At 31.1% G+C, this 117876-nt stretch overlaps 19 protein-coding genes across 26 annotated transcripts; 8 read left to right on the top strand and 11 right to left on the bottom strand.

Annotated features, from left to right (window-relative positions):
* Positions 1–6251: 6251 nt before the first annotated feature.
* On the top strand, positions 6252–10232 carry LOC113848850 (cation/H(+) antiporter 24). Of its 2 annotated transcripts, none has more exons than XM_027478206.1 (3): positions 6252–6718; positions 7185–8192; positions 8548–9996. In XM_027478206.1, the coding sequence occupies exons 1-3, from the start codon at positions 6407–6409 to the stop codon at positions 9649–9651; spliced, it is 2424 nt and encodes an 807-aa protein (XP_027334007.1). In that variant the 5' UTR covers positions 6252–6406; the 3' UTR covers positions 9652–9996. The 2 variants fall into 2 exon arrangements, with proteins under 2 accessions (XP_027334007.1, XP_027334008.1); XM_027478207.1 differs by having other exon boundaries at positions 6294–6664; positions 8548–10232.
* A 290-nt stretch (positions 10233–10522) lies between these two features.
* Positions 10523–11812, top strand: LOC113848851 (SWR1 complex subunit 6). The gene is made up of 4 exons (XM_027478208.1): positions 10523–10731; positions 10836–10941; positions 11255–11361; positions 11467–11812. Exons 1-4 carry the CDS (start codon positions 10627–10629, stop codon positions 11668–11670), a joined length of 522 nt encoding a protein of 173 aa, XP_027334009.1. The 5' UTR covers positions 10523–10626; the 3' UTR covers positions 11671–11812.
* Positions 11813–11979: 167 nt separating this feature from the next.
* Positions 11980–15086, bottom strand: LOC113851212 (laccase-3). Its single transcript, XM_027481683.1, is given in 7 exon segments — positions 11980–12632; positions 12731–13477; positions 13480–13680; positions 14072–14200; positions 14356–14600; positions 14720–14871; positions 14934–15086. Coding segments are annotated over 7 exon segments (1758 nt in total). The 3' UTR covers positions 11980–12501.
* Positions 15087–18672: 3586 nt separating this feature from the next.
* On the bottom strand, positions 18673–30752 carry LOC113848849 (N-terminal acetyltransferase B complex auxiliary subunit NAA25). Of its 4 annotated transcripts, none has more exons than XM_027478202.1 (20): positions 30435–30752; positions 30189–30345; positions 29862–29980; positions 29710–29784; positions 28482–28575; positions 27316–27434; positions 26292–26362; positions 25309–25450; positions 25013–25188; positions 24713–24918; positions 24005–24135; positions 23878–23901; positions 23057–23133; positions 22082–22156; positions 21741–21933; positions 21184–21285; positions 20964–21102; positions 20514–20554; positions 20126–20377; positions 18673–19809 (listed from the first exon to the last, which is right to left on the bottom strand). In XM_027478202.1, exons 1-20 carry the CDS (start codon positions 30579–30581, stop codon positions 19105–19107), a joined length of 3045 nt encoding a protein of 1014 aa, XP_027334003.1. In that variant the 5' UTR covers positions 30582–30752; the 3' UTR covers positions 18673–19104. The 4 variants fall into 4 exon arrangements, with proteins under 4 accessions (XP_027334003.1, XP_027334002.1, XP_027334005.1 ...); XM_027478201.1 differs by having other exon boundaries at positions 21184–21303; XM_027478204.1 differs by lacking the exon at positions 23878–23901 and having other exon boundaries at positions 21184–21303; positions 24005–24155; positions 24733–24918.
* Positions 30753–34055: 3303 nt separating this feature from the next.
* Positions 34056–36959, top strand: LOC113849849 (exocyst complex component EXO70B1-like). The gene has a single exon (XM_027480052.1). The coding sequence runs from the start codon at positions 34334–34336 to the stop codon at positions 36257–36259; it is 1926 nt and encodes a 641-aa protein (XP_027335853.1). The 5' UTR covers positions 34056–34333; the 3' UTR covers positions 36260–36959.
* A 9207-nt stretch (positions 36960–46166) lies between these two features.
* Positions 46167–47153, top strand: LOC113850455. The gene has a single exon (XM_027481009.1). The coding sequence runs from the start codon at positions 46319–46321 to the stop codon at positions 46814–46816; it is 498 nt and encodes a 165-aa protein (XP_027336810.1). The 5' UTR covers positions 46167–46318; the 3' UTR covers positions 46817–47153.
* Positions 47154–53656: 6503 nt separating this feature from the next.
* Positions 53657–57223, bottom strand: LOC113851213 (cation/H(+) antiporter 14-like). Its single transcript, XM_027481684.1, has 4 exons — positions 56990–57223; positions 55778–56189; positions 55194–55549; positions 53657–54763 (listed from the first exon to the last, which is right to left on the bottom strand). Exons 1-4 carry the CDS (start codon positions 57221–57223, stop codon positions 53657–53659), a joined length of 2109 nt encoding a protein of 702 aa, XP_027337485.1.
* Positions 57224–58825: 1602 nt separating this feature from the next.
* Positions 58826–61945, bottom strand: LOC113851214 (cation/H(+) antiporter 15-like). The gene is made up of 3 exons (XM_027481685.1): positions 61688–61945; positions 60075–61079; positions 58826–59983 (listed from the first exon to the last, which is right to left on the bottom strand). Exons 1-3 carry the CDS (start codon positions 61943–61945, stop codon positions 58826–58828), a joined length of 2421 nt encoding a protein of 806 aa, XP_027337486.1.
* A 2436-nt stretch (positions 61946–64381) lies between these two features.
* LOC113851551 lies at positions 64382–65867 on the bottom strand. Its single transcript, XM_027482066.1, has one exon. The coding sequence runs from the start codon at positions 65858–65860 to the stop codon at positions 64382–64384; it is 1479 nt and encodes a 492-aa protein (XP_027337867.1). The 5' UTR covers positions 65861–65867.
* A 2167-nt stretch (positions 65868–68034) lies between these two features.
* Positions 68035–71566, bottom strand: LOC113848955 (WRKY transcription factor WRKY24-like). The gene is made up of 6 exons (XM_027478408.1): positions 71165–71566; positions 70552–70722; positions 69845–70419; positions 69579–69740; positions 68104–68639; positions 68035–68060 (listed from the first exon to the last, which is right to left on the bottom strand). Exons 1-5 carry the CDS (start codon positions 71423–71425, stop codon positions 68219–68221), a joined length of 1590 nt encoding a protein of 529 aa, XP_027334209.1. The 5' UTR covers positions 71426–71566; the 3' UTR covers positions 68035–68060; positions 68104–68218.
* Positions 71567–77474: 5908 nt separating this feature from the next.
* LOC113851215 (wound-induced protein 1-like) lies at positions 77475–77915 on the top strand. The gene has a single exon (XM_027481687.1). It carries the CDS (start codon positions 77475–77477, stop codon positions 77913–77915), a length of 441 nt encoding a protein of 146 aa, XP_027337488.1.
* Positions 77916–78585: 670 nt separating this feature from the next.
* LOC113851216 lies at positions 78586–81461 on the bottom strand. Its single transcript, XM_027481688.1, has 6 exons — positions 81310–81461; positions 80123–80456; positions 79478–79562; positions 79235–79321; positions 78912–79145; positions 78586–78662 (listed from the first exon to the last, which is right to left on the bottom strand). The coding sequence occupies exons 1-6, from the start codon at positions 81459–81461 to the stop codon at positions 78586–78588; spliced, it is 969 nt and encodes a 322-aa protein (XP_027337489.1).
* A 1396-nt stretch (positions 81462–82857) lies between these two features.
* LOC113850241 (28S ribosomal protein S29, mitochondrial) lies at positions 82858–85891 on the top strand. Its single transcript, XM_027480695.1, has 7 exons — positions 82858–83231; positions 83360–83526; positions 83646–83857; positions 84056–84310; positions 84429–84515; positions 84767–84939; positions 85607–85891. The coding sequence occupies exons 1-7, from the start codon at positions 82933–82935 to the stop codon at positions 85716–85718; spliced, it is 1305 nt and encodes a 434-aa protein (XP_027336496.1). The 5' UTR covers positions 82858–82932; the 3' UTR covers positions 85719–85891.
* A 1420-nt stretch (positions 85892–87311) lies between these two features.
* On the bottom strand, positions 87312–90885 carry LOC113851217 (spermidine coumaroyl-CoA acyltransferase-like). The gene is made up of 2 exons (XM_027481689.1): positions 90786–90885; positions 87312–88723 (listed from the first exon to the last, which is right to left on the bottom strand). The coding sequence occupies exons 1-2, from the start codon at positions 90883–90885 to the stop codon at positions 87312–87314; spliced, it is 1512 nt and encodes a 503-aa protein (XP_027337490.1).
* Positions 90886–91108: 223 nt separating this feature from the next.
* LOC113849912 (EKC/KEOPS complex subunit bud32) lies at positions 91109–93824 on the bottom strand. 3 transcript variants are annotated; one of them, XM_027480161.1, is made up of 7 exons: positions 93711–93824; positions 92805–92927; positions 92411–92524; positions 92022–92300; positions 91803–91916; positions 91462–91534; positions 91109–91375 (listed from the first exon to the last, which is right to left on the bottom strand). In XM_027480161.1, the coding sequence occupies exons 2-7, from the start codon at positions 92865–92867 to the stop codon at positions 91338–91340; spliced, it is 681 nt and encodes a 226-aa protein (XP_027335962.1). In that variant the 5' UTR covers positions 92868–92927; positions 93711–93824; the 3' UTR covers positions 91109–91337. The 3 variants fall into 3 exon arrangements, with proteins under 3 accessions (XP_027335962.1, XP_027335961.1, XP_027335963.1); XM_027480160.1 differs by having other exon boundaries at positions 91172–91534; XM_027480162.1 differs by lacking the exon at positions 92805–92927 and having other exon boundaries at positions 91184–91375; positions 93711–93819.
* Positions 93825–95181: 1357 nt separating this feature from the next.
* LOC113849938 (alanine--glyoxylate aminotransferase 2 homolog 2, mitochondrial-like) lies at positions 95182–98847 on the bottom strand. The gene is made up of 9 exons (XM_027480197.1): positions 98582–98847; positions 98240–98495; positions 97450–97619; positions 97194–97337; positions 96895–97074; positions 96011–96236; positions 95782–95895; positions 95410–95496; positions 95182–95307 (listed from the first exon to the last, which is right to left on the bottom strand). Exons 1-9 carry the CDS (start codon positions 98810–98812, stop codon positions 95264–95266), a joined length of 1452 nt encoding a protein of 483 aa, XP_027335998.1. The 5' UTR covers positions 98813–98847; the 3' UTR covers positions 95182–95263.
* Positions 98848–102222: 3375 nt separating this feature from the next.
* LOC113851218 (spermidine coumaroyl-CoA acyltransferase-like) lies at positions 102223–103590 on the bottom strand. The gene has a single exon (XM_027481690.1). It carries the CDS (start codon positions 103588–103590, stop codon positions 102223–102225), a length of 1368 nt encoding a protein of 455 aa, XP_027337491.1.
* Positions 103591–105885: 2295 nt separating this feature from the next.
* On the top strand, positions 105886–107985 carry LOC113851435 (pentatricopeptide repeat-containing protein At5g48910-like). The gene has a single exon (XM_027481918.1). The coding sequence runs from the start codon at positions 105982–105984 to the stop codon at positions 107584–107586; it is 1605 nt and encodes a 534-aa protein (XP_027337719.1). The 5' UTR covers positions 105886–105981; the 3' UTR covers positions 107587–107985.
* A 4063-nt stretch (positions 107986–112048) lies between these two features.
* Positions 112049–115394, top strand: LOC113849993 (protein NUCLEAR FUSION DEFECTIVE 4-like). 2 transcript variants are annotated; one of them, XM_027480281.1, is made up of 3 exons: positions 112049–113280; positions 113465–113892; positions 115268–115394. In XM_027480281.1, exons 1-2 carry the CDS (start codon positions 112148–112150, stop codon positions 113889–113891), a joined length of 1560 nt encoding a protein of 519 aa, XP_027336082.1. In that variant the 5' UTR covers positions 112049–112147; the 3' UTR covers position 113892; positions 115268–115394. The 2 variants fall into 2 exon arrangements, with proteins under 2 accessions (XP_027336082.1, XP_027336083.1); XM_027480282.1 differs by lacking the exon at positions 115268–115394 and having other exon boundaries at positions 113465–113523; positions 113599–114035.
* The last annotated feature ends 2482 nt before the right edge of the window (positions 115395–117876 follow it).

Here is a 117876-nt window from a genome sequence, read left to right on the forward strand (position 1 = left end):
AATCTGTTAAGCTCAGGAGGGATAGCGCCACGCTTAACATTGCAGTGTAATTTGGCGCTATCTATCCTGAGTTTCACGGGTTCATCTTACTGTATATACGTCAAAGTGTAGGTTGCAATCAACATATACCTTCTTTGCCTAGCAACTTACTCAAAACTATATCCTATAACTATGCTTTTTTCTCTCTCTGTGATTATTACTTATTTTGCTAGTTATGATCATCGCGGTGCAGAAATCTAGATCTTGGTATATATGGTGACGATTAGGAATTGTACGAATTTGACTAAACTTTTATTTTCTTACTCTGGATTTTTTTCCTACCCATTCTCTAGCTATCTCAGGTTATAACTAACTTATATCATATGCATGATATCATCTCTTTTTTTTTTTCAATTCTAAATTTTCTTCACTTCATTTGTTTCTGATTCGATTTTTGTCAGTGCAAAAGATCAATTAATGGTGAACGAAAGATTTGAGGTTTGTACTATTTATGTAGTTATCTTCTCTCGTGTTGGTAGTTGAACTTTTTATAGCTGCTTGCAATTGTTTGGTGCTTTTGCTATCTATTTTTCATTTCTTGATCTTTACAACTTCAGAAACTCCCCATTTCCTATTGTTGTGGACAGAAGGCTCACTCACGGAGAAAAATTTGGTAATTACATACACTAAATTATAGTGCATGGTATGTGCATCTTAAAAGAGGGAGTGTTCAAGGGATGTGTATATATATGGTTAATTTTAAATTAGATATTTGTAACCGTAAAGTTTTTGAAGTTCTCACAATTATGTTACTATCGCTTTTCTGGCCTTATCAGCCATATTCACTTGCAATTTCTTACAATAATATTGATCATAACAAAACTGTAACTGTAACCACATGTAATTTAAAACTATGATTGGTTGAGTCCACATATTTCTTTGAAATTGGTGAAGTCCGGATACAATTATATGTAGAGCCTTTTTTGTTCAATGCTTATAATTTCATCTGGGCAAAATTATTTTTTCCCAGGATAATCAAAGGGCTTTTGCCATGAAAATGGAAATTTTTATATGGGTCTGAGATCTAACTAGATAATTAATTAGTACTGATATTTTCTTTTCTCTTACAATATTTTAATTTTAATTATTTCACATACAGATGTAGTATAGTTTCCTACTGATTCATTAATTCATCAAGGACAGGTTCGCTGATCTCTAGTATTTATAGGCTTTTCTCTAGAAGGACCTATTCTGCTACAAAGTTCGTAACGCATATTTTGAAGCCAGTTTGTGTCTGAGGCTTGACCTGTTGACTGATATATATATTATACACAAAAAGATACGAGTTTTTTTTTCCCTGAGTAACTGAGCATGACAGAGGAGAGGTCTGATCTATTGCTTTTGGGTTATTTTTTATATTTATTTTTCTGAAAAGATGTATTGAAGAGTAATGAGTTAGTTCGATTTTTAATGGCGAGTTCTGAGGGTAGCAGTCTTTCTCTTTCTGGCCAAAAGTGAAACCCTAGTTCCATTTTTTATTATTAAAGTTTTACCTTGGAACTAGAAAGCTATCTAGGGTTTCCATGATATTTGACTGCAACTTGTGCAGAAACTTTTCCATGAATTATAAATAATGGGTTAGTTACTGTGGATGTTGACTTGTTTCCAACTTGGTTCAGGTCCACCGTCTCATCATTACCATTTTCATAATCTCCATAATTAACATTTTCATAATCTCCATCATTAAATTTCCATTAAAAGGAAAGTTAAAAGAACACGCAGTTACCCCTCCAAGACAAAATTTAGGTGTATAATCATGAATATTTTTTAGTATTATTTTTTAATAAAGATTGAACTGTTATTATCTTAATAATTTATATAATAAATTAATATTAAAAGTTAATATATATTATTAAAATAAAATTTTGTTCTGAATTAGAAAATAATGTGGGTACATATATAAGCGAAATTAAGAAACTTTATTTAATAGTTTTTATAAAATTAAATTCATTAATTTAATTTTTAAATAATAAAATATTAATATGTTAATTTCATATAACAAGTTTTTAAATGAATTAAATGTTCATAAATAAAAATTTAAAATCAATTTTTATTTAACAATTTTTAATAAACTTCAAAATAAAATTTTTAATATTTTTTATATGTATATTTTTTATACTATTCTATTGAAAAAACTTTTAATTTAACAGTTTGATTAGTAAAATTTTAATGTTTTTAAAAAAAACTGTTAAGTAGAATAATTTTTATTTACAAAATTATTTTAAAGTAAAAATTTAAAAAATTTCGCCCACGATTTGTTTGTTTTGAAAATAATACACGATTAATGTTATTATGTATTACTATCATAAACTATTATAAAAACTTAGAAAAATTACAAAACCTAATATTAAAATTGATTAACTTTATTATAGTTTGTTATATATCTTTGTCAATAAAAGGAAATTTCCTTTCATGACCTTGCCCAAAGATCAAACTCTTTTTTTTTATTAACTATAGATAGAGTTAAACTATAGCACCTATTATTAAAAAAAAATATTGTCACTGGAAGTATTGTATGACATTAAATTAATTAAAAAAAATAAATATTAAAAAATTATAAAATTAACAATAAATAATATTTTTAAAAATTTAATTTTTAACTGAATTGAATAATACTATGCAGTCCACGTACAAAGTTTTACTTAACAAAAAAAAAATGTTGTAGTTATAACCTTAAGACAGTTAAGTGGTAGAAAAGGCCAAAAAGTTACCTTTCAATTCATTCTTTGCCAGTCATTGTAAAACTTTTCTAATGTTCTTGTTACTCTCAATCGTTCAGTTCATGCAAATTAATTAAATTGAGTTGGCATTTATGATGATGCTAAGTTTGACCTCCAAAATTAGGCAATCTAACAAAGAATAACATTTCCAAATTTAACCATGTATATCTTTTCCAGTGTCAATAATCTAGTTTCTGTTAATGCATGCAATGTGAATCATCTGGTAGGCCATTATGTGCCATTGGACCAAATATAATATTAGGACATTGTTTCAAACTTTACAACTTTGATTCAACTTTAGGATACATGAGGTGTCTTGTATTATGGGGACAAAACAACCAACTTTCATATAATAGATTTCCAAGCTTCTTCTGTCATTACTGCATAGCTTTCAGTAATTTTTCATGGGTTCAATTTCAAAACTTAAAAAACATTTTTCTTATATTAAATAATAAAAATATAATAAATTATTTTTATTAATTTAGTTTTCCTTTTAGTAGTTTTCTTATCAGATTTTTACTTTTTTGTGTATTTAAGTTACGATGTCTATTATTAAGAAATATCTTAATGATAGTTAATATTTAATTTCCATGAAAACTTAGCCTTATAATTTGAATTTATTAAAATATATATTCTTAAGAAAGTCAAATTATCAAGTTCAATTTAGTTCTCTGTAAATTATGTCTATGAAAGATTTAATCCATTTCTGTTTTTATTTTAATCATTTTTGTGAACTTTGATAGTTTTTTAATTATTAAAAACTATTGTTTTGACTACCAATAAAATCAACATTTTAATCAAAAGATAATAAAAGACCAAATTAATACTTTAAATAAATACAACAAGAGAAACAAACAATGTCATCAATTTAATATTAATATTGAAAGCCATCCATCAAAATAAATAATTTTATATTCAAAATTACAAATGTAGATATAAATAAAAAAATGGTAAATATTTATTATGTTAAATAAAAATAAAAATTAAAAAAAATATAATCAATATCATTAAATGGTTAAAATTAAAAAAATTACACATTTTTAATACAAAAAAATTACACATTTTTAATACATTTTAACATTACTTATAATAAAAATAAATTTTTTTATTAATAACTTAATATATACTATTTAAATATTTTTAAAATTAAATTAAAATTTAAAATTATATATAATTTACACTAATATAAAAGAATCTTTTATATATATATATATATATATATATATATATATAATTTATACAATAATATAAAAATTTACATGGGTTTTGGCTATTAATTGTTTTGGAAAATGGAGCATAGCAGTGATTGGATGATGTTGGTGACGACCTAAGCAAATTAATATGCACAATGGACAATGGCAGACCAAAATGATTATGCTTGTCAAAGGAATCATTTCTACCCTATTCATGCCTTTTTGGTAACCCTTTGCATATATCTCTTTCATTTTCTACTTTTCAATAAATAACTTAAAACCTCTTACTTTCCCAATCAACAAAGAAATTAATAAAAGCATACTTGTCCTCTTAAAACAATTAGAAAATGGGAATATGAATAATTCACCTACATATGAATTTACTATATACTTAGTATCTGCTTAATTTAAATTTTAAATGTAATTCTAATATTATAATTAATCATATAACCTGTATAAATTTATATTGTATATAGATTATTTCCTTTTAGATAAAAACTATACCATAGAAACAATCTTTTCTCTCAATTCACACACCTTCACCAATCTTTTCCTTCTTTAGACTCATCCATGTTAATATCTATTTTCCATATCTTTATCATTACACAATCAATATTACGTATGCAAATGTTATATTCCATTAAACTTTCCATGTGTCTTATTATCATTACAGGGTTCCGCAGAAGACTGTATAAAAATATTATTTTAATGCACAATAAAAAAAATATACTTTTTAGTAATTTCTACTAAATTTAAAGATTAAATTATTATTCACAAAAATTACGAGCTATATTAATAATATATTTCAATTTACTAACAAATAATTTATCATTACAGAAAATTAATATATACGATTATATCAATTATTAATACAATGCATTTTATGATTAATAAAATCTATATTATTTATATTGACAGTTTAAGATTTACTGAAAAAACCGTATACTACAAAAAATTAACCAAATAATTGATTATTAGTGTTTGTGTGGGTTTATACACAGCCAAAAACAAAACATCTTATCACAGATACATAGATGAATTAAACTACAATACCAATAATTTTCTATCTTTTTTCTCTATCAAAATCAATAACTCACATTGTCTGTGTCAATAATCAATATAATTTTTCCATAGATTTATCATTACAAATGAATATTATGTATGGAAATTTGATATAGGGGTAACATTTTCCGTATCCGTGTTATCATCATCATTACAAAAAATGGGTTCCACCAAAGCTTTTAATTCTGTACTCTGACACTTGGCGGCTAAAGTTGAGCTGCACCGTATTGAATTCCTCTGAACCTCTGATGGTTTGCTGAAAATTCATTCTTCATGGGCCTACTGTTTATTGTGATCAATGGGCCCACTACTGTCACACTATTTATATGATGGGCCCTTGTGTTTGTAGCCTCTTGTCGCCCCTTTTCACAATTTTCTGTTCATAAATTACTGGGACTATTGACAATAAAATAAAATAAAATTATTGGGATTCTCAAGACCATAATCAAAATTTGGAAAAAAAGTTTGAGAATCTTAAAGTTTAAGGAAAGAAAGGAGGAAAATATACACTGGGTAGCTCCAATTGAAATAGTTTAAAGAAATTAGGTTGCTTTTATGATGTATGAAGTATATAAATAACTAGTAAAATACCCATCAATGAATTATTGCTTTTGAATTTAGATAATATATAAAAAGAACTTTGCTTAACCATTGCCTTTGATTCGGAAGTTAGTCTCATGATTATACCTACAGAAATATCTCTCATCAAAGACTTGAAAAAAAATTCAGAGAGAATAAAATATTTAATAGAAAATATTTCAAAATTATAAAATAGAAATGCGTAATAAAAGTTACAAAATGACACTTGTATGCTTTAAAGAATATAAGGACAAAAGATATAACCACATTCAACAAAATTCAATATTAAAATTGCTATATGACAGCAAGAATGTCCACATGACTTTTAACTGAGGATAGCAGCTAATACAATTATTTTAACACAATTTTTTAGAAAATTATTAAAATGATAGTAATATAAGAGAAAATCATGAAATTATGAACGAGAAAGAGTGAGATTTAGGTGTTTTTGTTATTTTTTTTTAAATTAACAATTGAAGATATATATAAAAAATGTTAATATTTATTTTTTTATTTTGATGAAACGAGTTTATATATGATTAGCCAGACAATCCATGCAAAAAAAATAAAAAGATGAAAAGAAAAGAAAAGCCAAGACTGAATGGAAATTGTGTCTGAAATTAATATATATATATATAAAATAGAAAATGTTTACCTCACAAAATGAAGAAAAGCTGGTTAACCATTAGAATGAAAGGATAACGCTAGTTCTCCCCCTTTAACGTGTATCCACAATCCTTTGTAGGACCTCTTTCTCTCTCAACACTTGCTATGTTATTTTGATGTGTACGGTTTTTCAGAAAAACTTGATGCATGGCTAGGGCATACCCACCACACCGTTTGCAACAAACATCCAACGGGTGGAAGCAGAACTTCAATGTTTCTCGTGTCCTTGAAGAAACCATGGCTAACGTTGTTAGTATTAATGACTCTGCAATTTCCTATCCCAATATTGTGTGTCAGCCATCACAAGATTATCACCCTGGCATCTTTTATGGTGAAAATCCTCTGCTTCACTCCTTCTCAGGATTAATGTTCAATCTCGTTCTCATCACCACCATCACTCGCATTGTTCGTTTTCTTCTTAAGCCTCTCAAACAACCTCTAATTATCTCTCAAATAATAGTAAGCTTCTTATTATCTTATTTCTATTATTTCTTTTATGAATTCAATTAAAATATATTAATACTGTAAAAAAAAGAATTATACTGTTATACAATTATAAATTGTTATGCAATTAAAAAATATTTTTTTATAATAATTACTTTAGGTCGCATTTAAAAGAGTTTATGTAAATGGACGATGACTCTAATAAGTCTCTTTTCAGTTTATTTTAAAAAATTATGGTCAAATAGACAGCATAAGTCCACATTTAATAAAAATTTGTTAAATAAACATTTAAATTATATTTTTAAACACACTTTAAAAGTCACATGCAAAATGACTTTGAATTCGTTGATAATGTAAACACAACACGTTAAAATTAAACTTTCTTATTGACATGATATTATTGTACGTAACACCATGCATGGCATTGTGATTTCTTTTCGAATTGAATATTATATACTAAAATGTTAATGTGTTTTCAAAGGGTGGAGTCATTGTTGGACCTTCCTTTTTGGGACGCAATAGATGGTACCAGCGTCACATGATAACGGACTCAACCAAATTCTTGATGAACAATCTTGGAGTAATGGGATTCATGTTCTTTCTTTTCATTTATGGAGTGAAGATGGATCCGAGCCTTTTGAAAAAATCAGGTAGATTTCATGTGTCTACGGCATTGTTTGGTATAACCATTCCCTCATTTGTAGTGTTTATTGTGGCACTATACATGAGAAAGAACATGGACAACGAATTATCAAAGATTTCTTCAATAGGAGTGCTTTCAGGGTACTTGGGAATCACAGCATTCCCTGTTCTCTACCATATACTTCAAGAGCTTAACCTTCTAAACTCGGAAATGGGTCGAATGGCATTGTCCGTGGCATTGATTGGTGATGCATTTGGTGTGGGTTTGGTTGTAGCATTTGAGGCTGGAAGCCAAGGAGAATCAAAAACACAGAATGCTTTGTGGTATATGGTTACTCTTGTGGCCTTGGCATTGTTCATTTTGTTTTGTGTTAGGCCTGCAATGATGTGGATTAATAACAAAACCCCAGAGGGGCACCCAGTGAATCAAACTTTTGTGGTTGCAATTTTCCTTGGGGTTTTTGTGATGGGCTTCATAACTGACATGTTTGGTATGGCAATTGCTAATGGGCCGTTGTGGTTGGGCCTAGCTGTTCCAGATGGGCCTCGTTTAGGAGCAACACTAATAGAAAGGAGCAACACAATTATGACAGATTTCCTTCTGCCATTCTCATTCTTTTTGGTGGGATCATATACTGATTTTTATGCCATGAGTGCTTCTTCTTGGTCCAGTTTGGCACCATTGTTTGTCATGGTTTTACTTGGCTACTTGATCAAATTCTTTGCTACTTGGATTGCTCTATTTTATTGGCGAATGCCACTCAGAGATGGACTAACCCTTAGCCTCATTATGAGTTTGAGAGGCCAACTTGAACTTATGTTGTTTGTGCATTTGATAGACAAAAGGGTAAGGTCCACCTTATTGAGATTTTGGTTCAATCATTCAAAAAACATATAATTACATACATCTATTACAGGAACAAACTAACCATTCTATAAATTAGAAAGAATGTGCTGATAAATTTCAGATTTAATTATGTCTACTTTTCATGTTTACTCTATTGACTATACCATATATTATATTAAAAAAAATGAAAATTTAATATAATAATTTACAATGTGGTTATTTATTAGAAACTTTAAAATTGCATTACAAACTATGAATTTCTATATGAAGGATCGATAATCATTTATATATGGACATGAAAACCATAGGTTTCAAAGAACTGATCCAATTATGGTTTTCGAGGATGCATATACAGGTCTTAAAGGTGCCAGGCTTCACATTATTGTTGCTTATGACAACAGTATTGACTGCAACTTTCACTCCTTTGATCTCCACATTATATGATCCAACAAGGCCATACATGGTGAACCAAAGAAGAAACATCCAACACAACCCTCCAACCCAAGAACTTAGAATAGTGCTATGTATTCTAGACACTGAAACCATAAATAGTCTCATCCATCTAGTTGATATCTCCAATCCAACCTCAAACAGCCCCCTCTCAGTTTCTGCTCTTAGACTAATAGAACTTGTAGGTCGAGCTAGCCCTTTGTTCATAGATCATGAAAAACAAGAACTACCTCACATTTACCATTGGACACACACCATGAACGCCCTTGAACATTATAAAAAATTTAAAGGGGTGTTTGTGAAGCTCCGTTTTTTCACAGCTGTGGCTCCAAAGCAAACAATGTTCCAAGACACATGTGAGCTTGCTCTTGAACAAGAAGCTTCTTTAATTATCTTACCTTTCAATAGGGGAGCTATTTACAATCACGGAGTAAGAGCAGTGAATTCAAAAATCTTGAATCATGCACCTTGCTCAGTTGCAATTCTTGTTAACAAGGGTCTTCTTGAAATCAACACCTTGGGAAATTCCTTTCGCCATTCTGCTGGAAACCGTTTTGCTGTGTTGTTTCTTGGTGGTGCAGATGCTAGAGAGGCTCTTGTTTATGCTGACAGGATGCTTGCTAACACTGACCAAGAAGTGAACCTCACAGTTATAAGGTTTCTCTCTCACAACTATATAGGGGACAATGAAATGGAGAAGAAGCTTGATGATGGAATAGTGACATGGTTTTGGGTTAAGAATGAGGCCAATCAAAGAATGACTTATAGAGAGGTGGTTGTTAGAAATGGAGAAGAAACAATTAGTGCAATTCAATCTATGAACGATGGTGCTTATGATCTTTGGATAGTTGGAAGGAAACAAGGGATAAATGCTGTTCTTCTTACTGGGTTGTCAGAATGGAATGTTGAAAGTGAAGATTTGGGAGTCATAGGAGAGTATGTTTCCTCTGAAGATTTTCCTGGCACAGCTTCAGTTTTAGTGGTGCAACAACAAATTTTAAGAGGCTAAAATTGGCCTCTACCATTGCATGCATGATGATCTCAAAGCCTAATTTTCCCAGTAGAAAGTTGTTAACTTAGCATTAAGAGTTGAGATATTAAGTTTCCCAATAGATAGCCAAATTAACTTGATTACGTGTGAATATTTAAGAACTAGTATTTAGATGGAGACAAGTTTAATTAGTGTTCTTTAGAAAAGAGTAGATAATGTAGTTGTGACCCTGTAAAGCTGAGTTATGTATCTCTCTTACTTCATAATCATAGGTTAGGAGATAAATGTTTCTTTTTTATCTGGTTACGAGTAAATATTCTCTCTCTTATTACAGAATCAAAATTCGAGAGACGATTAAACAAGATTAACCGTTGTTTAATGCCTTTATATAAAACATATATTATAATATTTTTAATTTAAGACGATTAAGAATAAAAAAAAAATATATAAAATGAGTAAGCATTGTCTTCCTCTTTATTTTTCTATTAAACTTTTAACATCATTGAAATCAAACAAGTGAGGGAGAGAAGTGAGAGCAAGTAGAACGTTGATTTTTTTGAGGGAGTTAAATATAAGGGAAAGTATAAATAATTAGCAACGGTAAAAAAGAAAAGAAAAGAGGAAAATGAATAAAATTTTAAAAGGTAATTAAATATAATTACAACATTTTACACAGAGAATTTGACAAAGTACAAGCACTGCTATTTCTATTTAAATTTCTTATGATAGTTTTTCATAAATTTTTTGAAAGCTCCTCATGATCCTTAACAAAAAAGCGTGTATACATAAATAATAATAATAATAATAATAATAATAATTAATGTCGAATCTTATATATATATATATAGATACAGTTGTTTTGGCTATACAATTTTCAGGATCGTGTATCGTAGATTGGTGAATAGTGACTTATAGCGTGTTTGAGTTGAGTGTTTCTTGAATCAGTAATCTCTCTGTGGAAGATTAAGGCCGTGTTTGGATAGAATTAGAAAAATGGAGGATGACGCTTCCAACTCAGTGCGCCGCATGTCAAGCCGAACCCGAAAGGTTGCGTCCAAAATGGCCGCCGCACTTGCCAGCTCTGACAACCGCACTCAGGTTTCCTCTCTCCGTCGCTCAGTTTTCTCATTTTTTAAAAATTCTGAATAATCAATTAATGTGTAATTAAGAAGCGTGATTTTGTTGCAATTCAATCGATTTAGGCGGCACTTGCCCGTTTGGATGCCTTGGAGAATGACAATGCCGGGTTTGAAATCGCTGATGCTAATAATGACGACGACGATGCTTCTTTAGACGATGAAGATCAACGTTAGGGTTTACTTTTTTCCCCCTTTCATTTCCTAATTTTATTTTATTTTTCTAGTGTTGATTTTATTTTGTGTTACAAAAAATTGCTGTTAGGGTTGACAAAACGGTTTTATATTTCCAATGTAATAAATTCTTTATTTTTTTAATACTTATACTATATTAGAACTTAACAAAACCGAAAAATAAAGAGGGTTATCAACGACCAAGTGTAATTTGATTGGAATTCAGTGTCAGTGTAATATTTCTTATTTTTTGTAAATATTTGTAAAACATTTTTTAAATTAAAAATTCACTTCAGTTGCTTATTTTGCAGTGTATGTACAGAAAAAACAATCTAAAGGCACCAAGAGGAAGACGAGGCAGGCAAAAGCACTTGAAGCTAGGAAGGCCCCAAGAACATTCCTTGAGCTCTTACATGAGGTCAGTGATTGAATCCACAAGAGAGCATGCACAGAAATTAGTAACACTCATATTTTACTTTTGCATTGCCTTTTGTTTGTGTTAACCCAGCTCCTACAAATGCAGGCAAATTTAGAATCATTGCCCCCACATGTTCCCTCCTATTGGAAAGCTGCAGTTGGACCTCCGAGCTCAACTTCCCGCCGCCACTTTTGCACTGTTTGTGGTTTTTCTGCCAATTACACTTGTGTGAGATGTGGTATGCGCTTTTGTTCATATAGATGTCAAAATGTGCACAATGATACCCGTTGCTTGAAATTTGTAGCCTGATACATGTTACATTTTGAGCCTAGTATTGGATCCATGCTATTGTAAGTTTATCATATATCAACTTTCCCTTTTTTGTTTCCCTTTTGAGACTAGTGTTTCACTTATCTGGTGATAAGGTAATAGCTGAAAAATGTATAGTCTGACACCTATTGGATCCTGTTGATCTAGGTAACCTTGTTAAAGATGTGCTTAATCTTTATTTTGCTACAAAGATTTTTCTTTTTCTTATTTGCTTATAGTGCATCCCTTCGATTAAATTGCTCCAAGGAAGCTTACTTCCTATTATTATATACATAAGAACCTTGTAGCATGACAGTTGGTGCATGCTGCTGATTAATAGGCAATCCTGTTAAGGAGTTGTGATGATGTATTTGCTTGTTAGATGTCCAGGATCAGCTGCTTCACATGCTTGTTCATAGTAGCCTGCTAAAAACTAAATGTAATGTGTTTAGGTTGTTTAGCGTGCTTTGTACAAAATAATCCGTCTACACACTTGCAATATGTTGGCGTTTCTTCCACTGAAGTAAAAGATGCAAATCACTGTCCGGTCTTGAAATATTTTTTCTATGAACTTAACAGAATGAAGCAGTTTCTCTTACTATAAAATATTAAACTGATAAATATAATGATTACAAATCATTTATCTTTTATTTTTCTCATATAAAGTTTAAAAGTCCACCAAATCAACTAATCGCTAACATGCTGCTCATTCAAGCATTGTCTAAGTCTGGTATTGGGAACAGCAGCAAGATGTAGTGTCTATTTGGCAAATCCTTCAAGAACTTGTAAAACAGAACATAAACTTTATTAACTAATGATACTTAATTAATCTTAACATGGGGGTAGATCTAGGGGTGGAGGTAGTACTGACTGTGAAAGGCCAACTCCGTTCTCCACCAAAAGTGCCATTGCCAAACCCCAGTTCAGATGCGAGTCTATGTGACAATGGACGAACCAAATTCCTGATTTGCAGCAGTGAAAGAATATCATGTAATAGGTTAATATGTGATCCTGATACAAACTTCAGAAGATAAAGTTTTGCAGTAGTATAGTAAGTTACCTGGATTGTCAGCCAGAAAACGAATGGCCACCCATCCTCCAGGAGGGGTTCCAATGGTGTTTCTCACAGGTGGGTCAACAAGGTTGAAATTGTGGGGATCCGTTTCTGGGTTGAAGTTGCCTAAACCTGAACCAACTACAAAGAAGTGGAATCCATGAACATGCATAGGGTGTTCCTCTGTGGTTACTATGCTTGTGTCCTGCAGAACAATTTGCACCCTGGAGCCATACTTCAACTTGAAGAGCCTGGTTCCCCGAGAAGGCGTCCACCTCCCCCTTGGCACATTGCCGGTATAATTAAATTGTAAAGGCGGAGTGGGAGGAAAGTCTGTGGTGAAGACACCAGGTACTCCTTCATAGTAGGCTTGCATCAAGGAGGTGGTGCGTGGGAGTAAAAAAGATACATTGTTCATGCTCGCTGTGAACCGGGTTCCATTTGGTCCTTGACACCTGGGGCTATTAGGATTTGTGCAATTGATTAATCCCAACCCCACTGTGGAATATAGATTCACATCAATTTTTTTGAAGACTTTAACCCGGGAAAGACCCCTGATCCCAGAAGTGAATGCTGTTGCAGTGGCTGTATCATTGTAGGCTGGCAAAGCTGGCAAGATTGGTCTTGGTCTGTTTTGGTTACTGCTTCTAGTAGATTTGTATTCAAGGATTGCAGTGGTGGTGGTATTATCAAAGGCAGCATTCCTGGCTGATTCATAGGCTCGTGCTGCCATGTAGTATTGCCTGGGGGTTGATTAGCAGTGACTAGGACATTGATGGTTTGACCAGGTCCTATCATGAGGACTGTAGTTGTGAAAGGCTTGGTATATGCAGCATCCGTACCAACAACAGTCATACTGTGGTTGGCAATTGAGAAGAAGAGTTCTTGATTGAGTGCATTGTTGATGATTCTCAAGAGAATTGTTTCCCCAGCATCTACTGGAACACGTACAGTTTCTGCATTGTATGTTTGTCATATCAAGGAATCTGGAACTCAAAATAGAGCTACTTTTGGTGTAGTTAACAATCTAATTGTTGGCACTAATTCAACTATCTTTCATTTTAATAGAATGAAAAATACTTTTAAATGAAGAGATGATTTGTGATTTAAAATTCATTGCAGACCATCCGGATCCCTTATCATTTATTTCAGGGCATGTTTGTTTTACTTTTAAAATAAATTCCTTTTGTAGTATACGTGTATATGAAATCTATGGTTCAGGTTAATTGAAGCACATATCTTAATTATGTTCAACTGTTCAGAATTAATTTTACTAAACTTTAAAAGAAATGGACACTTGATATCCTTTTAAATCATATGGGAATGCAGACCCAAGCTATTTCAAACCTTGGCTGGAGCATCTGTAAAGATCACTAGGTTGGCCATTAATTGTGTACGCAATAGAGGTATTTGGAGGTGCTCCTGTAAAGTCTGCCTGCCTTTGGAGAAGCACGGGATCCGTATCAAACCATTGCCCTGCGCCATCATCAGAATGTTATGTGTTATGACACTAAAAATGAAAAGCTCGTTAGCTTTTTCAAGTGCTCACTACTGAGTAAAGGTTTAATCACAGTGCAAGGAGATTATAAAATGTGAGTTGAGCAGAATAAGAGATACTTTTAGAGATATACCAAGAAGGATGGGAAATTCTTGCTTAGGCATAGAGAAGGGATAAGGAGAACCCAATCTCGAATAGATGATGAAAGCCCCATAAACAGTTGCTCTTAGGAAGCCAGTGTGAGCATGCCACCATAGTGTCCCTTCCTGGTCTGTGATTCTATGTCGGTATGTGTAACTTCCCCCTGGTTGAATGGGACACTGAGTCACATAACTAGGTCCATCTGCCCATGGATTTCGTAGCATCCTTAACCCATGCCTTATGCACACGACACATTATCGGTTTGTGAGGAACATGCATTTCAATTATGTATCATTAGCATAGTGAATATATTTAACCATGAAATTCACGTGAAAATGCATGATGATGCTGTTTACCAGTGGATGGAGATGTTGTACTGTGCTGCATTTACTACTTTGATTACAAGAATATCTCCGTTTCTAGCTTCTACAATTGGCCCTGGGAACTGCCCATTGACAGTGATTATGTTTTGGGTTCTGCACAGCCTCCTCACTGGCGTTGCTTGAATCTATTTCAATCAAATTATTGATGGAATGATAATAACTAACTGCTTCAAACCATATTGCAAACCTGTAGTGAATAGTTTATGATCATTAAACCAACACTTGCAGTAAATTCATCGTAATGAGCCTCTGCAACTGAAGCTAGGGAAGCAATAAGAGCAAGCTGGCCAAGTAAGAACCAAGAGCAACATAACTTGCCAGGGAGGAGGAAAGTCTTCATTGTGGTTTGACTTTGTTTAATGGAGTTTCATGGGTTATGCGGTATTTGGTCTGCAGTGCAGCAATTTTAAGAGTGATACAGTGGGGAAATACCTTGGGAAGAGAAATGTTCGGGCAATTATTTTTTAGTCAACAAGGTGCTTAATATTGAATAATTAGTCTAACAAAGTAAAAGGCTTGGTGCATAGCATAATCAACTGTAGAATAAATGCTAGATTGTGTGATGTAAAGAGATGCACTAAAGTAGAAATACATCTGAATTAACAAATTTCTTTAGAAAGTGCTTGTTAAGATACTAATCATTTAGCTCTTACACTGACGACCAAACTTGTTCGAGAATGAAAGAAGGAATAAAAACTACTCTGGTAATGTACAACTCTGTGAAGTAAAACTCGAAAGCCTTAAGGGTGAAATACTGCCATGTCTTGAAAGTTCAGGAATATGATATTAATAAAATGACAATAATTAGACCCATCAAATCCCATCTTTCCCTATATAATTAAGGAGAGAGAATGGAAAATTATTGTATGTGCTTTTTATACTAAAGATATATATTTTTTTAAATATGATTTTTTTGACATATAGCCTTGGACATACAATAGAAATAAATGTACAGTAAGTTTTTATATATCACAAAATCTAATGCATTAATAACAAAAAATACTACAAATTTTAACGAAAATTTATTTATTGATTTCTTATTGTGTGTCTTTGAACACATTAAAAAAATTATTTTAAATATCATCTCAACAGGCAAAAGTTTTATAGAGGACATATATAAGACAACAATTACATTTTATCTGCCTTTTTTCAAATTACTTTTAAACTAGAGCGAGTTAATATAATTTAACATTTTCATCCCTCCTACTTCCATTTCCTAATAACTTCATCTCCGAGCAAAGCATTATTCAAAGTCAAATTCATGGGGCTGGAATCTCATAGTTTTTTTACATACCACTTTAATTTAAGGCTTGGTGCTGTTTTTGTAACATATGGTGTTTGTTAAACCAGACAACCTATATTCACGGTTATTTACCCTTTTCTGCGGGGAGGGGGAGGATGATCCCACTTGAATGTTCACCTCCATCAAAACAGAAGTTTAGTTTGTACTTTCTAGCATGGTAACTTTCAAAGAAAATGACACTAATTTCATATAAGCAAAATTTGCAAAGAGAAACACTAACAATACACACTCTCACACAATCTTTCTAACACATTTTTAGTTATTTGTTATAATTTATTTAAAACTATAAAAATTATATTGATCTCACTTTTTCGCTCGTCAAGAGAGTGTATTCCTAAGTTGCGAATTTTCAACTTCATGAACGGGTCTTCATCATGCACAGTGAAAGAGTTAGTAATATTAGTTGTGATTCCAAACGTCAGTATCATCGTGTGAACCATCCATTTTTTCTTGACATGGCAATCTGACAATCTCCATTTTCTTTGCTTGAATTCTGGCACTGACGTATATGGCAATAACTCAAGCTATGGAAAAGCGAAAACTAATAAGAAAGAAGATAATAGGGCAGTTAAGATCAAGTTGAATTTTGTTCTGGTTCGGTGGTAATGAATGAAGGACAACATTTAACATTATAACACAAGCAAAAGTAGAGGTAAATATTATTCATATGATTCATTTTACAACTTATTTTTTCTCCTTTTATTTTCTTTCTATCTCATGCATGCATGTTTGGTTTTATGCTATATTATTTTGGATCTGCGTTCAATTTAACGCTACATAGAGTAGCATTTAAAAAATTAGACCTGCTTTTCCCAATTTGGATGCATATCCAAACATACCACACACTCATCATTTCGTCTCACATTTTTATCTCTTCCTTTTCAAATTCTCTTTTTGCTATACAAAATTTGTGCGAAAAAATAACGCAAAGACAACTCATAAAAACTAATAGTGGTCTGAACATGCCATCATATTTTACGTTGGTTAGTCCAACATAGTGTGCCATAATTCAAAGAATTCAAGCCAGTTTTTGCGTTATTTAGATGTGGCTTTAAGACCTTCACTCCTTCAAATTATAAATTTATAATTCAGCTTAATAGAAGACGAAAGATAAAACGGCCAGAAGGAAAAAGTAAATAATGCAGCCAATAAAGATGCAATCTGGCACAATGAATGAGATATTTAATTACTTCTAATTAGTAAACTAGTAAATATGCACTTTCACCCTTTTTCTCCAACAAAAGAGTTTTTGTTTGCCCCTTAACAAGACTTCAATTCTTAGTCGTATATATGAAATAAAAACTATTTAAGAGAAACAAAAATCCACTTCAATAATCTCTTCACTTTGTAAACTGAAGGATACATCCGATATGCAAAAACAACCACAAAATAAAAGGGAGTTCTTGTTTTATCATCAATCTAGGCACTAATTGATTTGATATGAGCATCTATTTCACATAAGGTGTCTAAAATATTTCATATGACGCAGGTTGATTGGTTTAATCACCATATTTGGATGTGATGGTACTTGTAACATTATTTTTAATGTTTTAGGTAGTCACCCAAGTGACTTTAGAGTAATTAACCATAATTAGATTCGTTGGATGCATGGTATATTCATACACATAGGGACCTTATGTCAAACAAGAGTGGCTTTGTCAGTTTGAATTTCAAAGATAAGGCTTCTGGCCGACCTAGTCCCTTGGGCTATTTATATTCACTCTCTTGAAAATAACACAAGATAACCAACCATAAATTTCTATGCTGGACATCTAGATGGATTTCACTTCAAAGAGGAACAAAACAATAAAAGCTTTGAAATTAAACAGCTTCAAGTTGAAACTCGCAATATAGAAGGCATGGATTCTCATTTAAGTTTGAATAATTAACGTAACTCTTATGAAAGTCTCCTAAAACCATTGTGAGAACATTGTCATTATTATTCTAAGCATTTGAAATTAAAATAACCAAAATAGAGGTTATAACTATGGAGGTGGGATTTCTAGTATTTATTTCGTTCGTGCGTGAAAGAAGCGTAGATCTCAATACGCATGATTACTCATGCATAATTTCATAATCTGTGTATTGCCCCCGGCATATAGCTCCTAAAGCACAAACACTCTTTCGTCACATCGATTAGTAAACTATTATATTAACTCAATTAATTAAATACAAATACGGATAGAAAATGATACTTGCATTGGATAAACTAATTCCTTACAAACTCAATGCCAGTCATTGGACAGACGTTGGTCTCATTGCAACCTTTTTTTAGTAGTTCAATGGCGTCTATCGTTTAGATTATAAATCTTGCATTGATGAATCAACAACAAATTAGAAGATATATAAATAAGATAGTTGAGTTTAAATTGTCTAAATTATTTTAGATAAATAAATTATTCAAACTTGAAGTCCACTTTCTACTAATCTTGAATCGGGTTAAACAAGTGTGAATTCTATTTTATTAGATAATAATAAATTAAAGTGAACATTTTGAAATTGAAAAAGTTTATAATTGTTAAAATCCAAATACTGCCTAATTTAAGCACGAGTATTTGAAAAAAATACTAGCCAAGGAAAATGTGAAATACTAAAATATAATCGTAAAAAAAAAAAAACAAACATAAATTTCATTATGAGATGCTAAATTGGAAAGATGTAAAGATCTGATCAGAATATAGCTAATATATTTTCACTAAAAAAGCAATCAAACCAATGGTAGATACACTGCCAAAATTTTTGCTCAGACAAACAGCTACAATTCTGAAAAGATCCGGCAACAGCTCGAAACGAGGGGAAAATGTTTGATGTCCACTCTTTGAGAAAATTTTACAGGAAAATGACCAACAAAAACCAGAGCCAATACTAAAATAGCAACAAAACATGAAGCCTGTTCCACAGAAGCTTCAGACATGGTATCCTGCAAAATGAAAATAACAGCAGAACTATAGCACATTTTCTCAACCCTTGACATTGAAGATATTTGTCTGGTGAAATTGAAGAGCCGTTTGTCAAGCTGATATTAAAAACTTGGAAACCAGTAAATGACGTTTTTTCACAGTTGAGCTATCTGCTGCTTCATAGACTGTAATAACTTCAATTTTGACTGGCAGATGGCAAAAAATTCCATCAGTGCTTTAACCTTCCCAGTTGTCATTTTCCGGGCAACATCAGCTGGACTCCAAGTCTTGAGTGATTGGGAGATACGATCACCAAGTTCTGCATCATTCACAGAGGAAATAAACGTTTCTAACATGCCAAAAACCGTCCCCGGTCCATCATTATGACCATTTTTCCGAACAAGAAAAAGAATGTCCTCCGAACTCTCATCTTCAGGTCTTCTGTTCCATTCACTTATCCATTTCATAACATGCTCTAAAACACGAGATAAATGCAGGACAGAATCTGTGATTGCATGAGCAAGATTTGAGCTAGACTGATAAGCCGATCCACTTTTCTTTTTCTTTTTACTAGATGGAAGACAGGATCTCAGGCAAGACTGGATAACAAGTCCATGCCACGCCAAAGGTTCCATTACTAACTGCATCAGAAGTTCAACATCACTCCAACGACACTGATCCCAGGGCTCTGTCGACCTAACCTTCTCTAAAATATACTTCTCCAGCAGAGAATCCAAGATGCCCCAGATCCGAGGCCTATGTCCATATCTATCTGGTTGCACAAACTCATGGGAACTCAAGCTCCATGCGTTTAAAAATACAGAGAAACTCAACCAGTCTATCAAGTTGGAGTCAGAAACCTGCAACATTTTTAAGACGATATGGATCAAATTCCAAGTCGCAACCACATATAATAAGGTAATTTCATGTAGCTTGAACGTGATGAAAGTTGCTGAAACAGTTATCAGGTGTTTGAAAAAAATAAAATGCCCTAAAACTGCAAATCCTATCATAAACTGTAAAGTCAATTCTAGTACAGCTCAGTTTTCTACACCCCCACATCCAGTGTGCAGGTATGTCAATTAAAGCATTTCATTTCACTTCAGTCATGAACTATCCTACCCTACATCATATTTGCCAGAAAATAACAGTAGCATAAAACTTAAGCAATCATACCACAGGAGATTTTTCACTATCAGAGAAACTCATGACCACTTCTATTGCTTCACTAAGAGAAAAGCCCAAAAATTGTGCATTGCGATCCAGCAATATTTTCAGCTCTTTAGCGATATCTGTTAGAACAGAACCATTGACCTCAACATGCTCCTTGATTGATACTGAAGCACTTTGAATTGATAGATAGATCATCCGTGGAAGTAGGGATTTCTTCTCAATGACTCTCTTTAAACTTTCCTCCCTCTCTTTGGTCTATATCCGTTGACAAACCATGCAATAAAGAAAAAAAGAGAGGGGGGGGGGGGGGAGGGGAGAGTAGATAATTTAGTTCTTACAGAAACAAGCAGTATAAACAAGCCACAAATCATCGAGGATAAAATCGACCTACCAATATTTCTCTAGGATAATAAGAAATCCCTTCAAATGGCCCTGAAACACAAGTCAACCATCCAATAGGTTTAATATTGTAAACAACAAACGCAATCTTTCTCTCTCTCTCTCTGTATTTTTTTGATGCAGCAAGAGGTACAATAACTTTGCTGCTCAAGTGGTTTAAAATTTGATAATTATTACCCCCATTTCATAATGTGAATCAATTACAATGCATAATAACAGTCAACCTGTGCTTTGACCTCCCTTCAAGCCCAAAGTATTTTTGCTTGAGGAAGCAACGTTAAGGAACAGCTTAAGATATTATGTTAAATGATTCAGAATAATATTTGCTTTAACTTTGGGACATACTTTTAGGATTTGTATTCTTTAAATATAATGATGCTAAATAGTTGCAAGAATAGAAGACATATTGTTTCTAATATAGAAATATGGTTGAAGAAATAACCTAAAAGGTAATTTTTCTCTGAATTTGGTGTCCACCAGGGCCGTGACTGCAAGTCTTCATTGAAGGTCAGAGACTTTGACCCTATCTCATTAGACAGCTCAAGAAAGTGAATACCGCATTTCAAGCCTTGAAGGATGCCCTAAGAAAGTATGAACTCGTTAAAACTACCATCAAATATTAAGAGTAATTAGCTAGACTATAGTTGCAAGATATGATTCACCTCTTCTTCTTCAATGTTATCTGCATTCTGCTTTAGCTGTAAAATTGGTGTTTCAAATCGTGCCACTAAATACTGACTAGAGTGTTGCAATCTATCTTTGAACTGAACAAATTCAATTACCTGGAATATAACATTGCTTCGATTCAATCAACTCAAACAAGACATGGTGCTTTCAACATTTGAATTGACATGAGTTAAAGATTATAATGAATTGTGTATATATTTATGTTACATGAGCAGAACCATCTAAATCAAGCTATGCACAAGGACAGATGCACTATTTATGTTTTGACTATGTATGGCACTAGACTAAGAATACAACAAAACATGGTCATATCTTGACTTCATTTCTAACAAGGATGAACAGAGATCAGTATCAAAAAGTAACTTTTAACATTTTTTACAAAAGTAAAATAGAATTCTAACTAAAACTTATTTCCTCCATCATTTATGCAAAAGACTTTATAACCTAATCAAAATTTATGTATCCATATACTTCAAGTATTTAAATTCAAAAGGAAAATCTCCAGAAACAATAAAAACTCCAGTATACATACTTTTGAGTAATTTCTATGGCGATATGCAAGAAATGTTAAATCTGCAGATTCTCTGAAGTGATCATCCATAAACTTCAGGTAATCCTTTAGCAAATTATTTAACTCAGTCCAAAGTGGAGATACCAACATCTGGGGAAAAATATGGTGCAAAATACTTTCCATCAAGATATTCTTGATATCCAGTGATTTGTACCTGAAGAAAAGACACGAATGCTATAAATAGAATAGTGGTAACAAATAATCTAAGGAGCTGAAACACATAATCCAATAATCAGCATGTGACAAGAATTATGGTGACTTTTTATGAAACTCCATAAGATTAAAGAATCAAACTACCTTACCATTCATGTGCCACTGAAAGAGCACCACAGTAGCTATACAGATGCAACAGCAAGATCTTGTATTGTGACACATGCCTGCTCATAGACAAGAAGGATGCATGTTATTTTAAAGAAGAAAAATCTCCTGTCACAAAAGTAACATAACCATTATTTAGCTTGAGATCAGCTGGATTGAAGCAAACCATTTAATGCTTCAAAGCCAGTAGAATAAATGCTCCACATCAAAAGTAATCAAAACAAGAACACACCCATTCAAGAATATACCCTTCAGTACATTGTCTCAACAAAATGACTAAATTTTAAAATCCATTTAAGATTAATGAAATATATTTTTAGTTCATATACTTTAGTTGATAGTAGGAAGACAAAAAAATCAGTTTTAATGGTTCCGTGTATACTTTAGTTGGTAGCATTAAGTACAACATGAAAATGAAAGATATGGTGTAATAATATATGAAATACAAAATCTTTGCATTGCCGTTGTTCATCCTTAGTTACACATATAAGGTCAACTGACCAAGAAAGTGAGAAAGTCAACAATTGATTGATTGGAAATGGCAACATCCGTGAGTTCACAAGTCAAAAGCTGGCATATACCTATTGCTAACCACTGTAGTGATAAACTCAATCAAGAAATAATATAATTGGGACAGTCCTGATTTGTAGAAAAAAAAAATCTTCTAATTATATATATGTATAAAATGCCTCCAAACAGTAACACTAATATTAATTTGAGACAAATCCTACAAATGTCATATTAAATTGTAAATTTTAAAGCAGAGCCCTTTACAAGATTTTTCCACATTATAATATGATAAAGTTGCTATTCTCGCTGACATATAATATTATTACAGTACAGTATTGTATATATCTTTGTGTATGTGTGTCTTTCTCTATACACACACACATATATATGAACTTTATGCATTTTTCATGTGATATTCCAGGATATGATGCAAAACAAATAACCCTGACCTTCGTATTGCCAAGCCAAACTCCAAAACCGTAATTGCCTCTACCAAATAGCCAACATTCTTGGTACGCCAGAATAACTACACAAATAATATCACAAGAGGTTATCAGTGGTCATAGCATTGTATAAATATTTGAAATGTGGAAAACTAACAGTAACACATTTCTAAAACATGACAATGATTAGCAATGTTATGTAGCACAGGAGATCCTACACAATTCCAAAGTAAAATGAATTTAAATTTTAAAGTAAGAATTATTGCTTGGCAATAAAATAGAGAAACTAACAAATTCAGTGTTTTGAATCCTCTAACCACTTAATTACATTAATTTCTTTTGGAGAAAAACAATCTATAAGGGAAAATAATAGACTCATTTTTTTATTCAAATAATCATACTTCCAAAACAAAAAGCATTCAATTGCTACATTTTCTGGGAAATAACATCAATAGAAACAATACACTATGGTTAACTCTTAAAAGCCAAAACCAAGTTCATTGTTTAAATTGAGCATAAGCCAGGATTGCTTCCTATTAAAGCCATAACTGTGTTTAAAATAGAAGAAACACCAACAAAGAAAAATAGTTAAGTACAAGAGCAGAGGATAAGATATCAATTTTAAAAAAACACAAACTGTAGTCAAAATTCACACATCAACTTTATGTCAAGAATTTGGAACACCAAACCAAATAAGCAAAAGCTTGTCAAACTCTGCATGTTGTCCATTTGAAACCTTATAAAGTAACTGCTGTATCCCTGTGTATCCTCCCACTCCCAACCCCCACCCCCAAAAAACCAAAAGATATGCAGGAACTCCAGCATAACAGTAAATCAGTAATCTCTATCAACTTATAGATTCATATATCAACAGAAAACAAAAAAATTTAAACCATAACAGTAGAATGTCTTCAATTTCTTTACCTAGATGTGATACAAAAATATTAGACATACCTGGACCAAAATATTACACGTCATTGAAAGCAGCTCCTCACCATGCATGCTCTCCTGTGGATCCAAATCTTTTGAAAGTACAAGGTTTTTGCAATACATTTCAAACATTTGAACACAAGAAACCTCAAGATCTGGGACAAGTTTAGATGAACTTGTATTAATTACATTACACCCAATATGGACTGTGAGCATATTCATGGTGGTGACCAAAAAAAAATATTGTAACAACCATCAAAATGGAGACCAATTTCTATGAAATATTATGATTTAATTCAAAAATATAAACATGCTTTGAGGTGAATTACACTAATATAATTATTCATATCTATCTCTTTGTACTGAAAAATGCATTAGATCTGTGGAGACTGAACATCAGGTGTCAAACAATAGTTTCTCCTACAAGTGTTCATTAAAGAAAATATATCATTTAGCCCTGTGGATCAAGCACACACCCTATCAGCCTTGTGCTGGAATTGCCAGTGACACTATTCTTAAAATTTAATTAAAGGATGGTGGCAAAGAGGATTGAACTGCTAACATTTCAATATACAGAATCTAACGATGTTAAAGACAAACTCTCCTAAAAGCATAATTCATAAGGTGAGGGCCCAGACATGGGTTATATCTCTAACAGGGCAATACATTGGGATATTAAGGATAACATTTGATAAATTAATGCATATTCAAATGCAACAGTATGAGACCCACCACTTTGGGATGATTTCAACATGTCCCCCAGCAATAATTGTTTGATTTTGAAAAAGCTTATAGATAGCCCAAGTGTCTTGGTTGGTGGAGCTGATAAACCGTTCCTGACTTTTATTAACTTCTCCAAGAGTTCCTTCTTCTTATCAGTAGTGAAGACTTCAGTAAACATCTCAACATCAGAAGTAAAACAGGCCAAGTGACCAAACCTGTGAAAATTAAAATAGACTTCTTTACATGCATGACATTTTAGAAGAAAAATAAGAGAGTATAGGAATGATAAGCTCTTGTGCCATAAGATACCTGCAGAAGTATTGCACAATGCCATCCATTAAGCTGTCATCATTCCCCTTCCTACGCAAATGCTTTCTTCTTTCAATTTCTATAGTTGCCAAATATGGACACCTTATCAAGTTATTGACAGTATCTGCTTGTAACTTTTGTATAAAAGCTGATGCAATTGATATTTGACTGTCAAACTGCACTCATATAGTAGTTTACAATTATATGAGAATCAAGTTCCATGCAAATAGTAAAATAGTCCTTCTATGCATAAGTCAAAGTCATAAATATAGACCACCTGTGAACTAAACATTCACCTGTTCATCTGTCAAGTGTGAGACTTTGCAATTGACAAACTTTGGGGGATGAACTGGATCATTAACAGTCTCATCACACCAAATACTGTCATCTTCAAGCAAACAGCCAAGGTAATGAAGGAAACACTCCCAGTCGTCTGGACTGTCAAATGATGAAACAACATCAACGGTAGAAAAATATGGGGAACAAAAGTAAAAGATGATAAAAAAAGAAAACTGTGAATGAGTTTAATTCAGGAAACAAACATCTAAAAATCACTTCATAACTACATTGGGAAATGTATAGAGAAGGCACAGCTTAATTTATAAACTACAAGGTAATAAGCTAGATCATAGAGAACAACAGCATAACATATATTCCTTAATAAAAGCACAGATCACATTCAAGAATCAAGAATAGAGGATAGTCTGAAATCAAATAAATAAATAAAAGCCAACGGAAATTCAAGGACCAGAAGGTCAGTTAGTACATACATGTGCATCACAGCGTCCATTTTTTTGTGCTACAGTGGAAAAATAAGACCACAGAGAACAGAAAAAATATATAGAAATTCATCGTGCTTCACAGACAAAACCACAATAAAAGGTCAGCTTGTGGCCACCAGTCAAGTTTTGGGACTTTAATAGTCCAGGTGCCATAGGCATTAAACAGTCCCACCCTGCCTATATTCCCCTACTAGCCCAAAAGTTACAAGTAAAGACCTGACTGATCAATGAAGACAATAGAATAGCACATTAACCTATACAAAAGAATAGAAATAGAATCACATCACAAATAAGGAAAATGAAGCTAGACTAGCTAAAAACATAAAAGCTTAATTTTTAATTTTAATTTTGAAAATAATTTCCAGATGTCATGTTAGTGAGATACTCAACACAGCCTAGACCACTTTTACCCATTAACCTCTACCACTCATGAACAATCTAATCGTTTGTCTGTTAAAATTTTATGCCTTAACTAAAAGTAAGCATCCAGAGCATACCATGACTCCAAAATTTTGTGAAAGATATCAGCAGCAGCAGCATAGTCACCTGCCCGAGCCATAAGTCTCCCCTGTCAACTTAAAGTCAAAGTATAGAGGTTGATAAGAAAAGTCAAACAATAGAAATGAGAATACAGCTCCAAAATTCCTTTTTTTTTTTTTTTTTCTATTTTATGAAAGAATAACAATATTAGAAGAAAAGAAAAAATACAAGGGTAATAGATGACGAGATAGAACAACAGAGAAGAACAAAATTAAAGCCAAAAAATCTTTTTCAATTCCTCTGCAGATCAAACAAAAAAAAAAACCTTGAAAAAGAAGCTATGTGAAAAGCACCAGTGGAAGGCATTAAAACAATCCTAGCTCAATGCAAATTCACTCTTCCTTTTGCTTGATTTGATTCATTTATCTTTTCATACAGACAAAAATGTCTGAAAGACTGATTCTTCAGGTGTGTTTTGTAGTAAAGCATACTCGTATTTTCTTTCCATTTCTCCAAAATACACTTTGGGAATTTCAAAGCTTCCACTATTGTCAAATCTCCCATTGGACAATGCTACTTTATGGAATTAATTCTAATGACATTTTGCAGGTTTATATAATATTTAGCAAGGCTTTGTCTCCTAATGTGTGTGATCTGTCTCTTCAATTAAGAAAGAGATACACATTTATTCCACACTCCTTGAAAAAGAAGCACTTCAGCGAACAACAGATTAAATCTCAAAATAATGCACTTTTGTACAAATTTTAACTTTACAATAGGAATTTGAAAAAGAATTCCCCCAAAAGGATCTATTTTCAAATATTATATCATGATAATACTGAATGAAATGGAACATATTCCACTAACCTTGGAACACACAGATTTATATGATTATGACTTCCACCACATCAACCAATGAAGAACATCCGTCCATATACCAATGTCCCCTTAATTTAATTGGATAGTCATTTATAATAATAAAAAAAACATACCAATTCAAAAGTTAAACAGAAGTTACACAAAAGGAACTATTCAGACTACCTGCATTCGTAGCTTATCAACTTCAATTGTCAATAGTGATCCCAATTTCCCAGAGAGAATTTCCAAAGCATCCCCAAATTTGGCTTGTTGTTCCAATATGGAAACGTAGATCATAAGAGCTGCAACCAGATTTGAAAATTTTAAATGCACACACATATTATTTGTTTTGTTCAATGACACAAGAAAATCTAATGGTTTATCATAATAGATAAGAAAGAATAATTGGGTAGGAGATTCCTCTTCTAGTTTTGCTTTCTCTCATCTTTTTCATCTTTCTTCCTGACACAATTCACCTATCCACAATTTAGATTTCATGTCAAGATTCCACTATTTCTTTGGAATCCTTCACTTTTCTGTTACTTAAATGATACAGAATCCTTTGAATCAGAGTCTCTCTTCCATTCTCTTGACTTTGTCATTCTATCCTCTAGTCTAGATAAGAGGATTTGGTCCATCAAGCCTTCTATGGTGTTTTCATTAAAATCCTTCTTTTAAATCATTCTCCAAATACAGTTTTGCTCCATCTTGGTGAACCCATTTGGAAGTCTAAATCTTTGTCTAAGGACAAGCCCTTTATTTGAACAGCTGTCCATCACAGAATTAATAACAATGTACATTACAAATTCCTAGGTCACAGGAGTAGTGAAGGACAACACTATTTCATCTCGTATGTGTCATATGGGCTATGAGCTCAAGGTAAATTCTACATCTCTTTCTACACTGATCTATACCTGTAGCTGTTTCTTTATGGAGTTCTCTGTTTAGCACCATTGGAAAATGTTGGGAGTGTACTAGGAATTTGTACCAATTTCTGCTGGTTTTGGTTTATGTTAAAAGGGCAAACATTTCTGGTAGTGTGTAGTACATGCTTAAGCTATGCATTGGAGCATTTGGTTGGAATGTAATTATTAAATATTTGAGGAGAGCTCTCTGAGTGAGTAGTTTGTTTGGGCTAGGATAAGATGTTTAGCCATTACATGATGTAATTCTAGTAGTTTTGTTGAAGAGGTTTCCCTCAGAGATATGTGTACAGAGTGGGTTGCTTTGTATACTCATTTCTTAGGAGGATATCTTGTTTTCCAATTTCTCTTAGCTTCTCCTTTTATCTTAATAAATTTCTTTTCCTTTAAAATAATCAGAAATGAACAAGAAAGAAACATGATCACCTTCAGGCTCATGTAAGCTATGTGAAGCAACATGTTTCTTGAGTAAGCCTTCAGCTAAAAGTAGAAGCTTGTCTTCTCCATTGCCACAAAGCACCTATCAGGAGCCCAGTTCCCATAAAAAAAGTCAATAGAATGTTTCAGACAGAATAATATCAACCCCACCATCATGAATAATTTAATATAGGTGAAAGAAAACCAGAAACAATGTCACAGACTCACAAAAAACTATTAATCTAGATGCATAAGGTCAGTCATGTTTTAAAACCAAGTTACATATAATTATAAGTGGCACTGTAGTATTGAGGAGACTGGTTCAGAAAAGATTTTAATATTAGCCATCAAATATTGATATCAACTACAAGTTGCCCAACTCTAGACCATATCAATATCATTGTAACATAATAAATATAATGGATTATGAATGACATAGATGGTTATAGCTTCAAGGCTCTTTAGTCAGATATACTTGGCTATCCAGGCAACGCAACATGTTCATAACTGTATCACCATTATCCTAAACCTAATAGCATCTGTGTAGATTCTTTGCCGTACATCACAGACTTATACATATACTTATACAGCCTCATTATCAATGCAACCAAAAGTTTCTTGAACCTGAAACCAGACCAGACAGTTGAGCTACTGCAATCATCAGCAGCTTTGATCTTGGCTCTGGTGACCCACAGGCCTTGAGATCAATCTGAGCTGCATGTAAAATACCTTCTTAAAACTATATTATTTTCTACCAAATGTGTGATGTAAATATGTTTGACACAAATTAGAAAGTTTATGCACTACTTCATAATCTGTCCTACTGTGACATGTTCTTTGTGCAATCGTGTAAGAGGACAATGGCCGTAAAAAATACCATCATCTCTTAAGCGGTTAAGCCTGTCTCAATCACAATTGTGACCAACAGAAGAGGGGGAAAAAAAAAGTCCAAGAATCAAAGCAATGTTAATTCTAAAATTAAGCCAGCCAAAATAACAGAAAATTGGCCAGCACAAACTGTAAATAAATCAACTTATTAGTTATTACTGTTGTACATGTACTAGCAGTGATCATGACATTCTTAATATACTTTATTTTCTTATCAATCCATTGTATCATGGCAACATTTTCCAATCATATTATTCCCTTTCAAACTGACTGAGCATTGAATATTAATAAACAGTCTTAAATCATGCTGCACAAGATGTGAAGGCGAAAAACAAGAAGTGGGGATAACCTGCAATTGGATGCTACAAACTGCCCAGAGAAGAAACCTCTCTTCTCCAACAAGCTTGTACATTTTGATAGCTGTCTGCCAATCAGAAAATAGAAAAAGGGTGAAGTTGGAAAAACTACAATTAAACAACACCTACACACACAAAGGCAAACCTGTTGTTGCTTCACAAACGAGTACTCACGAACATAGCAGTTAAACAAACCCATCATCAGTTCCAAGTTATTAGGGAATTTACTGCAAGCATGTTCATAACAGCCGGTAGCCAAATCCACTGCTCAAAAACACAAACTTTAGTCAATAACTAACACACACTAGACGACAAACATAAAACCAACGTTTCAAAAGACACTAAGACAAGCTCTAACCAGTTCAATCTCCAGTTTGATTTTTAATAACATTGCATATAACAATATCAAACACAGCAGCAAAAACAATAAAATAATAAATAAAATAAAATAAAATAAATGAAGCACACTAACAGTGATCCAGTCGCTGAAACACAATCTGCAAGGTACTGAGAGTGAGGTCGTCCATCAACAGAGCATCGTTAGCATAGAGCAATTCCTTTGCATTGAGCGAAACGGAGAACGCTTCATCAGGTTTCCCCATTCGTTCCAAAACGAGCGCCTTCAGAGCCTAATTGGAAAATCCATAACACATAAAAAGATGAATCCGTAAACAGAGAACGAAATCAACGCGTTGAGGCTTGGAATTAGGGATCTTACGAGAGCGTAAGGGGAATTAGGGTGCTTAGCGAGAAGTGTGGTGACGTGCTTGAGAGCGTTCTTGAACTGGCGAGAATCAATGGCGTCCCAAATTGGACGAACCTTGCGCTCAGGGATCCCTCCGGCGAGGCCGAACTTGGACGCCATTGAAACCGAAGGATCGAGATGAAGGTGCAGCGAGTGAGTGTGGATGCTGATGAAGTGTTGAAATGTTGAAGTGTGTCCAAAGAGGAAAACCTAGAACCCAACTCAACGCAACTCAACTCAGCAACTCAACTGGGCTTCGATTACTGGATTATTGTCTATTGTGCCCAAGGTTTTAAACTATGCTTAAGTGGACTCGTAAGTAAGAAATAAAGGAAATATATACTGTATTAAATATGGTGTTAATTACTTAAAAGCTGAAACTGAAAATTTTTATTTCAACAATAAAATAATTTTTATACACTTTCTTTGGTTGAATATACACAAAAAATAGTATTTTCTATTTTCTTTTTGATAATGATCATACATGATAATTACGAAAAGCTAAAAAAAAGCCAATCAATTGTTATAAGAATGAGAACCTCATGTTCAAAATAAATAAAACAACGGGAGAATGGACTATGAAAACTGATCTACTTTGATTTCTTACCTTAACCAAAACAAAATACAAATTTTGATTAATCAAATTAAAATTTAATAAATTAAATACTAATTTTTATTTAATTTCTTTAAAATCTTAAGTACACAGGTTTTTTTTTTTCTTGAAGGCTTTTTTATTGTAATAATTAAAACATTTCTTGTAATTTAAAATTTATAAAAAATGTTTATTTCATTTCTTCTTTTGTTCAAAAAATTTTCCAAACCCGAACATTTGTACCATAAGCTAACGTGAGGTTTAACTTTAAAGCGATCACTACCCCGCTGTTAAATGGATTGTCCATAAGATCTTCTCTAGATTTAAGGATTATTCACTAATTACTTGTAAACATCTGCTTATTAATTATATACATGAGAAGACCTTTAGAAAAAAACAATTGTAAGCTTTTATTCCATTTGGTTCCTTTTATAAGAATTTTTTAGACTTTTTTTTTTATCTTACAAACATTTATTATTTTATATAGGTATATATTTGCTCTTTATTATTAAATTTTTGTAACTTCTTAACAATTACTACAATAATAACATTCTACTTTAACTAAAAAGATTAAATCTACTTTTTAAATCAACATATTAATTAATTTAGTAATTTTTAATTAATGTAATTTAATTATAATATTTTTATAAAAGAACAGAGGGAGTAACTTTTTTTAAGTAACCAGCTAAATGTAACTTGCTTTGACAAGGGCATTAATAAGATCTTGAAAAAGTAAACAGACAAGGAATGAATGTGCAAACGGAAAAGTCATGGTTCGTGCTTAAAACTATCTCAAGCACGCTGTTTTTGGTTTGGGAACACAACTCACAAATTTTCATTTTCCAACTTTAAAAAGCAAATTCCATTACTATTTTATTTTAATTTAGGTCATATTTTTGTAAACCTTCGTAGGATGGTTTATAAAAGAAAAAATTAGCATAAAAAATAAATAAATTTTATCTTATAAATTAAAAATAATTTATACTTTTTATTTTTTTAAAAGTTCTGAAAAGTTTTCTCACTCAACTTCTTTAGAATTTAAAGAGATAAAATATTTTTAATTTATATAAAATTTTTATTTATTATTTATATTGATCTTTTTTTTTATAAATTCACCTAAATAAATTTTTATTGTTTATAGTTGATATTCTTTTAAACTATAATATTTGTGGATATGGGAGAAAAATGTAATCTAGCTATAAATATTGTGATATTAATTTATCTCATTTGTTGAACTCGAACTAATTTATTATATGTTTAGAATGTATTAAAATTCATATAAACGTGAGTTAACTTTTATATTAAAATAAATATAAATATAAATTATTTAAACGTAAACTTAAACATATACATAATATTAACTGCAAATTCTATATTCCGAGAAAAGTACGTTTTTTATCCTATAGTAGATTAGTTTTTTTTTTTTTAATTTTTATGCAAAGTAGACCAAATCAGACTAAAGGCAAAACTTACACTTTATTTAGTTACTAAAGTATAACATAGAAGAGTAAAATAAAATAAAAAAATGAATTTTAAGTAAAATAATATGGTGTTTGATTTGACGGAAATCAGAATGAAAAAATAGTTAATTTTTTTTTTTTGTGTTTAAATAGATTGAAACGTGTATTAATATATATATATATTTTATCTAAATTACTCAGACTATTTTACTCTAAATTTAGGGGGTGAAAAGTTTTTACAAGGATAAATATATAAATTTGAATTTTGGACCCAAATTTTATCTTTATTTCACGACAAATATAATAAGAATTATTTTCACACAAGTCTCACTTAAATTATAATATTCTTTTCACCATTTTTTATTCATCCAAACTCGTGAATAAACAGAAATTGATACATTTCACTGCATCCTCATCTCTGCCCATCTCATTATATTAGAAACAAACATAGCCATATACAAGAAAATTTTAATTACTATTTAAATAAATATACATAATTTTTATTTTATTGTATGATTACTATTTAATTAATAATTTTATTTTTATGTATGATTGAGAAATTTTATTTGTATATTACTTAAATAAGGAAGATTTTAATATATATGTACATAACTATATAATTATTAAATATTATCTACAGTTCTAATCTCGTGACATCTTTAAGTATTCTTCAAAGTTATTGCTACATTATTTATTTACAACCTATTTATGTTACAATAAGAATTTACTCCGTTAGATGTACGCATTTTGTAAATTTTATTCAATTTACTTTAATTTTTATATATAAAAAAAAGTTATTGTACGATTTTGGATGAGTGAAGACTAAATTAAACGGAAACTCAGTTTAAGAATCATTTTATTTAATTAACTAACTACTTTTAAACTTGTAAACTATATTCTTTTTGAATTAGTAAACAAGTTTCATCTTGTTTTAAGATAAAGACAAAAAGTGGATGTACTTTTCTACTGTATTAAAACAAAAAATATTAAGAATATCAACATTAACTTTAGCATCACATTATTAAAACTAATATTACTGTTAATTCGATATTATACTTTAAATTTTAAATAAAAATATAATATTATGCATTTAATTTATGTATTAAATGTTATTTTCATCTCTCTAAACATTTTCTTCAACATCTTTTTATAATAAAACTGTGGATCTCGCTAACCAGTGTCCTAAAAACATTAATTAAAGAATTAAAAATATGATCTAGTATATGACTTCTTTAATATTATAGAATTATTATATTTTTTGACAAAAAATTTTAGCATATAATTAATTAATTAGTTATATAATTTGTGTTGAAGATGTTGAAAGTGTGTGAACACCGACTATAGTAGTATTGAAGAGAAATCAACCAAAAATTGATAACCGTTTTTACCTCTAATACTTGCAACATTCAAATAGACACATAACTCCGGTCAAAGAAGAAAAACACGTAAAAAAATGAAGTGGAGAAGCTTCGATGAATGAAAGAAAACAATATAAAATAAAGGAATGACAATGGAAAAGGACAAGACAGAGAAAGCGAACAAAAACGCCATCAAAATGCGTTTTCAACGTTTTCGTCACGTACCTTCCAGGTCCCGACTAGGCACACACACTCTCTCTCTCTACTTTATCCTCTTTTCTCTCTGGGCTCTTCACTTTCCTCATTTTACCCTTCCATACTTCACTGTTTCACCAAAAGCCGCGTCGTTTCAGGGGCATATCCGTCATTTCAAATTCAACCCTCGAGAAGCCAAATTCGTATTCTTCTTCGTGCTCCCTTCTTTAAGAGTGACTAACCAAGCCTCACTGATCGGTGACCAAAATGGCTGAAAACGGGGAAGAGAAATTGCTGGCTGTGGCGCGGCACATAGCAAAGACGCTGGGCCACAACAACCACAACATAGCCGATGATATCCTCCAAATATTCTCCAACTTCGATGGTAGATTCTCCAAAGAGAAGCTATCTGACGATGGTGCGGGGAATGATCCCATGGGTTGCGCTGCACTCGAACAGAAACTTAACTCTATTGACCGTCGGATCTTGTGCCACGTGTCTTCTGATCAATCTATCTGGTCTAACTCCGCTGATTCCGCCTCATTTCTCGCTGCCGTCGACGAACTCGTTGCTGCTGTCGAAGACTGGAGTCCTCTGGCTAGTGACAAGGAGGTAGGCGCGTGCCTCCTACGCGCCGATGAGATGCTTCAACAGGCTATGTTCCGCGCGGAGGATGAGTTCCGCTCTCTCATGGAGCTCGGCGGCGATTTGTACGACTTGACTCGGAACAACGGCGGCTCAACTCGGAACGACGACTCGCCGTTTGACTCGGATGACGACGAAGAAGAAGAAAACGACGGCGGCGGCAATGACCTGATTCCGGTGGCAAAGCCGGTGAGTGATTACGACGTAGTGATCGACTCGCTGCCGCCGGGGACAGTGAACGATCTCCGCGAGATTGCGAAGCGCATGGTGGCGGCGGGGTTCGGGAAAGAGTGTTCGCATGTGTATGGCGTTTGCCGGAGGGAGTTCTTGGAGGAGAGCATGTCGAGGTTAGGTTTGCAGAAACTGAGTATTTCGGAGGTTCACAAGATGCCCTGGCAAGAGCTCGAAGATGAGATTGAGCGATGGATGAAGGCGTCCAAAGTCGCTCTCAAGATTCTGTTCCCTAGCGAGCGGCGTCTCTGCGATCGTGTCTTCTCCGGCCTCTCCTCCTCCTCCGCCGATCTCTCCTTCATGGAGGTCTGCCGCGGATCGGCGATTCAGCTGCTGAACTTCGCGGACGCCGTCGCGATCGGGAGCCGCTCGCCGGAACGGTTGTTCAGAGTCCTCGACGTGTTCGAGACGATGCGTGACCTGATTCCCGAATTCGAATTGTTGTTCTCCGATCAGTACTGCGCGTTCCTCGTTAACGAAGCCGTCACGATTTGGAAGAGGTTGGGGGAAGCGATTAGGGGAATTTTCATGGAATTGGAGAATCTAATTAGCCGAGATCCGGTGAAGGCGGCGGTTCCCGGGGGCGGACTTCATCCGATCACACGCTATGTGATGAACTATCTCCGCGCCGCATGTAGGTCGCGGCAAACCCTAGAACTAGTTTTCCAAGACAATGAGGTTTCATTGAAGGATTACCCTCAGCTTGAGGATAGGTTGCAATTGCAATTGCAACCTAACTCCTCGTTTTCTATTCAAATCACTTGGATTATGGACATATTAGAACGCAATTTGGAAGCGAAATCTAAAATCTACAAGGACCCTGCTTTGTGCTCTGTTTTCATGATGAATAATGGGAGGTACATTGTTCAGAAGGCTAAAGATAGTGAATTGGGAACACTTTTAGGCGATGATTGGATTCGAAAACACACTGGCAAAGTCCGGCAATGCCATGTGAGCTATCAAAGAAGCTCCTGGAACAAGTTGCTCGGGTTTCTCAAAGTGGAGAATAATGGGTCCATGTCAATGGCGGCAAAACCTATGAAGGAGAAGCTCAAGTTGTTCAACCATCATTTTGAGGAGATTTGCAGGGTGCAGTCTCAGTGGTTAGTCTTTGATGAACAGCTCAGGGAAGAAATTCGGATTTCGCTGGAAAAGATATTGTTGCCTGCATATGCAAGCTTCATTGGAAGGTTCCACAATGTCCCGGAACTTGGCAAGCATGCTGATAAGTATGTCAAGTTTGGAATGGAGGACATTGAAGCTCGGCTTAATGATTTGTTTCAGGGAAGCAGTGGATCAAATGGGGGCCGAAAGTGATGGTAGGAAGGTACTGATTCTTGTGTGTACGTATGAATGAGGTTGAAGTGTAATTAGAATACAAAGTTTTGGATGTCACAAATGTAGTGTTAAAAATTTGTGACCTCGTGCTATTTATGTATAGCACTGTATGTTTTTTTGGTTAGGAATTAGAATCATTATGTTATATATTATTTTTTTATATTCTGAAGTTAATACCATCTGAGTTTGATGAATTATGTAAACGCTTCTGTTGTAAAATTTGGGTTCCAATTGGTGATTTGCTTCAACTGTTACATTATTGCAGGACGAGTTTAAAATTTGATTGCTTAGATTTATGACACAAGTTTGATTACTTAGAATTATGACTGAGCATACTTGATCACGAAATTTAATAAATTTGATCAATATATGTCCATTTCCTCTTATAGTTTTAGTTTTCTCAGTTCAAGGCTAGAGTCCTGACAGTTACAGGGACTAGGATGATGATCTCTTCTTTTTGTGTGTTGGAAAAAGGATTTGGGTCCTGTCTCTGTTAGTTTTAGCCAAGAAGATTCGTTCATAAGCCTTTGTGAGTAGGCTAATGGCGGTTTCGGTTAAGAAATTTGGTAGTTTTCAGTAGTTAGTGGAGTGGGTTAGGGCTACTAGTTTAGTTATTGGGTTGTTTTATTAATGTGTTGATTTGTGAGATTCATAAACACTATTTATTCATGTTTTTTAATATTTGCTAACTTTCTCCATATATAATGGTTTCTGCCTTTATCAATATTTGCAAATCCTGGTTTGGGTTAATGAAGTTTGATTGGCACCCGGGAAGATTCTGTTTTTCTTCTCCTTTTGCTTGCAAGTAGCTGAAGAGATTGAGCAATAGCTATCTTTGCTTGATCGTGGATAATTTGTTTATGCATATTGTTATAAGACTAGACTCAAGTTTAGAAGTGAATGTGGATTTATCGTTGATTCCAAGAAAAACGTGATCATAACCTATTAATGTTTAAGGATGAACTTGTGATCGTTTATAGACAAACTCATTTTAAGACTTAAAAACATTTTCTATTCTAAGCCCTATTGCTCGTCTTTCTTTATCCAAATATGATCTGATACTGAGAAGTAGAGCCTTTTAAGTATTTTGATGAAGCGCTTTCAAGCTGCGCCCAGAATTTGTCAACAGTAATCCTGCATTCTACTGCTGATCACGCAGCTAGCGGCATGAATCATAACACTCTAAGCAGAAAGATAAAATTCAGTTGTTGATAAACAATTAAACACTAAGCAGGGTTCTGGAGACACTCAAATATGTTGTTTTTACAAAATTTTCATAAATCATAATATTATAAAGTGGTGCAAAAGCAGTTGCAGGAGTTAATTTCTTTTGTTACTAACTTCAAGCATGTTTTAATCTCGTATTAATCCGTAACTTTTGTATGTTGGAGTTCTAAACCTGTTTTTGATATATTAACATATTTTTAACATGCTATGATAATCAACTATAAAGATCGAGTTTGACCCAACTTAAGTTATCGGACAATCTCGACCAAAGACTACTTAAGGTGCAATGGTAGCGCTTCCATTGTCATCTATTCCTGATTCCATCACTTTTATTGTCTTCAACTAGACTATTTGCCAACGGCTTGAAAGATTGAATAGGACATGAGAAGGGCTTTTCTATCTTAAGGATTTGAAGACAAGCTTCCCATACAATAAAAATGCACCTTTTTTTTTTATATATTTTTGCAACGATCCTTAATCTTATCAGTCAATTCATATAACAAAATAGGGAAAATTACGTGAAAAAAAGATATAAAGTATGAAACAATAATATGAAATTTCATATAATTTTTTAACAATAAATGCAAATAAACATTAGAGGTTAATTAGCCACACTTGGGTTAATAGTGAAACAAAGTGTTAATCCAAGTTGAACTCTTTTTTTTTATTTGGGTCAACTGAACTTGTTCTTTTAAGGAAGTGTGTTTCAACGCGTATCATTGGATCTAACTTGTACCTCAAAAAAAAAAGGAAGAAACTCTCATTGATGTCCTAAAATTTAACTCGGTATCTATTTGCATAGATTTGATTAATACTCGATTTTTTATATAACTTCTTTTAATAAACTTATATTCATCAATTTATATTTCTATTCAATAGTTTAGCCTAACAAATTTGACTTAGTTTTTCATTGTCTCTTTTCGTGTATACCCTTTTAGGCTACAGAAATAAGAAAATAAAATTAAATAAAATAGAAAAAGGATGTTTTATAGTATACTTGTAACGTAGCGCTATATGCTATGAAAAGAATACCATACATATGACAATGAAGACTAATTCCTTTTTCTCGTTCTTATTTTAAAATTAAGTTAATTATCTACACATATATTGAAATTTAATTGAAATAGTAAATATTGCATATTTGTGTTATTATAAATGTCTCAATTTAGAAGAAGCTGATTCTATCTTACTTAAATTCGATTTCAATTAAATTTTTATATATGTCGACGGGTTTCTTTGAAAATAAGTACGGATTTAAGTTTAAAAATTTAGTTCAATCAAAATTTAAGATAAGTTAATAATTAAAACTCATTTCAATCAAACTTGTATTTTGGAATTAGAAGTAAATATATAAGCCTTGGCTTAGGCTGGTGTGCAAAAACCTGCAAATTTATGGAATTGAGCTTAAAAATGTGACTTATTTAAATACAATTATCTGAGAGTTAGCCGGTATAACTGGTGAGTTTGCTGACCAACCTATTAATTAACATAAATTAAAAAATCAATTTTAAATTTTTTAATAATTTTAAAGTTATAAAATTTTAAATATAAATAAGAAATATATTTGTTAACTTTATTCTTCAGGGTTTATGAAAAAACATATATTATTATATTAAAGTTATAAAAGTACAATAAACAATTCTCTTTTTTTATTAAAATTTTACTATTATACATTAGTTATTAAAATTTCATAAAAAATTAACAAATAAAAACTCAAATAAAAATATTTTTGGCCATCTTACGCACTGACCTATTATTTAACTACAAGCTTATATAAATTTATTAAATATAGATACATTTAAATGAACAATTACATAAATTGGTCCATTTAATTATAGACTTGTACAAAATAGTATAGATGGACGCCCCCACATACCCACCTATGTTTGGAGGCATGTAATTTTACATTGATCAATACTCTATAAATCTGATTTATGAATCCTCCTACCACATCTTTTAGGACACACCAACCATATTCAACATTGCAAAATTTATGAAGGAATTTAATCAATACCAATTTGATTGCACATCTCCATTCAATTTGATTGTAGTCAATTGATCACTGGTGCATGCACCGCGGAAAATATGGATATGGCTATCATGAACCAATTTTTCTAGGACGAGACAATAATGTTTTAATATTAGATTAGATTTGGTTGGATCCTAACCCACTCGTGGATAGAAATCATATAGTACAATTTATAGGCCATGCCAGTTAACATCAATGCTTAAAATTGATCTCGATCTTCGTTCTCCAAGATCCCATTCAATGTTTCGAAACATGAAGCAATGCTCACAAAAAAGATATTTAGATTTGGTAGTTATAATAACATCTTGAGGTAAAGCTTAATTTAACATGCACAGCCAATTTGTCAGGTATATAGTAATATGAAAATTTGATAAGATAGAATACAATCTCACCTACTTCTTATATATTCCATTCAAATTAAACGATGTGACAATAGTTGGAGATGCATTTGTTCTTTTGTGCGTGGTTTTCTGACTGAAGAAAAGAGAATAGGCTCATTGTTTTTTTCAATTTTATTTTTTAAAGTTTTCTTTGGGTTTAATACAATAATTCTTCCCGGGGGATCCGCTGCACCAAAGTTGATTCTGTATATTCTTTTTCTTTGCATTTTTTGGTACTCTCACATATGAAGCAAATACTATATATATATAAATACTTACGTTTTTCACTATATCGATGTGCAGCTTAATCAGTTTCGGATTGAAATTTGTGTATTATGAGATCTTCATTATCCATTCAGCTTATCAATAGTGTTGGTTAAATCAGGTTTTAGGTTGTATGTATGCTTGGTAATTGAAATTAAAGATTTTAAAGTTTTTTTTTTTCTAATTAATGTGAATATATATGCACAATGAAGTTGATTTCATGTTCATGCTACACTTACAGATGGTTATTTGTGTTAGATTCGTGTTTGAATTATCATGAATTTATGTTTGTGTCTATGCATCACCTAAAAAGATATCATTTATTAATAATTTATAATTGATTGATCAGCTTTTACAAATTAATGATAACATTTTTAATGATTTAAAGTTATATATACGTGGATAATAGCTTGTCTCCATGCAAGGCCAGTTTGTTTACTACACGATTTTAGCAAAGAAGATTGAATGTTTACCACAAAGGAAAAGCGAGCTAATAAGAAAAATCTAAAAGGTAGTATCGATATCAGTGAGAAAAAACCAAAGGCATTAACAACACAAAAGATAGGCATTGATTGATAGTATGATGAAGGGTCTATTTGAATAATCTTCAACCAGCCATTTCAAGATCTCGACAGTGCCGGAAATCAAGCCTTACTTGCTTTACATACTAAGAGATGGACATTGCACCAACACTTCCCAAATAATTTGCCTACAGTTATTTTTCCATTTAACTATTGCATCTCTCTCTCTCATACCCACACACATATTTGATATATACAAACTAACTCAATGTCTATGATCTATGGATAAAATGATTTTTTTTTCTAAATTTATGTCTTTGTTTTAAAACAAAAACAAAAAATAATCTATGTTTGAAGAAATGGGTGAAACTACTCACAATTTTTTTTTAAATTTTTATGCATTTGTCAATTTTTTAAAATAATATTATCGTTTAAGAGATATATCAACATAATTTTTAACACTGTTTTATTTTTTAGATAAAAATGATTAAAAATTATATAGATTCTGCTCTTTTTCTACCTCATAACTTAATGATATTTTTTCATATTTTTATATATATATTTTTTAAAATTTTAACTAATAATTAGTGTATTATAAGAAGTGTTTTAATTAGAGAAAATATTTCTAGAACTGTTCCATCTTTTAATTGTTTATTATTATATTATTTAAATAAAAAATAAAACTTATATGTTATTCTTTATACGTATTTTTTATTAATTAAAATTAGAGTATTATTTTAATAAAATATTTATATATTTAATGTTATTATAGATTATTAAGGTAAAATTATAATTTTAATTAAAGAATAATATGACAAACATCAACAGTACTATGTTTTGTATTTAAATAAAAATTATTATTTAAATCACGAAGAGAAGTTTATTATCATGTAGTAAAAAATTAAAAATTTCACTCACCATTAATGTTATTTCGGTACTCCTTCCAGCTAAAATTAATTTAAAACGAATTTACATTAACATTGTTAAATTTTTGTAGTTATGTTATTGTTCTCTTTGGCCCATAAAAGCACCTTCGTATATGCATTTAGATTCTCCAAATTTAAAGCAAATTTTAATTTACATAATCAGGATTCTTTATTTTTCGTTAGGCTGCTTAGCCAACTTTAGCAATTATTATTGTGAGTTAAACTTTTTAATGACATATATCAATATGAATTTAATTATTACCATTAAATTCAGACGAGCCCTCTTATACAGCAACACACATGTAGTGCATTAATATTACGTATAGGTAGTAGGAAAACCAATGAATAAAAATTTTGGGGGTGAGGATTTGGTAGATCTTCTAAAATATTAACACCAATAATCTAATCTCAAGTTCTGCACCAAGCAGAATTACGGGAAATGGTACTATAGTACAAATCCTAAATTTGTCGTGTGTGTGTATATATATATAAACGGGTTACCACGTTCACTCAGGAATCATCAGCTAGCACCGTTTTATTTATTTATGTTTTGAAAAATTCCAGTTATTTACTCATTTGCTACGATGTTTAATTTTTAACTCTGTTACACTCATTCTATTAGGTTGTTTTAAACTTAATACACTGAATCACATTTAATGAAGCACAATACTCAGATTTGTTTTGGCTTTCTATGGGCGGGTGAAAGGTGGATTATAGATTCACATTTTTTTTAACGTGAGTTTATACGAACTCTTATAGTATTTAATATTATTATATGATTTTAAATACATTAAATCATGTAATATTTATATATTATTATTATTAATATTATGTGTCACGTAAATTTGTTTTTTAATATATATGCACACACCCCTCCAAGCCCTTCAAGCTAACCAACATTGCCAGCTATTAATTGACAATTATATATATACATATGGCTGAAGATGAAGACGAAGCATCTGAATCTCAATCCTGTACCTAGAGATGATATATATATATATATATAGTTTCTCGGGATGTTAACTACACAAGTAGAAGAACATGCACTTGACTCAGTTGACTGATTATGTGATAACAGAACGAGCCTCGAGGATGGTGGTGTGCGCAGTTTATATAGTTATAGGTACAAGAAAGATTATGAGTATATATATAGTAGCCAGTACCACGGTTGCGTTAATTTTGGGGATAGTATAATAATAATAATAATCAAATTAATGATGATTACCCATCATTTATACATGAATGCTATTTACTTAATTACACATATTTAGACCTTGAGAAAGATAAATTAGGAAGTATGGTTAATTAATTAATGGGGTTCCACCTTGGCTTTAGTGTAGAGACAGACTAAGCTCACGTTGTTCAATAATGGATTAGTGGCATAGTTTTAGTACCTCAAATTAATTAAGCCTCTCTCATTGTGTTAGATTTAATAGTGCACTAGGAATCTTGTAATTGGCATGCCTCGTGCGTTCCTTTAACCACCACAATTGTTTATGACTTATGAGAGAGAAGCGTTTGATTGAGGTTTTCAGCTGTTGTGGTCGGTGCCTGAAACCTTAGGGCCACGAAGCTTCGTCTTCGCACTTAGCTAGCAGCACCCCAATACTTTACTATCTGCCAAAAACTCTAGTTATACCACACAATAAAAGATTAAAGAAGAAGGAAAAGACAAAGGTGAAATATATTGGTAAGATATATATGAGTTGAAGAACAATGTCATGATCAATGTCTTAGATTAATGATGATAATTTTATTCTATATATTATAAGTTTTACACGATATGTAGTCGTATTTTGTACCCTTTTTTTTATTGTTTTTCTTTTGATTTATTATGTAAAACCTTTTGTATAGAGCCAAATTATGTTAGTCCAAACTGTAAGAGACTTTTCTTCTTGCATTTTCATATCAAGTTTGAATTTTCACTACCTCTAAGGAGAGATTAATTATCAATACAAAGAAAAAGGCCAGTTATACAGCTAACTAGTTAAATATATATAGCTAACATATAATTGAAAAAGCCAGTCACATAATAGTTCCATATACGTCGAAAATTCAGTAAAATTACAAGCATAACAACAAAATATACGAAACGAAAAAATTATATTTGAAAATTTAAATTAAATGACTTTCAAAAATAAATAAGGAACAAAAAAGCTTTTTTAAAATAAATTTTGGTAACTTTGGAATCTCTAGGCTTCTCAGTAATATTTTATTTTTATGAATAAATGAATAAAAAAAAAAGGTATTCTGACGCATTAAAAATATGGGGCGATGGAGAGATCTGATCACCGAATTTGTAGAATTGAAAGGGTGTCTAATTTTCACACGCTTTTAACCAAAATTTCTGATCCATTAATTGGTCGATATATATATATATATTTTATTATATATACATATGGACCTTATTAGTTTAATCAATTATGAGTTGTACATGTCATTACCTACTTTCTTTCATGGAAAAAAAGGACATACAAATATCTGTCATGAAAAGAAATTTTTTGAAGTAATAGAAAGATCACATCATGGTAGTCCCCATTCCCAGCAATTATATATAAGAAATATATGAAAGGTAGCTTGGGACTTAGGATATGAACTAATTAATGGTAGATTGGTCCACATTTTAACTAAAAGGCAAAAAAATTCATGTATGAAGATAGCTATAGCATGACTAGCATGACTGCATCAATTATTAAGTTGAATCATTGCCCTGGCTGCTTGAGAGGATCATGTACTTTCCACCATAAAAATACACAGGTAACTATACAAATACATTCAAAATGAATACACACCCTCAAACCATAAAAATTATCACTTAACAGTAGTAATTATACTTAAATATGTTGATTGAATGTCTAATGATTATAAACATTGTAGCTATCATGCAAACTTGAAGTAATACTAATACCAGTTTTTTATATTAATTAGTATAGAACAAATCTTATTCCTCATTAATTTTATTTGAGAAAAGAATATTGGTTTGGGATTGCAAGTGCTTAATCATTAATGTAGTAGTTTTTTAGCTTTTAGACACACACCGCCGTACGTATTTGAAGATATGTACTTTCCTAATGCAATACGTACCTAATTCTTTTGGTAAACATGCATGGTTACCCTTTCACGCGGATTTCATAGTTTTCTAGTTTTGTCATTATTGAAGTTGTGTTTGATTAATTAAGAAACTAATAGGGGCTTTAGCAACCCTTCTAATTTTGGTTTATTTTTTCCAATTTTTCTTTGTCTCTTTTATCAAATTTTTACGTGTTTTTGAAGGTATAAAATAAAATAGTAATTTTTAGTTACACATTAAAAATATTAAATACTATAATATTTAATAAAAAATATTATTTATTAATTTTCATTAGATACTCTTAAACTCTGCATTAGAAATAAAAAAATCGTTATTTATAGCCTTCGTACAGGTCACACTACTTCCTATGGCAGCTTCTGGATCTAAATTATTGTTTGATCAACCAAGGTCTCAGTTCATGGGAAATGATATTTTGTTTCTTTCGTTTTTTTAATAGGTGTGTGTGTGTGTTTCAACATAAAAATAATAATAAAATATAAAAATGGGAAGATAAATATTTGAATTATATGACTTCTTATAAGATAAAATGCGGTAGCATATATAGTATGATTCTTATTCTCATTCTCGTAATCACTGTTAGACGGTAACAAACTCAAATTTAATTATTAACTTTCATCTTAATTAATACTCTAATATGGAGAATGCTTGATAAGAACGGTAGAAAAACATAGTTAAAAGATACATGAAAATTAAGTGAAATACAAAAATTGTTTTTACTTACTGATATTTGGTAATGTTATAACAGTAGAGGAGAAACTGAATAATTTCATTGCATACTCTTCTTTATTTAAGTATATTCTAACTTTAGCTTTTCTATACAATTATACGTGTACAGACACTTACTTTGATGTTAAAAAAACATGTTAAAAAATTTATAAATATAAATTCAACACAAAAAATATAACTAATAACTCGTTAAACTAAATATACCATTGATTTAAAGCAAAATATAAGAAAGTTGAATGAACGTATATACACACAATTCATGGGCGTTGTGTTTTGTTATATAATTCAATTAATAACGAGTGTTATAAATTATTAATGTACATATATCCACCTATTTTTACCAAACACAATAGGCAAAATATATTAATTGTCACTTTTTTTTAATTAATAAATAAAAAGAAGAAGGATCCATAGCCAAAGTAGGCAAAGTTTAATATATAGCAGTCACTATATCACTTAAAATGAAGACAAGGCAGTTAAATACGTATAAAAGGAAGGGAACCCCACCATGTGAGAATCCAAACCCCAAAAAATTGAAGTCACTTATTTCTGAGAGGGCAATATCGTAAATTAGAATGGAGCCAGTTTCATAATTATTAACTAGAACATATCACCATCACCCCACAATTATTATTAAATCCTCCATTTGCATTACAAGTACGGTCATGTTGCTATATATACACACCTCATTCTCCAACACTTCCCTTGTTCAAACAATTCCACCACTTTCAAAGCTTGATTAGCCACACACAGAGAAATCATATAGTTATATATAAGTATAACTATCTATTTTTCTTTCTTTTTGCTGATCAGGATTCAAACCCTAGATCAGTTTTCTAGCTACTTTTTAAATTTTTTTCATAGACTAATAATAATGGGAAACAGCTTAAGGTGCTGTTTGGCTTGTGTTCTTCCATGTGGGGCTCTAGACTTGATCCGAATTGTTCATTTGAATGGCTATGTAGAAGAGATTACACGTTCAATCACTGCAGGAGAGGTTCTCGAAGCCAACCCTAATCATATTCTAAGCAAACCTAGCTCTCAGGGTGTTGTTCGCCGGATTTTGATCCTCTCGCCGGAGACTGAGCTCAAGAGGGGTAGCATATACTTCTTGATCCCGGAATCTTCGTTGCCGGAGAAGAAACGACATGCCGGGAAGGGAAGCATCAATGATAGTGATCTTAACAAGAAATCATCATCATCAAAGAAAAGCAACAAGCGTAGTGATGATGATTACTCATCACCACAATGCCAAGGATACCTCAAAGTCGCTCACATAGTAACTAAAGAGAAGAAATTTTCATGCCGGGATCGCCGGAAAGGCCGCGTCGGAATATGGCGGCCTCATTTAGAGAGTATATCGGAAGACTAATTGTTTCCATCGCCGATGATGGTTAGTGTTGAAATTTGGCATGGTGGGGTGGAGAGGCTGAACCATAAAAAAATGGTTCATTGTTGAAAAATAGCAAAACACTTTTTTTTTTTTTTATAAATGTAAGTGGGATTTGATTTTGTGGATAAAAATTGTTTACTTTGCTTTCCTATATTTGTTTTTCCAATTTAATTTTTTTCTCCTGCCAATTGCCATTGTTTGATCCGTTGCACCAACGAGGGGAAGAAAAAGGAAAGAAAAATTACTGAGAGTGAAAATTCAAGTTTGTACCAAGCGATTCCCAACCTCAAGTTGCATGCAAATATCTTCCTTTTCCTTCTATATGTATGTGTGTGAAGAAAAATGAGTGTTGAACTTTAATTTGTACCCACAATTTGAAATCCAAGCTTATCTTTGTCTTAAATGGTTGATCCGAACGAAATTTTAGAGTAGTTTTGTTCTCAAAGCAAAATAAATAGCTGTATATAATGATCTAAATAAATTTGAATGATAGCCCATTTTCCAACGATTAAGCTGAGTTTATTTTCGATATTTAGTTGGAACATGCATATTAGGCACATATGGCTAGTCAAGGAATCTATATATTAATAAAAACGTAAAAAAAAAAAGAGAAGAAGGCTTAAGCTGACATTATTATTTCAATTACTATGATCAAATTGTTTGTTGGCTAAGTGTTATTCCAACATTAATTAAGGAGATGAACAGTTGTAACTAAAGCAATAATCTAAGTACCAATAATTTAGCAAATATACAAGTGTTTTTCTTTCTTGTCAAGAAGTCAAAGTAAAACTTGAGCATATACATAAGCTATTTGCTTAGGCAACAAAGGGAGGGAATTTCGGGCAACAAGCTTATTTAATTTTTAAGCAAAAGTATAGATTATGTCCGATGAAGGGTTGATGATTGCAAGTCTACGCTTGCTCCCTCCCCAACCTTATTCCTTTTTATTTTTTTTATGAGTCAATTCATGCTAGGTTAGTGGAATAATTAGATGTCTATCGATTACCACTTCATGAAATGATTTATTTTTTCTTGTCAAAAAGGTAATTATATGATTATTTTTAAAAAAATTACTTAAACTAGCTTATCAAAATAATAAAAGATGTTTTTCTTTATAGTTTTTTTAATTTTATTCAAAAGTTTAAATAAACATACTAAAATTTTGTGGAAGTGATAAATTTTTATTATATGAGTTTTCTATGAGAAAAAAATTTCTTATTAATTTATTTTCGTTAAATATATTATATTTCAAAACATATGTTTAACATTTACAGAAAAAGAAATCCCTTAATATGTAACCAGTGAGTTATAAATCATTAGTTAATGAGTGTATAGCTTTAACGAGTTAATTGTGGTTAAACTAAATATCTAGTCGTAAGGTTTCGGCTTCTTTGAATTTTGGTCAGAAAGTTTATTGTTTGGATGATGAATTCATAATGAAAAATAGAGATCAATTTTTAAATAAATAAAAATTATAGAGATTAAAATTTAAATGAGTGACAAATTCACAGACTAATATTATAACGGTGGAGATCAAATTAGATTGAAACAAAAAATACTAATAAATATGGAAAATTAAAGGAACGAAAGTTAAACAACAACATGAAACTAGATGGATTAACTGTTAGTTTAACTCCATTCGCGTTGTTACTCATATTAAAAATTCAAAACTGCTGAATAACTTGTGCTTTCAGCTAACTAAGAAAACAAATACGAAAATGAAAAGAGAAGAAATTATCGAGAATTAGATTATGACTACTCACAAGAGGACATTATAACACAAGACGATTTTGAGTTACACACATAATAAGAAGGAAACATTTGGCAAAAAGAAAAAGATATATATTAGAAACATTAAAAAGAGAAAAAACAATGATGGGGTTTGCTTAATTGGTGTGAATGAGGAATACAATTCCAAATTAAATACTCACAAATTGAAAATAAAAAAAAATAAATAAATGTGGGTAGCTTATCTTGTCTTGCAAACACATAGTTCTGAAATAGCGACATTTCCACGGCACATTGATAAAGAAACAAAGCAAAAAGCTGGCATATCTTTCTTAACTTATTTCATATTAATTACTCACTTCTTCACATGGATTCCCTCTCCTCTCTCCCACAATAATATTAGACAATTCTTTGCACATCCCTTTGTCAGACTCCAACTCATTCATATATTATTATACTAATTCGTTTGGATCATATATATATATGGAAGCAGCTTATAAAAATTCTTATATTCAAATATGAGATTTTTATTTAATTTATATTTAATCAAATATACTTTATTACTTCACTGTAAGTTAAATAAAAGGTTTAGAGTGAGTGTAAACCTAAATCCTAAATTTTTTTAAACTCATACCAGTATAATAAAATTCTTTTGTATATATAAATCAACATTACTTGTGGTGAACCTGAAATTGAAATTAACTGATTTTTGTTTAATTTGTTTACTTTTTTTGAAATCAAATGGTTTAACTTTTCGTTAATTTTAAACAACATAACTTAAAATATGTATAGGATTGATTGGATGCACTTTTTACTAGGTAAAGAGTCATCGATTTGATTAGTATTTTGCATTGGTAAATTTATTTTAAACTAGGAATGTTAATTGTCTTTCAATCAAAAGATATATACCCCCGCGCACGCCGTTAATTGTCTTTAAGAGATTAATCTTGGTACGTTGTAATTTTTTTAACTTTCAATGTAATATAATTAAATTCTAATTTTAAAGTTTTTTATATTGTAAATAATAAAATCATCTTTTAGAGTACCACTGAGCATATTAATTAATTAATTAGTAAGAAATGTTTCAACTTAAACTATATTTTTAAGTCTAAGTAAAATACTCAAAGAAAAAGTTTTATGTCTATAATAGTCTCAATTGACTCAAATATAATTACTCTTAATAGAAGATACTCAAAAAATGTAATTATATACATAAATAAAGGCATAATTTTTCTACTTTTGAAAAATAAACATTTTTCTCCATTTCAAGAACTTTAGTCACGTCTAAGGTATAGAGTTTGAACTTTCAAAGCTTGTACGCCAATATGTAGCAGCCTAATTGACTAGTTTCTCCCTATTTGTACAAGATTCTTATCACAAATAACACCGTTTGACCAAAATTTTCTTCATTTTCTTAAATATGGTTTGAAGACATGAAAATAGACTCTTAATCATTGATGCCTAGGTGAACACATGCTAAAATTGATTGGTCTGTGTACTGAATTTAGCTCATAGAGGAGGGAGAAAAAAATCCCTTTAATTTAATATAACAGCCTAAATTTGTAAGAATATATAATTTTGGCAAATAAAAATTGTTAAAATCACATATAAGTTCCTAGTTGAGATTTTTTTACTTTTTAGAGAAAAACAGGTTTTGATATGATAAAAAATTTAAAATTCATAAAAACAATGCATCGCAAACAATAGAAGCAAGTAATTAGATGGTTATAAAGAGAGAGATCCAAAGTAAAGGAGTAAGTTAGCACTTTGTTTACAAAAGGCAGAGCAAGACGCTAAGTTCACGGGGCTCAGTTTCCAAATTTTGGAGGGTAATTGGTTGAATCTACAAAAAATATAGTAACATTTTTTTTTATACTTCTTTAAATATTTTTTATTATTAATTGATTTTTTTTGTTGAGAATTATAAAGTTATATAAATTTTATTCTTAATTTAAGGCCATTATTTTATGATTTCCAAATAAAAAATAAATTAAGAAAATATACTAAAAAATTATATTACTAACACTCATAATCTCTCAATCTAGCTGATACCCCATGATTGTGCTTCACTTATGAGTTCGTTTCCCGGAATAAGTTGAAATCTCACTATATATAGGCTTTGAATATTGGACCCTAAATAATTGACATTGATGTAAATATGTAATAAGCACAATTCCATCAATGGTTGAAGTTTAAAGAAACTTGATGCACAAGAACATGTCTCCATGTGTGTTTGAAGTTAACGAATTTCAAATTCATCCCTGTAAATTTCATTTTCTGGTCATCATCCAATATGATGTACATTATTAAACTTCAATAGTAAGAAAAAATAATAGCAAGTATATATAACATGTTTGAGAATATAACTGAGAGGAATAAATTAATTCTTAAACCAGGCAAAATGTTTCCTTTCAAGCTTTTACCCCTCTTCTATGGTTAATGGATCAAAATATTTATTTGGAAAAGTAGAAAAAGAATGCCCTTAAGTAGTTGCATGTTCACAACCACAAAAGCAATTGTTTTCTTTTTTTACTAATTGATTTAAATTTTTCTATCCCAATTTTGAGGAATTGGATTAAGAAGATGAATTTTAAAAAAAAAATTGTGGGGATCCATTGTCCTTGTTTGTTTGGTGTTTTTAGTCCCATATATGCAGACATATTGTCATAATTCATCCATCCAACCTAGCTAACTCTTTAGATAATACACAAAATTATTTTTTTATTTGAAAGAATACCAAAGTGTTAAAATTATCTTTATTAATACAACCTCAATATAACAAAAGTCTAATTGTTAGGATATTGAAGATCTATATTAATATTAAAATGTGCTACACTAACCTTTGATGTATTGATAACATATAAAATCTCTTAATCAATAAAATTATTTATTAGTGTACTATATATTACATATATTGTTAATATAAATTTATTATGTCCCTTACATTAATCTATTTAGTGAGCGTTTAATAATTGTTTTTTTTAAATACCTTCTCACAAATTTGCTAAAAGTTAAAAACTAATATTTCTCTAAATCAGAATGAATCAAATACATATTAATCTCATCAAGTGCCAAACATGTAACTCCCTACCCTTACTAATCATTCTAATCCTCCCTAGTTCCTTCTATTCGTATGTTGCTTAAAGAATTAGAAGTAGAAAAAAATATTTCAAATTATGTTAAATTGTATTGATTAAAAATTGCAATAAACATATTAATATTATGTTAAATATTTTCAATTAATATATTAAAAATATGGATAGATATCTAATTACCTTGAATAATTAAATAAAAGTGTGAAACAAGCGAAGGATGGAGAAGAACATGTGTGGCATAGGTGAAAACGTACGATGAGTAGTCGTAGTTGCTAAATTCAATTAAATATGTATAGTTGTCATCATAATTGTTCTTCTTCTGTACAAGTTTGTCGTATAAGCCAATTCAATAAACTTCCGTATAAATTTCATTGTTGATTTTATAATAACTACCCATGGCATTTCTAATCACATCACAACAGGACATTAAGTAAGTCTAAAAACTTTTTATTCAATTTAAGTATTTTATATAACTAACATAAAATTATAATTTGATGTAAGTTAATTTTTAGATTTAAATTGATATGAATAGATATTTTTTTTCTGTATATATATATTAAAATTATTATTTTGAACCCTTTAAAGTTTTTTTTCTAGAATGGGCCACAATGGCTGTATCATGGGCCACTTGTACAATAGTTTCAGGTTCTTGCTTCGTAGTACATTTGATAATAAGGCGTAGATGCAAATCATGGTGATCATGCGCACTAAAGTTAGAATCCAAGCTTACTCTTGTAATTGAAAGTACAATGGATAGACCTCTATGATAACTTTACTATCTTTTCGTACGTGTTATTGAGATTTTAATACATGGGCCCGATTCAATGTTATGAAAAAAGGAGTGTTTGCAATTGAGCTAGAGACTCAATTCTCTAACATACCTTAAACACTTGTAGACTAAAACTTATTTACTTGTATAATCTTTGATTTTCTTTTTGTTAATTCACTAACGTGGGACTTAATATTAGAACAATGTTATATAAATATTATTTTCAACTTTATAACTTTGTATTTAATGACCTCAATAGTGAACTGGCCATTTTAATTTGAGCAATCAGTGGATGATTGATTTACATATTACATACTCAATTTCTTTTAAATAAGGTTAAATTTACTATACTGTAAGATTACCTCTATACTTGTTGTAATTAGATAAAGAAATAAAGTAAAAAATAACACACCACCTTTAAACTATAATTGATAAACGTTTTTTTTTTTTATCAATTTATAAACCGTATTAATTATTTGTTTTTGTAATCAATTGTAGGCCTTACAATCGATTAACGACACTTTTCCAAGTTAATTTTCATATGCATCTTTTGATCAATTAAAATCTGATTGGATAACTTTTAAAACGAAAATTTGAGAATAATAGCAAATAATAACTTTTTTAATACAAAATCATATTTAAATGGATTGAAAAAAAAAATACTTTTATTTTCTTAATCAAGGGCATTCCTTACCATTTTTCTGATTAAGTCTCAACTTGTGTTACTTACGCTTTTGCTAGAGTATCTTTCTTTCAACCTTGTATACTTGTAATGGGATGAGAAATCTCTTGTATTTTTTTTTTTAAAGTTTATACTTAAGGAAATATCTAATTTAGTTTCTTAAATTATAAGCAATAATTATTTTAGATTTTAATTTTATAAAAATCTCATTAATTTTAATCTCTTATTTTACAGATTCATATATATATATATACACACACAATTAGAATACAAAAGGACTAAAATGAATTATTTTCAAATTAATATTAAGGACTAAAGTAAAATTTTTATGAAGTTAAAGACTTAAATTAATCAACTAATATTTACAATTTTAATAATTAAAATGAATATTTACTCCTTATACTCAGCTCACATATCGTAAGGTGAAAGGTGTAAATATATACCTACCTCAAAGACTTTCAACATTTCAACTTACATTTAATCTATAACAAATATTCTCTAGAGTTAAAGAGCAAACAAAATTGGAATTTTTTTTTTCTTGAGATTCACCTAATATACCGTAATTCATAGCTAAAGGGGGGTTGTTGTTGCACCACCAAAACTGAAAAAGTAAAATCTGACGTAGCTAAGAGGTTTCCAAGTGGTCCAAGCTCAGGAAGTTCACACCATTCTGTTAAGCCTAATGTACATGGATTATCTGCCATATGATGTCTACCCACAATGACCATGCTATAATGTCCCTCCATGGTTCTAATAACTTGTGCTGTTCCTGCTCCATCATCCACAATCTCTTCCTTGAATGTCACTTTGCCTTTATTACTAGTATGATAATGCATATACTCCATCAAGTCAATGTAAGTGTTCCTCACATTCCTTTGGTTCACTTGCATTTTAACCCTTATCCAAAAAACTGTTAGTTTCACATGTGGATGTTGAGCCATGCGCAAACTATAAGCTAGTGCTTCTTGGTCATCACCACCACCTAAGAAGACCATAGCAACTTCACAAAATAGCTTTTCGTAGATCACTAAAAGTTTGCCACTCAATTGGCTTCGGTCAATCAAAATTCCAACTGAACAAGGTGCTTTCTTTAGAACTTTTTGGTTTAGTGTCCTAATTGAAGAATTGGAGAACTCAACATTTCCATCAATGGACCATTGCTTATGGAATGGCATGATCACAATGTTAGATTTGGTGTCCATAGCTATGTAACATATGTCATCATGCATGCTTGCATATGGTGCAATTGCAGTGAAGCATTGCAATGTGATACACCCTTTGTTATGCTGCTCAAATTGATCAAAGACATTGTATATGTGTTGTGATGACTTATTGGTGTTCTCAGTTTTGGTAAGAACTGAAGTTGCCCTTCCTGAGAGCTCCATGAGATGTAAGGCAAAGATTGAGAGGGGTGTAGCCTCTGTGGGGTTGGAGGCTTGAAGAAGGTTGATGATTGGATACACATTTTCTTCATTATGGATGCAGACAAGTATTTTGAGATCAAGGTCCTGCTGAGAGTCCCTAATTGATTTTCTAATATAGGCTCTATACCTCCTTGAAGGATCGTATATGTAATAAACAACTAAAGTTGCAAACCCTGTTACAGCCACCATAATATATATAGCAAGAGTGAAAGATAGTTCTCCTATTGCCTGTTGATATACATCAAACAAAAGCAAATTAGCATAATATATATTATCAATCGTTGAATAGTAAATAGCACAACACTAAAACAACTTATGACTTTGTTTTTAAAGAACTTGTTGGATCAATGAATTGGGATTCTTAGCACAATTAGTGGGCTGATGTCTGATATAGACATAACAAATGAAATGTGATGTGTATACTAATCTTAAATCTAGGTGTGATCATATGGTTTTGTAAACATCAGCCTTTAAGGTTAATCGTAAGTATTTAAAAGCAGCTAGTTCTTATTAGAAAAGAAATTATTTATTACACTTTTACATTTTATAATGTAATAAATACTTATTTTTCTTATAAAAGCTTACTACTTTTAGTTACTTAAAGTTAATTTTATCTTTAAAGACTGATAGGGGGAAAGTATTTCACAATTCCACGTACCTTAGAGTTTAATAATATGTTGAGAAGAGAAATATCTACAAGGCCTTTGCAACACATGATTAGAGCCAGTGCAAAAGAATCCCAGAATTCCATTCGGAAGTGAAGTGAGGGTAAAAGGGTGCCCACAAACTTTCCTATAAACACTGAAATAAAGATAACAGCTACACTTGATTTTGATTTTGATAACGAAGGAACACTTGTCCTTAGCCCACTAATAGTACAAAAGGCTGGAACAATCAAAGTAGAACCAATAGTGTCAAGCCTTTGTGCTAGCACAGAACCTAAAGGAGGACCATCAGGTAACACCAAACCAAACCAAAAAGCAACAAGGAAAGAAGGTTGTCCTGCAACTTGTGCTGAGAATGAAACAAACAGAAGTATGCAAATGATTGACAAAAAATGGCTCTCTGTCATAGGCTTTCCTTGTGGATTGCGGTTGGAGATCCATATAATAAGTGGCCTTAGAATGAAGAATAAGATTGAGAAAAAACATGCTGTCACGGCCAATTCCAACATAGGTTTACATGAATGCTCTTTTAAGGCTCTTAAAATGTTGAATACAAGAAAATAAAATGTCCACATACATGCTTCACTAACTATAGAAGTGGATAATGCCATTCTTCCAATCTCCGAATTGAGAATGTTCATCTCAGTGAGGAAACCACATATAACAGGAAATGCTGACACTGAACTAATTACCACCAAAGCATAAGTTCCAGGGTCATCAATTGCCAAAGGTTGCATTACTCTAACAATGTTGAAAACTGAAGTGCCAAGTGCCATTGCAGACATGTGGCCTATTAGACCAGTTACCACTGCTTGTTTCTCAATCTTCAAGTGCTGCATGGGATTTATTTGCACTCCTACTTTAAAGAAATGAATTATCATGCCAAATTCTGCAAATGTTGTGAGTGTTAATCTGCTTGCTGTTGGAAATATCAGCTCATAATATGAATCCTTTGTACCCAGCAATAAAGGACCTAATATGATTCCAGCCTGATGAAAGCAATGAAAAAAGAACAAAATATTTCATCAGATGAAATCTAATCTTGTAGGAAAGTTATGTCATGGAAAGTTTGATTATATGTATGTGTTTAGTTTGGAAAAAAATATTTGTTTTTGTTAAATTATGAATTTAATACCTATATAGAATTTTTTTAGCTTAGTTCTTCAATTAAAAAGTTTTACATTTTAGTTTTCATATAAAATATCATTTATAAATCAATCTCCATCATTAATAGAAGTTATAATGGTGTTAAATTTTTTTTAATGAAAAGACCACACAAAAATTGACATGTCAAATGTAAGTGTTAAAGTGTGTGTGTATATATATATATTGACTAAAATAAATTATAAAATTTTATATAAAGAACGAAAAATGATATCACTTACAAGTTTCAAATCTAATAACTTCGACATATGAGAGGAATCAATTTGTAAACGACTTAAAAGTTTAAAATGTAAATTTTTTACATGTAAAGATTAAAATGAAAAACAGTAATAAATATAGTGATTAAAAATTTAATTTAGCCTCCTTTCTACCGGTTTCCTGAAAGACATTTTAAAATAAAATTATAAACAATCGTGGCTTTACCTGTGAAATGTTTTTATATTTTTAATAATTATGCTCTTCCTAGATAGTAAAAAAAACCAAATGCAAAATGAATGGTATCTTCATATATAAAGGTTAATGTTGTTGTTCTTCAATTCCTTTAGTTACTAGCTAATTGATAATTACAGCTCAAATTAATCAACCAACAAAAGCACTTAATTGTGATGGAATTAAGAAAACATACCACAATCTGTGCAATGAGCAGGGTCTGATGACAAGGCTTTAGCAAGAAATAACTAATTCTACCAATAATGAACATAAAAACAATCTGAACTGTTATGATAGAAGTGATGTGATTGAAGGGATTATCTCCAAGCCAAATACCCCTTTTGGTGACTTTTCTTACATATTGACATATTAATTTGTCATTGCCAATCATTCCAGAAACAATCGACAGATCTGCACTTTTAGTTTCCATTTTTTCAGATGTGAGAAAAGTTAATGCTCCAAAGACTAATCAAAACAATGGCCAATACCCAGATTAAGGATAGGAATAATGCAAATAAAGTTCAAAGAATTATGTGTGTGAGAGAGATGATGGAAAGAGAGAGTTTAGATAATGGATGGAGGAGGAAGATACAAGCTTAATGGTTGAAAAGTGACAATTTAGTTTATTGTTATCCGGTATAAATGGTTTGGCAAGAATAGTAATTCGAAAATTAAAAAAATAATCCTTTTTTGTTGGCCTGAGATGAGGTACGTACCATGTTAGATATGTTACTATAATTTAGGAATTTGGTCCTTTAGTCAAAATAAAGAAGAAAGTGACATCAATATAGCTTTATCTTCAAAACATGCACAGGCAATTTGTAGCAACACTTGCAGGAAAAAAATTCAGAAAGCACAAAATGGAGGACTAAAAATAAACAAACTATATGCATAGTTATATTAAGTACAAAATAATTATACTTATATTATTAGAATTCTTTTGGTGCTTTATAGATATAGAAAGTTTTTTATATTAATAACTGAATAAATTAAAATTGACAGACTTTATAGAATAATATTTAAGAAAATAAATTTAAAAATGATAAAATAAAAATGCTTGAGATGGTTGGAGTCACATAAAACATTAAGATAGAATACTTTGAAAAAAGGTTCTCACTCTCGAAAGTAAAAAAATTTATTAATATACTATAATAGAAGAAATAAACCTATATATAAATTATTTTTTAAAAATTTGAGGAGGGGTCAGAATCAACCCCTATAAATCCATCCCCAACTGCATGATATGAAGATGAAATGTATCTTTCAAAAGTTTAAAAGATGTTTTGAATTTTTTTTTAAAATTTAGACAACTCTATAATATTTGATATTATATTTTAATTAAGGTGACTTTTTAAAATGTTGAAAAAAAAACTATTTACATAATATCAATCCCTTTGAATATTTAGTCCAGCAAGAGAATGTCATTTTATTTTATTATTTAAATTTGATAATATTTTAGTTAAACCAGTTGTGTTTGTACATATACAGAGGCAGATTTATATACAGTTTACATATAATTTAAATTTATTAAGTATTATCAAATTTAAAAACCAACTATAAACATTTTTAGCAATTTGTGTACATCTTTCTCAAGGCCATTAAACATTTAGATACAAATCAGAAGGTGGGTGACTTCTTAATTTGTTGTCTGCACTTTGATGTATAAGTCACAGAAGGCCTAATTTATACAAGACTCTGGAACTATAGAGATCTTTGTGGCAACATCAATCATTGCAATAGAAAGAATTTGATGTTTTTTCGTCATGGTCTAGTCTAGTTTTCTTGTGCTGATAAGCTTCTTGCTTTTATAAAGACTGATGTTCTGACTATTGTATTGGTTTATTCCACGAATAAATTTTTAAGCAGAAAAAACACTTCTAGAATAAGCAAAATCAATGCAAGGGAAAAATAGAAAATACAGGCAAGAAAGGAATAAAATTAAATTTGGAAGTACACAAGGTTGGTACATGATCTATATCCAAAATGAACTAGGTCTATATATATAATTGTTGCTATCAAAGCCTATAAGGTTTTATAAATTTACTGTTCTCAAATGTGTTGACTCCTCAGGATCACGTGATCCCCAAAATCTAGTTTGTTGTTGCACCACTAAAATTGACGATTTGGCTTTAATGTTCAAGGAGGCAAGAATCTCTCCCACAATTCCTAACTCTCCATGCTTCCATTTTGTAAGTTCAGACATTAGTTGTGACTGTGCATGGCTCCTCCCAACAATGACAAGGTCATAACAACTTTCCATGCATTCAATAACTGAAAGCACATCCCTTCCATTCGTTACTAACTCATCTTTGTAAGAAACTCTTTCATTCCTAAAGGCCTTAAGCCTAAATTCACTCAAGATTTGGGTATCAAGCATTTTGCTCCTTTCTGTTCCACCAACAATATCTGTTGTTGAAGATGAAAAATGAAAGAGAGTAATATGTACATTAGATTGATCTAACATGCGCCTTGCACATGAAAGTCCTTCTCTATCATCTGCACCACCAAAGAAAAGCATAGCCACATGATATATTGATTCCTTCATATAGCCACACCAAAACATCTTCTGACTGCCACGATCAATGAGGACACCAACTGAGCAAGGAGCTTTCTCTAGAACATTCTTGTTGAGCTGCTTATAAGCAAAGGATGACTCTGTTGACCCTCCAATTATCCACTGCTTATGAAAAGGTATGATAATAAAAGTTGTTCTCTTTTCAAGTGCCAAGTAGCATACATCATTGTGCATTGTAGCATAGGGAGAAATGCCTTTGTAGAAATGGAATGCAACCTTGCTCCTATATGCATCTTCAAATTTCTTGAATGAATTGAAAATCTTTTCAGTTTGAGAAGGATGTTCACGAGGCTTTTCGCACGGCATATGTGCTACAAGAAGAGAGGAAGCTCTCCCAACAAGCTTAATAAGATGGAGCACAACTAAATCAAAGGGGCTTGCTTCAGTGGGATTGGAAGCAGCAAGGAGATTCAAAATAGCTAGAACATTGTCCTGTTTATGAATGCAAGCTAGTATGCGCAATTCTTGATCATCCCGGTGATGCATAATTGTCCTCCTTCTGTAAGCAAGGAACCTCCTAGAAGGATCATATAGAGCTTTCACCACAGGTGACACAATACCAGTTATAAGCACTAAAGTAAGAACCAAAATTGAAAAGCATTCATCGTTAATGACCTGAAAATTCATAGGAGTGCACCCTTTAATTAAGCCTATAAGAACAAACTCTTTAAGTTGTAATGTCTACATGATGAAAAGCATTGCTTACATTTTTTAATTTCAAGTTAATCAACAAGGCCAATTCAACAGTGCCTTTGCAGTTCATTATAAGACCGAGAGAAAAGGCATCACGAAACGGCATCTTCCAGAAAAGGAGAGGCAACAACGCCCCTACAATTTTACCACAAAAACTAATCCAAATAATTAACTGAATTGCACCAAAATTCTTCATCTTCTGTATGGCAAATACATCTGTCCTTAATCCAACTATGGTAAAAAGGGTAGGCATGAACACTACTGAAACAAAACAATCAAGCTTATCTACCAATGCTGCTCCTAATGGTGGACCATCTGGTATAGCCAGCCCCACCATGAAAGATACAAAAACTGCATTCATGCCAACAACTTCACCCACAAATCCACAGAATATTAGTGTTAGAAAAACCCCACAAATGTAAATTTCCTGAACAGGTTTCCCTTCTGGTGATTGATGAATTGCCCATAATGCAGCTGGGTGAACTACAAACACAATGAACACAATAAGAAGAGCGATGGAAAACAAAGAGCCAATAGTTACTCCTATTGACTTTGTGAAGGATAACTTTGCAGCAAACTTAATTGCCACGACTAAAGAGAAGCAGACATCACACACTAATGAAGAAGAAGTGACCAACCGCCCAATCTCTGAATTGAGGATGTGAAATTCAGCAAGAAAACAAGAAATTACTGGAAAGGCTGTGATACATTGAATTTCCACCACAGTAGGAAGCACTTTGGAAACATCATTATCCAATGATGCAAAGTGACTGAGGATGAGGCCAACCGTTCCAGAAAGAATGTAAGGAACAAAGAAGCCTAAAACTCCTATGGCAAAAATCCTTTTACCTGATCTAAAAATGATGGTTGGATCTATCTTTACCCCAATTAAGAAGATGAATAACATAAAACCAAAAAATGCTATGGTGTCAAGCACATTTCTTCCTTTTGATGGGAAAACCTTGTCAGTGAATGCTGAATTGCGCCCAAGAATAGAAGGACCTAAAGTCACACCACCCTGGTTAACCACAAAACGTTGAAGAAATGAATTAGATACATCTCACTAGCCTCTTAGTTTCAATAAACCATATACCAATTAAATAATTTAGCAACTATGTGTGCTTTCATAAAAGGCATCCAATTAGGAGTTAGACTTGTAAAGCATTCTTTAGTTTGTTTTTGACAGCGCTTACCTATGGCTTTATATTATTATGAAACCCCAGTTTACTAGTAAGAGAAGAAAATAAAAAAGAAAAATTCTCACGAGTTAAAATCAACTACATCAATTTTTTTAAACTTTTTCATATAACTTCTCCAAAAGCTGATGAGTATAACTTGATTTTAACTTTAAAAAAATTAATTTATTTTACTTCTTTATTTTTTTTCTCTTCTAAGTATTTGTTGAAAACATTATTCAAATTGGCTTAAATGATCAAATGGAATTTGTCAATGGACATAATATTCTCCCACAAAATCTATATACAATGAGTTTTCAAACATATATAATTATCTATGTCCATGATAATATTAATAACCAACAAAAGATTAATCAAGAACCCAACACCAACACATTGAATGGTACTTTCCCAGAAAAAAGATCATGAACAAGAAAGCTTGCAAGCTTACAAGAATCTGAGAAACAAAAGAGGGTTGACCAAAGGGTTTGAGAACAAGGGAAATGAAGTGGGTGAAGATGAACATGAGGAGAAGCTGAAGCAAGAAGAGAGGAACAGAATAGGCAAGAGGGTCATCTCCAAACCATAGACCATTTGAGTTGATGCGTTCAACTGTTTCACAGATGAAAGACCCTTCAAACTGCATGTCTGGCTGATCAGTTGCAACATGCATGACATTGTGATTAAGGTTGTCGTGTGCTACCTCCATGGATGAGAGTGGTGGAGAAACATTGTATGTGAAAAGCACGAGATTGTGATGAGAGAAACCACTGGAGAGAGAATTGTGATCATGGATGGATGAGATAGAGAGAGAGAATCAATGTAACAGCTGAGGGAACGCTAATGGTTCCCTCTTATACGTTACTGTCCTTTGACCAAACATAATCATGTAAGTATCTTGTCATTTTTTCCTTTATTTTAATGTTTGTAAATCAGATTAAATTTGAATTTTTTTTATTTTTTTTTATAAATTTTGGTTTTAGATTTGTTTTTTAAATGATCTTTATTGTTATTTTCTGACGATATAACATAATATAATATAATATATTTCATATGAGTGTCCTGTCATTCTTTTTTCTTACACATGTTTTTAATTATAAATAAGATTAAATTAAATTTTAATCTTCCAATTTTTTATTAATTTTTTATAATTAAAATATGTAAAAATATGCATCTAATTACATCAGATAAGTACATTTTTTAAGGTGATAAAATAAAATGACATGTTATGTCATTAAGGTGATAAATTGAATTTTAATCTTTCAAAATTTTTAATTAAATTTAGGTTTTATTTTTTTAATACTTTTTATTTTAAATCATATTATGTCTGCGATCATTGTAAAGTGATAAATAAAGTGGCATTCCATGTTATCATTAAGTGGTAACAATTAGTATTTTTAAAAAAATATAAAATTTATGAACATTAAAATTAACAAAAAAAATTGAAGATTTAAAATTTATTTATTTATATTTATGAGAACTAAAAAATATTTTAACCTTTGATAATTTACAATTTGGGACCCAAGCATCCTCGTGCTCTATTTGTCTCAAGTGAAAGCTGACGAAAAAGATACCACAGAGAGGAAGATGCTAATGCATTACAAGATAAATATTAGATAATTAATATTTTGCATGAAAAATGAATGAAAAGGAGGTAAATGAGAATGAGTAACAATAATTTTGAAATAAAATGAGTAACATGTCGGTCATGCAATGAATTTTGTCAATTTTATATTTAGAACACTTTCAAGATATGAAGGACTAAAAAATATACATTTTATAAAAGTTAGGCTATAAGTTGTACATCATTCAAATTTAAGGCTGTTAAAGTTTTAGTGATAATTCTAAAAACAAATTAGTCATTACTAATCACGTGACCTAATCTGTCAAGTTTTAAGAATAAAAAAAGTTAACAAAGAGATTATTCTATGCATATTAAAAATCTTTAAAGTTAAATTCTTTTATATTCCGTATCATATATATTAACTGAAATGACAGTGTTTAAATTTACATTAAAAATTCAATAAATATAGATATAATATAAAAGTTTATAACTAATAGTATTGAAATAAGAAACTATTTTACATCAATTGTAACATAGGTCAGAATTTTCAAGTTAACCCACCTATTGTATTGTTCATCCATTTAATATTCATTGAATTAGAGTTTTTATCTAAAACTGAACTTTATTTGCAGAGGCTGATATTAAAATGCAATAAATGCGTGAAATCCTGTTAGCAGTTTGAAACATAAATAATCTACTAAAATACCTGCTGATAGCACGAGTAAGGGTATGTAAAGCTTGCTTTGCTTCAATTACAATATTTCAATTCAGTTCACAAAGCCACTTGGTTAATGTTATCAGAAAACACAATTCTACTTATTTAAAATGTGTATAATTAAAACTGCAGTAAACATATTAGAGTGATAATTGTTGCTTAATGACCAGCAAAAGAATATGTAAACCAAATACTGTTTATGTGCAGTATATTTATCAATCTCTTCACCATTCAGTTCCTTGCTTACTGGACTATAGATTTTATACTAATGGTCATATATTCAAATGAAATGATAATTTTGGAGCTATGCAGACTCACTTGCTAGTGACCATAATGAGAAAGGTTTAGTTCAGGAGCTATGCAGACAACGATTATGCTCCATGATTAGGGAACTGTCTACATGCAGAGAGGATAGACATGTGACATGGTGATCAAACATGTCAAAGTCACGTTAAAATACAATAATCCGGCACCAGAAGCTATGCTTCTTTCCAAACACTCTACTCTAGTTTCAACAACCATTTTTTCCTTACACAGTTAAATGGTAATATCTTTAACCCGTCAATTAAGCTGCAACTAAGCAAAAACATTATTCACAAAAAGCTTGGTCACGAAAACAGAAATCACAAATAACTAATTCTATAATTGAAGTGAAGATATCAAAAGAGAATAAACAAAAATTTCCATTCACTCAACTCTTCATATGCAGGCTTGACAATTGACAAAAAGGAGTGAGAAAGAATCAATTTAATCGTATAAAATCCTATCCTATATACTGTGGGGAGCAATAAAAAGAATATCTATCCAAAAAATGTTAGAAAAAAGCAGAAGGAAAAAATGACTACAAACAAGTTTCTTAGGGGTTATCACCACCACTGATGCACAAGAACTCCACTATTTCTTAGTGAGGTAAACAAATCCATGCATTCAGAATATGTCTTCTGATACTTTGCACTTCTCTGACCAGGGCAACACCTCTGCCACCTATTATAATGGCACTCAAGAAATAGCTCATCAATCAAACAAATAGCCCCAGTTTGAATCAACTTTGGGATCAAATGAAACTCAGTCCCTTCCACATCCATCTTCACAACCACAAAATCCCTACTTGTAACAGCACTCTTGAGCCAGTCAGCAAAATCAAAACCCTGAATCTTGTCCATGTCACCCATATGGCTAGAAGATGTCTGCACAGGGTTGATCCTCCCCATCCCTCTACCTTTCATCATCACTTTGTTGCTTGGATCTCTTGTTATCTCAAAGAACAATGTCTCATTCCTAACCCAAGCTGCATAGGGCAACAAAGTGACCCCTTTTTTAGTCTTGTACTCTCCATGAAATGTCTTATCAGCTTCAATTGCATAAACCTCGAAGGTTCTATTTTGTTTTGGGTACTGTTTCCTGAACCAGCTCCCTATACTGGAACCATAACTCCTAGCTCCAACATCAACATACACATACCTATTCTTAAAGCTTATATCAACCAATGAAGTTAAGTGCTTTATGTTCTTCACATTCCTCTTCAATATAATCCAAGGTTTCAATGGTTCTTCTGTTATTAAAGCCTCTGCATTTTTAACTATTTCACGTTTATAACCCGGAACAGAACACTTATTCACGGAATTGCCATTTGGGGGTAATTCAAGGGTTTCAAAATCACGCTTTTTTTTCTTCATCAAAATTTCAAGGATTGGAGATGAATCAACACCGTTGATTTCTCGGGTTCTGATCAATTCACAGCAATTAAACAATTCAAGGAAAGAATTGAAGCTGTAAGCATCTCTCACCGGCGCGTGTACCGCCACCACCCCGCCCCGTCGTAGCGTCCGGCCGATCTCGGCGGCGAACTCCGCCGGTCTCGGGGACCGTTCCAAGCCGCCGTTTCCGGAGAACTCGAAGTCGAACGCGTCGCCGGGAAACGGATGCCGGAGACCATCTCCCTGAACGATCAACGGCGGCAACGGTTTCTTGAAGATTCCGACAGAATCGACAACGCCGAGTTCCTTAAGCGCCAAGACATCCTCGCCGGAGGGAGTGTCGATGCAGAGAGCTCTCGAATAGGGAGAGAGGGAGCCCTCGGCGATGAGATCGTGGAAAACGGCGGCATAGTGCTCGACGGAGCGGCGCCAATTCTTGCCGGGAAATGGATCGGCGGCGTCGGAAAAGTGGGAGGGAGCGGAGAGATTGAGGTTATCGGAGAAGAAACAGAAATCGGCGGAGTCGCAAGTTCCGCCGCGGACGGTGACGATGATGGCGAATCGCGCGGCGACGAGTAGAACGGCGAAGGAGAAGAGACGGACCAGAATGTTCCTCAAGAAACCGTGTTTGGCTACGGTTGGTTCCATGGATCGGTGCCAAGAAACCAAAGAAGAAAGAAAGTGTTTTCAGAGAGAAGAGAGTGAGGGTAGGGTTTGAAAATTGAATTTGGTTTCGAGGGTAAAATGGGAAACTCAACAGTTTCCCTTCGCGCTGGTTTCAAGAAACGACGTCGGAATAATCTGGATGTTAGTTAACGTCACTTTGTTTAAAAATAATAAATTTCATTAAAAAATATTTATTATATTAAAAACATTTCAATAAAATTTATTATAATTGATTATTTTAATTCAATATTAAAAATCAAGATTAATATTTTTAATTATAATTTTTTCCTTTAAGTGTAACTTAAATAATTTAAAAAAAGAGTTAAAAGGATAAAATTTTCACCACCCCATTCTTCCTTACACTGTTTATTTTATAAAAACAATAGTACTTGCATATAAAAATAAATGATATTTTGTTTGCTAACAATCTTAAAAACCTCTGTAACGTTATTTTCTAGATCATTTGAGATAATGTTTCGACTAAATGCCAATCCAACGAGATAATGGCATGAATGTAATAATTGTTTCAAACGCCTTACATTCTTAATACTGAAGAAAGAAAATTACGAAACTCTTCACCTGATAATGAGTTATCTCAATTGTGACTTTTTATATAACTTTTACGTCTTATTTATTTCTTATTTAAATAAATATTGAAATATATATTTGGTCTAACTACTCTTTTTTAGTCCTCTTATTTTACGGAGTTGTTCAATTTTAATTTATTAATTTTATTTAATTATGATTACTCTACGTATTAATCATTAATGAACATGCAAGGGGCACAAAGGTTAACATAGAGCATAGCACGATCCAATTGTTGTCTTATTTCCAATGTTGATGAAGAAAAACACTCCAAACTTGATAGGAAACAACGCTGTTTAAAATAAAAAAACCTTGTTATTCAAGTTTTCAATTATTATTGCAGAATGGGTAACTTGCACGGCATTGAAGCTCAACCTCTCAGGAACACTGCACTTTCCCAACACTTTTGCTCTCACCCTCAGTACAAGGAATCCAGACAAGCATAAATTATGGTGTGTGCTGGAAAATCTCCACCACTCACATTCAACACAAGTCAAAAATATTTATTAGTAGAACCTACCATAATGTTAGATTATACAAAAATTTATTTCTGATAAGAGTAATTTTATAGGTTGATGACCCCTCTTGAATAGACTCATCCTTGTTTATTTATGTCAATAATTAAAAATTAATATTATATAATTTATTTATTTATATAAAATTTTATCAATCTCAATTTTTAAGATTGAGTTTAAATATCTACAAATAATTTTTTTTTATAAAAATAAGTACACACTTATTATATTAAAATTATAAAAATATAATAAATATTTCTCTTTTTAATAAAATTTTATTATTATTAACAACTTATTCTCAGCTCTTAAGGTTGACATTAATAAAAATTCATCTAAAAACACAATAAAATAATTTATATAAGAGGCAACTAAATAAATCATCTTCAAACTATGCATAAAACATTTTCCTTGTTTAAAAAGAAAACAATTAATTTTCAGCTCCCCATCTTTGAATGGAGTATGCACCCAATCAAATATAAAACCGTTGACATCTGCATCTCCAATCCTCCTCAAGATATTTTTTGCAGTGACCAAAGAAGCACTGGGTCCTCCATATTAATATTAAATGAATGTAATAAATTATGCCATACTATAATATATAATGCATTTATGGTACAAACAGTTTTAAGACAGCACATTTCTTGAGAAAAGTTTCCAATTTTTGCTCTTAATCAGTTGGGAAAATAGAGGGAAAGAAAAGGGTTTTGCAAAGGAAACTCTCTCTGTATAGAGCTAATAAAATGGACTATTTGACTTGTTCAAATCCCTAAATTGTAAGCTTAGCTTTACGGAGAGAAGGCAAAAAGAATTTAAATTTAATTTGAGTTTGTAATAATATATATACTCAAACTTATGTAGGACTTAATCAGATTAAACTAAAAATATTAAAACTTCATTTGAGTTTAAAATTTAAAGTTAAAATTCTATATTTTATTCAACAAATTTTATAAGTTCCATGTCTAACTCTCAACTGAAGTTAGGAGATTCTCAAAATCATGATAAAAAAAATTTATAAACATGGAGCATACAACAATGATTAAATATACAGTATACAAATCCTGTGGGTTTGAAAATATACAATATACATACATACATACATATATATATATATATATATATATATATAAAGAAATACAATAAATGGAATGAACCAGATCTTATTGGTCAAGTAAAATTCTGAACCAACCCCTTCAAAAAATTCCAACCATATACCCAAAACTATGCGAAAAATAATAATTCTTTAGCATAGCAAAGATTCAAGAAATGAATCATCTCCAGGCTCCTCCTTGGCTCTAGAAGTAAAAACATTGTCAGATAGCTGATTCATGTAAGACTCCATTGGATTTCCAAACCCTTGGAATCCAAAGCTTCTTGAGCTTTGCAGCATCTGAGGGTTGAAGGGAGATTGCCCTTCTGGTGCTGATGCTCTAAGATTCTGAAGAGAATTGTTGATGGAATTGTTAGTGTATATAGAAGGGGGTGCACTAATGGTGTTGTTTGGCATTGGTCTATTGATAGAATTGTTGCCACTTCCACGTGCTGCTGGCACATCATGGTTGTGCTTTCCCTCATAGGTTGTGATCACTGCCCTTAAGTCATGTGAGGCTCTCTCTACATGCTTCCTCACTGGACATCCTGGGTATGTACACTTGTAGTAACTCCTACCAGTCACAAATTGAACACAATGTAAGACAAGACAATCTGGGAATACTGTTTAGCAAAATGTTTTTTTTTTTTTTTTAACTATTGAGGATAATTCTTAGTAGTATTTTAATTTATATATAAGGAAATAAAAAACTTAAATGTACTTTTAAGTTATATATTTTTGTGGGATTTTAATTTTAATCATCAATTTTAACTCATGTATTCAGTTATTTATGTCGATATTAGGTACTGAAAGTATTGAATTACAAAAATTGAAGACTAAAAAAACTAAAAGAATAAAATAAAAATTTTACAAAAAAAATATAGGAAATAAAAACATGTTTAAGTCTAAAATTAATTAAAAAAATACTAGTAATATATTTTTCTTATTATTGACAAATTACTAAAAATCATGAATTATATATGTTTTGTTTCTAATTTAACTAGTCCTATCAATAATTTTTTAATGTTTAAAAAACTTCTAATAATAAAAAATATGTTGCTAAACATTCTTTGAATAATTATATAGAACATAAGATATAATTTTTAACTACTGTTTAGACTTTAGACATTACATGGTAAAGAAGACTTGATTCCCATGCACACATGGGAGAAACGAGGGTTGCCAAATTTGACCAAAGAAATTAAGAGTTTAGGCAATGCAAAAGTAAAGCAACAGGTATAAGCACACTGTAGAAATCCATCAATGGGCAACTATTGCTAACTTACCTAAAAGGATACACAGTTAGATATTGAGATAGCAAACGTCATGCATTTATGATATGTGTATAGCACATTTGAATAGTCAAGGAGTGCAATGATTGTATACTGTTACTAGCATTAGAGTTAAAACTCTGATGGGATTCTCAATGTTATTCTTAATAGAGCTTAAAGTATAACTTTCTAAAAGTTAAACAGTGATTTGTAGGACAAGCTAGAGAAAGAGTGGAGTTTACCTTGGATTTGGATTTCCCTTTACAACTTTCTGCCCATATTTCCTCCATCTATACCCATCATCTAGAATATCAATGTCACTTGTTGTTTGAACTACAACTCTGGGTTCTTTCACTGTTCTACTTCCTGCTGCTGATATACCCTCATTTTCACCTTCTATTTTCCTGAATAATATTGATTAAAAAATTAATTAAAATGAAGCATGCAATTGATTTGTTATAACATAACGTGTTAAGAAAGTGAATCACATAAAGAAGTAAAAGGTCACCATCTTTTGGCATCAGGTTCATCATCATCAAACTCATCTCCTCCTGATTTACTATGATCAAAATCGTCATCTCCCACTGATATTGATGAGTTTTCTGGGGTGGCAACTGAATCCATATGTCCATTGCCATGATTGGTATTTGGTATTTCAGTGCTGACATGATTTGAATGAGGGATTGCAAGTGATGAGGTAGACAATGAGTTTCTCCTTGTAGCCTGAGGCTTAGGATGGTTATGAGTACCTTTGTAAACTATCTCAGTGATTTGGCCATCCAAAGATCTTTCAACCTTTTTCTTTGTTGGGCAATTGGGGTATGTGCATTTGTAGTAGCTTCTTGGATTTTCACTTCCTTTCACTTGTTTTTGCCCATATTTCCTCCAGTTGTACCCATCATCTGATTTTCTATTCAAGGTCTGAGCCTGTGGATGGTAACTGTTATAATCTGATTGAAAACCACTCTTGTGGTTATTCTCAGGGATGAAACTCTGCATAGAAGAGTTTTCAGTTTTCACCGTACTCATACTCATTCCTGAAGAAAAACTATCATGTTTAGTTGTTTCCTGAAAACTCCAACCCTGTTGATATACACACAGAAGAAAAGAAAAGTTGAAAGATGTCAGAGAATTGAACCAGTTCTTTAAACCAACAAGAGAAAAAAAAAAGAATAGAATTTCGCATAAGCCTATGCATTGAAATTGGTGACGCACTGTTTGAGATGTGCTAGTTGAAGATGGAACAGGAGGTTGTGCTTGTGTTTGGAAAGAGAAACTTGAGAAGCTTTTGTCTTCTTCTTTGACATTTTGGTGGCTTTCTCCAGAACTGATCTTCCAATTGAAGCTTTGACCAGCAAATGCTCCAGTCGTCGGAGATGGCAAAACCTGATTAGACAAAAACACCAGGAAGAAGCAGATACCCATTAATTACCATGAACTTTATCAGATGATGCAACATGAATCACAAGACGCAAGAGTACAAAAATGAGGTACAATAATAACAACAAAGCCTTATTCAATTAAGATTTTAAAAATCAAAATTTCAAAAATATCTTTTATCAAAAATGGGTAAACACAAAAAAAAAAGAAGGTAAAAAAAGCATGTTAAAAATAGCTCACTGGTTGAACATATTAACCAAACCAATGAAGATTGAAGAATCCTCTGAAATTCATAGCTAAAGAAGAAGAAATAACAAAGTCAACTGAAGTCCAAGGTAAATTTACGTATTCTAATTAAAAAAAAAATGAAACTTGAATATCATGTTTGAATTAAACAAACATGGTTAATAATAGAGTGAGAAAAGGATTGGAACGAAGTGAGACATACGTTAGACGAGTTGAGGAGAACCGGAGAGTCAAGAAGTTCAGCAAGGCTTAACCCAGGAGGGATATTAAAGAAAGAAGGAGAAACAGGAGGAAGAGAATGATGAGAATTAGGAGGAGAAGAGAGAGGGAGCGATGGAGGGGTTGAAGACTTGAATTTTGGGACACCAGAACCTGTTCTATCCGACAACACGTGAGGCCTTTCGGAGCCTCCCAGGTTGTGGTCGGTGGAAGATGAAAGCAGGTCAGAGAAAGAAGTGGTCATGAATGTAGAAGTTTGAGGTAAAAATGCTACAGAGTTGTCTAAGAGAGAACAAAAATATGAAGGGGTTGGCTTAATAACGTTAAAGGAAGAGAGAAGAATAAGGAGGAGATGAAGATGGTTACGTATTGGAACAAAGGATCACTAGAAGAGATTTCTGGGAAGGTATCCAAGAAAATGTATATTATTATTATTATTATACAAACATGAATAATGAAGTTTTTTATTTGGGTCAAAGTTGTGGGTTTGACTGGTGGCGGCTGATACAGACTGAGAAGAGATATATTTATTTTGCTAAGTTATTTGTTGTATTTGTTTTTATGAAGTTGCATTTTCCCGATGCTATGCCTTTCAACAGTTATGTCATCCCTTTGCAGTCCATTTCCCTCATGCCAAAGCCAATCTAGCACTAATTGCATCCTCCAAAACTTTAGGATTTAGTGTTATGTTGGTGGTGTTTATTTATTATATCATATTTCTACAGTATATGCTGACATTGGTTGTTATGTAATTTATGTTTCAGTTATTATATTATTATTTACTTTTTAATCAGTTGTTTAAAGTTATATTATTTACATTAAAAATTAATTATTTTTTATTTAAAATTTTTTACTAATACACTCTAACATTATTGTTGGTTAAAATTTGTTAAAAAAAATTATGCAAATTTTATCTTTAATTTAATATTTCTTAATTATAATTTCAGATACACGAATCAATTCTGAGGGAGAAGACATAGTAATAAAAATGACAAGAAAAATGAAGAAGAAAAGAGAAAAATAAAAACTGAGTTTAAAACAGATAAAAAAAAAAACTGAAATAAGATCTCGTATTAAAAATTATTAAAACTTTATAGAAATTACTTACAAAATTTTGTGAACATTTTATGTTTCTTGAAAATATTGATAATAATATTGATACAATATTTTGTTTCAGAAGGAATAAGAACTTAAGAGGTTTTGGGTTGGCTTTCAAGGTTATTATTACAATAGAGGACTTAGCTTGGAAAGGGTTTTATTTTGCAATGTCTCTTCTATGAGTTGAGAAAGCTATTTATAACTCAAAAGCTCAAAAGGTAGAGATTACAATAATTGTTGTAACTATTGTCGTATGCCTTGTGAATTATTAAAACTCTTTTACTGATGAATGATTTTGTCTTTGGGTCTTGTCATCAGTTTTAATTGCTGTGTAATTCTTTCTTTAAGTTTTGTTCTGCTTTTCTTTTGTTGGACATCTTATTGTTAGTAAATGTTGCCCATAATTTTTGTCCTCTTTTCCCTTAATGTAGTGAAGGGAAAATGTCAAAACAATCATATCCGTTGTGGAAATAATCTTCTAGGTTTGGTGAACTCTAATTTTATTATTTTTTTGTTAGGAAAAATTTAAAGTAAGTCTTGGATAATTTTGTTGAATTGGTAATATTTTCTTTTAAGAGTGTTGATCTTATTTTTTGATATTAAGGTTAAGTTAAACTTATTTTCACGTAGATATCTACGTTATTTTCTTTTTATAATTACACAAGAAATTAACTTATATTCTTCCCCACATTAGTTTTGGAGACAAAGTATTAAAATTTTTGTCACTTTTGTAGGGAAAAATAGTGTTTTTAAGTCTAAATTTCATAAACCACTTCAACTAAATTCTTTTGTTGAACGAAATGAATCATGAGTGAACAAATGGTGTCATGTATAGCATGTTGTTCCATACTAATCAAAATAATTATATTATTAAGGTTAATACTTTATTATATATATATATTTTTTGTTGTAAAGGTTACTTTCAATCTTGTATTATTAAAATATTCAAAATTTTTATTTTTTAAAAAGTTGGCTTTTTTATTTTTGAATTTTGTTGATGAATTAATTTAATAAATTGTGTCTACTAAAACTAACTCATAAAATTGTCTCTTCTTAGCATAAGAGTTTGGTAAAAAATTTCTTACATACCAACAAAAGCAAAACCAATTATGATGAATGAAAAATAAATAAAATTTTACAAACAATAAATCTAATAATAATTCTTAAATAAAAGTATAATAAGATCATAAACATTACTTTTAAATTATTTAGGATTTCATGTTAATAAAGTGTCAGAGTAGGAAAGAGATACTCTAGGCTAGTAATTAATTGCAAATCTTTATATAAAATATTAAAATAGATTATATATTGTTTATCTAAATAAAAAATTTATTAAAAGATCAACAAAAATAAAAATATTTTTAAAATTTGATATAAATTTTAGATATTGTCAAATATTTGCAAAGTGACACTCATACTTCTTTAATAACCTCTTATAATACATTAAGTTCTCTCATTCTAAGTGTTTTTAGGAATTGAAAAGATTATTTTGTTTGGTACTATTTACATAGTTAAACCTATATTATTAATATAAAAAGGGTATAATAATGTTAGAAATGTGTTTCTGAATTTATTTGACTCATATTTTTCATTATTATAAAAGATATTATAAAATATATTTTATCTTTGTAAATATTTGCATTTGATAATTTATAATTAACTATCATTTTATTACCATTTGCATATCTTAATTTTTTTGTAACTTTTAAAAATATTTTATAAAAATTAATCCTTTTTTATATATAATTGTATATAATTGACATAATCATGTCTTTATAGAATTGATAAATGAACATAATTAAATATAACATATATATATATATAGAGAGAGAGAGAGACATAATTTAATCTCTAGTACATTGAAATTAATAATTGTTTATATTTTCATAAAGATTAAATTTACATAATAATAATTCATATTAAGTATTTAATATTTATAAATTTAATTTTTATCTATTTTTAAGTAATTTTAATTATTTATAAGTTTATAATAAAAAATATTATATAAAAAAATAATTCTAATATTTGATTATTTTAAAAAAATAATTAACTTATGGGTTAGCTTCTTTGGCGTCTAATCGAAAAGATGATACATGACTTGTGACGTGCAACATTGTTCTAGAAGAGGGCGAGCACCCACTCACAAGGTTACAACCCAACCCTTAATAAAGCCATATGGTTGGACAATTACATTCAGAAAAAACCTTGCTTCACCCCTTTTTCTCCCTAAGATTCCAAGCTTTTGCTTTCTGAAACTTTGAAATTTCTCAAGTCCTTTTCTACCCACATCCATGTAATGAAGCACCATGAAATATCATATTAATACACTTGAAAAGTTAGCTATAATAGTAATAAGTTAATAATGATTAGTTCGTTCTGATCTCAAGTTCTGGATCCATGAAATATAACTAAACTCAAATTACATATTGGATACTGCAAGTAAGAATCTTAGGAGACTTAAAATGATATACTTAGGAGACAATGATTAAACAAATCCAATAATCTAAAATAGATTTACTTATGAAAAAATTGAAAAGGGGTGCAGTTAGATATGCCTAATTTCAAGTTTTTCTGAGAGTTGTTCATATAAAATTCATATTCTGGAAATTGGAAGGAGTCCTCTTTTGACCGCCATCAAGTTTCTGGAAGAAGAGGAAAAAGTCAAATGTGACATGAAAATTGGAAGAATCTTCTTCCTGGAAATTTTTAGGATAAAGATGTAAAGATCCAAAAGGTGTTCCCACATGAACAAAACAGCAGAACACTTTTTTATAATATTTTAATTAACTAATGATTTTATTCATCTGTATAAGATTTAATGATTTGATTACATTATTTTTAAATCATGTGGAATTTGTTAAGAACTATAATATTAAGGACTTGATATTAAAACTATAAATAATGACTTACTAATTAATTTAATTTGACGATGATGATAGTTTACAAGATTATGACAAAATGAGATTACTCATTTATAATAGTTTATTTATTTTAAATTATGACTGTCATTTTTGGACTTGTTGTAATATAAGAAAAATAATAATTGACTTTGATAATAGTAAAAAGTAGTTAGCTAATTAGACAAAAGTTACTCTTTTATTAAAGCTATAATCACATGTATAAAAGTTTACTCATTAATTTATGACTTTTTTCCTCCGTCAATATTCATTTTCCTATTTATGAGCATTTTTTATTAATTATCTACATTTCTTAATTAATCTACCACCTTCAAAATTAGAAAATGCATTTTCAAAGTACTTCTATACCGACTCTATTGTAAATCTGAAATATTATCTTATTCAAGTCTTGTGCCAAATTATTTGGTTTTTATATATATATAATTTAAAAATTATATATACCAAAATATGGTATTTTTAAAAAACTTATAGAATTATGAAATTTAAAAATCGTTAATATACAATTTTTAATGTCAGTGCCGATAAAAGAAAGAAAGGTCATGAAAAATAAAAAATAAAAAAAGCAATTTTTTTAAATAATAGCTTTTTTAAAATACTAACAAAATTTTCAGTATCACTTTTTTCATTTCAATATTTTTATAATTTTTCTCAAAGTATCATATTTTGGTATATTTTTTTATTTTTTTCCGGCATAAAAAAAGCCAAATTATTTACACACCCATGATTCCGCAAGAAAGAAACGAGAAAATATAAGAGGAAAAATGTTAGCACAAGTATAATATACTAGACTTTGGTCGGGCCCAAACAGGGTCCAACTGAAGATGCGGACCCAGTGTCGAAGAGACGAAGCCCACAAGCCCATTCTGACTCCAGTGCGAATGCTACCTATTTTCTTTTACTTAAAGCAAAAGTTGCCTGGATCGCTAAAAATAAATAAAAATAATTGAATAATGCAAAAGGTTGAATATTTTATTGCTTAAGATATAATTACATTTCACATTTTATTGAAATTAATAAAATTTCAAAAGCGTTTCCAATGCTAGCTAAATTCTAAAATGAGTTTCAAAATCAAAACCCATTGTTTTGAATAATTTTAAATATTTTCTTCTTATAATTGTGCTATTTATCGAATAAAAATAGTAAATGTATTTTATATTTTTAAGTTAATAAATTTATGCACGTTTCATTGAATAATTACTTTGAATAGAAATAAATGATTAAAATCATATAACAAAATATGCTAACTAGCTTTGTCTTTTTCTGTGCTAGAATCACTTTCTCTGTCTTTACTACATTCTTCAACTCCTAGTGATTCCTTTATATGCTCGCATTTGCATCATTTTAACAACTTCATTATTTAATACATGGTATCCCCACCCGGAATCTTTATTAGAATGGAAATTGACAGTTTTAATTTTAAAGTGGGTTACTACTGTTAATAATTAAACAATTGATGTAATTTTAAATTAATAATTATAATTCTTCACTTTAAATTTTAAAAAATATTTTAAATTAATCACATTTATAATATATACTTATACAAACTTTAAATAAAATTACCACAACAGTTGAAATGTCGCCAAGTCCCACTCTTGCCAGAACATCTAGATACTTAATCAAACATTTATTTAATTCATGTTTATTATATTAAAATTTATGTCATAAATTTAATAAAATAAATTAAATTTTTGATAAATTATATAAAAAATCATTTAAATAATTTATTTTTTAAAATAATTATAAATTAATTTAGAGTGTTATTTAATATTTTTTATATATGAGTTCTTATGCCATAAATTTGATCAAAATTTTTTGAAATAAATTTTTAAAAATATTTTAATAAAGCATACCAAAAAATTTATTAAAGTAAATTTAAAAAATTATAAAAATCATAAATTATTTCAAAAAACAACTAGTTATTCAAAAAATATTCTTTCAAATGCTCCAAAGCATAAGCCTAAACTCTTATAAAGCATAAAGAATTATTTAAGGAGGTTTTGAAGAGAAGAAAAGAAAAAAGAACTTTATATTTTAAATAAATATACTCTAATTTAATAGTTTTTAAAATTTAAAATAAAAATTGATAAATTAACCTAAGATAATATATTAATTAATTAATTAATTATTATAATAAATCATTATATAGTTATATTAATTTAAAAAAAAAAAAAGCTTCCTCCTTTTCTAATTTTCTTCTACCTTACCAAGTAAGCATCAGTGTGTATATATAGCACGAGCTACAGCCGTTCTTCTACCATGAAGACAAGTTCCGGCGAGATGACGGCGGTGGAACACGAAAACCACAACCGGAAGACGGTAAAAATGGTGTACAAGGCATTACGTGATGGTAACACAGAGAAGGTTGCAAAATTGGTAGGTTTAGAGTTGGAATGGTGGTATCATGGACCTCCTCATCGCCACCACATGATGAAAACGTTGACCGGAGAGTCAACGCCTAGGGCTTTCAAGTTTAGGCCTCGAAGAATGAGGGCCATTGGTGACCGTGTGATAGTTGAAGGGTGGGAAGGAGTGGGGGAGTATTGGGTGCACGTGTGGAGGCTCAAGCACGGGATTATTGCTCAGCTGCGTGAGTACTTCAACACCTTACTCACTGTGGTGCTTCGTGTTTCCGAGGATGGGGATCAGGCTCGGGTTTGGCGAAGCACACCTCAGGTTCGGGTTCAAGGCTCGTTACCCGATCTTGTGCTTTCTATTTGAATCTTGATGGATGCGTTTTAATTTAATTAGTGATTAGAGAGTGGTGTGAGGAAGAAACTATGTATAAGTGTATGAAGAAAAGTTATGCAATATTAATATAATCTCATTATTTATCAGATGACTTTGATAAACCCATATCATTATTATTGTTGGAATATTTATTTGATGGCGATCTTTTTCCAATACGTTAGCAGCATTTTGAAAACATTAAGGTAGAAAATTAATAATTCATGAAAATATTTTTATAAAAAATAAAAGACTAAATTATTTGGACCAAAGAAAGTAATTAATTATGTTATATTTTATATATTTAAAAGGGTGTAATTAATAATTTGTATATTTAATAATACTAATAAAATAAAATATAAAAATTTTTATCAATTAATGTATGTTGAATCTATCATTTGTTTTTTATAATAAAAAAATGTTTTATTTTATTTCTTATAAAAAAGATAAGAGGAGGTATAATAACTTAAGGATTATTTATTGAAAATTATTTGAAACAATACTATGCTCTGATTTTCATGAATGCAAGAGTACCTTGTGCATCCACAAGGTCTAGCAACTCTATATATGGAAGAGTTTCAATTAGAAATGGCACAAAAATACTACAAATTTTCATAATACACCACTCTTATTTGAAACAAGAAGACAACAATGAACAACAACACTAAAGCTTCAAGCAGAAAACTTTCTCAGCACAAACTGCTACAATAACCGGACCAACCAAATCTCCAACAACGCCACCTGCAAAATAAGCAATACTAAAGGTTCAACCAAAGCAAATTAAGTCATTAATTACAAATACTAACAATATACTCTCTTTAACACATGGATTATTATTATTTAAAATTTATTAAAACTTGGTGATTCTTTCTCATATTTTTATAATTTGTAATAAGTTTTAGTCAATAATTAATAATATAGTACTATTTTAGTGGTAACATGACAATGTATATATGCAATTCATAATTTCATATATATATATGTTCTTACCAACCCACTGGCCAATTGAAGGACGGAAAAGGGTAGCCCCAATTGCTGCCCCAACAGAGGCAAAAATTAGAGATGCATTGCACCTAACTGTGGCTATGAAAACCTTATGCCTAAGAATCCTCATTCTCTCAGCTTTGCTAATACCATCATTATTCTTTGACATAGGATTAAAGAACTGAAATAATCTTATGCCTACTTGAACAAGCCATGATGCTGAAAACCCTATCAAGTGCCCTGCACACAAATATTAGCACAAGATAACTTAATTAGTTAATAGCACAATTAACATTATAATAAACGCATAATTGATTGATTGCTTTCACCTCTAAATGTTGCTCTGCTCACTGAATAGAAGTAAACTAAACTTGGCATTTTCCTTCCAGCCTTGCGAGCAGCTGATTCAGGAACATCTGTTCAAGAAATTGCATAAGTTTAATATGTATAAGATTTTTCAAAAAATGATATCAAACCATCATAATATTTGCCTTTATTATGCTTATTCTTGGTCACCCAATCTCAATAATTTTAAATTTAGAAATGATTTGAAAAAAAAAAAAAAGCTGCACCTTTAAGTAGTCTCCATGCCCTTTTTCTAGAAACATAACGGACAACCAATCTTTCTAAAATGCGTGTAGTTGTCACCACAGCGACCTATAATAAAGTCGAAATAAATCAACTTATTAGCATACCTTAAAAAATTGTTAAACTATAAAGAACAATAATACAAGACTTCACACACTAAAGTAGAAATTAATTATAGGACAGATTTATTTTTGTTACTTTTGGCATTTTTTGTAATTTCTTAACAGAAAATTTTGAGTACCAATATCATAATTAATGGATCATTAATATATAATCGAAAATATAAATAATCGATGTGGAGAAAACCAATTATGGCATCATCGCAATTGATTCGAATTGAATGATTAAACTATCATCTTTGGCGTTTTGGCTGCATTAATATTGAAGATTAAAAAGAAATACAAAGGTGGACATTCATATATATGACCCTTTTCTTTTAAGTTTAATTTGATAGTCTAGGAAGGTTTTCGATGATGCAAAGCTACATATAGCATCTCATCACCTAATGATTCTAAGTTTCTAACAACAAATAATAACAAATTACACTAATGGTAGGTCACATTATAATTAATATTGCATGCCATGACTTTTTAGAACCAATAATATAAAATACGTAAAACAAGGCTCACCTCACGGATGATTTGCAATATTGACTTTCTGAAGGGAACACTTAATTTGCAACAAAGATCACCTTGTTTGTGTTGCGGAAATTCATCATCATCTTGTTCCATCTTAGCATGTGGCTCCAAAAGAGGCAAATAGAACATTAAGAATGACCTTAATGTAATGATTGAAAACGACTTCAAATCAAAAGCTGAAAAGAATGGTTTAAATGCAATGTCGTAGTGCTTGGAATTATATTTTAGAGAATCATGGTAGAAATATTTTCCAGGTACACTTGCTGCACTAGGAATGTAATGTTCAGAAATTGTCGCTCCAGCATCACAATAAGCAATTGGTGTCCTGAAACTCAAGTTGTCAATATAAAATCAATGTTGACCAATGATGTAAAACATTTAGGGGAGAAAAAAGAGAGGAAAACTGCATAGTTCCAATGAGGAACAATATCAACATTTTTTCAGCTTATATTTTAGACAACTAATGTATATTTTGTAGAATTCTTAAAATAATGTTTCTAAGATGCACCATTTAAATTGCAAGGTCATAAGATACATAAAAACTATGAGCCCTTTCCCCCTTCGGCTTCATTCACTACAACATCAACAATATTATAGTTGCAATATCACGGCTCTTTTTAGTAATGAAAACGAAAAATTGAATGGATGAGTCTAGAGAAAAATCAAAATTTTAACTATCAATTTTTTTAAAATTGTTGTAAATGTATATAAAATAATAACTTATATAATATTTTTTGTTAAAAAATTATATAATTTAATGTATTGATATTATTAAATATTATATTTTAATAAAAACATTATTTATAAATTTTTTAGAAAAATGTTAACATCAATCCTAAAAAACAACTAATAATAGTAAAATTTTATTAAAAAAAATATTTATTGTATTTTTATAATTTTAATACAATAAATATATATGTATTAATCTTATAAAAACATTCTATTTATAAATACTTAAAACTCAACTCCAAAAGACTGATGTTAAGGAAACTTATTTTTTATTATGTGTTCTTAGCACATAATTAAAGAAGTGTATAAATAATTACCATTTAGATCAAATTCAATACAATAGTTTTTATTAAATCCATGTAAAACAAATTAATGATCATAATAAAATGTTAATATTAATTAGACAAGGTAAAATTATGATGAAGAGAAAAACGGGTGAAGGATCATACCTAAAGAAGTCCTTAGAGGCAAAAGAGGTGACAGCGGCAAAAGGGGCAACGATGGCAGATGCAGTAAACAAGGAAGGAGATTGATAGGTTCGTGTCGCGCTAAAACTTTGATTTTTCTTCCATAGATCTACTAGTGCTGTTATTCCCACCATTGTAGGACCTTCCAAGTTATGGCACTAATCAGCAAAGTGACAAAACTAATCTCCTCAAACAACAATCACTATATTATAGTTAAAAAAAATCTACAAAAGCAAAGACGAAATGATTGACAATGGCAAAAAAGTTGCAACATGTTTGATTCGATTTTGATAAATATGTTCACTTGAGAGATTTCATGCAATGGTATGATCTTCACATTTAGAATTACAAATACTGTGTACAACCCAAATAACTATAAGGACCAACCAATCAAGCAACATTAGGATACCTTGGTATGAGGTTTGAGACACAGATTCAAGCACAAATGAGGTGACACTAACACCAAAATTCAAAATGGGAGAGAGGTCTAGCCAAGATTAAAGCTATAACTTGTTAGAGTTGCGGTAAAAGTGCAGTTAGAAGAGAGATAACAACTAAGTGTGCTTGGTACACATGAGGAACTATTTTTGTGGGAATTTGGATCTGTGATCTGTCTTTCTCCAACTTGCACGCGGTCTTATGCTTTATTTCTTTTCACTAGCAATTACTTTTTGTATTTTTTATTTTTTAAACTAAAATTTATAGCAGAAATACGACACATACAAATGTTAGATTTGCACAATTGTTAATGTATGGTTCATTTCATAACCTGTCTTCGTAATTCACACACCTTCTCACATTTTATTTGCATGCCATAAACTTTGGCATGATTTAAATATAAAGTAATGGAGAACACTCAAATACATGTATACATATTTTTCTCTACAAAGAATTGAGTCTTGCTATAGCCCTTTGGGCAATGGTTAAAAATTTGAGAGTAATTTTAAAAAAATGTTGAACTACAATGAAAGTAATAGAAAAAAGGTGTATTTATTATATTTTAAAATAAAAATTCTACTTTTAATTCATTAACCAGTTAAAACCAGTAACCTTAAAATATTGGTTAATATTTGTTGAAAGAATTTTAAATAGTCAGTTAATTACTCATTTTAAAATAAACGCTTGATAGTAGAATAAGAGTGCCAACCACTTGTGTTCAAGTTTAAATTTCAATGCTAAGTGTTAACTCTCAATTATTATTTGATATGACTTCAGAATAAAATCAACAGCTATAAATAAGAGTAAGTGTTCCATGTTCAGTTCATTAACAGCTTATGATTGTATCATTATTAAGACATTTATAAATTCCATTACTAGTTCTTTCAGCCTTTGACATAAACCTTGAATGGGATTAGGCTTTTTTCTTCATATACTTCACTTATCTAAACAAAGTCTCGTATAAAGCCCAAGTAATCACATAACAGAACAACAAAGTTCTGGCCCAAGAGTGAGAATTAGAACGACACTGAAATTACCATGATGCCCCCAAACAATTCTCCATTTCCCTTTTCATTTCAGTTTTGTATTCCTCCAAAACCCAAAAAACAAAAACCTCACTCACTTCCCCATTTCTGTGATTCATTCATAAAAAATACAAAAACAGAGATGTTGCGGTCCCTTGGAAGAACCGCAGCGAGCCATAACACATGGCATCAAAATTACACTAAAATCTCATCTCTCAGTTACTCTTCTAAGCCCCAAAAACCCACATTCAAACCCGATCCAAAAAAGTTCGCCGCCACCGCCGATGTACTCTTCGACGAACAGGACCGTCTCCGGCGACTCGCCGCCGACGACAAAGACCCTTCTCTTAATGTGGGTCCCAATGGACGCCCCTTATTCTCCTCCGCCGCTTCCCTTTCCCATCTCTCACGCAACGACGTCTGCACCTACTTCAATCTCACGTACTCTCTTTCTGTTACTCTGTGTGCTTCGTTTGTCGTTGTGGCACTTCTTCGAACACCTTGCGTGCGCTTTGAATTTGACTTTGTTTTTTGGGATTTTGTGTTTCTGGATGGCTTTGGTTTTGCAGGAAGGATGCCCTGAAAGCGGTTTTGCCCGAGGGGTTGCCAATGGGTATGGTGAACGAGTTCCAGGACTCCATGCGCAACGCTTTACTCGTTCGCCAGAGCTTTTTGGACCTTCGTGATAACTTCAGGCGTGTGGTTGATCCCCCAATGTGGTCCTCTAGCGGTAAAGGTGCGGTTTTTGTGCTGCTTTTTATTGCCCCAGATGCTTCATAGTTCATCCTTTTGAATTCTTATTATTATTATTTTGTGTCTTTGGTGGTGCAATTGTGATTTTATTTTTTGTTTCAGGGGTTAAAGTTAGGAAGCAAGTTGTGTTGGATGGGCCTGTTAGCTGTGGGAAGAGCATTGCGCTTGCAATGCTTGTTCAATGGGCTCGTGAAGAAGGTTGGTTGGTTTTTTATGTTCCTAAAGGCAAGGAATGGACTCATGGAGGATTTTTCTATAAGCATCCACAAACAGGTCTATGGGACACGCCTGTGCAGGCTGAGATTGTTCTCAAGGCAAGACTGGGAATTTCACTGTTGTTGAGTTTTACTTGTGCTGTGTGTTTACTTCTTTAACTCTTAGGATAGGATATGCTAAACGTACAAAATGTTACGCAGAAGAGAAAATAATGAAACAATATGCATTTCTTGATCACTACTTTATTAGTATGTCTCAAGTGGTTGGCTATTTCTGTGTGGGTTATTTGTTTGCAGGATTTTATGAAGTACAATGAGTCCTACCTAAAGCAACTGTCATGCCAAATACTTGATCCAATCCCATTAGGTGAGGGTGCTGGTGTTGGATGGTTGAAAGATGCTGATTCCTTGGCGATTCCTGAAGGTACAAGTTTATACGAGCTGGTGAAGACTGGCATTGAACAAACACATGCAGCTGTTGGAGTGATAGTTCGTTTGAGGAAAGAGTTATCACTTGTTAAAGACATGCCTGTTCTTATTGCAGTTGATCAAGTGAGAAATATATTCCTTGATGTTAAAGTGATGCTCGTTGTTTGAAATGATTTGTTCTTAAAATTGTAATGCTATGTTTTGACTATGTTACTTATTTGCTTCGGTTGTCTGTCTCTAGTATAATAACTGGTTTACATTCAGTGAGTACGAGGAGCCAGTCACAATTCGTTCTTGTCGGCCAATACATGCTAGAGAACTTACAATGGTTGGTACATTGCTTCTTTTTATTTTAGAACAATGTTGGCATTATATTGCATTATGGATCATATTTCTGCTTCTGGAGCGTTCTATCTTGTTGCTGTAAGTTTTTTTCTTTGGAAATGTGGATCATCCATTAATAATGGGATGGAAGAGAGCTTTAATTTCTATCATTTGTATTAGTCTTCCTAAATATTACTTGGGTCGGCATTTAGGCTTTTGTGCAAATGATTAGATGTTTCCATCACACTATTGCAGGTGAAGGCTTTTAGATCAATGATGCATGATGATATGATGGTAGGGGCTTTTTCTCATTCAACAGCAGTAGGAAAGCTTCGAAAAGACTTACCAGATGTTCCCGTTGATGCCCGTGTTATGTTTCCTCGATATACTTTAGAGGAAGCCGAGACTGTTTGTCACTACTATTTAAGGTATGCTTACACGGTTTTTAGGTTAGCCAGCTTAATAACAAAGCTTATTACATCATGGTAACAATATTTACTGAATAGCAGTAGATAGAAAGGGCATCATTTGTTAATAACATACCGAGTTAAATATATTTTCGGTCCCTCAAAATATATCGCATCTTTATTTTCTACATTTTTTTTTGGTTTGGTTTTACAGTTTAAAATATTTGGTTTTGGTCCCCAGTAACTGTTAAATGATATTATCATGTGTCAATTTTTATGCCACATGTCACTTTTTTGTCTAGTTGGATTATGAGAACATTGAGAAGGACCACGATACAACAATTTTTAAAAATATAGGGATTAAAACAAAAAATAATATTTTGTAGGGACGAAAGTCACATTGTGGTATAATTTGAGGAACTAAAAACATATTTAAGCTTAAAATATTCAGTCTAAAATAATGTTATTGTCAATCATGTCTTGGTTACAAATCTTCTATTCTGATTATGTTAACGAAAATCTAGCTTCTACTGGTTATTGTTGGAGCAATAATCTACATCGTATCTTTTGAAATAGTATTACCCTTTACCTGTTTTGGTTGATACTTGAAGAAAACAGATTCCATAGCTTGGCAACTGTGTTTGACTGTTTGAGAATCTTGAAGTGGTCATGTTTTCATTTTTGACAGGCAAAGGCTTATTAATCGTGAAGTATTCTCCGAAGAAAATTGGAAGAAAATTTACTTCCTCTGTAATGGAAATGGAACCGAGATGAGGGGGTTAGTTCCTTTCATGCGGTGACAGACAACAGATGCATTATTTTTCACCAGTGTGTGATGTATTCTGGTTGTCACTGATAATAATGTTTGTTTCCTATTTTCTTGGTCAATTCAGTATAGGAATACTGTACCGGTTGATTGGAATTTTCTTGATCGATTTTAATTTGTTTCATTAGCATTAAGAATTGTTCTCAAAGGCACTGTACTACGATGTATATTATATTAACTTGCATCTTATAGTTTCAGAACCAGTTATAATTTTCTTGAGTTTTGTTTTAACTATTATTTTTCTCTCTTCAACAAAATTATGGTTTTGCTAATTATTTTCCTTAGTGCACTGATGAAGAAATTTATAAATATTTTTAATTAAAAATAATGATAAAATGTATCAATAATAAAAAATGTTGTACTTTTTAATAATTTGTTTTTACTTTTAAATTCTTAATAATGCTTAACAAAATCGATTTAATGAGCGGTTAGCTCTTTTTTGTTTCTGGAAAGTTACTGTAAGATATTTAGGATGACTATAATTTGCGACTCCACGTTAAAGTTTAATATTTAAGTTGCAAATTTGAGCTTCAATTATCTTTTTCATTTGCGATCATTATTGAAAATAAGGGTTGAAAAGTTTCTATACTTTGTCTAAACATAGGTTTCAAAACTCAAATTTGAAGCATGGACAAATATCATTTGTAATAATATTACACAAGCACAAAACTTTCATTGAACAATTTCAAAAGCAAAAGACGTTGATAAAAATGTCGACACAAACTTGTAAATGAAATACAATTGTTACTTTATACTAATCATAGTAATTAAAGTTAAATAAACTCATATATCAACTCAACTGACTCTGCTACAGTTGATTTGGTCATTTTGAAACCTAAATAAAATAAAAGTATTTGGACCACAAATTTAACTTTTAAAATATACTAAAAAAAATTAGAGACTAAAAATATATTTGAAAATTATCAAGACCAAATATTAAATTTTTAAAATAACTAAAATCAAGAAAAAATTATAGAAATTAAAAATATATTTGAACATGTCTTTAACTATTTTCTTTATTAGTTGCTATAAAATCGAGAAATGAAAGAACAAATATAGAACGTGATGAAAAGGATAGAATCTAAGTGCAACTGTGACGATCAATTTTCAGTTTATATAGAAGTGTAAAGCTTTGAATTGGTTATCTGAATATTAAGCTGTGTCTATATTATTTTTTCTAAAGATTATTGTCCCTAAATTAGTTTCTAAAGATACAGCATAGTTACTGAATTTATTTTTGGGATGTCATTCCACTCCTCACCAAGAACGTGGTGACATTTTATATTTTTCAGAGATTTATTCAGTGAAAACTAATCATGTAAAGTACTAAAGTAATATCACCATAATTTTAGAGGATCATTTTAACAGTTCACTCTTTCCATTACACAGAAAACTTTTTGGTAAAAAAATGTAGAAATATTGCAAGTAGCATGCTCATTTAACTTTGAAAAGAAATGAATAATAAGCTTAGCCCAAGAACAAAAGTTCAAGGATAAAGATAGAAAAGGTCTTATTCAAAAAACAAGAAACAAATTTGATATATTTTTAATCTAATTTGTTCTCCTAATTAGGTGCTACCTTCATCAAATCTCATAAGCCTAAGGGCCTCCATCTCCTCCCTGAACTTAGGCATAGAAGCTTTAGGGAGGGATACAAAGACCCTAACTCCTCCCTTCATTGAGGGATCCAAGTTACTAGGAGGCAAGAAAAGACACAAGTCCACATAGCCAAACATGTTCCATGGCACTGGAACTATATTCACTGAAGCCTTCCATCCAAAATCCACTTCTTCCAACAAACCAAGTTGCCTCCAATCAGTTAATACCATAGACACACCTGTTCCTTCAATCTTAATGTTCGTTTTTCTCATTGTCTCCAACATGTTGATTGAGTTCTTTATGTATTCATTGTTAAAAGAAAGCTTTTTGCTCTCCTTGATGAGCTTCACTACCTCTGAGAGTGGCCTTTCATTAAGTTCTTTCATTGTTAGCACCATATTTGCACCAACAAAAGCATTACCATAATACCCTTCAGGCAAAGGTGGATCCAATAGATGTCTCACCCCTACTGCTAAACTCAACAAAGTTTTTCCATCAGTGTTCAATTCCAAAGCTTTAGCCTTTGACCTCCAAACATAGGCACCAAGTGTTTCAAGAGTTGTGAAGCTTTCCTTCACATTGTCACTCTCCTTCATCAGTTTCATTTTGAGTCTTTGTATGCTCTTACCATTTATGCTAAAGCATTCATGTGAAATCTCCTTAGTTGGCCAAAATGGTGAAATTGCCATTGAAGTCTCATCTACGGGAAATTGGAGTGGTTCCTTAAGAAGTGTCCCCATTAGTCTCTCCCTTTCCCACACAGGTTTCACTGAGGGCTCACTTTTTCCACTTGCAAGTTCAACCAAGGCTCTAAAAATTTGAGAGGCACCAAACCCATCACAAACAACATGTGACAAGCCCATTCCAATAGTGAAACCCCCACAAAGAAACTTAGTCACCTTCAAAACCAAGGGATGGTGACTAGTTTCATCATGAGAAGGGTTATCAAACACCAATTTGTGTGCTGTTGGAACATCAATCCCTTCAAGATAGTGAAGAGAAGAGAGTTCACAATTAGCATTTGCCTCCAAGAATGGAACTCCATCAGCATTGCAATTGATTCCAAGTTTTCCATCATCAAATGTTATTATCTTCCCAGCAAGAGGATAATAGTAAACCAAAGCCTTTGAAATGGCTTCTTTTATCACACATGCAGGATCTACTTGGCCCTTAGAGGAATCAATATTTGCTTGGTAAACATAAATAGTTTGACAAAGAATGTTGAGAACAGGATCACTGTCAATGGTGGATAGAGGAAGAATATTAGATGGAGTAGGCTTGGAAGGTTTAATGATCACAACATTCTTCATATCAAGGGAAAGGGGCTTCTTTAGGTTTTGCCATGGAATTAAAATTGTGTTGATAACAAAGAGGTGGCAAACTGGCAATATGAGAATATGTATTTTGTGAGATGAGATGGATGATGGATTTGTTTCTGCTTCATATCTATATATAGAACTGATCACGTTACTCTCCTTTGGTCTTATCCATCCATTGTTCAATTGGAATCATCACAATCCCAACTTAAGAAGTGGCATTGGTTGAACAAGTTGACAATAACACATGGAATGGGAAAGTGGCACCTAGAATAGGAGGGAAGCGAGATTTGAAAATGTACTAGCTTACAATCATTTTACTTACTTTGGTGCTCTTTCGAATATGCAAATTTGTAAGATTTTGATTTGTTAAAACTAATTAACATTACTTGGAACTTACCTATAAAATAAGATCTACAAAATGCAAGGTTACGTGCGGTTGTAAGTATCATTTTCACTTGAGTAAAACAAATACATAATTTAGCCTACGTGAAACTCGAAAACAAATGGTTTAATCATTATCATCATCAATATCTATTGTTAACTAGACACATATTTGTTGGATAAATGTCAGAACTGCTTAGTGAATGCTGGGGACGCTCAAGGACAGCACTAGAAGCAAGTAAATATATGTTTTCTGTTGTGGAGAACTTTAAAGGCACATGCACCATTGTGAGTGGAGATCAAAGATACATGACTATGAGCAGATAATTCCTGGATCGCACTAATAAAATTATTGGTCCAGGTTTCACACCCAGAAATCCTAGGGAAATTTGTAAGTTGACACTTGCATTCATATTCTCAAAGGGTTTCTCGGAGAAGGATGATAGTGTACCAAGAATATGCATGCTGGATGCACTATGGAACAATAATAGTTTACTTTTTTGAGATACATATCACTGCTTTTGACGAATGCCACCAAGACACCTTCTCAGTCTCACACTTTTTTGAAAATACAAGCTTTTGACTAAAATTTACTAAACATCACAAAAAGTTATGTTAGTTTCATTTTTTTTTTTACTCTTAAATTAATATTTTTTATATATTTTTAGATAATTTTCAATAAATTTTAAACAATAATTAAAAATGTTTTAAATATATATATATTATTAGCATTCCTTCATTGCTACTTGATGAATAATTCTAATGCAAGCAAACCATGTGACATATTGTATTAAATTTATTTTATGATTTTAAAATAAAAAATATTTTTATTTTAATAAAAAAAAATTTCAATACGTCACACTTAAAAAAAAAACCACCTGTTTTTATCATCGTTAATGGATAAATTGAATATGATTTTGCTGTAGCGTCCAATTGAATTATGTATCGTCGATAAATTTTGTTCGCATTATGCTTTCCAAATTCATATTTGTGACGAGGAGTTAGAAAATATTAGCATAAAATGGTATTTGCAAAAAGGTAAATCACAAATAAATGGAGACATGCTTCGCGTGCAAAGGAGTGGATCGGAAGTGCTTGTCATTGTCAATCAGTGTTTTAAGCTCTACGCGGAAATAGAAAATAAAATGAGTGTATTTCATTAAAAAATAAAGATATATATATATATATATATATATATATATATATATATATATATATATTGTTAATTTTGATAGAAATATCAAGTCTTGACTAACTTTAAATTAATATACATAAATCTTATTTTTTTACTTAATATATTTACTCACTTTAAAAGGGTTAAATTGAGTAGATACATGAGATATGGAGCCTATTCCATGAGACCACCACCACACCCAGCTAAGTAATTTATAATTTAAACCAAGCTGTGATTTATGATACTTTTTATTTTTAAAATGGTTTTTTCACATTTACTTTTATTTGATGTTTATATAATAAATTTCATTTTTAAATGAAAAACTAGCCACTAATAGAATTTTTGTACTAGTTTAAAACTCTATATTCTAATTAAAGAAATCTAATTTGTTTTTTAATAAAATAAGGTAAAAGCTGAAATAATTGATTTAATTCAAATCACAAAAAAAAATTGATTTAATTAATTTGAATCAATATTGTTTAAACTGATCTAAATAAAATTTAAGTTTTTATAACAATTAAATTAAAATATTTTAACTTAAAATCGATCAAACTGAACTGCAAACACACCTTTATTAGGCTTAATATTCTTTACCTGAATTTTGGAATGTTTCTTGAAATAGTGGCCATTGAGTCTTTTCTTCTCCAAATTAGTTCGGCTACTGGACATCTATTGAGTTTCTTGCATTTTTTAGGGTTTTGGATGTTCTTAGAGTAAATTTCAGAAAAAAAATAAATGAAGTGCTGCATTTGACTCCTGAATGTATTTATCTATTTCATATCATTATTGATTATTGATGATTCACCCCGTACACTTTCATATTGATTATTTTTCTATTTCATAACAACTAACAAGCACAGCCTTTGACCTATCAAAATAAGAAGTCAAATGACTTCGAAACAATTTTGGTTGTTAATTGCAGTGTTACACCCAGAGTAGGAATAGATGTCAAACAAAAGTTCAAAAGTCAATTGCATTTTTTCAAACTGGAAGAAATGTGACTATTACAAATATGCAAGCAGAGAGAGAGAGAGAGAAGGCAAAAATAAATTACACTAATACATTCATTAGTTGTCATCTCTTTCTTATACTTCAACAATGAAGAGAAATTCAAGAAAGAATCATCCAACCATGGTCCTCTTTCGTCCTCTTTGTCGCACTACAAGTAGTGAAAATGTATGGAAGTGAGTATACTAGTTCTTGAAAAAGTGTTAAATTTAAACATGCACAAGAGGGAGGTAGCACCTTGCGCCAGCTTGTTCAATGTGGATGACCACTGCTTTGATGACTTGCGGTATGCAGCAAGTATCTGATCCATCTGTCCAGACAAAATTCAATATTGAAACATGTCAGTCAATTGATTACTTGTTCATAACTTCTGTTTGTCTAACCAGAAAGTATCGCATAGAATAATAAGGCTTCAGTCACCCTCATTAGAAAGTGAACTCAGACCTCTTTGGTATAAAGGAAAAAGGGTGATTGATAAGTTCATTAGTGATATAAGGAAAAGTTGGCTGTTTTCACATCCTTAATATTCTATGGCATAATGGTTTAGGACTAAGGGGGCAAATGAAAAGTTGGCTTACCACATTCCCACATGAAGAATGCATTGACAGAAGGGCTCTTTCCAGAACATACAAATCAACAGCTTTATCTTCTGGTAGAGTTGATGTGAAGCTCAAACCAAAATCAATAAGAACCTACACAAAAGACACTTTACTTCTGAAAAACATGTTGATAATATCTCTCATATTGCTTAACCTGAATGGACATTGCATGAACCAAGAGGACATGAATGAACTCACCAACTGATTGGTATCATTCTTCAGTAACATGTTTGATGTCGTTAAATCACCATGAATAAGGCCACCATCATGTAACTTTCCAATAGCATCACCAATTTGGGATGCAATATTGTTCAGCTGGTCTTTATCAACACCATGTGACCCGAATTCAAGCAAAACATCTTTGACAGAAGGGCCCTCAACATATTCAAAAGTTAAAGTGTGCAAGACAGGATCCACAGCATACAGCACTGGAGTATAAACCCCAAGTCGCCTTGCTTTGGTCATGCACCTGGCCTCCTGCTCCAAAACCGATTGGTGAAACAAAGCATTGAAGAAATGCAACAACACACTGCTAAATACACAGCACTTGAGCAGGAATAAAAAGATAAAAAATTTCTAAATCTGACCGCATTTAAACGCTTGACTGTCAATTTAGAATCCAAAGTTGGATGCCTGTACTTCTTTGAGAAGCGTTCCTTGACAACAGACCTCCTTCCCACAAAAGATGACTCAAAAACCCTCTACAATAAGAAACATAAAAAGGACATAAAGATTTGCAAAACAAGATAACCAGGCACAGTCAATGCGATTCCATCGATGAGAATCATCCAACAAGGTGGGTAGAACAAGTAAACAAGAAAAGATTGAAAATTTACACAGAAGAAATCAATTGCTCCCAAAAACCCATGGAGAGATTGCACTTACAACGTGGGCAGGGCATACCAATAAAACAAGATAGAAACTTTACTTAAAGCGCAGGTGTTAATTGCTTCTACAAATCCAGGGAATGATTACACTTACAGCTTCAGCTCCTTGTTTGAGCAGAATGAGAGAGCTATCTTTTGAGTCAACTTCGGTCTCCATAGAATTAAAGGTTTTAGGCAGCGAAATTCCTTGTATTTAACACTTTTCAGCAACAGTTATCTGCCCCCAAAAAAAAAAAAAGGATTATACTATGGAAAAGGAAAAAACTGGTTGCTAGTTGCCTAGCTCTAGTAAGAATTGGGGATGTGCACAAATAGGTTTGGCATAAAACAAAATCCATTTATAAACCAATTATAAGGTTTGAATTTAAAACCAATATACTTTTCCGGCTTAAAAGTTTTTTTTTTAAACCAAAATCTAATTATAAAACTGGTTTCAAACCACTTCATAAGGTGATTTTTTTGTATTTCAGACACGTACTTAATCTTGGAGGTTTAGGGTTTAGGAAGCAACCGCCTCTCCCATGAGTGGTTAGAGTTTAACGCTCTCTACTCTCATTCTACATAATTATTAGCAACAAAATGGTTTCACTCGAACTTCTATATACTATTAGCAGCAAAATTCTAGCATACTCGGATGATAAGAGAAAGCAGAAATCCATGCTGTGAGAGGAGTTATGTTTAATAACAATGATTAATAAACAATCAAAATGAACACAAACAAATTAGATGCTATGCGACTCAGTCCAACACAGAACCATTCAAGCTTTCCATCAAACATAGTGTGTGCATTGTTAGGATTACCAAACAACATGCAACAAAGTCTAAGCCTCAGTCACCATTTTACAACTTGGAAAATTTATTGAAATAGATAGCGTGCATCGTGCAACAATAATTATCACACCTTTTTTGAAGAGGATCTTATATATCAAATTCAAAGCACGAACATTAAATCAAATTCGAGATTAAGAAAATAATAATAACAAAAATCACAAATATTCACCACAGTGCAGTGCAGCCTCCACAAGTTCAGGAACAACGCGCCATACAAGTGTATCCGTTAGGGTAACAGAAGTTACAGAACTGAACAAACAAAACGACTCGTTTTGCACAATTCCCTTTTTTTTTTCTTAAGAAAAAAATTTATACATAACCGGATTTATTAAAAAAACGGTTGGGACAAAAAAAAAAGCATTTTATCTCCTTAAATATTACTTTAATTATATTTTCACTTTCATAACTTATATTAAACATAATACACTTTATTACTGAACACATGAATTAAAGGATAAAAAGTTTTTCCATTTATAATCTCCATGTCATTTATATTAAAAAAAATATATAATACACTTTAATTTAACATAATTAATCATAATTATTTAGTTAAAAATGTGTTTAAAAGATAAGCAAGTTCTACTATCAAATTTTACATCCAAATATTTTATCAAATAAAATTCAAAAATAAATATATTTTACATTTTTACATTTTGTAAGATTTTAATTTAATTATTTTATTTATTTCTTTAATACTTTTTAGTCCCTAGTTTATATTGTCTAGTTTGAAGGTCAAAGTCGCCAATAGGATTATTATTATTTTTTTTTTTTTTTTGTCTTTTAGACATGTTTTTGTAGAAAAAAAGTGTTGTGAAAAATAACTACTAAAAGAGATGGAATGTAAAAATTGCAATATTATGAGGATAGAAATTGTAGACTTTTTTAAATATTTTTTTTATCATTTAATAAATCTTAGGTGAATCCTGTTAAAAATGGAGGGCCACTCTTTTATACTAACTTTTCATTTGTGAAAATTAACTTTTTAGTTTTTTATTTTCATTTTTAAATGGATAGTCATTTTCAACACATGATTAAGAGCCCATTATAGTGAATAATAATAAAAAAATACATTTATTCGATGAATATCTTCTTTTTAACATTCTTGAATGGGTGGACAAAATTAAAATGACATAAATTTATGAGCTACTTATTAAATATTTAAACACCATAATTATCACAATTAGAATTATAAAGTTATTTTAATATGTAAGGAAAGCTTAAAAGTTTTCAGCATTAAAATTAAAATCATATGGAACTAATTGTCAAGGTATTAAAGGTGGATGTGCTTGTGTTACTTTGCATTTGAATCATAATTGAAATGTCATTTTGTGACAATATTGTGCTACTCAGATCAACAAAAGCATAGCAGTATTTCGATTTTCTGACTTCGGAATTCCAACTCTTTCTGTCAAATTTCCAGCACAATCTTTATATTGTTTATTAAACAGATTCTGTCATAAAGTATTTGGTAAATGTGGCTATTTATTTTTATGTATACCTGTATATTGTTATGAGGTTAGAATAAATTTATAATCAAATCAAATAACATTATGTTAAAAAAATGAAAAATGAAAGACACCTCACATCTGACATGGGAATAAAGGGAAATCAGAGATAGAACATGTTTATTCAAAGTTTTATTCCAAGTTCAACATAAAATCTATAAGCATGGATGGAATCAGAGTTAGAAGATATTATTCATCCAAGATTACTGAATAGGCTTCACATCTTTGACATTGTGTAGTCCATTACGTCCACAAGAAAATCTACAATAATTGAGAAAATAGCCTGAATTAGCAAAGGGGAAAAAAAAGAGTACTAAAAAGAGAAAGAAAAAAGTAATGATAATGAGGATAATAACAATCAACCTGCATCTTCCTTAGTAAAGCAAAGTGGAGGTGTGATCCTTAAAACATTTCCATGAAAGCCACCTTTCCCAATCAACACTCCCATATCTGAAAAACAATAGCAAAGTTCAATAAAATAAAAACATTTATGCGCCACAATGTTTGTGCTAGATATACAAATCATGTACAAGATGTATTTGAATAACAACTTGTTTAAATATTTATTCAATAAATTATTTTTAAACGATGACTATGTCATAAATTTAATGAGAAAATTTACTTAAATAAGCTGAAAACAGTATACAAATCATAAGTTCTTTCAAATAGATCTATGACATACTAATTTTGTGTATCACACACAATGTTTGAACCATTTAGAAATCTAACATAAACCTTTCATGTGTTCAAAAATCTGCAGCATTTCATCTTTTGCAGGAGTTTTCAAATGACGATCTTTCACAAGTTCAACTCCAAGCAATAGTCCTCTTCCCCTCACATCACCAATTACTGGCAGATAAGAATGTGTCAGTCATCATAATACAATTACAAATATCTCTGCTCAGCGCCACAATTCTTCATCCTTAGGCAACAAAACAAAAACTTAAAGAGAAAAGAAACATACACTCATGCTTTTCCTTTAGCAAACTAAGACGCCCTTTTAAATATGATCCAACAACAAATGCATTTTGCTGAAGTTTTTCCTTCTCAATTACGTTCAACACAGCTAATCCAGCAGCAGTACTAACAAGGTTTCCTCCAAATGTGCTAAAATAGTAACGGTAAGTCAAGACCTTTGCAATCTCAGGAGTTGTAACCACTGCACCAATTGGTGCACCATTACCAATTCCCTGAGAAGACATGAATAGTGAAGCATAAAATGCCCAGAGATGTAATAAAGTGATCAAGCTTTGCAGGTGCATGATTTGTCAGTATTTCAAATTAACGCTTGGTAATTTGCATAATCTCCAAACAGTATTGGTGGAGTTTCAAACATCTACTCGAATCAGTTCAATGATTCACATACACTACCACTGCTTTCTACGTTATGTAATTCAAGAATGGCTTAACAATTTTTCACTGAATCAAAAAGCGGGATCATTGTAGTATTACAATCATATGTAATAAGCAATGTTAGACAAAAAAAGTAGTGGAAAATGCAAACCTTCAGCCATAATTTCCACTTGAACTCAGCTAAAAAATTCAAGATTTCCTCTATCCCCGTATCAAATTAAAAATTATCTATATACAGCAGCAAATTGATCCATATATACCCATCAGGATTCATAATACCACTTGACTATTTGAACTATATAGTATATTTCCTTCGTGCTAGTGGATACATGTCTTATATTCACTATGTACATATAGTCTAGGAAAATGGTACCCTTCATGATATGCATCAATGTTGTGTGCCCTGCCAAATCATTAATACAACTTTCATTGAATTCCCAGTAAGGGCACTTTAAAACAAATCACCAATGCCACTTACGACTACGGAAGTGTTACCTTTGCCAATGTTACAATATCAGGGGTAATTCCATGAGCCTCAAAGCCCCAGAAGTGAGTGCCAGTTCGACCAAACCCTGCCTGAACCTCATCAGCTATAAAGAGACCTCCAGCTTTTTTAATGATGTTATAAACTGCAGGCAAGTAACCTGGAGCCAATTCTATAACTCCACCCACTCCCTGCCATGTATAAGTATGAACCACTTTCACTTAGTAAAATGCATCCCATTGTGAGAGACAAAGTACCATTATTATGTTTTTTTTAATGTTTTACTGATCAATGATAGCATTACTATTACCTGAATAGGCTCAGCAATGAACCCAGCTACATGACCACAAGTTCCATAATCAATTACATCTTGGACATCATTTGCATATTTCACTCCATCTGAACCGAAGACACCTCTATAGGGGTCGGGATTAAGGACATGGTGAACTCCAGTCTACTGGCATAGACACAGTGACAAGTATATATAGCTTTAATTGATGCTATGATATAATCAAACCAGCACTGGTTCTAAAGAGAAAACCATCATTCTGAAGCAAAAATGGCACCTGTACAACATTAAACTTGTGAAAAAATTGAGCAGTGGCACTCATTGTTGAGGTTGCATTGCCATGGTAGCCATTTCTTATGGAAATTATATCATGGTAGCCAGTGTACAGCCGGGCAATCATCATAGCCAGTTCATTGGCTTCAGTGCCAGAATTTGTGGAGAAAACAGCTTAAAAAAAAAATGAAAATCTTTTAAGCAACATAGTGTAAACGTGGACTCATTTCAACGATACAAATTATAACTTTTACGTTAAAATGTTATTTAATGTAATATTTGAACTTTCCAAACACACGTTTAATTGAATAAAAACTTGATTTATTTTTTTTCACGCTCATTTTTTCTAACATTTATTTCTATCTCATTTCACTATTTTTTCTTTCTTTCCTTTCTATCATGTTATTTATTAAATCTGTTATTTTTTTCTTCTGTTTCTATCCCATTCTTCTTTCTACCTATTTCACATCTCTATACTATTTAGGTTGTGAAATAAGCATTATTGTTAAAAAATTAGGAAGTAAAATAACTAAACGGTTTTCCTAATGTGTCCAAAGACACATAAAAAAGTCAATAAATAAAATGTTTTTATTATAATACTATTATATTTAATGTTATCAATGTATTAAATCCTTTATATTACATAAGTTTAATAAAAACTCACTACTGTATCTACTTTCTCACACGTTCAAAAAACCCTTAACTAAAAGTGAACTAATATAGGGGACAGTGGTATGTTGTTCTACTAAACCCAAAAAAGAAATTAAAAGACAAAAAAAAAAAAAAAAAAAAACGAAAGAAAGAGAAAGAAAAGAAAACCTTGAGTTCCCCGGGAAACTTCTTAGCAGGAGCCTCAGCAAAATCAACAACAGCATGGTTCAAATAGAGGACAGTGGTATGCTGCAGGAGCCTAATTTGCTTAACGGTTGCTTCAACCACATCAGGGTGGCAATGCCCACATGAAACTGTGGCAATGCCACCAAAAGCATCAAGGTATCTTCGACCATTTTCATCAAAAACATATTGCATTTTACCCTCCACCAGATTTAACTGCCACAACAAAAAAAAGGAACAAACTTTTATGCAAAAGCACTTCATATCAAACAGAACAAAGTGTTCGGAGCAAAAAGGCTTACTGGGTGGGTGTATAAGGGGCCAGCAGATGATGGGAGATATTGTTTTCTCCTCTTCAAGAGATCAGAGGCTGAAGGTCCTGTGTATGGGTATGGAGTGTGAGTGAAGTTTGGCATTTGAGGAAGCAAATGGACACCATTTTCATTGCTTTTGGCTGTGGTGGAGAACAAATGCCGCTTCCACCACCATGTTTTGTCCCACATCGACTGCTTCCAAAGTTGCTGTGTCCTCATCCTTTGCTAATTGCTATTCTGTGTCGTTTGAAGCTTAAAGGAATATGCGAGCTGCGAGGAGTATCCCAGTGTGTATAAGGAATGCAGTATCATGGGTTGGCTAATCTATTGAGCTGTCAGTGGGTATCATTGATCTTATGTTGGTCTTTTGAAAAAAAATAAAAAATAATAATTTGTTAAAATAATACAAAAAACTATTTCGTTATTAAAGGTAATTTTGCCAATTCATTTGCAAGTTTCATCCCTTTCAAATGCAGTATTTATTTTAAAATAAAATAAAATTTGCATCTTATATATGCAATACAACAATTTGTAGCTTAGATTAACACACATAAAAAACCTTTATGAATTAATTTTTTTTTGCAGTAAAATTAATTTGTATAGAGTGTTCTTAGTGTTATAACTGCTCAAGTTGTAATTTTTTTAAAATTTGTATTTTATTTTATTAAATATTTATTTTATTGTTATAATTTATTGATTTATTATAAAAACAATGATAAAAAATTGTTGATAAATTTTTTTAAAATTATTTTTTTATTTTAAATGTGATTATCTGTATTTTTATTTTTTATTTTTTCTCTCTTATTCAAATAATTCATCTTTTAATTATTTGAAAAAATGTATAGGCACATGGTATATTGTTTTGGGTCAACATGGCTTGCACTAAAGAGCCCGAACATTAAAGCCTAACAATGCAATACAGGAAAAAGAAAAAAAAAGAAAAGAAAAGGCTCAAGCCCATAGGATCCATACAGCATGGTATGATTTGGAAGTTGTAGGTACAATACTATATACTCTTCATTATTTCTCTGTGAAGGCATGTGAAGAAGCGGGGAGGGTTTTTTTTTTTTATATATGTATGAAATTTAAAAATTATATATAATAAAATATGATATTTTTGAAAAAAATTATTATTATTAATTTTTTGTGTAAATATTAACAGAGCAACCAAAAATTATGAAGTTTCAAAAATGGCACAATTTTTTGAAAAATATTAGAGGATTGTAAAAGGTCAAACTATGACGATTTGTAAAACAATAATAATAATAATAATTTTTTAAAAAGTATAAAAAAATGTCACTAAAAATTTTTAATTTGAAAAGTTTCCATACTTTTTTGTAATTTTTTCTAAAAATAAAGAAATAAAGAAATAAAGAAATAAAAATAGCAGAAGGAGCTATCACTTTGTAGCTGTGTTTTCTTATGATTTCTGCATCAATTATCAGAAGAGGTGGAGATCAGCAACACATGCGTTCTTATTAGGGAAATTTATGATTCTTTCCGTTTCATTTACTTAATTTGGCTCAAAATTAATTTTGATGGATTGAGTTTTAAAAATTTAAATTTGGTGTGTTTTAAAAATAAATTTGAATTAGACTTTGGTTTGTCTCAATCTAACCTAGTGTGTTATGTATTTTTTTAATTCATACTTTTTAATAATTACATATTAATAAAATAATACATCATTTTAATTTCTAAAATTATTGGCATGTGAGTTTAGTCTTTGAATTTATAAAAAAAAATAATATAAAAACTATTAGAATTCAATCATTTTAATCTCTAAAATTATAAAAGTAATATTTTTCTATTTATAAAAATAATCATTTTAATCTTTAAAATTATAAAATTAATTATTCTAGTCTCTAAAATTATTCATTAAAGTTTTATTTCATAATTTTAAAGATTAAATTAAATTGTGCTTATAGTTTTAACGACTAAAATAATTAATTTTTTTAATATTTTAAAACTATTCATGTGATAATTACCATAGGTATGTTTTAGGAATTTTATATGGAAAATTTTTATTAATTTTATCGTATTTAGTTTAAAAATTTAGAAAGAAGGGCAGTAAAATTGAGGAGATTAAAGTCTCTCTTCTTCTAATTTATTTTTCTTTTTACATGATAAATAAATAACAACCTTCCTAATATGTTTCTAAAAGTATTTAATAAAAACCTATGTATAAGAGCCAATGCATTAAAAATATTAAATACTATAATTTTTAATAAAAAATGTATTAAAATTTTATTATATATTCTTAAACAATTAAAAAAACAAATAAATTATTGTTATATAATAAGTTAAGGTTAAAGTTATCAATTTAGAACTAGAAAAAATAGACCTCACACACACGTACACATATAAATTTAAAGTATGGAAAAACTAACTCTTCTATAATTATAAAAATAAAAATATTTTAATATATCTCATAATTTCCAATACAAGTACATTGTAATTTTTAACTTTTTGATTCATTAACTCTTTAAAACTCTGAACGTTTTGGATTTTGGTCGTTCCCGTTTCAAATATTCTATTATAGTATTTGGAAAATGTTTTATGTATTAGGAATGGTAAGAAATATTTTTAGGTGTTATCTTTTATATTTAAAGTATGTTGTTTTTTTAATATATATTATATATAATGTTAATTTTTAGTAATTTAAAGTACAAAGTTGTATAATATAATTGTCTTCTTTGTAATTAATCTTCGTGGATCCTATTTTGATCACTTCTTTGTCAAACCTTTCTGTACATGTGCCTGCAGGGACCATAACCTTATCTAACATGCAACACAGAATAAACACTGCACGAGGCCATGGATTCGACTTTTATGTACATAACAATGTCTCTGTTTTGTTGCAAAACGACAATTTATGGCTACACTTATCATGTCTTTGAATATATAATTCTGATTTTTAAATATTTTAATACTATTACTATCTATTATATTGATCCCTTTCTTATCTCTATAAGTATTTATATTCTAAGAATGTCTATGAAATATTTTCCATAAACAAAGATACGAACTACAACGTGTTTCTTTTGTATGCATGCTACACCTTTTGCATGTGCAAAGACACAAAAGCCATGGAATCTACTTAAGTGAGAGAACTAAAAAAAATAAAAATCGATTTTAACTTAAGAATTTTTTTTATACAATAAAGTACTTAGGTAGAAGTTATTAAAATTGGCCAATTCATTTTTATTTTTATCTTACAAAATATAAAACTATTAATATAATTATTTAGTATCTATCTAAAAACAAAACAATTTTACTACAATGGTATAACTTTTCTGTGTCATCTATGTTCTCTATCTTCTCTTTACTTCATCGACGACTATTTATCTAATTTCACTCCATTGAGCCTTCATCAAACGTCGCACTTGGGAATTGGTCGTTAATATATAAAAAGACAAGAAATTTGATAACAAATGAAAGGAATGACAGAAATATATTCGAACCATCCATGTATGCTTTCATTTACAGCATAAAAGTTTTAATCTCGAAGATATATGCCGTGTGTAAAGGCATTTATCTTACATTCATACAACGTACAAATTACCTTGAAAAAATGTTTAACAGATCTGATACATTATTTGTTACTGTATTTCACTTCACTTCTTAAGTATTCAATTCAAAAGGCTGAGATCCTCCATCTCCTCCTTGAACTTGATCATGGCAGCACTAGGAAGGGACACAAAAATCCTCACTCCTCCTTTCATTGAAGAATCCACTTTACTAAGAGGTGAGAAAATGCATAAATCCACTGACCCAAACATGTCACATGGTGCAGGTACAGTATTCACTTGTTCCTTAAATCCAAAATCTACATTTTCCAAGAAACCCAAGTGCTTCCAATCAGTCATAGTTGTGAATGCACCAGTTCCTTCAATGTTAAAATCCTCTTGTTCTGTCTCTAGAGTGTTGATAAAGTTTCTAACATAATCACTGTTAAAAGCAACCTTCTTGCTTTCTTTGATGAGCTTCACAACCTCAGAAAGTGGTTTTTCATTGAGTTCTCTCACTGTTAAGATAACTTCTGCATCCACAATAGCATTCCCATAATACCCTTTAGGCAAAGGAGGATCCATCATGTGCCTTCTCACCCCAACTGTGATATTTAGCATGATTTTCCCATCATAGCTCAATTCTAAGGCTCTAGCTCTTGATCTCCACACATACGCAGCAAGTGATTCAAAACTTGTGAAGTTTTCAACATTGTCACATTCCTTCATCAAACTCATCTTGAGTCTTCTAATGCTCTCACTATCCACCTTAATGCATTCATTCAGAAGAACTTTAGTCGGTAGAAAGGGTGAAACTGCAGCTGAAGATTCATCCACAGAATCCATTTGCAATGGTTGTTCGGTGATTGATCCAACTAGTTTCTCTCTCTCCCACACAGGCTTCACAGAAGGCTCGCTTTTTCCCCTTACAAGTTCAATGATGGCTCTGAATAACTGAGATGCTCCAATGCCGTCACAAACAGCATGTGACAATCCCATTCCAATTGTGAAACCACCGCATGGAAATTTTGTCACCTTGAACACCAAGGGGTATTGGTAACCATTTTCATCTTGAGAAGGAAGATCAAACACTAAATGTTTTGCATATTCCATGTCACTGCCATCCAAGTAATGTAGAGATGAAAGGTGGCAGTCAGCATTTGCCTCCAAGAATGGAACACCATCTTCACTACAATTGAGTCTAAGTTTTCCATCAGTGTGCTTTACTAACCTACCTGCAAGAGGGTAATAATAAAGCAAAGCCTTTGAGAGTGCTTCTTTGATCACATGAGTAGGGTCTTGTAGTAGTTGCCCATTTGGGAAATCATGAATTGTTGATCGGTATACATGAATGGTTTGGCATAGGCGATTAAGGTCAGGTATGTTGTCAATTGTAGACAGAGAAAGAATAGAGGAAGGAGTGGGTTTTGATGGTTTGATAAGAACAGCTTCTTTTACGACAAGCTTGAGAAGAGCCTTGTGATATGCCATAGAAAATGATGGGAATGAACTTCAAGAGCCTAGTTGTGAGATTTGGAATGTGGTGCAAGTCTCTATATACTTGAATTTAATCATGATTCATGGAGACACCTCATATTATAATGTGTAGAATAATGATACATTCGCATCAAATTCCTCCAATATTTTTTTACTTCTTTCCATTACAACAATCATTCTATTTCATACTCCTCTCTGTCTCTCCTCTCTCTCTTTCTTAAAATATGTAACTTTTATATGATTTTGTTAGAATAATGACGCTCTTATAAAAAAAATTATTTTATAATTTAAGGGAAGAGTAAAAAGAAAATAGAGAGAAGTGAGAAGATAGATGATATAATAAAAAAATAATTATAAAATAGTATTATTATTATATATATATATATATATATATATATCAATATTAATTTTGTTATATTATATAACTAATATTTCTATAATGCATTTGGATACTGCAGAAAGCCAACATCTCACGTTCTTGGACGTGAACAATACTTACATGAACAGAGTGTCAATATACGAGTGTGAAATACTATTGTTTATTTAATAATTTTTTAAATTTACAAAATTTGACTGTGGACTTTTTTAAAATAAGTTAAAGATTATTTGTTTTAAGAAGTTATACGAAAAAAATTATAATTAAAAGTCATAAGCTATTTTTATAAATTTTTGAATGCTCCCCTGATCTCTTCTTTATATATTTAAGTATGAGTAATTTCTTTGAAAAAGATTAAAATAAAAAAATAACTCATAAAGTAAAAGGTAATCATAATTTTCCAAATAACAAAAAAAAGTTTGTTTGAGTCGAGTATGATATATATATGTCGGGAATAAGAAGGAAGATAATAATTTTAAATTTGTGTAGTTCACATCAGTTAGTATGGGCATGATGCTGACATGTGATTTTCTATCCAATTTCAATTCTATTTGATTATATTCGACTTGTTGGAGATATAAGAGAACAAAGCACCTGAATCTCGTGGTCGATACTTTAATTTGTAAATGAGCATAAACTAAATGTAAATCCATAGAAAAATGATGTTTCTGCACATGCATGCTAAGATGCATGGTCTGTAAGGAGTAATTTTCAAGTATATCAGTTCAAAATATGGAAGAAGTGTGTCATGTACTTGGTATCTAAACTCTTCTGCTTTGTTCTACAGGTATTAATTTCTTTAAAAGCAAGCAATTATGCAGAAGAGATATGCTTAATTTTTTGTTTTAATGGATTCGATTCATTTTGAATCATTCATGAATGGGGACTGTATTCCTAATTCAATGTAGAGGGTACATAAGTTTTCTATCTTTTCACAAGCATTTCTTTCTTTCTTTTATAAGATTTTGATCTTTAATATATATATATATATATATATATATATATATATATATATATATATATATATATATATATATCAAGTTAAGATGTTTCATGTTGGTTAAAAATAGTTTTCAGAATACTCTTCACCAGTTTGTGTAATATTTCTCTTATGAATTAATTTTCAGAAGTAAGTTAAGTCTAAATTTTTTAACATATTATCACAGTTTATCCGTTCATGATTAAAGTGATACAGACCCAAATTTTTTAATATAATCTATTATTGTTATTATTATTATTATTAAAAATTTAATTTTTTAATTAATCATATACATAAAAATGTTTTATTATAATATTGATACTTAATTTTTTAAAGTGTACCTCTCACTTAAAAGAATTATTCTATTCTCTTAAAATTCAAATTCATGTCATCATCTAAATGATAGAAGTTATTTATCATATAAATATCAGTGTTAATTAAATTAATTCATTAAATTCTTTTGTTTCTCTTTTTTAAAAATAATTATCATTTGATTTTATATACACTGCTCAGTTAAAAAAGTATTAAATAATCTTAATTTTTGAAGAAAAATATTAGTTTATGTATTTTATTACTGTAAAATAATATATTTAATTACTATCTTAGTAATAATAATATCAGTGATAGAATAAGATAAATTATAGCTTAAATGATATAAAGTATGCTTTAACTGATAAGTCAAGTGAACTCATGGAGATTTCTATTTTAAAAGAATAAATGAAACAAGAACTGTATATTTATGTTTATATATTGATACACTTTTAAACATGTTTTAATTACTTAGATATGAATATTTCTTTACAAAAATTGATAAAAATAAGTGCAGAAATAGATACTTTACTACCCACCTTACCTCATTTATATGAGTCTAAAAGTGTATGTTATAATGAGTGTTGGTATAAACATTAGAACTATTGCAACTCACCTTATACAAATTGAAACCTTTGATTTGGTTGGAGTGGAACATATTACAATGCAACATTAAGAAGCTTTACATTACGACATTAGTGTTACCAATTTCATTTTCTTTATGTTTCTCAATAAAACCAAACCTCTTTTCCCCTCTCTTCCCCAACTACCTTCCTTGCGCCAAATCAAACAAACCCATGGAAACGTCGTCGTTTCGGGCAATCACCGGTTCTTCGTAGTTCACCTTCTCTCTCAACTTTCTCTCTCCTCATTCGTGCCCTTTCCACTGGAATACTGCATCTCTGTCTTCAACTCAATCACTTTCCCCTCCGTGTTCGCCTTCAACACCGTCATTCGTTGCCACGCTAAGGCTAACTCATCACCCTCTCTCTCCATCGCTCTCTACTCCTCCCTGCGACGTCGTTTTCTCAACCCCAACAAACATACCTTCACCTTTGTGTTACACGCGTGCACCAAGAACCCCAACAACAACAACAATAACAACCCAGGGGTTCAGATTCATGCCCACGTGATCAAGTTCGGTTATGCATGCAACGTGTTTGTTCGTAACGCGCTGATTCACTTTTACTTTGAGTGTTCCAGTGTTGATTCTTCCAAAAAGGTGTTTGAGGAAGACACCCTTTGGAGTGATGTGGTGACGTGGAACTCCATGTTGACTGGTTTGGTCAGAAATGGAGAGGTTCGTGTTGCCGAGAAGATATTTGATGAAATGCCTGAGAGGGATGTTGTGTCTTGGAGTACAATGATAATGGGGTATGTTCAAAATGGGCTTTTGGAAGATGGGTTGGAGTGTTTTAGGGTTATGAGGGAGAGAGGGATCAGGCCCAATGAGGCTATATTGGTTACTGTGCTTTCGGCTTCCGCTCAGTTGGGTTTGCTTGGCTGTGGGAGGTTAATTCATTCCACCATTGAGGCTTCGAGGTTTCCAATAACTGTTCCTATAGGGACTGCTTTGGTTGACATGTATGCAAAGTGTGGTTGCATTGAACGGGCAAGAGCCTTGTTTGATGGAATGTTGAAAAAGGATATATGGACTTGGAATGTCATGATTTGTGGGTTGGCTTCCCATGATTATCCCAAGGAAGCGCTTGCGCTGTTTCAGAAGTTCATAGATGAAGGTTTTTGTCCTGTGAGCGTGACTTTTGTTGGTGTCCTAAATGCATGTGGTAGGGCTGGTTTGGTTAGTGAAGGCAGGCATTATTTTAAGTTAATGGTGGAAGGTTATGGCATTGAGCCAGAAATGGAGCACTACGGGTGCATGGTTGATCTCCTGGCTCGTGCTGGTTTAATTGATGAAGCTGTTGGGTTGATTGAAATGATGGCAGTTACGCCGGATCCAGTACTGTGGGCAATATTACTTGATGCATGTAAGATTCATGGATTTGTGGAAATGGGGGAAAAGATTGGAAATAAGTTGATACAGTTGGATCCAACCCATGATGGGCATTATGTACAGTTAGCTGGAATATATGCAAAAGCAAGAAAATGGGAAGATGTAGTTAGAATACGCAGATTAATGGTCGAAAGAATTGCCAATAAAGTTGCAGGTTGGAGCTTGATTGAAGTGCAGGGTAGAGTTCATCGCTTTGTTGCAGGGGACAGAGAGCATGAATGTTCTTCAGACATTTATAAAATGCTTGAAACAATAGTACTGAGGATAACTGAAGCTGGTTATTCATCAAAACAGCTTAACTCTATTGCATAACGTAGAAGAAGAAAAGTTAGGGAACATTCAATCAAAGAGCACAGTGAAAAGTGAGGAATTACTTTTGGCATTTTGGTAACAGTATTTGGTGATTGCATCAGAATTGTGGAGAACTTGAGAATTTAGGAATACTTTCACGAGCGATCAAGATTATGTTTCAACTTGAAAGTGTTTATCAGAATGATATTATTTTAGGGTTGGCAGTAGATTTCACCATTTAAGGAAGCTTTTTTATCATCAGCTATGCTATTACATTCACCACCTTGCTTTAAACTGCACACATGCCATGAATTTTTATAATATTCTTAAGCAGGGCAATGTTAGGGAGAGGGTTATTCACCAAAACATAATAAGTGAAGACACTTAATATATCACTCAGATAGTTGTGTTCAACAACGATGCCAGTAGGTTTTTCACTGGAATAACCCTCTCAATTCTCTCTAGTTCAATAAAGGTTGCTCCTCAGATTTTGCACTCTCTTATAGACATGTACTCAGCATTTGATGATCAATAATGGAAAAATAAGTCGTATAGGATTAAATCTCAATTCCTGAGCATTTTTGGCGTGGTGTTGTATATATTTATTAGTTACGTTTTGTGTGTTTGATCCTCAAAGCAAATGAACTCTCTTTGAAATCGTTTTGGAGGCCAAGTATAAGGGCATGAAGGGGATACTTCTTGAGGAGCTATATACTTAAGAGAGCATCACGTAAACAATTTTATAATTAAATATGTTACTGAAAAAGATTTAAAGAATTAGGACTCACGTACATATCAAGCTATGATATTAAACACTAAACACACTCAAATTGGCTTTTATATATGTTGTTCTGTTGTTTGAACAGCTAAAAATTAACATTATATGTGACATTATATCCGTATTAGTATTTTTACTTCGCATTTATATATTATCTTTTCATATGTGCATATTAGAAATAAATCTTCAAATATGAAAGAGACATTTAATGAATTGTTTGAGAAGGGGAATTTTAGAAAGAAGAGAATGAAAAAAAATTATATTTTAAATATATTAATATAAACTTAATGTATTAATAATATATTTGTTATTATAAATGACATATAATTGTTTTAATTTAAAATTAAAATGTACGTTCTCTTCACTTTTCTTTTCTAAAAACTTTCTTTTAAATATACCTCGAAAATATCTCTCTCGGTGATAAAAAATAAACATTTTTAATTTAAATGTGAATGCACTCAAGTTAGTTTGCAGTTGTTTAATATCGTTGAAAGATATGTGTTACTTGTATATATATATATATATGCTAATAATCAGAAATTCTCACTACAATTATCATTGTACATGCATCATTCACCAAGAGAAAACCTAACATGTTAATAGATCATGAACATTCTTCTTAATTTATGTGAAAGATAAAGTAATTCTCTATATCTATCTATGTATCTATCTTTTACTCTGTCAATACATTACTTAGCTGACACCATCAATTGATACCGGTTGACTCAAAAGATAAGGGCTGTGTATATTTCATTTTATATGTTACTGACAGTTATGTACAATATACACGAAGAAATGAACCATTTATGCAAGCAAGTATATGATGGGGGGAGTTAGCTGAATTAATTAATGTAGTGGGGGCAATTTTTTTTCCTTTTTAATTTTTTGGTGAATGTATAGTGAGAGTATGGTATTTTATTCTTTACCAAATAGAGATATGTTACATTAAGTAATATTTATATTGATTGTTGATGGGCCAAATTATTTTTATCGTGACGTGAGCCATATATGTAGTCATCGTCATGTTCATGGCCAAGTGCTTTTGGGTTGAAAATTGACCTCCATTATTCCACCACAAAATAGGAACTATGATTAACTTGGCACATCTTTTCCGACTAAAGTGGATGGCTTCCCCTTGAAGTGATTAGATTATGGCATTAGGCCTGATAAGTTTGAAACAATCCCCAATGCAAACCATTACATGTACACACACATATGGAAACTATTAGGTGAGAGTGAGAGAGGAACTAATTTTGATCATTCAACCATATATAATCTTGATTATCTAAATATAATTATGTGCTTAAGATTAATTCTTCTCATATTCCCACTTGTCACTTGATATGCTCTAATACATGCATTTTAAAACGAAATTCTATGACTTTTACTTAATTACTTGTTTTTAAGAAAAAGTATTTTAATTATGCCATTTTAGAAGAAGCATATTAATGAGTTACATTTTTAATATATAAGAGAATCAAAATTATAACTTATAAATATACTCCTAACAAATTTACGAAAAAAACCTTCACTTGACTTGAATCTTACGCGAGCCAAGTCAGGTCAGATCACTGATTTTTATAACATAATAGCACGGTTGCAGTTTACCACATTTAATTGGCAGAATGAATATAAGTACATGGAGAAATGGTGCCAGAAACATCTTTATATGCATGAAATTACCCAATAATAGCGTCATTTGTGAGCCTCATCTGTGTGCCATGTTTTTAACGTAAGAACTTGACCTATTAATTACATAAACCTTTTACAAAACCTTAATCTGACTTATATTCCATGGAGCCAAGTCAAATACGACCATAAATCCTTAACTGTCTAAATGGCCTATTCCCTCATTTAGCATGAACTTGCCTTTTATTAATGTCATGTGTGAATCTCACATTGGGTGCCATGATCTTAACTTGAATCTTGCATGTTCTGTGGAAAGATAGCTGGAGCTTAAATGCAATTTTTTTTTTTAAAATGATTGAAAATTGGAATAGAGGATACTATCGTCCTTTTTGTTTAATTAGTTATAATTTTGTTTGTTAAGAGATTTGCTTATATTGAGGATAATCTTATTTATTATATAAGTCATCTAATATGACAATCACCAAATATAATTCGTCCATTTCTGTTTCTGGTAGTTGCTTGTGCCTGTTGCTAATTCTGCCAGTAAGTTTGAACACAAGTACAATTGTGTCTCCTAGTTTCAAATAACTAATGATTGAAAATTAGACGGTTCCTAGTTTTATGAAATGTACATCAAAAATCATAATAAAATGTATTATAATTTATGAAATGTTCGTTAATAATATTTTAAAATGTTTTTTATTTTAAATTTCTTAAGTATTTGTTGCATTTAGCGTAGCTTAATAATTCTACTGTCAGGTGCTCATGGAAACTACATGTCGCAAATCAGAAGTCATGATAAAGAGGCAAAATGCAAATCACAATCCATTAGTTGTCGTTTTTCTACGTCAAATCAAATGTAAGGAATCTGTAGCTTGAAGAGTACATTTCAGTCTGATATTTAGTTCTTTTACTTTGGTTAATTACGTTGATGTATGAAAATCATATATGAAAATCATGGATAAAGTCCATGATTAAATCAATATAATTTATGGTATTTGAGTTACTTAAAGATATGTTTGATGATTAACAATGAAATGTAACCAAGTTTTCAAAGTAGAACATGCCGTGGATGGTTCAACAGCGACCTTATTTTGGTCCACACATCATTGTCATGAATCACGTCATATTGACGTAACTATTGCACAACCTCACGTTAGTGCATGAATCTTTGGCTTAAACATATTTCTATTTTCTATATTTTTATAAAATTTTATGATTTTAATCTCTTTAAAAATAATTTATTTTTTATTTTTAAATTTAAAATTTTCTCTAATAACAATAAAATAATTATACGATTAACTCAAATTTGTGAGTATTAATTTTTTGTTAAATTATTTCAATAAAAAGTATTCAAATCAATAATTTAGAAAATATATGAACTAAAATTAATATTTTTAAAAAGTAAAATTAATTTATGATTTAATAAAAAAATAGACAAGATTTATAATTAATTTATGAATTATATTTTTCTTCCTCCTCATTATAAAAGAGTGTGAAATGAATATTATGAAAAGACACGTAGAAAAGAAAAAATAATAAAAAATTAAAAATAGATAACAATAAAATATAAATAGAATGAAATAAAAAGGATAAAAAAGTGGAAATGTTAACCTATCATGAATGAGAAAGAATCCATTTCCCTCTTCAAACATAGTCATAGTTTGTAGTGTATAATAAAGGAAGAAACTCACTCACCTGAAAGAACAAATTCAGTGGCATTGTTCTATGTGATGCGCACTTCACCGACAGCCAGAAATTTTAAGTCATCGTGCAAGTTTCACCACTTCATTTAATTTGACTTTCCGTCCATCTCCTTGTGGCCAAATGAGTCTGTTTCTGTGTTCAAATTTCACTTCAAATTCCTAACTACCCCATAAATGTTTTTTCCACTTACACACACACACACACACACACACACACACATATATATATAGTTCCTCTCCCAAACGTAATATGTTCAAGTCCATGATACAAAACCACATGTTACATGTAGAGCCACGTTATTCCATTATGTGGCATATTTCTCACTTTGGTATTCACACCTTATAAGGTCTTTAGCTTTATTTCAACTTTTTCTCAACATATTTAAGCTCTCAGATCCTATACCATCTTATCAGCATAGAAGGGTAGTTTGAGTGTTTTGTTTTTTTCTCAACTAAGCTTCTTTATACTATGCCTTCTACCACTCTTCAATGGCTAAGCCTTGTGGCCATTATTTGGCTCCAAGCCATAAATGGAACAAACACCAATTTCCCCGCTTATTCTTCTCAGCTAAAGCAGCTTCTTTCCATCTCCCAAATGCAGCTCAATAACCTTGCTTTTGCCTCTGATGCAGGGAAGCTTTTTGGTTGGTTTTCTGGCCTTGCTTCTGTTTACCTTCCCCTTTGGCTAGTCCTCATGATTGGTTCAACTCTTGGGCTAATTGGTTATGGTGTGCAATATCTCTTCATAACCAACCAAATTTCCTCTTTGTCATACTGGCATGTCTTCTTACTAACTTTTCTTGCTGGCAATAGCATTTGTTGGATTAACACAGTTTGCTATGTTGTCACCATAAGAAACTTTCTACCTGATCGCCAAGTTGCAGTGGGAATAACCACCAGTTATCAAGGGCTAAGTGCAAAGATTTATACCAACATTGTTGATGCTGTTTCTCCTCACAAGGAGGCAAAAACCTTTCTCTTTCTGAACTCTCTCTTACCTGTGATAGTTGGCCTAGTAACAGCTCCTCTAGTTAGAGAAATTGAAGTCACAAGCCCAAAGTACTCTGGTGTTGGGTTTGCGGTGACGTTTGTTATAACAATTGCCACTGGAATATATGCTGTGTTGAGTAGCTTGCAATTTGTCACAAGCAAAATATCCTCATTGGGTATTCTTATTGGTATTCTAGTGTCTCTTCTCATCCCTCTTATAGTTCCACTTTCAGTGAAGATCAAGGAACTACAAGGGTCATGGCATAAAAATAGAGAAAAGCTAAGAGTATACCATTTTACTATGGAGGAGAATACTAATGAAGAGAGGGCAGAGAATGAGGTGAAAGAGGGTGAAGAGAGTAGAGATTCTTTTGAAGAAGAGTTTGGTATTATAGAAGAAATTGGAGTGAAGTTGATGCTAAGAAGAATAAATTTCTGGTTATATTTCTTTGTCTATTTTTTTGGTGCAACAATTGGTTTAGTATATCTTAATAACTTAGGACAAATAGCTGAATCCCGAGGTTGTTCTGGAACTTCATCTTTGGTGTCTTTATCTTCAGCATTTGGGTTCTTTGGCCGTCTCATGCCATCTCTTATGGACTACTTCTACAGGTAATGGGAAACAATTTCTATGCCTCTTCTAACCTCCTATATCTAACACCAACCAGTACAAGTGCATTTACACTTCTCATTTAATACATATAATGACTATGAATGTGTTAGTTGATCTACATTAAAGAAGACAAATAAGCCATAAAATTAAAAGCTTCTAACAACTATATATTTTTGTGATCAGGGGAAAGCATAGAATTTCAAGACCTGCTTCTATGTTGGCAGTGATGGTTCCAACATCAGGTGCATTCTTCTTACTTCTCAACAAAAGTAACCTTGCCCTTTACATAAGCACTGCTATAATTGGAGTGTGTACTGGGGCAATCACTTCCATTGCTGTTTCCACAACCACTGAGCTATTTGGCACAAAGCATTTCTCAGTGAACCATAATGTGGTGGTGGCCAACATTCCAATTGGGTCCTTTCTATTTGGCTATTCAGCTGCACTTATTTACCGTAAGGAAGGGCATGAACCTGACCATGGCAAATGCATGGGGATGGAATGTTACAAAAGCACTTTTGTCATATGGGGTTCCTTTTGTTTCCTTGGAACTTTTTTGGCTTTGATTCTACATGCAAGGACTCGCAAGCTTTACTCACAAAAACAATAGGGTACACATTTTAATTTACAAATTATTTCCTTTTTACTATACAAAGTGGAGATTGTAATTTGTATCAATCTCTTCTAAATTTTACTCCAATGTAACCTAGTACATATGCTAGCTATTTCAAAATATGACAGTTTAACTTTACTACATGCCAAAAGTGATACATATGTTACTAGTGTCATTGATTCTCTTTGACATAGTCAATCAATTATATACACATAATTTATAGCATAAATTCTCAATTATAAAATGCTGTCATGGATCAATGGTACGGCCAACGACCACAATGTTCACAGTTTGTTGTGCCTTTTAAATGAACGAGTTGTTTTCAGTTTATATATTAACGGTTCTCGCCTATCCTTGGAGAAACCTATGAAAATGAAATGCAAAACAACATTAAAAATAATCATGTTTAGGATTTATCCTTAATTAAAATACTTGCTTATTAAAAAAAATTAAGAGATTTTCCTTAATTATCGTAGAATAGCAATAAAAGTAATTATTCAAAATAAACCATTTAAAGACATACACTACATTTTAATATATATATATATATGCATTTAATGGGTAGAAAACTTCAGTGCAACAGAGTGTACTGTCATGCCCCTCATAAATACAGGTGAAAATAAATTAGGTAACACTAAACTTTCCTGAATATAATTAGCTACATTTTGCTATATAAAATGTTGGTCTAAGTCTGCTAATTATCATCGTTTGTTTTTACCTTTAATAAATTATTATTTTTTTGTCAACTTTTGTAAATTAGCTCGACCTTTAAAAAAAAACAGATAATTAAAAATATGTCTTACCTCAAAGTTTATTTAGAACGTAATATGAAAGCTCTCAAACATGTAAAGAAACTTTTATTTTTTTTAAAGAAAATTTTTGAATTGGTGTGTTTTTCACTAAATTATTATATTGTGTATAAAATTAACATATTATTTAAATTTGCAATTAATAAAATAGGTAAGTATGGTAAATTCTTAATTATATAATAAATAAAAATTTTGAAAAATCCAAAATAAAGCTTATTAGTTAAATAAATTATAAAAAATATTAATATCAACTTTCAAATATAAACACTTGTAATAAAATTGTATTATTTTTAATTAAATATTTAAACTCAACGCGTTAAAAGTAGTAAAAGCATCATTTATACATGTTAAAAATTATTTTAGCTTATAGTTAAGTTGTTGATAAGGCATTCAACAAAATTTTATCTCGATTTATAAGATATGCCATATGGTTAAGTAAAGATTAACAATTGGCAGAAGAAAAATCAAACATAAAGCTTTTAAGTAAGAGAAGATGTTTCATTTTCAACCATTTTCAACTATCATTATTTCATCAGCTTGATGATAAAAGTTGATATATTAAAGGCAAAGATGATCAAGGCACGTATGGGACGTATGGTTCAATTAAATGGGGTTGGCAATTCTCTCACTACTCTCTCGAATCTCCATTGCCATTATATCAGTTAATGTTATTGACAATGATATGACAAGCGATGTAAGAACATTATTATTATCAAATTGTTTCAAAAGGGAAATATTATTTTCTCTTCAGTTTAAGTGTTATTTTAATAATGATTTTTTTATGTTAAATAACATTTTAGAATTTTATAATATATTTTAATTATTCTATTTTGATTGACCTTAATTAAATAGTTAATAGAATTATGTGTTAAATTTTCAGTAAATTCATATTGATAAATAATAAGAATAACTTCATAAAATTATTTTATTAAATAAGATGTTTATTTTCTTTAACCTTTACGAAAAACTCCTAAGTAACAATCAATTTAAAATTTTGTAAAGAATTTATTAACTCTTTAAAAACTTTTAAAAGGATGCTGTGAATGTTAATAGAGCTTATAATAACGAAGAAAAAAGTTAAAGACTAATATACTATATTAAATTTTTTAAAAATTAAAATATTAGATTCAAAATCTTTCAAAAACTAAAATAAAGATTTAGTTTATTTCTAGCTCTCCAAATTATTACAACTATTTTAAAACTTTATTTTAACTATTTTATAAATGTTAATATTGATCATATATGAAAAATTAGTATCTATTCACCGTAGATGAGTAACTTGGAAGAAAACGAAGATGGTGACATGCATGCACTGCGAATCCGCCATGTGTGCATGGAAGCTTTGAAAGACACCACCGTCCCATTTACGTAAGCCATACGTATGAAGAAGATATTGAACAGTCCCATGTCATTGACTAAGAAGGACGTCTCATATTTAATAAATTTTAACCAAAAAAAATATTACAAATAATGTGTTAAAGAATATATTATTAACATTATTTTACAAGAAGAATAACAATAGTATTAATCCTAATAACAATGTAATTAATCTACAGATTTTTGTGTATTTATTATTAGGAATGTTATTATCAAGCCTTAAGACTAATTTTAAGATATTTAAGATATTTAAAAAAAAATTGAATGCTTACAATTAATTTTTAAAAATAATATTACTGTTACTTTAATTATTAATTAAAAATATAAATATGCTTTTGAGTGCTATTTTTCTTTCTCTTTTTTTGTATTTCAACATGTGAGTGTCTCAATTAGTATAAAAGTAATACGAATCATCATCTTTATAATAACTGTTTGATTAAACAAATAGTGGCAGATCTTGGTTATGACAGGCTCTTTCAAACTCTTGCAATTCTTTTTAATAAAAATGCATATTTATATAATTAATAAATAATATTTTTATATTGCATTTTGATATATTCAATTTTTTATATTTAACTATATTATTTTCTTACAAATAGATTTTTAGAAAAAATTTACATATATTTTTATTCATTAATTAACATTCGCTAAAAATCATAAAAATTATGTGAGATTTATTTTTTTTCATTACTCATTTAATATTATGAAAAAGACTGTAATTTGGAATTAAAGTATTAAAATTTAAAATAATTTTGCACTAGTTAATTTACGTGCTTATAATTATTCTTGAGAATCTTTTCATGCTTAAAATATACTTTTATTCTCTTCTATTAAATATAGAAAGGTTTTATTATTTACCTTTTTACAATCAAATATAAAAATATTTATTTTATGAAATATTACCACAACATTTTTTTAATAGTAGCTCCTCTTTGGATCTTCCATATTTTTTCATTTTTCTTTTTCAAAACATTGATGTTATTTAATGCGTGCCCACATTTTGTGACATTAATTATATTAGTTCGTACTAAATGTGAGAATAAGAAACATCGTGCTTCCAGACTACACCTACCAAATTGTCACCGAATTCAATAGACAAAGGTTGAGAAATATTTTTAGCACACCTCTTAAAAAATAACATTTTTAAAAATATTGATTAAAAGTTGAATTAAAAATATTATCAGAATATATTGTTTTATAACATATTTTTAAAAAAATATGTTATTTATAAGATAAAATTTAACCATGATTTTTAAATTTTTTATTTTTAATAAAAATTACTAAAAAATTGTAACTAAATTTTGTCTAATACATATAAAAGATTTCATGAAATTTAAAAGAGTATGTATAGAGTAAGACAATTATTGAAAAAGTGGATGTGATTCCCTCCATTCAATATTGGGGCCTATTTGAATTAAAATCAGAATTAATTATGTTAACAACAATAGATTATCAGCATCATTTAATGTGTTTCAACTTTTGTGAATATAATAATCTATTATATTTTTATTAAAATCGATTAAAGTAGCCTCAACATGTAATCAAACACACCTTAATTGGTCATTCACAGCACCCTCTTGGTTTAATTTTAAGGTAAGCTATTTAATCCACACAGGCAAATCAAGATAATGCATATGACAGCTGTCTATATAACATTGAATGGAACACATAGACTGATAGATATTATACAGCATATTACAACAACTTGGAGAAAAAACCATTAAAAAACATCATTTCGAGATCGTTCTGTACTTATTTTTGTCTATATATTATATTTCTAATAAAAAAATATAAAA

The sequence above is a fragment of the Abrus precatorius genome, unplaced genomic scaffold (genome assembly GCF_003935025.1).
Source record: "Abrus precatorius isolate BTA unplaced genomic scaffold, Abrus_2018 Scaffold9, whole genome shotgun sequence".
Taxonomy (NCBI): Eukaryota; Viridiplantae; Streptophyta; class Magnoliopsida; order Fabales; family Fabaceae; genus Abrus; species Abrus precatorius.

What these genes read in the sequence shown, in the direction of transcription:
- LOC113848850 (XM_027478206.1), top strand. Translation starts at nt 6,407, where the DNA reads ATGGCTAGGGCATACCCACCACACCGTTTGCAACAAACATCCAACGGG. An exon ending in TAATTATCTCTCAAATAATA is followed by an intron (nt 6,719 to 7,184) that starts GTAAGCTTCTTA and finishes GTGTTTTCAAAG; the next exon opens with GGTGGAGTCATTGTTGGACC. An exon ending in TGCATTTGATAGACAAAAGG is followed by an intron (nt 8,193 to 8,547) that starts GTAAGGTCCACC and finishes ATGCATATACAG; the next exon opens with GTCTTAAAGGTGCCAGGCTT.
- LOC113848851 (XM_027478208.1), top strand. Translation starts at nt 10,627, where the DNA reads ATGGAGGATGACGCTTCCAACTCAGTGCGCCGCATGTCAAGCCGAACC. An exon ending in GCTCTGACAACCGCACTCAG is followed by an intron (nt 10,732 to 10,835) that starts GTTTCCTCTCTC and finishes CAATCGATTTAG; the next exon opens with GCGGCACTTGCCCGTTTGGA. An exon ending in TCCTTGAGCTCTTACATGAG is followed by an intron (nt 11,362 to 11,466) that starts GTCAGTGATTGA and finishes CTACAAATGCAG; the next exon opens with GCAAATTTAGAATCATTGCC.
- LOC113848849 (XM_027478201.1), bottom strand. Translation starts at nt 30,581, where the DNA reads ATGGCGTCCAAGTTCGGCCTCGCCGGAGGGATCCCTGAGCGCAAGGTT. An exon ending in TTTGTAGCATCCAATTGCAG is followed by an intron (nt 28,576 to 29,709) that starts GTTATCCCCACT and finishes GGCTCCTGATAG; the next exon opens with GTGCTTTGTGGCAATGGAGA. An exon ending in ATAACATTGAAGAAGAAGAG is followed by an intron (nt 21,103 to 21,183) that starts GTGAATCATATC and finishes ATACTTTCTTAG; the next exon opens with GGCATCCTTCAAGGCTTGAA.
- LOC113849849 (XM_027480052.1), top strand. Translation starts at nt 34,334, where the DNA reads ATGGCTGAAAACGGGGAAGAGAAATTGCTGGCTGTGGCGCGGCACATA.
- LOC113850455 (XM_027481009.1), top strand. Translation starts at nt 46,319, where the DNA reads ATGGGAAACAGCTTAAGGTGCTGTTTGGCTTGTGTTCTTCCATGTGGG.
- LOC113851213 (XM_027481684.1), bottom strand. Translation starts at nt 57,223, where the DNA reads ATGGAAACTAAAAGTGCAGATCTGTCGATTGTTTCTGGAATGATTGGC. An exon ending in TGCTCATTGCACAGATTGTG is followed by an intron (nt 56,190 to 56,989) that starts GTATGTTTTCTT and finishes TGCTTTCATCAG; the next exon opens with GCTGGAATCATATTAGGTCC. An exon ending in TTCTATAGTTAGTGAAGCAT is followed by an intron (nt 55,550 to 55,777) that starts GTATGTGGACAT and finishes TTTCATTCTCAG; the next exon opens with CACAAGTTGCAGGACAACCT.
- LOC113851214 (XM_027481685.1), bottom strand. Translation starts at nt 61,945, where the DNA reads ATGGAGGTAGCACACGACAACCTTAATCACAATGTCATGCATGTTGCA. An exon ending in CTTTTGTTTCTCAGATTCTT is followed by an intron (nt 61,080 to 61,687) that starts GTAAGCTTGCAA and finishes GTGGTTAACCAG; the next exon opens with GGTGGTGTGACTTTAGGTCC. An exon ending in TTAACTTGAAATTAAAAAAT is followed by an intron (nt 59,984 to 60,074) that starts GTAAGCAATGCT and finishes ATGAATTTTCAG; the next exon opens with GTCATTAACGATGAATGCTT.
- LOC113851551 (XM_027482066.1), bottom strand. Translation starts at nt 65,860, where the DNA reads ATGGAACCAACCGTAGCCAAACACGGTTTCTTGAGGAACATTCTGGTC.
- LOC113848955 (XM_027478408.1), bottom strand. Translation starts at nt 71,425, where the DNA reads ATGACCACTTCTTTCTCTGACCTGCTTTCATCTTCCACCGACCACAAC. An exon ending in GAACCTGATGCCAAAAGATG is followed by an intron (nt 69,741 to 69,844) that starts GTGACCTTTTAC and finishes AATATTATTCAG; the next exon opens with GAAAATAGAAGGTGAAAATG. An exon ending in AAGGGAAATCCAAATCCAAG is followed by an intron (nt 68,640 to 69,578) that starts GTAAACTCCACT and finishes TGTGACTGGTAG; the next exon opens with GAGTTACTACAAGTGTACAT.
- LOC113851215 (XM_027481687.1), top strand. Translation starts at nt 77,475, where the DNA reads ATGACGGCGGTGGAACACGAAAACCACAACCGGAAGACGGTAAAAATG.
- LOC113851216 (XM_027481688.1), bottom strand. Translation starts at nt 81,461, where the DNA reads ATGGTGGGAATAACAGCACTAGTAGATCTATGGAAGAAAAATCAAAGT. An exon ending in GCCTCTAAGGACTTCTTTAG is followed by an intron (nt 80,457 to 81,309) that starts GTATGATCCTTC and finishes CTTGAGTTTCAG; the next exon opens with GACACCAATTGCTTATTGTG. An exon ending in GGCATGGAGACTACTTAAAG is followed by an intron (nt 79,322 to 79,477) that starts GTGCAGCTTTTT and finishes TTTCTTGAACAG; the next exon opens with ATGTTCCTGAATCAGCTGCT.
- LOC113850241 (XM_027480695.1), top strand. Translation starts at nt 82,933, where the DNA reads ATGTTGCGGTCCCTTGGAAGAACCGCAGCGAGCCATAACACATGGCAT. An exon ending in TGCACCTACTTCAATCTCAC is followed by an intron (nt 83,232 to 83,359) that starts GTACTCTCTTTC and finishes TTGGTTTTGCAG; the next exon opens with GAAGGATGCCCTGAAAGCGG. An exon ending in AGGCTGAGATTGTTCTCAAG is followed by an intron (nt 83,858 to 84,055) that starts GCAAGACTGGGA and finishes ATTTGTTTGCAG; the next exon opens with GATTTTATGAAGTACAATGA.
- LOC113851217 (XM_027481689.1), bottom strand. Translation starts at nt 90,885, where the DNA reads ATGTCCAGTAGCCGAACTAATTTGGAGAAGAAAAGACTCAATGGCCAC. An exon ending in GAATATTAAGCCTAATAAAG is followed by an intron (nt 88,724 to 90,785) that starts GTGTGTTTGCAG and finishes TCATATTGCCAG; the next exon opens with TTTGCCACCTCTTTGTTATC.
- LOC113849912 (XM_027480160.1), bottom strand. Translation starts at nt 92,867, where the DNA reads ATGGAGACCGAAGTTGACTCAAAAGATAGCTCTCTCATTCTGCTCAAA. An exon ending in CAGTCAAGCGTTTAAATGCG is followed by an intron (nt 92,301 to 92,410) that starts GTCAGATTTAGA and finishes GTTTTGGAGCAG; the next exon opens with GAGGCCAGGTGCATGACCAA. An exon ending in ATTCTTCATGTGGGAATGTG is followed by an intron (nt 91,535 to 91,802) that starts GTAAGCCAACTT and finishes TTGTCTGGACAG; the next exon opens with ATGGATCAGATACTTGCTGC.
- LOC113849938 (XM_027480197.1), bottom strand. Translation starts at nt 98,812, where the DNA reads ATGAGGACACAGCAACTTTGGAAGCAGTCGATGTGGGACAAAACATGG. An exon ending in CTTTTCTTTCTCTTTCTTTC is followed by an intron (nt 97,620 to 98,239) that starts GTTTTTTTTTTT and finishes TTTTTTTTTAAG; the next exon opens with CTGTTTTCTCCACAAATTCT. An exon ending in GCTAAAGGAAAAGCATGAGT is followed by an intron (nt 95,896 to 96,010) that starts GTATGTTTCTTT and finishes CTTATCTGCCAG; the next exon opens with TAATTGGTGATGTGAGGGGA.
- LOC113851218 (XM_027481690.1), bottom strand. Translation starts at nt 103,590, where the DNA reads ATGGCATATCACAAGGCTCTTCTCAAGCTTGTCGTAAAAGAAGCTGTT.
- LOC113851435 (XM_027481918.1), top strand. Translation starts at nt 105,982, where the DNA reads ATGTTTCTCAATAAAACCAAACCTCTTTTCCCCTCTCTTCCCCAACTA.
- LOC113849993 (XM_027480281.1), top strand. Translation starts at nt 112,148, where the DNA reads ATGCCTTCTACCACTCTTCAATGGCTAAGCCTTGTGGCCATTATTTGG. An exon ending in CTTATGGACTACTTCTACAG is followed by an intron (nt 113,281 to 113,464) that starts GTAATGGGAAAC and finishes TTTTGTGATCAG; the next exon opens with GGGAAAGCATAGAATTTCAA.